General features: G+C 50.5%; 1 protein-coding gene across 5 annotated transcripts; it reads left to right on the plus strand.

Annotated features, from left to right (window-relative positions):
• Nucleotides 1-1,588: 1,588 nt before the first annotated feature.
• On the plus strand, nt 1,589-75,249 carry NOL6 (nucleolar protein 6). 5 transcript variants are annotated; one of them, XM_037902437.2, is made up of 26 exons: nt 1,589-1,923; nt 4,244-4,465; nt 6,067-6,183; nt 6,699-6,878; nt 7,791-7,959; nt 9,055-9,189; nt 9,765-9,928; nt 10,678-10,798; nt 11,256-11,314; nt 11,643-11,744; nt 15,081-15,196; nt 15,719-15,896; nt 16,565-16,687; nt 17,846-17,994; nt 18,814-18,889; nt 22,981-23,121; nt 23,988-24,105; nt 24,326-24,480; nt 32,085-32,248; nt 34,038-34,190; nt 35,077-35,174; nt 44,423-44,547; nt 45,006-45,095; nt 63,292-63,492; nt 73,195-73,296; nt 74,742-75,249. In XM_037902437.2, the coding sequence occupies exons 1-26, from the start codon at nt 1,879-1,881 to the stop codon at nt 74,892-74,894; spliced, it is 3,456 nt and encodes a 1,151-aa protein (XP_037758365.1). In that variant the 5' UTR covers nt 1,589-1,878; the 3' UTR covers nt 74,895-75,249. The 5 variants fall into 5 exon arrangements, with proteins under 5 accessions (XP_037758365.1, XP_043402928.1, XP_043402926.1 ...); XM_043546991.1 differs by lacking the exon at nt 1,589-1,923 and adding an exon at nt 2,124-2,700; XM_043546992.1 differs by lacking the exon at nt 1,589-1,923 and adding an exon at nt 2,126-2,823.
• The last annotated feature ends 67,048 nt before the right edge of the window (nt 75,250-142,297 follow it).

Raw genomic sequence — 142,297 nt, forward strand, 5'->3', positions numbered from 1 at the left:
TTGCAAGAGTCCTATATATGGCCAAGATCTCATAAGATTTTCTGGTGAGAATTTGGCACCAGCCACTATGAACCCAACCGGATGCCTTTGTTTAGCACCAAACCTGAACCTTAGCTAACCTCTGGATACAAATACCTCCCATATCACATAAAACATGATACTGGACGGAAAATCTGAGTCCAATACATTTGTTAGCCCATGTAGTAAACATTCTTTTCTCTTGAAAATCTGATGAAAATGATTGATTGTCTCATAAATGTGGTTTCTGGGATCTCATGTGGATTAAATTAGGGGACCCTGTGGGAAATTCCACGTGGCAAGTGGCTCTCCGGATATGTCTACACAGCAAAAAACCCCACAGCAGCAATTTTCAGAGCCAAGTTCAACTGACTTTGGCTTGTGTTATGGGGCTAAAAGTAGCAGCGTAGATGTTCCTACTTGGGCTCTGAAAACTTGGCGGGGCAGGTGGGTCTCAGAACCCGAGCGGAACATCTACATTGCTATTTTCAGCCCTGTAGTGTGAGCTCCATGAGACCAAATCAGTTGACCAGGGCTCTGACACTTGCTGCCATGAGTGTTCTTTTGCAGTATAGACATACTCTTTCTGGTCCCAAAAAACAACTAAATTTTAGCATGAAGCAAACAGGGTTGTGGGGCTAGACGCAGGATTCCCAACTCCAAAGCATTAACAAATCACGTTGGGCTCCCAAAAATCATAATATTGGTTTAAAAACCATTAGGTTCTTTTATTAGGGTGCCCTTGGTTCACATTTTCAGGCTTTTTTGTGCAAGTGGGAAGGCTAGGAACTGGCTTGCTTGCTTTTCTTAAAAGAAAGCTGAGCGTCCCATGTAATCACTTGCCTCTAGGAGCAAGGGCATCAAGGAAAACCTCAAATATCATGAGGTGAATGATAAAATCATGAGAGTTGGCAACAGTGCTAGCGGTGCCCGGGACTGTGGTTCTTCTCGCGGGAACCGAGGGATCAGATAAAGGATTCGAGCAGAGCCGCTGGCATTTCCAGCAGGGCAGCTTCCAGCCCAGCGGGATGGGCGGCAACCCTCTGGCCCTACCGCGTGGGCACTGGCAGGAGGCGAGGCGGAGGTATAGGGAGGCAGCTCACGCATTCCCAGAACGCCGACGCTCTGGTCCTTCTGGGAACGAAGAGACCTCGTTCCCTTGGCAAATGCCTGGTCATGCTGCATGGGGGTGGAGGGGCACCATTTTTTGAAGAGCAGACCGCCCTGCCCCCACGCTCCTTGGCCTAACCTCAGCCCCTTGGCATAACCTGGCCCGGTCGCGCCAACAGGGGCGGGTGCTCTTCGCTAGGGCTTCCCCACCCAACCCCAGGCCCGGTTTGGCCTCAGGGCGGCCCAGCTCCCAGCCGGGCGAGGGGCCTGCCCGGGGGTGGCAGAAGGGGCTACAGGGACCTGGGGTGAGCCCTGGGAGGGTGGCCACAGGGGGCTGGAAGGGGACCCAGAGCAGCCCACGAGCATCACCCCGCCCCTAAGTGGGGCTCGCCTAGGCCCAAGCCCCTACCCAGCCACGCCCCCCCCGCTGCCGTAAAGCGCCATGACGCCCGGCACCGCCGGCTGCTGAAAAACTCCCCCCAAAGTCGCGAAATTGCCGTAAATCGGGGGAGGAGCGCGGGAGAAGCCTTGTGTCTTCTCTTAGGCAAGCGTGCTCATTGCTGCCGGCACCCGTGGGCGGGGCTAAGAGGACGACCCAGCGCCGGGGGGGCCAAATTAGCCAATCAGAGGAGAGGAGTCGGCCGTTGAGCCAATCGGGAGCGGCCAAGGGGGCGGGTGTCGGCGGCAGCAGGAGCGGCTGCGTTCCACGTGGGGCTCGGCGGGCTGTCCGCGTGAGGGCAGGCGCCGGAGATGAAGCTGGAGCCGAGAGCGGCCGCGGGCGGCGGCGGCGAGCGGGTAGGGCCGGGGGAGACCGGGGTTCCACGCCCCCTCCCACCCCCATCTTCCCAGCCCGCCTTGGGGGCTCGTCGTCATCCTCCCCCCCCGGGCCTGGCCGCCTCCCCCCATTGTCTGTGGGGAGACGGTTCCGGCTGGGGCTGGAGGCAGAGCCGGGTCTCCTCCCAGCCCGGGCGAGACACGGCCCTGGTGGGGGCGGCGGCGGCGGCGCCATGTCCCCGCCTGGCCTGGAACGGGGTATTTTCCGGGCCCCCGTCGCTGGGCCCCGGTCGGGGTGGGGGGGATCGGCTGCCGCGTGTTGTGACCTGGAACCGGGAAGGGAAATGTTCGCTCTTCAGCCGCGCGAATGGGCGTGAGAGGCCCCGGCCGGGCGGGCGTGGGTTAGGGCTACCTGGGGGGGAAGGAATCCCGGCGGGGGGGGCAGGGAAATCCCCCCGCCCCCGTCACCCTGAACCGAGTAACCTCCCCGCACCCCGCTGTTGGGATGCTGCGCTGCGTAACCCCGGGGGAAGGTGCCCGGGGGCTGCGGCGTGAGGCCCCGATCCTGCGGGTTGTCCTGCTTGAACGCGCTGCGGGAGCCTGGCCTGGGGTTGGCGCTCAGGTGGGGTCCGTGTGTTTCGTTAAAACTCAGGCGGTTTGCCGACCCCTCCCGGCACTGTCACCGTAGCTGTGCCAGGGGAAAGGAAACAAATCCTTGCTCAGAGGAGCTTGCCCTGAAAAGCCCCAGATCAAGCCGTGTGGTGAGGCTGCAGTGCCTCCGTGGTATTAACTGATATGGTGTGTGTGGCTTATTATATTAGTTAGACAAAAGCAGCTAGTGAATCATTGGCCTGGCAGGCAAAATTCTTCCCAGCACTGGGTTTCTTGACTCCCCATTTCTGCTCTGGGTTAAACATCCTGGTAAGTGAGTGCAATGCGGAGTAACTTGCATTGCCTCTCTAGATGTGGGCCTACATATTACAAAGAGCTGGGGCTGGAAGGGATCTTGGGAGGTCGTCTAGTCCATGCAGAATTACCTCTCATTCTGAAAGATCCCAGAGTACTTTACAGAGGAAGGATGAGCCAACCCTTAGGATGCTAGGCCCAGGCCTGGATTCAATTCCCTGCACTGCCCCAGGCTTCCTGTGTGACCTTTAGGTGAGTGATTTAGTCTCTCTGTGGCACAGTTCCGCATCTGTATGGTGAGGATGACAGCGCTGTTCTACCTCACCACTAAAGACACTAAAAATGTGTGAAGTGTTTAAGCACTGTGGTATCCAAACACAGACACACAACACGCACAGTTGGCCAATGCAGAAAGAAAACCAGCTAAAACCTCTCCTTGCTGTTTTTCCTCTAACTTGAGTAACCGTGATCACAGTTGCGACATGTACAGCAAAGCCTCAAAAAGAACAGGAGAACTTGTGGCACCTCAGTGTTTTGAACGCCAGAGTTACGAACTGACTGGTCAACCACACGCCTCGTTTGGAACTGGAAGTACGCCATCAGGCAGCAGCAGAGACACGCGCGGCCCACTCCCCCCAATAAAAATAAAAATATACAGTGCAGTGTTAAATGTAAACTATTAAAAATATGAAAGGAAAGTTTAAATAAAAAAAGAGTTGACAACGTAAGGAAACGGTTTCTGTGCTTGTTTCATTTAAATTTAAGGTGGTTAAAAGCAGCATTTTTCTTCTGCATAGTAAAGTGTCAAAGTTGTGTTAAGTCAGTGTTCCGTTGTTAGCTTTTGAAAGAACAACCGTAACGTTTTGTTCAGAGTTAGGAACATTTCAGAGGTACGAACAACCTCCATTCCCAAGGTGTTCATAACTCAGGTTCTACTGGAGCACTAATAGGGAAGACAGTCTGAAGTGACTCTTCTTTTAAATTCAGTGCCTCAGTTTCCCCCTCTTTAAATGGGGATAGCATTTACTGACCTCTCAAGGGTGTTTTTGTTTGTAAAGCACTTTTCAGAGGGCAAGGCTGTGGGTAAGAAGTAAAAGACACTTGATAATCTGATTGGATGTATAAATTACCTTCCCTGGGCAGTGTCAGCTTCTCAGTCTCATGTTAGCTGTGCTTCAACCCTCTTGTGTAAGGCAGAGAATTTCATTCAGTCTCCATGGCCCATTTAGTCCTAGACTATTCTATGGTGGGTCTGTGGGTGCCAGTCCTGGAGGTGGCTTGGGTATTAAGGTCCCTTACCCATTAGGAACTGGGCTGAATCCCACCCAACCTTGAGGTTTCTTACTGACTCTGCTTTGGTGACTCATGCTTTCTCCCAATGGCATTTATGATCAGATCTGCATGGCTTCTGATCGGCTTGTTTATGTCATCACAGGTGTTTGACAATGCGGAGGGAGACATGGAGACAGAGGAGGAAAATCAGGATCTCCCCAAGAAAGGCAAAGCCCAGGGAAGGAAAAGGGCTTCAGCTGCGGAGGGCGTAGTGAAACAGGTGAAACTCAGCCGGGCTGATCTGTACAAGCTGCCCACCAATGAGGAGCTGAACCAACTGAAGGAGACGGAGAACCTCTTCCATTCCAGCCTTCTCCGCCTGCAGGTCAGGAGAAGCCAGGGAGTCAAATAGGACCCACTTTGTGCTGCATTCGACCCGGCAGCCCGATTCTTTCCAGCCAGGAATGTGTGTTGGGGATTGGGGAGGCTTGGGAAGCAGCAGGTGGATTACGGCACTGGGAACTGCCAAGCTCCAGTCCCAGTTCGGCCGCTACCATAGAGTGAGTCCCTTGACCTCTCTCCAGTTTGTATAATGGGGATAACAACATTGAGCCTCTGGCGGTGGCACTGAAAGGAAATTTGATGGGTTTGTTCATTTGGGGTGATTTCATTTTCAGCGGGTGAACAAACGATTCTCTGATTCTTCACCTGCAGCATGATGGGTAGACAGTAGCGCTGGCTGAAAAATGTATGAAAATTTTGGCCAAAAAAGCCTTAATTTTGGGGGATCCGAATTTTTGAAATAGATTTTTGTGCCTGAGATGGTAGTTTTCATGATGAGATCACAAGACTGTTCCTGCTAGAAGCACTGCTGCTGAGCCCTCTCTATCTGCACATTTCTACCGTCAAGCGAAGTGCAGGGTCCCGAGCTTTGGATTCTGCTTCTCCTATTGGGGTTCCGCAATGTCCCATGGGTCAGCACTAGGGGAACCTAATTGCAGGATCAGGGCCTCCATTTGGGGGAAGAAGGTGGTTGGGGAGGCCCTTGATTTTGGCTGCTCTTTGGACATTGGCTTGACTTTATGAGTGAGTGCTGAACGTGTGCCTGGCATTGTGGATAGTGCACTGGGATGCCTCGGGTGTGGGTGGGACACGTTTGCCTGTTGGGGGTGGGGAGGCATTGGACAGCGTTTTGGAAGTGTAGGAATGTGCATTTGCTGTAGAATTTGCAGAGCTAGATAAAATGGCCCGATGGCCTAGCAGCTTGTCTTGCGTTTATGGTCTCGGAGGCCTTGGGTTCAAACCCCGCATGAACCCTGGCTGGAAAACTGAAAAGTATATATGCACGTTATTGGGCTCAGTATAGGGCTAAGTGAGTGAAATTTAATGGTCTGCGATAGACAGGCGGTCAGGGTAGATGATCTGAGGATCTCTTCTGACCTTAAGCGCTCTCAGTTGAAGAGGAGCAGTTCTGAGCCACGTTCTGTGCCAGCTTGATAGCTGGGCAGGCAAGCCCACACCTACCTCTCAGCCCTAGCTCCTGGATGCTGCAGTGTCTTTTGCTGTAGCAGGGATTCTTTCCCTTCACCCTTCCCAGCCACAGTGAAACGGATGTCAGCTGAACCCGTTTGTTCTGGCTAAGCATCAAACAAGAGCGGAACTGACACTTGTAAGTTTTCGTGCTCCTTAGCAATTAGCAGCAGCACGGGGACCGACATGAATTACCACTGGCCAGTGGAGGATCCCCCTTGGAGGAGAATAATTCATATTTGGTATCATGCAACCATATTACCCGTATGTCCGGGTGTTGGAGAAACCTACCTGGCATAGAGGAGTCATTGAGAGGGGCTGGGAGCTCCCGTCTTACCCTACAGAGAGCGTTACTCTCTGGTCCCGACTGGGAATCCCCCTCGAAGGGCAGGATAAAAGTCAGCAGTGATTTCCATTGCTGAGGCTGCCCTTCACGGTCTCCCCTTCTCTCTGCAGATCGAGGAGCTGCTGAAGGAGGTGAAGCTAAAGGAGAAGAAGAAGCAGAAGATCGATGCCTTCCTCCACGAAATCAACACCCTGCTGAGTGCTGTCCCAGAGACCCTGGAAACCGATGTATGTCCTGGGGCGGCCGGGGGAGGCGACGGGGCTGTCTGCTTCCAAATGAGCAGTGCTGGCAATGAGCCACTTCCAACCGGCTTTGCCCTTTGTGTTTCACGTGTCGTGTTTATGACTCAGCCGAGTGGTACAGCGGTTCCAACCCTGCTGGGTGTACTGCCGCTCCCCCTCCGGAGAATGTTTCTGGGGTGCATAGATCCTGCCCTCCCCACCCTGTAGGGTCCTGTAGCTGTAGGGTCCATGGATATCATGGCTGGGATGTATATACGTATGATAGAGAATACAGGAGAGAGGACTGTGAAACAAAGGGGGAATCCCTGCAGGACCCATGTCCAGCCACTGAGTTACGGCCTTTGGTTCAGGGTCCTACGCTCCCCCTTTGATGATCTGAGCAGTATTTTGGTGGGTGACCGAGTCCCAGCTCACTTGGCAGAGCCCTGCTCGTACCTGGGTGAGCTCAGCCATTGCTGGGATCTGGAGCTATTCTTCACCCCCCTCCCTGCCTTCCACAGCTTGCCGACCAGTCCTGGCTCCCAAAGGATGTGAAGGTTCCGTTCCTCCAGGTGCCTTCCAGCGTAAAGGGGAAGTTCCGCTTCCTGCCGCCAGCCACGGTGACGGTGGTGGGGAGCTACCTGCTGGGCACATGCATCAAGCCGGAGATCAACGTGGACTTGGCAGTGACGATGCCCCGGGTGAGTCCAAGCACCCCTGGTAGGCGTGGGGTTGGTGTGGTGCCACAGCTGAGCCTGCAACTTCCCGTGTTCCATGGCCGATGGCTTGTCCTGTAGAAGCTTTACGCTGAGTGCTTTCACAGGGTAAAGATGCCCAGTGCATGCAGGTCCCGGATTCTCTAGCTGATGTGCCAGGCTTACCGTTCAGGGCTTAGATCAGATGATACATTGGTCTCAGGCCTTGCTTTGTGCCTGAAGTTAAGGGAGTTGGACCTCATCCCACGGGGACTCCATTGTCCCCGCTTCTTCCAGTCTAACCAGATCAAACCTTCCTGCTGCTTGATTTCCAGCATAACCTGTCCCTTTCTCCTGTCTGCTCCCTCTGCCTGGGTAGGGACTGGGCCTTTCCTTTGCACCCAAACTCATTGGCATTAATCTGGCTTCCTTAGCCACCATGTGGCCTGCCCTTGGCCTGCTCCTGAGCCTGTGTCAAAGAGCAGGTGAAGCCTTTGCACCATTCACCTGCACTTGTAGTAGGTTATATGCCAAGAACTCGCATAAGAGCGCTTCCCGTGCCAGGACTTCCTGTCCCTCTTTTCAGCTTGCTCCTCAGAACGACTCTGCCTTTTATGTGCCTGGCTTTCAGCTAAAGTGACCCACCTGGGCTGGCTGTCAGGGTGAGTCAGCCGAATAGCTCTGCACTTCCCTGCAGGAGGCATGGGGTCTGCTAATGCTTGGCAGGCTGGCTGCAGTTTGCTGGCACTGTTAGAGCTGGAGCGGATGGCTCTTCGTTCTGCAGTGCTGTTTCTCTGCCTGTCACTTTCTCACCCCAGAGGTGGCTGCATGTCTACAGAGGAGAGAGGGGCATGTGTGCTGGGCTGAACTGGGCTCTGGAAGCATCAGAGATGATTCCTCTGTCCCCTTCTTGCTCAGGCAATCCTCCAGGACAAAGACAACCTGAACCAGCGATACCACCGGAAGAGAGCCCTGTACCTGGCCCACATTGCTCAGCACCTCTCCAAGGAAAAGCTCTTTGGCAGCGTGCGATTCACGTACATGAACAGCAACCATCTCAAGCCGATCGTGCTCCTGCAGCCTCAAGGTACCATGTCTGTGAATTCCCCACCCACTCGTCATTCCCCTAGGGCCTCCTGATCCCCAGGGCTCCTCTCACCTTGTCAGTGAAGTTGCATAGTTCGGTGGCGCCATCACATCGAGCAATGCCAGGTCTGCATGCTTGCTGCAACCCCCACCCCATATCACTGGCAGGGCTGTGCCCAAGGGTCTGAGAGTGGTACCTGTGTGCACAGGACATGGGGCTGGGAAGAAAACTGGCCTGGAATCGACATTGATGTGAATCGCTCCGGGAGCCGGGCTTGGACTCCTGGCCTCACAGACTAGAGCGATCAACAGGAACTGGCAGTGCAGAGGCACTAATGGGACCGGGTTGCTCTGGGGGCTGAAGACTTTGGAAGTAGCCCAGGCACCTGGGCAAAGCACTCGGGGGTGGGGGAATGAGCCTACCAATGTCATCCTGGGCCCTCCAGGAGATAGGGGTCTGTTTGGCTGCATTAGCAAAGGGCTGGAGAACAGTGGGGACTCCAGTGAAATGCCACAGTGTGCAGCACTGATGCACCCCGTCTGGTCCCCCTTATCTTGCTGCTTGAGCAGCGTCCTCTGTGCCCATGGCGCTTTCCAGGCCAACTGGAAGAGGCCCACCCCGGCCTTGGAGCCAGGTTAATCCTGGGGGTGGGCCGTCGCTGCTGGGCGTGATGCTCGCTGCCAGGCGTCGCATTGGCCATGGGTCGCAAGCTGGGGGCCTGCTCTTGCAGGCACAAAGTCCGGCAATGGAGAGCCAGGGGAGATTGGCGGAGCTTTGGGGGCAGGACGAGAGGGGGCTAGGAAAGGTGAACGAGAGACGCGTTGTTCTGTGCCTTCCCTTGGCCCCTCCTGAGGATGGGAGTTCGGGGTGGCTGGAGATGTGGGCGGGGCAACTAGGAGGAGTTATTGTCAGCGCTGTTGATTCATCGTCCTCGTTACCGATAATGTCTCCGTCTCCTGCTGGGAGCTCTAAGGAGTAAAAGGGAAAGGTTGGTGATCTCGTCCCTCTAAGGAGAAGGGGGTGGTGGCCCCTTCCTGGGTTAATCCCCTGACCTGTGTCACTTTCTCTGACCTCACTCCCCCTTGGTGCTTGCAGGTAAAGACGAGAAGCTGGTGACTGTCCGGCTCTATGCCTGCCCCGCCCCTGGCTTCTTCAAGCCCAGCCGCTTGTACCCCAGCAAGAACAACGTCCGGACGGCCTGGTTCCTGGAGCAGGGCTCCCCTGGAGAAGGTAGGGCTGGGACATGCAGAGTTGAGGTGTGCGGGAGCTGGGTGCGTGGCTGATCCTGGGATAGAGGCCATGGGGGGAGGGGAGCTGAATTTCCTGCCGGGTGGGGTCATGGTGTAGCCTGCAGCAGAGAGAGGGAGTGTGTATGTGGGTTTCTCGCTCCCTGCAGGGTCTCTGGACCCACCAGCATTCCCTGCTGGATCCTGTCTGGTCAGTGGGCTCAGTATACCCCATATAGGGGCATCGAGTCACCGGAGGGTCTGCCCTTGCATTGCACCGTTTCCTTTCCCTGCTCGCTGCAGTCTGGCTAAGACCTTCTCCCACCGCGATGGGGAAACAGCAATTTGCTGCTCCCACCCCACAAAGCTGGGAAGGCTACAAGGCAGCACCAGCTCGAGTCTGCAGCCAGCCCCTGCTGCCGTCCTCCGGTTCAAGGGGTGTCACGTTCTGCAGCCAGCCCCTTGTGGCGCTGCAGGTTCTGTGGGAGTTTCTAATTGAGAAGGATGCGGAGGGTTCGATTGGGTTAAAAGTGCCAGTAACTTGTCTGATTGGGTCGGGCTGCCTTGTTCCCTCCCCAGGAGCCGCTGAGTCCCCCACTCCCCATTACAACAACTCCATCCTCTGCGACACGGGGCTGGAGTCCAACCTGCTCTTCCTCGCTGGCGCTGGCGCCGACTTCCCCGGCATGAGGGACGGAGTCACCCTCCTCAAAGTCTGGCTACACCAGCGGGAGCTCGACAAGGTAACCTCGTCTGGGGATGGGCTGGCCTGCTGAACTCTTCCCCTGCAACCCCAGTGTGTGTGTGGGGCCTGGCCTCTTTTATTCCCGCATGAGGAGTGGGGAAGGGGTGGGGGCACGTTGTCCCTGGCCTGCTCTGCCTTTGGTGTGTGTATGTGTTGGAGGTGCACCAGCCTGGTATGCTCCCCGCTGATCTCCAATAGCTCCCTCCTGCCCCCGGGTTCCTGCTCTGTAGATAGGAATGGAAGGTGTGCAGGGTCGCTGCCCCATTGAGGTTGAGCTTCCTGGCCCTGTCTGGTCCCTGGTCCCTCAAGATCTCATGATGCTCCATTCAGACCAGTCCAAGTGATTGGTTCGCTCCCCTGGCTGGGGAAGTGTGAACTGCAGGGTGTCACCCTGGGGCAGGCAGGCCCTCTGTCTGCTGTCTAGGGTCCAGTGATGGTCTCTGGCGTCAGCGCCTGGCCCTGCCACGTTCCCTTGCTGGCTGTTCTGGTTCCCTGGGGAAGGGGTTTTGGAGCCACAGGAGATGAAAGGCGCTTAGATCCCTGGAGCAGTCCAAGGGTGCCCGTGCCGGCACTGCTGGGTGAAGGGCAGCCGAAGCTGGCGTCGTTACTCAGCTGAGCCTGGCACTGCAGGGAATCAGGCTGCGTGCTCTCGGGCTCTCTGGAGTTGCCGTTGCATTCACCAAGGCAGCCTGTGACTCCAGGGCAGGCCTGGAGCTTGCCCTAGCTTTGTGTCTTGTCTCCCAACAGGGCTTGGGGTGTCTCAACGGCTTCATGGCCTCCATGCTTGTTGCCTACCTGCTGGCTAAGCACAAGATCAGCCAGGGGATGAGCGGCTACCAGGTGCTGAGGAGCGTTCTGCAGTTCCTGGGTGAGCTCCCTGATGGCAGCACCTTTGGCTTGGATCACAGCCGAACCTAGAACCCAAAGGTGTAAAGCTGGCGCATAAACCTAAGTGTGCCACGCAGCCAAGGTTGGGCTTGGAGGGGCCTGGAGGACAGATGTGCCTCTGTCCCTGTAGGATCCCCAGTTAAATGTCCTATGGCAGATGGGTAAGAATTCTGAGCAAGACCAGCCAGATCCTCTGTAGCTCCCACCCTAGGGTGAAGGCAGGATGACGCCCTGTGATTTGATCTCTAGAGAGAGGGTTAAGAAACCATGACAGTCCTGTTGATTTGATGGTCTGGAAACTTACAGCAAAATGCAGCCTTGAGCTTCACCCGCAGGGTTAAATGGCTGTACAGGGAGAGTATTTTACAGCCCAGTCCTGGGGTGTGGTACGATATACTCCCCCCAGCACAGAGCACTGACCCTTTCTTTGTTCGCAGCTACCTCGGACCTGAGTGCAACTGGGATCAGCCTGTCAAAGGACTCGGACAGCTCGCTGGTAAGGAGCAAGTGTGGCTCCCGGCAGCGTGGTCCAGTGGCTAGGATGGGGTACGGGCACCTGGGTTCTATTGTTGGCTCTGCTGTTGACTCAGCGTATGCCTGTGGACGAGTCACTTAACCGCCGTGCCTTGTCTTCTCTGTCCAGGGATGCAAATACCCCCCTACCCACTGTGCTGCGCAGGGGAATGGCCTGCATGGCACATGGGCTGTGCTCCGCGTTTGCGAGTTGCTGTTACTCTAAGGGTCTGGGTGGTGCAGAGTCTGTTGCTGCGTGTATCTCTGTGGGTGCTACTCCTGGGTGCTAAGCCGCATGCTCTCTCTTCCAGCCCACCCTGGCTGACTTCCACCAGGCGTTCGAAGTGGTCTTTGTGGACCCCTCGGGGTTGGTGAACCTCTGTGCCGACATGACCGCTAGCAAGTACAAGCAGGTACTGGCAGTGTTACGGATGGGCATCCCCACAGAGTCTCGCCTCCCTCTTTTTCCTCCATAAGGCTCTCTTTGCCTGCTGTTTCCAGGCTGGTCTTGCCAAGTGGCTTTGTCCTGGCACAGGCCTGTTTGGGACTAGGAGCCAATTTCCCCTTGCCTGGGACGCCCCTTCCCCTTTCAGAGTCAGAGGCTTTTCTATCCCAGCTGTAGTGTATTACAGACAAGCAAGTGTAGGAAGGATGCAGCTTGTGCGTTGGCTGCTTGTGCTGTGTCCTGCCCAGCAAGCTAAACAGGGTGAGGCCCTGTGTGTGCTGGGATGGGAGACCTCAGAGGAACGGGGTTCTGTAGGTGGTGCTCTTCCTATCAAGTGAGTGTCCCAGCATGGTTCTAGAGGTTGCTGTACAGCTTAAAGTGCTGTCTTCTGACACCGTGTAGAACCAGGCTTTCTGCCTGCTTGTGGTCACTGGAGATCTTAGGTACTTTTCACAGGAGCTGGGATCCGAGTATGAGCATCTACCCCTTATCCCTATTGTGTTTTCTCCCATTCCATGTCGGTTTTCATATCACACTCTTCACCGTAGCATCTGAGAGCCTTCCAGTAGCGCACTAAGCAATGTGACTAGCATGTCGTGTGTTGGCTGGTCTCTCCTCTTCTCCCCAGAGTGAGCTGTGTGTGTGGTGGAGTGTCTTGTTTTGCTAGGGTTTTTGTTGTTGCTGCTGTTAAATGCACCTTTTGCTGCGTGTGCCGAGCCAAGCGGCTGCCTAGGCTGAGAGCTCACTAACGAGGCTCTAGCCTGCTGTCCTTGATCCTTAACCCCTTTAGGATCCCATGACGAGGGAGTGGGGCTAACCTAGGGAGAGCGGGGTTAAGAAGCTGGCTTCAAAGCGACCAGAGGAGCTAGTGGACAGGGGTTTTGCGAGGGAGTTCTCCAGGTGAAGGAGGAGCGACTGAGTGACCCTGGGGGTGAGTTTGTCTGGTAGTTTGTTGTGTGCATGCTTGCTTGCTCTGTGTGTGTGTGTGTGTTTAAAAAGGATAGTGTGCTGTATGCTGAGCCTAGTGACCTGTGACAATAATCTAGGCAGAAGTCCAGCAGTAGAGTGGAAGCGATCCCGTCTATTGCACCGAATGCAGCGTGTACAGTTACCTTTAAAACAAATAAAAGGAAGTTCTTCTTCACTCAGCGCACAGTCAACCTGTGGAACTCCTTGCCTGAGGAGGTTGTGAAGGCTAGGACTATAACAGGGTTTAAAAGAGAACTAGATAAATTCATGGAGGCTAAGTCCATTAATGGCTATTAGCCAGGATGGGTAAGGAATGGTGTCCCTAGCCTCTGTTTGTCAGAGGGTGGAGATGGATGGCAGGAGAGAGATCACTTGATCATTACCTGTTAGGTTCACTCCCTCTGGGGCACCTGGCATTGGTGACTGTTGGCTGACAGAATACTGGGCTGGATGGACCTTTGGTCTGACCCAGTATGGCCATTCTTATGTTCATACACTGCAAGCACCTCATGGCCCTCAGAGACATGGGACTGTCTCTTGAGGCCGGGGTGCTGGAACAATTGTATAGTGAGGGTGCTGAGAGCCAATGAACCAAACTGTGAATCCTGTGTATAATGGAAACCACTTCAAGCCAGGGGGTGTGGCAGCACCCCCCACACTCCGAGTTCCAGCACCTGTGCCTGAGGCCAGAGTGGCTGAACTGAAGGGGCTAAGGGAAACAGAGAGGCACATAGATGGAAAAATCATGAATGGTGTGGAGATAATGAATAGGGCGGTGTTATTTACCACTTCATGTTAATACAAGAACCAGGGGTCACCCAAGGAAATTAACAGGCAGCAGGTTTAAAACCAACGCAAGGAAGTATTTCTTCACCCAGCGCCATCAACCTGTGGAACTTGTTACCAGGGGATGTTGTGAAGGTCAAATGCATAACTAGATTAAAAAAAAGAATTGTCCAAGTTCAGGGAGGATAAGCCCATCAGTGGCCGTTAGTCAAGATGGTCAGGGATGCAACCCAATGCTCTGTGTGTCCCTAAACCTCCAACTGCCAGAAGCTGTGACTAGACGACAAGGGATGGATCACTCAAAATAGCCCTGTTCTGTTCATTGCACCTGGCATTGGCCACTGTCGGAAGACAGGATCCTGGGCTAGATGGACCATTGGTCTGACCCACTGTGGCCGTTCTTACGTTCATGTTGGAGAAGGCAGATCAAAGGCTTGCTCCTTGCTCTTGGAGTGGAAAGTGGTGATGTTTGTGATAGTCCTTAGCTCCTGGGGCAGTTCATTCTGCCATCTCTGATCGCCCCAAGAGACGGTTCCGTCTTCTGCACAGACGAGCTTTACCCTTATTAGCGAGAGTTCCATTGTGCCAGAGGAGTGACGTCAGCCACGGTCTTCGTCCTGGAGCTGTAAATGGTCTTTTAGGTACCCTGGGTCCAGGCCATGGAGCACTGTGATGACAAGGACCGAGACCTTAAACTTGATTAGCAGTTCTAGGGGAAGCCAGTATGGAGAGCAGAAGGTGGGTGTGATGTGCTCACCATAGCCTGTGGTGCTGAGCTGACATCTGGCAGCATTTTATATTAGTTGGAATTACCTATGTGCTGTAGGTTTCATGCCCAGGTATGTTGCATTTAAACAGCTGCTGTGCTCCACCTCAAAAGTGGCTGCATTTCAGTGGTGTGGGTGAATCGATTCCTTTTTATTGCTAGTGTTGTGTAAGCTGCTTTGGGCTCCTAGGGCAAAGGGCCGTTATTTAAAATTCTCTCTGTAGGTTTTTATAGTGCTGGTGAATGTCTCTAGATTAACAGCTCTGAACTGCTCGAGGTGCAGACCATACTGCCACCCCCCAGGGCGATGGGAGGCCAGTGTCTGGGGCCCAAGATAACCAGTCACTGGGGAGGGGGAACTGCTGCTTCTAGCTGGCCACTCAGAGACACCGTTGGACGCGATAAGGGATCCGGGTCCCGCTCCCCAGGCACGGCTGTTCCTGGTTCTAGCGCCAGAACTGTGTGTGATGCTTTAGAGGTGGATCTGAGAGCTCAGCACAGGCACCTTGTGCCTTCTCCTTCCTAAGCCTAATTGTCTCCAACCTGGAGTCATTTTATTTAGGGTTCATCCTGCCCAACAGTGAGATCTGGGGCCGAGGAATGGCTGGGCTCAGAGCCAGGACTCCCTCTGGGCTCCTCCCAGATCGGGGTGGGGTGTGGGTTGCAGCTGGGCTGCAGATGACTGGGCAGCCAGGGTGCTCTTGGGCGCTGAAGGACCTATGCTCAGGCTGCCAGTGGAATGAACTCTTCCCTACCCTCCGTTCACAACTGCCCCTCCCTCAGGTCCAGTTCGAAGCCAAGCGCTCGATGGAAGTCCTGGACGACCGAACGGTGGATGGATTCCAGTTGCTGCTTATGACCCCCAAGCCCCTAATCAGGACCTTTGACCACGTCTTCCAGTAAGTCTGGTTGCCATGGCTTGGGGACAGTGTGGGGGGGATCAGTCAGAGAGCAGCTGGCTGTCCAAGCTCAGCACGGGATCCTGGCAAAAGCGCAGCGCAGATGCGGCCCAGTAACTCAAGTCGTCATCTGCCTCCCACTCCCCCTGCAGGTCAGGGTGGCAGCCCCCTGCTCCCCCCGCCTCAGAAAGGGTGTGCTATGCACACATCCCAGCAGTTTGGTTTGGCTAGCCTAGGTGGCCATTTCAAGGTCTGATCTCCACTGAGCCACGAGGGCTGGGAACTCCAGTACACGCTGGGAGAGAGCTGGGAATCCCAGCTTAGCTGGTCCACGCTGTATCAGACTTTACCTCGCCAGCTGGATGATGCTGGGTGCACTTGATTCCTGGCCCGTGACCCCCTCCCAGCATCCCTCCTACCGTGGGAGCATTCTGCAGGTGCCACTGCCTTGAAGTGGCTTGGCAGGGGGAAGCCCAGGGGCGTTTCCCAAGGTGACTGAGGCTCTCTCCTCCCTCGCTGCAGCCTGAAGCACGTCTCCAAGCTGCAAGGGGCCTGCAAGAAGATGCAGCTGCTGAATGAGCTGATGGATCGAGGCGGGAACTACGTAGCTGCGGCCCTGCCCTTCGTCACCTCCCTGCTGGCGCGAGGGCTGGCCGGGAGGGTGCTGCTGCTGACGCACTCCCTGCCCCAGGCGCCGCAGGTAACCCCCCATCTTCTCAGAGCCTCCTGTGTAACGCAGCAGCTGCTTCTCTGATAGCTCCCTCTCCTGCCGACTCTTCCCTCGGGCCTCCTGACTCCTTCCGTTGCTGTACTGCCTGGGGAAAGGTGGGAAGGGAGAGTCCTTGCCCTGTGCCCCTCTCAGAGGGGGCTGGCTAGCTCAGGGGGCTGGGGGTGCAGACTATCGTGCCTTTTGCATCCAGGCTGCTGGTTCAAATCCAGCCCAGGGTCAAAAGCTGACCGATTTGGGTGGAGCTCCGTCCAGTTCCCGGCTGTCCTGGCTTGGTGGTCTCAGCAGAGAGGCCATGGGGATTGCACCCCCCTTTTCCCTCTCTTGGTGGAGTCCCTTCCAGACAGGGATTGAGACCCGTTGGTGATGGGGGTAGTGAGAGAACTTGCATTGCTGGGCTGTAGCTGATCTGGATAACCAAGCCGCTGCTTGGCAGCACTACAGCAGAAGCTGATATGGGGCTCTTGCATGGGGGAGAGGTTTTGAGTGCATGGCTGCCCTGTCTGCCTGGCCCCAGAGGGCAGGGATTCTGGGGAGCAGCACGGTTGGGGGGATCTACCCAGCACAGGGGCAGTGGTGCCCGGGCAGGTCGCTCTGCCAAAGGTGGCTCCGTTCATGCTGTGTTCCCCGTTTCTCCCCAGTGGCCTATCAGCGCCGAGCCCCCGAAGCACAAGGATGCCGGACACCTGTCATTCGGGCTCTTACTCACCCCTGAGTTTGCCACTAGCATTCTGGAGAAGGGACCGGAGGCAGATCGACCAGAGGTGAGGGCGAGGCTGCTCCTACCCAGGGTTGGGAGGGTGGCGCTTACATTGCAGTAGCCCCTGGAAGCCTCGCTCAGGGTTCTGTCCTGCTAGGTTCTGAACAAAGGGCTAACAAAGCCAGTTTTCTGGCACAAGCAGCTTATGACGCACGTGCCAGAGACCGCAGAGAGATGCGGGTGGAGGAGCAGGTGATGGCAGACGATCGTCATGGTAAGCAGCGGCCCCAGCACGCTGGCAGCCGAGTAGTCTGTCGGCATTGCAGCAAGGGCTAGTTAAAGAGGGGTCGGAAGGAGGCTGGCGTGGCAGCTTTGCGGGTGTCTACCGGGAGCGCCGTCCCGGTGTAGGGGCAGGCTGGGAGGAAGCGCCAAGGTGTCGGAAGGGAAATCGGACACCACGACTGGGAGCAGTGGCAAAGCAGAGAGGGGAGCCGAGCCCTCGCTATCTGTTTGTGGGTGGCGACAGGGGGAGGCAGAGCTAAGGTGCGGGGAGCAATACACTGTGTGTGTTTGTGCTGGAGGAGGGGACGCCTGGGGAGGGATGCAAAGAGGGGGCAACGCACTCAAAGGGATGAGTCCGGAAGAGGAGCGATGGAGCTGAACTGAGACCCTGCACCTGGTCTCTTCCTCCACTCTGCTCCGGGGGTCGGGATCGGACCCGACTCTGATGTAATAACAGGGAAAATCCTCAGGCCTTTGAGCAGTTCCACGGGCTGGGTGGGGGTCTCTGCTGCATCAGCTTTAGCCGCATACGGGGGCGCTGGGGCATCACTGGAATAGGTCTGGGGGCTGTGGTCACTCCCTAGCAGGCTCTTTCTGCCTACCAAGCCCCCTGTGTGCCCAACTCTGCTCAGTCCATTTTAGTGGCTGCGGTGCCCCAGGGCACAGTCTGAGCTTTCCATGTCCGCCCTGCCAGCGTGTGTCTCCATGACTGGGAGGGGCCCTGCCTCCATGGAAGGGGGGCGTTCCATCTCCAGGGCCTTGCTAACAAGGTTGGCAGCCAGATAGAGGGGTGGCTTTTGAATGCCTGTCTAGAGGGCACTGGCCTGAGACACCCACACCAGACATGAGGTGGTAAGAGCTGGCAGATGCAATCGCCATGGGCTGCATTCGCATCCACGGCTTGCTCCCCCAAGCCATGCTCTGACCGCTCTCTCCGCAGGCTGCCGAGTTCCGGAAGTTCTGGGGGGAGAAGTCTGAGCTAAGGCGGTTCCAGGACGGCGCTATCTGCGAGGCCGTGGTGTGGGGCGCGGAAACCATGTGCCAGAAGCGCCTCATCCCTGAGCAGATTGTCAAGCACCTGCTGTGGCTGTGAGTAGGGTGTGACCACCGTGCTGCCTGGTCAGGAGTGCTATGGAGCTGGGGGGTCAGCTGGTTACACTGTTCTCAGACACAAGTTACTGGGCTCAGGATAGGGGTAACTGGGTGAGGTTTGAGACTTGAGGACGGTGACATCAGTTAGCCACCGTTACCCCATCGATACAGCCAGAGCTGTTGGGAGTAGGGACTCCTGGATTCTATTCCTAGCTCTGTCACTGGATCTATGTGACCTTAGGGCGGTGGGGGAGTTGCCTTGCACTTCCGTGGCTCAGTTTCCTTATCTCTACAAGGGAGATTTTACCCGCTTGTAAAGTTCTCTGAGATCTTAAGATGGCAGGTGCTGTATCCATGCAGGGTGTTCATCCACCCAGTGCTCTGAACACCCGCAATTGGCAATTTAGGTTTAGTGTCCAAAAACGAGACCCTCGCCCGGAACTAAAAGCTTCCGTTGGCTCTACTGATCCCTTCGAGCCCCGCCCCGCAGAGATCCGAGAACAGCAGCTGCAGCTTGCAGTGCCACTGGCAGGTTGGGAGGTTTGGCTGTGAACCCAGCAAGCCTGTAGTTCTCTGAGTTCTTCCAGTGGTTCTGAACCCATGCTCCTTTGGGTATGTTCCTGATAATGCCTTGTCCTGGGCGGGGGAGAGACGAAGTGACCATCTCATAACCCTAACCTTCCTTGGGTGATGAATTCCAGGGCTCCAGCAGGCGCTCACCAGTGATGGGGGGTGGGACTTCTGCAGGAGGTTGGACTTCTGAGGGTGGGGCCACATGCATCTCACAGCTCCTCTTGCTTTGGTTTGTCTTTGTAGCCATGCAGATATTCCTGAATCCTCTATCTGCTACACAGGAGCTGTGCTGGAGTCTGTGATCAGAGTTGGGCGAGAGGTGAGGTCTTGTCTAAAATCCCAGGGCTGGCGCAGGAGGTTTCTCTCTGGCGTTTGTGGAAGGAGGCAGGGTGTGAGGGGTGAAGCTCTGGGGCCTAGAGACTCCTGGCTTGCTACTTGTGAGATGCTGAGGTTAACAAAAGGACAGGAAATGTACCTGTCTAAACGCTCAGTGAGGCCCTGAGCCAGTGCAGCAAATTCAGTGGTTCTGTGGCTGTCTCATAATCCTTTCCTGCAGTCCCCCTGCTATTCCAGCCCTGAGGCTCCCCACACAAACACTGCCTCCTGTCGCCCTCGATCCTGACCCAGAACCTTCCTGCTTTTCCAGCTGTGGGGCTCCCTGTCACCTCTTCCCCTTTGAAATCCACACTTTCCTCTGTTATCTCCAGGTCTGCGACTAGCTTGCCTTGCTCTAGTTTCTGTAACCTCCTTTCCTTCCCCACCACTCTCTCCAGGATTCTGCTGCTAACGTCCTCTACAGCTGTTCAGTCCCCTCTCTTCCATTCGCCAGCCTCCTGCTGGCTCCCTGTCTGTGCCCCCATCCAAGCCAAGTGCCTCCTCCTTGACCTTTAAGGAGCTATGTAATCTCACCATGCCTATGTCCCTTATGCACCTCCCAGTTCTCTTCTCTGTCTCCTCTTCACATCTCAACCCCTAGGGAAAATCTCATGCTTCTTCTTGGTACCCTCCTCTCCTCCAAATCCCTCCCTAAAACTCACTGCATACGTTCTTTCCTCCAGGAGCCCTTCTCTCTCTCTCCCATCTGAGAAGAGCCCTCCTGGGGCCTTCATAGCCTACGTTTCCCATCTCTTCTATATTAAGTTCATCAGGGTAGGGAAAGCGTCTCTCCATTTGAAGGGCTGTGTAAGTTTAGAGCACTATATCCATGATTTTTACTGCCCGTGCCAATCCCCATTCCAGAGCTGGCCCTGGTCTGTCTGTCGCAGGTAGAATATCATTGTTGCTCGGCACGTTGGCTCCAGCAGCTGGGCTCCTCTCTTCGAGAAGCTGTTCCTGCCTTGGCTGTTGGGACTGTTTTGTTACCACAGGGAAGGCTCAGTGTGATTTCCCCACCGGCACCAAGCATGTTATTGAAATGTTCCACAGAAAAGTTTCTTTTTAGTGAAAAATCCAAAGCAAAAATACTTCAGCCAAAACCAGCAGTGTTTTGATTGGAAAATGGTGCCTTGCTGCCTCATGGGAGTTGTAGTTTGGATTCCTCATACTTCCATTCTCCTCTATAGGCCCAACTCTCTGGTTGGACTACATCTCCCATGATGGACCACAGTTTCCCCGTCTCTCTTCATCATGGGAGTCCTTGGGAGATGCAGCCCAGCTGAGGAGCCCAGCCCCTAGAGGAGAATGGGCACATGAGGAAACCAAACTACAACTCCCATGAGGCACCAAACTCTCTTGATGCAGGATATCTAAATAGAAATATTTCAGGTTTTAGACAAAATAACTTGATTTTGGGGTGTTTGATTTTTGCTACCAAAATTCGAAATTTTCCACAGAAAACAGATGCTTTTTGTTGAAAAACATCTTTTAATCAAAAATCAAATTTTCTGTTGAAAAACAATTTAGATGGAAAACTTTCATCCAGCCCTACTGCTTGCCTTAAAAGCTGTAAAAGCACCGTCGGAAGCGGTCCTGCCATGAGCCTGGGGGATGGATTTGATGGGACCCATCTCTAATTTCCATAATCCAAAACAGATTTGCACAGAGTTGTTTATCGTATCACTAAGGCTAAGATTATGTCATGGAGGTCATGGATTCTGTGACTTCCAGAGGCCTCCATGACATTTTCTGCTTCAGCCCTGGGGTGGTGGAGCTGGAGCTGTCAGCTGGTGGAGGCCCCCGGGGCTCCATTTTGTTATGGTTATTTTTAGTAAAAGTCAGGGACAGGTCACGGGCCTTACTCCTTGCCCATGAGCTCATAATGCTGCCCAGGTCCTGCTGTGGCTTGTTCTGTGGCTGCCCTTAGATGCTGCCCATGGCCCACAGTCATCTGAGAGAAAACGTCTCCAGGTGGCTTTGGTGCTTTTCAGCGTAAGGAGCCGTAGCCCTAAGAGGGATCCATATTGCCCTTTCCCTCTTCCTTGGGGGTGGCTCTCCAAGCTCTGCTAACGTTACCTCCAACTTAAGCTGTGCGGGAAGGAGGCTTTTACAGTGTCCCTCTTGTGACTTGGGGTAAGAAACCAGCATGTAAAGCAGGTCAGTTTTCTCACCCGATAAATTGGATAGCGTATTCCAAGACAACTTGGATCAGCATTGGTTGGGATGGGAGGAGGCATTAGAGAAACCCAGTCTCCACCCAGACCTGTTCTGTGGCCTGATCTTTGTGTCCCCCGTCTCTAGCAGGGAGCAGTTTGGATGGCAGGCTAGCGCCAGGATACAGAATTTGGATTTGAGGAGCTGCTAGGGTTGTGCACAGACACTCCAGTAACTTCCATCTACGAATGCTGCTTCTGGGAGCTGAGCAAGAAGGAATCCAAAATGGGGCCTGGGAGCAAGGGTGGGGGAGGGTCTTGAGGTGCAGGGTTTCCTAGCCAGTAAGGCCAGAAAGTACAGTTATAATCATCTGGTCTCACCTGCTGCTTAATCCAGGTCAGTGATTCCCATTTAGTATGGCCTTCAAGCTTGTTGCACTGCCTGGATACATCTACACTGTGTTAAGAGACCCTCAGCACAGCCGTGGCTGGCCTGGGTCAGCTGACTCGGGCTCTGCCTACGGAGGTAAAAATTGCCGTTTAGACATTTGGGCTTGGGCTGCAAAGGGGGAAGCTGTCAGAGCCCGGGCTCCAGCCCAAACGCCCGAATGTCTACATGGCAATTTTTAGCTCCATAGCTTGCTAGTTCAGAGTCATCTAACCCAAGCTCTGAGACTTGGTGCCACGGGTGTTTTATTTCAGTGTAGACCTACCCTCTGAGGCTATGGCTCTGTATTGCCTATTTGCGTGTCCCCTGCTAGCCAGGCCAGGCAACTTTGGGAACATTGGGCAATGAGAGGGAGACAGCGGAGAGAGGGTGAACAAACCGTCCTGCTACCCTTTGTTGGGGCAGCCTTTTAAAGACTTCAGTCTGCAATTACCAACTGGTCCGGCAGAGGGCACTGCTGCTCTCCCATAAAATCAGGCATCCTATAGCTGTCGGATCCATCTGCCTTAGCACGGTCCCTCTGAGCTGCTCCTTTGAAATCTGTCTCCGTTCCTGTTCTTTTGTTTGTTCCAGGCCCTCTCCTGAGGGTGGTGGATGGAAATCCCTCTCTCCTCTGTGCTGACTATGCGCCCATCACTGGGCTCTCTAGTACCCTCAAGGTTTCCTCTCCCTCCTCAGTGTTGCACTCGGCGGATGCCTGTCCCATTAGTTGTTGCTTCGCCAGCTGTACAGGCTGGGCTCTTGTCCGTCCCACCCATCAGCCCTCTCATCGGATGTTGCTCTTAGTGACTGTCTCTGGTGGCGTGGTACCCGGAATGGAATGCAACAGCTGAGCTGTGCAGCGGGAGGGACTCGTGCCTCCCTTCTCCATGATAGTGTCTCCCCCGGCAGCTTTTCCTTTATTTGCACCGATGTTGCATTGCTCTGGGCATTCCTAATTTGTTCTCTACTGGCACTTCCTCCTACTGGGGGTGTGTGTGTTTGTTTCAGCCTTGCTACTTCCTCAGCTTCTCCCTTAGCGCGTACAATATAATTCTTTGTGCTTCCTTTAGTGCCTTTTATAGGGATCTCTTCCTCCACCACTGAAAAGCAGCCACTTCTGGGGTGGGACATGGCAACTGCGCTTGGCTCCTTGTACTCCTTTCCCTCCCTGTCGTGCAGAGCTGTGGTGGGAGAGAGCAGCAGCCTGCTCCCGCTGTCCCTGATGCTGTTGGCCTGGTGATTGCGTTTGGCAGGACGCAGAGAAGTTTGGTGGGGGAACTGGTCAGTTGGCAGAACTGCGCAGTGGGAGAAGCAGCAGGAGGGTTGCAGCTCCCCACTGATGTGGTTGAGGATGCAGGGGAGGGGTCCCTGGTTGATTTTGTTGCACCTGCACTTACAAAGTGGGACGGGGTGGATTGAGCACCGCCATCTGACCGTCTGGGGTTTTCTCAGCCTGCAGGGACTGGGGAGGAGGCCATGGTCAGCATCGTCCGCTCCTATGATGACTTGAGCCGTAAGCTCTGGAACCTGGAGGGGCTGCCGCTGATGGTGACGGCTGTGCAGGGGACCCACCCGACCCTCAGATACACGGACGTGAGTCTAATGTGGCAGGGAGAGCAGGAGGGATGGGAATGACTGTGTCCCCTTCGCCCCGCAGCAGGCTCAGCATTGGGGGTGCTGGGTAACATCCTAGCCATGGTGAGGAGCCAAGTGTGATGGAGACAGGAGCTGGGAGTTGAAGCTGGGAGCAGGGAATGGCTGCTGTGAGGTACTGGAAGGGGCTTGAGGCTGCGGCTGTCGCTTCAGACCCAGCCTGGCCAGAGGAACCAGCCTTCCTAGGGAGCAGCGCTTGGTCCCCTTCTCCCCTCCAGGACCTGAGCCCCCTGCCTTCACAGCACTCCCAGTCCCTGCCCTGTGGAGCGGAAGAGCTGGTTCAGAAGGCCAACCTGGGTCTTGCATGTGGCAATAGGGAGCACTAGGCCCCAAGCCAGCCCTGGATGGCTGGGGTTTGGATGGTGGCCCCTCAGGGGTGGGCGATCCAGCACCTGGGGAGCTATGGGAATGGTGCCCTGACTGTACCGTAATAGGAAATTGTCTCCTCCTGGTATGGCAGTAATTCTCCTAGGCCCCGGTTGGGGAGAAGGCTCCACTGCGCTGGGCGCTGTATGTGCACTCGCTCTCGGGAATCCTAGGAGCTGCCACGGAGGAACAGACCCAGTGGCTTCTCTCATCTCCTGTGCGGCTTCCCCAGCCGATCACCCACCTGTGCCCTGGAGCACAAGGATTGACAGCTACGGTGCTGGTGTTATGCACATGGCTGCTTGCGTGGCCGTGCTTTTGCTGGCTGCGATGGGGGGCACGAGTATGGCACCGTATTTGGGAGGGACGTGCTGCCTTGCTGTGTGCACCCCGCTTTCTCCAGTATCACCCCATTAAACTCCAGTCTGGCTGTGTCCTAGGTCTTCCCTCCAACCCCCATGAAACCGGATTATTCGTACCACATGAGGATCAAGGATAAGGAGTCGTTGCTTCCATTGGCTGAGAAGCCCTGCCCGGCGTATATAGCCCCAATGAAAGGTAGGGTAGCAAGGAGGGGAAACTGAGGCATGGGGGCCAGGGGGAGAAATAGCCTGCCCAAGTTTACATGTGAAGTGCTGGAGCTGGGAATGAAACCCTGGAGTCCTGGCTCCCAGTGCCTTGCTCTAGCCACTAAACTGCCCAGCCCTCTGCATTGTGACCTGGTCTCTCACTGCTGCCCCGGGCTCACCCTGTTCCTGTTGCTGATTTAACCCCTCAGTCGTGTGCCACATGGAAGGGAGTGGCCAGTGGCCACAGGACAAAGAAGCCATCAAACGTGTCAAAGCCGCTTTCCACCTCCGGCTGGCCGAGCTCCTCAGCCAGCAGCACCAACTCCTCTGCCGGCCTGTGGCCACCCACACAGATGTGTACAAGGTACAGACACGGGAACCTGGGACGTAGGCAGGCTGGGATCCTTCTCTGATGGGCTGGTCTGGTCTCAGGAGTCAAGGAGCTTTTGTGCCTGGCCCTCTGAGAGGGAGCCAAAGGAGCTGTGGGGTGGGTACAGCGGCTGGCACTGCCAGCTGCAGAGCTGGGTTTCTGGCTGGTGGGTCGCAGGGACCACCAGGCCTGAGGCTGGCGTGCTGCTGTTTTTCTTGGAAGGCTGGTCCCTACATGTATTCCGCCGTGGATACGCGTGCGCCTGGAGCTTGAAGACGTTGAAAGCAGCATCTGTTGATCTGCACATGCGCCCTGGCTCACCTTGTGCCTCTGACCAAAGAGATAAAGGGCGGGGCGGACCAGTGGCCTCCCTAGTCCCTTCTCGTTGCCGCATGGGTCGTGGTCATAACCTCCAGTGTCTGAAGCTTCGGCTTTATTCCTTTATCTGTCAGCACAGAGTGAGGTAGCTCAAAGTAGCTTTTAGAGGTTTGAATTTAAAAGTTTTATCTGATAATTTTTATTGTTTTTTAGTTAGTCGCTCTCCAGGCTTGGGGAGCTCTCCTTCCACTCTCCCCACCCCTGTTTCTGGTAGTGGGCTATGTGCAAGACTCTGGGCTGATCAGACCCAGAGTGGGGCAGCCCCCCCGTACATCGACCTGACTCAGCGAGGGGTGCCCCCTGCCACAAGGTCTGAATCAGGAGCGAAGGACTCCACTGCAGCTCCCATGTCGGGGTTTTCTCAGGAGAGCAGGGAGCATTCTCATAAGCATGAGACTAAGTCTTCCTCCAAATCCACTTGGAAGAAGGCCTGGCTAAACCGAGCAAGTCTCTAAGCCCAGCCCAAGACAACGTAGTACGTCCTAAGTCTCAGCGGCGTGAAAGCTCGTAAGTCTAGGGCTCCCATCGGCACCAGATGGCGATCTGGCAGCAAACACGAGCCACCGACCGAACACAGATCACTGAGAGCAGCGGTTACCTGTGGTACCATCCTTGTCTTCCATGGCAGTGCTTGAGACGGTCTCACTGCGTCTCCGGTGGTTCGGGCAGACGGGACCCCTCTCGCTCCAGGAAGAGCTGAGACCTGCACTCCCCCTGAGAACAACTTCTTTCTCCCAGGCCGAATCTCCCCTCCTTCTGGTCCCTCCCTCTCGAGAGAGGTTATGACTCCTCCAGGAGAGCTGACCGTTGGGAGGAGTTGGTCTCCCATTCCCTTGTCGGGCTATGACTTCCCTCCAGTGGCGCTGTTGGACCCAGAATCAGCTTTCTTCTCATCAGGAGATTCTGAACCACCCAGTGAACCATCACTCCCTCCTCCAAGACACACCTTCCTGGTCACAAGGCCTGGACCAGTTTGGGACCAAACCCCCACCTCATCACTAAGGCTAAGATTTTTGTCACGGATATTTTTAGTAAAAGTCAGAGACAGGTCATAGGCACTAAAGAATTCACGGAAGCCCGTGACCTGTCCCTGATTTTTACTAAAAATATCCATGACAAAATGGGAAGGGGCTGGGCCGATGCCCATAGCTGGGAGCTCCAGGCCCCACCACCCCTCCTGGTGGGATCCCCCTGCCCGCCATGCCACGGGGAGCTGTGGAAATCCCCCTGTGATGGGCGGTGGCAGCCAGGGCGTTGCAGGGATCCCCCTGCTGCTGGTGGCATGGGGAGCTGTGGGGATCCCCCATGCCGCCGGGGAGCTGCGGAGTACTACCCCGCCCGCGGCAGCTGGGAGCTTGGGGGCACCACTGCCCTGCAGCTCCCAGCTGCCAGGGCTGAAGTCATGGAGGTCACAGATTCCGTGACCTCTGTGACTAAATCGTAGACTTACTCATCACCTGCCTTGGAACTGTCAGTACCCCATGCCGTGGGAACCTCTGCAACCCCCATTCGATCCGTCCAGTTGGTTATTCTGGGGCTATGGGACCAGTACCATCTCACAGAGCTGGTCTGGTCTGCTAGGGAGTCTCCTCTTCCCTCCCCTTTGAGCGGGCAACTGGATCTGCCCGCGACCCAACTGAGGAGGAGTATGTGCCGGATCTGCTGGCTTCACCGGAACGGATGAGATTGTCTTCTCAGTCTCCAGTATTCTCAAATGAGAAGTGGAGTTCTTCTTACAGTGCGGAGCGACACAGTGGGTTCTTCGGTACCGAAGGGGGGGTTTTTGCTCGATGTATTTCCTAGGCAGTTGGAGACTCATTCTCGACCTCTGCCATCTTAACCTCTTTATTCTCAAACTCAAGTTTTGCACGGTCACAGTGGCATCTGTAATTACATCCTTGGAAAAAGACATGTGGTTTACAGCCCTTGACATGAAGGAGGTCTATTTTCACATGGACATCCACCCTACTCACAGACGCTTTCTCAAACTCATGGTGGGCTCTGACCACTTTCAATATAGAGAGTTCCCTTTCGGCATTGCTACCACCCCTGGGGGGTTTACCGAGGTGTTCTCTACAGTAGTAGCCTGTAGCAGACGCCGTGGTGTCACTGTCTTCCTCTACCTCGATGATCAGCTCCTTGTCGCCAGGTCACGCCAAGAGACCTATGTGTTGACTCGACAATCCTGCTACCCCTTTCCTCTTTGGGGGGGGGTCAGCGTAAATGCCAAAAAATCTGTCCTTGCCCCATGCCGACTTCATTGGGGCATCCTTAAATTCAGTCACAGCAAGGGCTTGCCTGCTGAGGGACAGGTTTCAGGCTATGACCAATCTTATTTTTGCTTTGAGCAGGGGGTTGGACTAGATGACCTCCTGAGGTCCCTTCCAACCCTGAGATTCCATGATTCTATGATTCTGCGTGGCTCCGGGTTGTGGCAGATGTCAGGCCGAGGGCTGTGCTTATGTGCGGGGAGGGATAGCTCAGTGGTTTGAGCATTGGCCTGCTAAACCCAAGGTTGTGAGTTCAATCCTTGAAGGGGCTATTTAGGGATCTGGGGCAAAAATTGAGGATTGGTCCTGCTTTGAGCAGGGGGTTGGACAAGATGATCTCATGAGGTCCCTTCCAACCCTGATATTCTATGGATATCAGGATTGGGAGGGACCTCAGGAGGTCATCTAGTCCAACCCCCTGCTCAAAGCAGGACCAATCCCCAACTCAATCATCCCAGCCAGGGCTTTGTCAAGCCTGACCTTAAAACACCTCTAAGGAAGGAGATTCCACCACCTCCCTAGGTAACCCATTCCAGTGTTTCACCACCCTTCTAGTGAAAGTTTTTTTTCTTAATATCCAACCTAAACCTCCCCCACTGCAACTTGAGACCATTACTCCTTGTTCTGTCATCTGCTACCACTGAGAACAGTCTAGATCCATCCTCTTTGGAACGCCCTTACAGGTATTTGAAAGCAGCTATCAAATCCCCTCTCATTCTTCTCTTCCGCAGACTAAACGATCCCGGTTTCCTCAGCCTCTCCTCATAGGTCATGTGTTCCAGTCCCCTAATCATTTTTGTTGCCCTCCGCTGGCCATTTTCCAATTTTTCCACATCCTTCTTGTAGTGTGGGGCCCAAAACTGGACACAGTACTCCAGATGAGGCTTCACCAATGTCAAATAGAGGGGAACGATCACGTCCCTCGATCTGCTGGCAGTGCCCCTACTTATACATCCCAAAATGCCATTGGCCTTCTTGGCAACAAGATCACACTGTTGACTCATATCTAACTTCTCGTCCACTGTAACCCCTAGGTCCTTTTCTGCAGAACTGCTGCCAAGCCATTTGGACCCTAGTCTGTAGCGGAGCATGGGATTCTTCCGTCCTAAGTGCAGGACTCTGCACTTGTCCTTGTTGAACCTCATCAGATTTCTTTTGGCCCAATCCTCTAATTTGTCTAGGGCCCTCTGTATCCTATCCCTACCCTCCAGCGTAACTACCACTCCTCCCAGTTTAGTGTCATCTGCAAACTTTCTGAGGGTGCAGTCCACGCCATCCTTCAGATCATTAGTGAAGATATTGGACAAAACCGGCCCCAGGACTGACCCTTGGGGCACTCCGCTTGATACCGGCTGCCAACTAGACATGGAGCTATTGATCACTACCCGTTGAGCCTGACAATCTAGCCAACTTTCTATCCACCTTATAGTCCATTCATCCAGCCCATATTTCTTTAACTTGCTGGCAAGAATACTGTGGGAGACAGTGTCAAAAGCTTTGCTGAAGTCAAGGAATAACACATCCACTGCTTCCCCTCATCCACAGAGCCAGTTATCTCGTCATAGAAGGTAATTAGATTAGTCAGGCATGACTTGCCCTTGGTGAATCCATGCGGACTGTTCCTGATCACTTTCCTCTCCTCTAAGTGCTTCAGAATTGATTCCTTGAGGATCTGCTCTATGATTTTTCCAGGGACTGAGGTGAGGCTGACTGGCCTGTAGTTCCCAGGATCCTCCTTCTTCCCTTTTTTTAAAGATGGGCACTACATAAGCCTTTTTCCAGTCGTCCGGGACCTCCCCCGATCGCCATGAGTTTTGTCAAGCCTGACCTTAAAAACTTCTAAGGAAGGAGATTCTACCACCTCCCGAGGTAACACATTCCAGTGTTTCACCACCCTTCTAGTGAAAGTTTTTTTTCTTAATATCCAACCTAAACCTCCCCCACTGCAACTTGAGACCATTACTCCTCGTTCTGTCATCTGAGATAATGGCCAATGGCTCTGCAATCACATCTGCCAACTCCTTTAGCACTCTCGGATGCAGCGCATCCGGCCCCATGGACTTGTGCTCATCCAGTTTTTCTAAATAGTCCCGAACCACTTCTTTCTCCACAAAGGGCTGGTCACCTCCTCCCCATTCTGTGCTGCCCAGTGCAGTAGTCTGGGAGCTGACCTTGTTCATGAAGACACTCAAAAAAAGCATTGAGTATATTAGCTTTTTCCACATTCTCTGTCACTAGGTTGCCTCCCTCATTCAGTAAGGGGCCCAGACTTTCCTTGACTTTCTTCTTGTTGCTAACATACCTGAAGAAACCCTTCTTGTTACTCTTAACGTCTCTTGCTAGCTGCACCTCCAGGTGTGATTTGGCCTTCCGGATTTCCCTCCTGCATGCCTGAGCAATATTTTTATACTCCTCCCTGGTCATTTGTCCAATCTTCCACTTCTTGTAAGCTTCCTTTTGGTGTTTAAGATCAGCAAGGATTTCACTGTTAAGCCAAGCTGGTCGCCTGCCATACTTACTATTCTTTCTACACATCGGGATGGTTTGTCCCTGTAACCTCAATAAGGATTCTTTAAAATAGAGCCAGCTCTCCTGGACTCCTTTCCCCCTCATGTTATTCTCCCAGGGGATCCTGCCCATCAGTTCCCTGAGGGAGTCAAAGTCTGCTTTTCTGAAGTCCAGGGTCTGTATTCTGCTGCTGTATTCCCTGTGTCAGGATCCTGAACTCGACCATCTCATGGTCATTGCCTCCCAGGTTCCTATCCACTTTTGCTTCCCCTACTAATTCTTCCCGGTTTGTGATCAGCAGGTCAAGAAGAGCTCTGCCCCTAGTTGGTTTCTCCAGCACTTGCACCAGGAAATTGTCCCCTACACTTTCCAAAAACTTCCTGAATTGTCTGTGCACTGCTGTATTGCTCTCCCAGCAGATATCAGGGTGATTGAAGTCTCCCATGAGAACCAGGGCCTGCGATCTAGTAACTTCCGTGAGTTGCCGGAAGAAAGCCTCATCTACCTCATTGCCCTGGGCCGGTGGTCCATAGCAGATTCCCACCACGACATCACCCTTGTTGCTCACAGTTCTAAACTTAATCCAGAAACTCTCAGGTTTTTCTGCAGTTTCATAGCGGAGCTCTGAGCAGTCATACTGCTCCCTTACATAGAGTGCAACTCCCCCACCTTTTCTGCCCTGCCTGTCCTTCCTAAACAGTTTATATCCATCCATGACTGTACTCCAGTCATGTGAGTTATCCCACCAAGTCTCTGTTATTCCAATCACATCATAATTCCTTGACTGTGCCAGGTCTTCCAGTTCTCTCTGCTTGTTTCCCAGGCTTCTTTCATTTGTGTGTAAGCACTTGAGATAACTTGCTGTTTGTCCTGCTTTCTTAGTCTGAGGCAGGAGCTCTCCCCTCTTTCGCTCTCCTGCTCGTGAGTCCAGGGTGCACATCAATGTTCTGGAGTTGCGGGCTGTTCAAAGGGTTTGCAAAGCTTTTCTCCTGCTCATTCAAGGTCACTGTGCCATTGTGATGTTGGACAATATCACAACAGTCTTTTATATCAACCAACAGGGAGGAGCGAGATCCATTCCCCTGTGCGCAGAAGCGGTCAGTCTGCGGAGCAGGTGCGTTGGTAGTCTGCCTCCCAGGAAACCAGAATGTGCTAGTGGATTTTCTCAGTAGACATTGTGCTGTTGATCGTGAGTGGGAGCTACGCAACTCTGTGATGAACAATATTTTGACTCCATGGGGAAACGCCACTAGGGACCTGTTTATCTCCCAAACAGTCAGGAACCATTAGCTTCTTGCGCCTTGTCTTTCTTATCCAGGAGAGTTGGTGAGCTTGGAGCATTGATGGCGGATCCTTCTTACTCTGTATTCCATAAGGACACGGTTTCATTAAGTTTACACCCTGAATTTGCCCCCAAAGCAGTTTGCATTTCACCTGAACTAGTCAGTTCACTTACTTGTGTTCTTCCCAAAACCTCTCTCACCCTCAGAAGAATCCCTCAATGGTCAGCGAGCCTGAGCCTTTTACCCGCAGAGTACAAAACCAGTCAGAAATTCTCCTAGACTGTTTGTCACCAAAGTGGAAAGGGTCAGGGGTGAGGCTGTCTTCTCTTAAAGAATCTCCAAATGGATCTCAGCAAAGCAAAATACAGCCCACTGGCTGGCTAATCTTTCCCCTCCTCCTGGGGTAAGAGCTCATTCCACAAGAGTGCAGGCAATGCCATGGTGTTGCTTTCAGGAAGTGCCTTTTACTTGATATCTGCAAGGTGGGTACCTCGAGCGGCTTTCACACCATTGTGAGATGCTACAGCTTGGTAGCGGATTCGTCCGTTTGGTGCATCTTCTGGAATGGTGGTCCTTGGTTCGGCTCTGCCATCCACGACCTCACACTCCCCTCCTTTCGGAGTCCTGCTTCTCCGTTGCCCACAGTGGAATACACAGAGGGACCAGCACTCAAAAAAGAAAAGAGAGTTATTTTACCTTGTAATAACTGGAGGTTTTTCAAGATGCGTGGTCCCTCTCTGTGTTCCACTACCCACCCTCCTTCCCCTCTGCTTTGGATCTTCTGTGATTGGTGGTGGAGAAGGAACTGGAGAGGTGGTCGGCCCTCCCCGCCCTTCATCTCTTTGGTCGGAGGCACCAGGTGAGCCAGGGTGCATATACAGACTAGCAGTTGGTGCTTTCAGACTTCTCCAGCTCCAGGCACATGTTATGCGTGCATGCTCACAGTGGATAATGGAGAGGGACGAGACATCTCCAAGAACCTCAGATACTATAAGTAACTTTTCTCTTCTGCATCCTTGACTTGGGGATACAGCATCGTCCCTGCCTCAGAGGGACGTACCTTGGCTTGGGCTGTAACCAAGCTCAAGGCATAGCCCGTGTATGTTGCTCTGGGCTCCTGCCCCCACCCACCGTGGCTCACTCTCCTGCCCTCTCTCAGGATGGCTATGTTTTCCGTCTCCAAGTGGCCTACCACAGGGAGCCCCACATCCTGAAGGAGGTGGTCACTCCGGAGGGGATGCTGAAGTACCGGGACACGGAGGAGTCTCAGCAGCTGGAGCTGGAGACACTCCACCTGCCCTACCTGACCAGCTCTCTGCACGGGTAAGGAAGAGGGTATGCCCTGCAGGGGGAGGGGAGTGCATTATGGGTAGGTGTGACCATTGGTGCCTGGAGGTGCCATACTGAGATTGCTTAATGGGGGCAAACCCCAAAGAATGGGACACACGATCCCCCAAACTAGTGGTTATTCTCATAATTAGGTTCACCAAGCCAGCAACAAAACAGCATCTACAATACCTTCCTGGTTACCAAGAAGCCAAAACCACAGCTCCCTTAAAGTAACCCAGCCTTGGGCTCCCACCCAGACAGCCAAGTCAAATATGATGAAGATTACGAAAAATCTTGTTCATCATATAAAAAGTGCTACCAATCCCAAGAGATCAGACACATTACCCACCAGGTCAATGAATATTTCAGATCTTACCCAAATACGTGCTTACAGCCAATTCTTGTTAACTAAACTAAGATTTATTTTTTTAAAAAAAGAGAGAGTATTATGGTTAAAAGACCATTATTCATACAGATATAAATAAAAGTCTTAGGTCAGTTTCATAGTAGAGATAGTGAGCTGCTGAGTTGCACAAAGTTCTTTCCAGACTCAGTTCATTAGGTTATAGTCCGAATAGGCAGTCCATATGAAGAGTTTGTTCAAATTCTTCCATGGGAAATAGCAGGGCAATCCAGATTGGAGCTGGACAACTCCATCTCATGACTCAGGTTTCCCCTGACCAAGCTTAAGCAGATCTGAGATGCAGGATCAGGGCCCCAGAGTTATTTTATAGATCACTGGCAGGCTATCAATAGCCTCTTGACAGCAGCTATTCCTTGGGCTTTGAGGTAAAACCTTCTATTTCCTGTGTATAAACAGTATCAGAGGGGTAGCAGTGTTAGTCTGTATCCACAAAAACAATGAGGAGTCCGGTGGCACCTTAAAGACTAACAGATTTATTTGGGAATAAGCTTTTGTGGGTAAAAAATCCCCTTCTTCAGCTGCATGGAGTGAAAATTACAGTTACAGGCATAAATATATATTGGCACATGAAGAGAAGGGAGTTGCCTAGGTAACTAGTTGCATTTGTCAGCATAAGGTAACTATCCATTAAGCAGTTCATAGATAGTTTACTACAAACTTCAAAGAGGAACATAGACAATGGTATTATTACACCATCTAAATGTTAATAATTCCTTTCTGATCTCTTAATCAATAGAATATAGTAACAGACAGGAACCATCTAGTTACATTGTTAATCTCTAACAAGATATAAGTAAACACATACAAATACCTTTTAGTATTTACCTCTAATTACCTAACAATGTAGGTTTGCATCTCAAAGCTCTAGTCTGTCGGACATGGCTATGTTAGCTATTTATAAGGAATGGCCCTAATGACCAGTTACATACTTTTCTGATATGTCTTTAAAGGTTGCATTTGGGTCGTTTAGCCTACTAATTGCGTAACTCTTTCTGCCTCAGTGTCACAGTCGGGAACTGGTCCTCCAGCTCTCTACACCTATAAGGAATGGGCAGAGCACTGTGGGGGAGAGAGGAGTGCATTGTGGGTAGGAAACTGATGGGCAGCTTTCTGCTAGATCTGAGACACCTTCCCCTCCAGTTATGACAACCAGTGGGTCTGGGCAGTCGCTATGGAGTGAATGAGACTGACCCATTCCCCCTTCCCTCTCTAGAAAACCCCAGTAAACCCAGTGCCTGCAGCTTGCGAACAACAGCGAACGATCCATCCACTCACAGCTCTGTAATCGGAGGCCATTGGGGTGGCTTGGGTGACTGGAATAACAAGGTGATGCTGTTGCTTCTCTTCCTTCACCTGCAGGCTCCAGCAGCAACACCCCGCCTTCAGCGGCACCTGCCGGCTAGCCAAGCGCTGGGTCCGCGCCCAGCTGCTGAGTGACAGCCTCTCGGATGAGTGCGTGGATCTGCTGGCGGCGTCTCTGTTCTTGCACCCCGCACCTTTCACCCCGCCGAGGTGAGAACCAGGGTTCCCCGGCCTCATTGCTTTTTGTGTTGGATTAACTCCCTCCTGTTTTCTTGAGATGCTTTGGGTGGGGGAACTGAGGACAGGGCTGGGAGTCCTGCCCGGCCCCTGGGAGGGTGGGGGGGGGCGGGGCTGGTAGTCCTGCCCGGCCAGCGGGGGGGGCGGGGCTGGGAGTCCTGCCCGGCCAGCGGGGGGGGCGGGGCTGGGAGTCCTGCCTGGCCAGCGGGGGGGGCGGGGCTGGGAGCCCTGCCCTAGCACACACTGTTTTTAATGGCTTATTAATGAAGTGCAGTTGGGGACCAGTTCAGTCCTGAGAAGCTGAATGGGTGGCTGGTCCAAAGCCCGGAGCCACCATGGGCTATGAGTAGGGACCTACCAAATTCACAGTCCATTCTGGTCAACTTCAGGGCCAGAGGATTTTAAAATTGGTCGATTTCAGATGTTTACATCTGAAATTTCAGGGTGTTGTAACGGTGGGGGTCCTGACCCAAAATGGCATCAGGGTGAGGGGGAGGTTTGCAAAATTGTTGTTGGGGGGGGGGGGGGTCCCCGAAGATTGCCACCCTCACTTCTGCGCTGCCTTCAGAGCTGGCCTCCGAGCTTCCTGCAGTTAGAGGAGGTTCCCGGAGGTGCATGTGGGTAGGATCTCCCCCATGCTGCCAGGAGCGCCCCAGCCTGGGTCTCCTACCTGCTAGTCGAGGCCAGTGACAGATTAAGGCAATTTCCTTCCTAGCTCCCCTAGCTGGGGCTCTCTGTTGGGGCTCCGCAGAGCCTGGCTCGTTGATGTACCATTGCCTGGCTCGGCGCCCCTCTCTGTGCAGGGGGAGCATTCTCTCTCCCTCTCATCCCGTTACATTGGTTTCTGTCTTGCCCGCAGCTCCCCTCAGGTGGGCTTCCTTCGCTTCCTCCACCTGCTCACGGCCTTCGACTGGAAGAACAGCCCCCTCATCGTTAACCTGAATGCCGACCTCAAAGGTGAGTCGATGGAGCCCCGTGCGGCCCATGGTGCTGTGCAGCATGTTCTCTGGCTGCCCTTAGCTCAGGTCTGGCCGTGAGGAGATGAGAGATGCCAGCAGATCGTGGCCTGCCTTGTTCTCCGTGAGAGCCCTGCAGATGGTGCTTCTAATAGGTGGCTCGGGATTGGGAATGGGGTATATGGAGCCTTCCACCACAAGGTTGTGGGGCTCACTGTGACCCAAGTGGCCTGCATCTGTTGTGGCTGGCAGGCAGACTCTGTGGAATAAGATCGATGGGCCTCGCTTCCTTGTAGACAGGTTAGAGAAAAATCACTGTCCCTGTTGGCCCTAATAGCACTGTGGCTGCCATGGAGACTTCTCCATTGGGAGATCTCTCCATGGCAGGAGACAGGTGCATTGACTGGGCCGTGTGAGGAAAGCCTTCATACTGTCCTGCCTCAGGGTCTTGTTACCTCAGTTAAACCCTCTGGGAAGGGTTTTTGTACGATCCCTGTGTATGTGTTCAGGAAGAGGGGAAAGGCCAGGGACTTGGCCTATTCAGAGGCTGGTTGGGTTGCCATTTTGGGGGTGGGAGCCAAAATCGAGATCGCCTGCCCGGGTTTCACTGCAGCCACCCAGCAGCTGTTGGGAGAAGCTGCTTTTCAGCTGCCGCTGATTGGGGCCCGTTTGGAGGTAGAAGCTGAAAACCTCCGTATCCTGTTACCAGTCACCAAAGCTCCCTCTGGCTGGGAATGCCTTCCTCGTTGGAGTGGTTGGCTGGGAACCCAAGCAGCAGATTATCTGGGGCTCAAGGCGCTTGGTATGTGGGCTGGTTTCTTGTTCTGTTTTTCCCGTGTAGGTTTTAATGTCTTAATCCCCCAGGTGTTTGGGGGTGGGGGAAGGTAGGTTCTTTGTTTTATTGCTTAGATCTATTGGTGTAGCCGTCTCTGATTTCCAAGGCGTTTGGCTCATTTCCTCCTGGACATAGTTTGCCTCGAGGCAATACCTGAGCTCTAGTCTATTCATTGTCAGACATGTTTACTAGCACCGCCACCTGGGACGCCATGTGGACATGATAATATAGGACATTGAACTGGGACTTGGGAGACCTGAGTTCAGTTCGTGGCTTTGCCACTGGCCTGCTGGGTGATTTTGGGCTGGTCGTCACCACTCCCTGTGCCTCAGTTTTCCCATCTGTAAAATGGGGTTGAGGATACTGACCTCCTTTTGAGATCTGTGGATGAAAAGTGCTATATAGGAGCTAGTGTTGGTATTATTTTTAGGGCTGTCAATCACAATTAATTTTTGAGTTAATTGTGATTAAAAAAATTAATTGCAATTAGTCGCAGTTTTAATCACACTGTTAAACAATAGAATACCAATTCACATTTATTAAATATTTTTGTATGATTTTCTGCTTTTTCAAATATATTGATTTCAATTACAACACAGAATACAAAGTAGACAGTGCTCACTTTATTTTTTTATTACAAGTATTTGCACTGTAAAAATGTCAAACAAAAGAAATTGTATTTTTCAATTCACCTTATACAAGTACTGTAGTGCAATGTCTTTATGGTGAAAGTGCAACTTACAAACGTAGGTTTTTATTATTTTTTGTTACATAACTGCACTCAAAACCAAAACAATGTAAAAATTTAGCGCCTACAAGTCCACTCAGTCCTATTTCTTGTTCAGCCAATCTCTAAGACAAACAAACTTGTTTACATTTACGGGAGATAATAAGAAGCGGGCAGCATTGATAGTGTCACTTGAAAGTGAGAACAGGCATTCGCATGGCACTTTTGTAGCTGGCATTGCAAGGTATTTACGTGCCAGAAATGTTAAACATTTGTATGCCCCTTCATGCTTCGGCCACCGTTCCAGAGGACATGCTTCCATGCTGATGACGCTCGTTAAAAAAATAATGCATTAATTAAATTTGTGTCTGAACTCCTTGGGGGAGAATTGTATGTCTCCTAGTCTGGTTTACCCTCATTCTGCTATATATTTCATGTTATAGCAGTCTTGAATGATGATCCAGCACATGTTGGTTTCAAGAACACTTTCACCAGAGATTTGACAAAATGCAAAGAAGGTGCCAATGTGAGATTTCTAACAATAGCAACAGCACTCGACCGAAGGTTTAAGAATCTAAAGTGCCTTCCAAAATCCGAGAGGGATGATGTGTGGAGTATTCTTTCAGAAGTCTTAAAAGAGCAACACTCTGATGCGGAAACTACAGAACCCAAACCACCAAAAAAGAAAATCAACCTTCTGCTTGTGCCATCTGACTCCTGTGATGAAAATGAACATGTGTCGGTTTGCACTTCTCTGGATGATTATTGAACGGAACCCATTATAGCATGGACCCATGTCCACTGGAACAGTGGTTGAAGCATGAAGGGAATTATGAATATTTAGTGCATCTGGCACATAAAATGTCTTGTGATGCCGGCTACAACAGTGCCATGTGAACGCCTGCTCTCACTTTCAGGTGATATTGTAAACAAGAAGCGGGCAGCATTATCTCCTGTGAATGTGAACAAACTTGTTTGAGCGATTGGCTGAACAAGAAGTAGGACTGAGTGGACTTTGTTTTATTTTTGAATGCAGGTTTTTTTGTACTTCTACATTTTTAAGTTCAACTTTCATGATAAAGAGATTGCACTACAGTACTTGTATTAGTGCTGATATTGGAAGTGATTATGACCTTGTGATGCTAAACTTTTGGCATCAGGCCAAAGTTCACCAGAATCAAGTTTGACTTAGAGACCGAAGCATTGCAGAGTCATTGCAAGCAATGATTGGCGGAAAATTTGATCTGTTGCTTGCTCTAGAGGAAGACTTAGAAACAATGACCAACAGTTTCAACGCTGTAATGAATGAAGCAGCAATGGACATTCTTGGGCAACTCCGTAAGAAAACAAAACCTTGGGTCACAAATGAAATACTACAGATGTGAGACAGAAGAGAACTCAAGAGAAATAAGAACAGCACTGAGGGGGCTGACCAGTACAGAGCAATTGGCAGAAAGATCAAGAAAGGAAAGAAGGTGGCCAAGGAGATACGGATTGAAAAACAGTGCTCTAAAATTGAAGAGTGTATCAATAATAAAAATAGCAAATTAGCCTTCCAGATTGTAAAAGATCTGATGAAGGAAAGATGAACCAAAGCTAATGCAATTCAAGACAAAGAAGGGAACAATCTTACAGAAGAAAAGGACATCATCAATAGGTGGACAAATTACTGCTCAGATCTATACAACCACCAGACAAATGGAATCCTAGTGTCCTAGATAGCCCAGATTCAGCAGAGCAGGATGACTTTCCAGTACTGCGTGAAAAAGTGGAGACAGCTGTGAAATCACTCAGGAACGGAAAGGCTACAGGTATTGACAACATCTCAGCCGAACTGACGAAATTCGGAGAAGAAATAGTAATAGATACACTCACCAAGATCTGAAACAAGATCTGGCAGACCGGTGAGTGTCCCTCCATGTGGACACAGTCACTAATCATCCCTCTGCCAAAGAACTGCAACCTGCAATTGTCAAAATTACCGGACCATAAGCTTGATTAGCCATCCCAGCAAAGTGATGTTGAAAGTCCTACTGAAGAGATTGAAGCCACAAGTGGAGAATATCATCGCTGAAGAACAGGCTGGCTTTCATACTGGAAGAAGTACCACAGAACACATTTTCAGTCTTCATGTTCTATGTGAAAAGTACTTACAACATCAGCAGGACATCTACCATGTCTTTGTTGACTTCAAGAAGGCGGTTTACGGAGTATGGCATGAAGCTCTCTGGGCAACCATGAAGAACTACAATGTTGGTCATAAGCTTATTCTTACCATTAAGCAACTGTATGCCAAGGCCAGCTGTGCAGTTCTCACCAATGGCATAATGGGAGAGTGGTTTCGCAGAACTGTTGGAGTTCGGCAAGGCTGCTTTCTTTCGCCCACACTATTCAACATCTACTTGGAGCACATAATGACTGATGCCCTCGAAGATCACATATGCACAGTCAGCACTGGGGAACGAACAATCTCAAATCTTCGGTTCACTGATGACGTTGACTGCCTGGCAGGCAGCGAAGATGAACTTACTAACCTTGTGAAACGATTGGATGAAACCTCCACAAAATACAGCATGGAAATCAGTGCAGAGAAAACCAAGCTGATGACAGACAAACGTGACTGGATTAGCTCACATATCACTGTCAGTGGACAAGAGCTGGAGACAATGAAACAGTTCAAGTATTTGGGGGCAGTCGTCACTGATGAAGGATCAAAGGCAGAAATTCTGGCGAGAACTGAACAAACAATAGCAACAGTGGCAAAGCTAAAGCCAATTTGGAGGAACAAGAACATCTCCCTGGAATCCAAACAGAAATTGCTGCACGCACTGGTCATCTCCATTTTACTGTATGTGTGCCAGTCGTGGACCCTTATGGCAGAAGTTGAACAGAAAATACAAGTAGTAGAGATGAGATACTTCCCTAAAATCCTGGGCATCTCCTACTTTGACCACGTCACTAATGAAGAGGTCCGCAACATCATCTCTTAACGCGCTGGGTCATATAAAGACCTCCTGACAACTGTGAAGAAGCACAAGCTGAAGTGGTACAGCCATGTAACAAGATCATCTGGCCTATCAAAGATCATCCTCCAAGGGACAGTACAGGGGAAGAGAAGAAGAGGTAGATAGAAGAAGAGATGGATTGACAACATACGAGTGGACAGGAATGGATTTGACGGAGACTCAGGTACTGACACACATTGTCAGGGTTGGAGACAATTGGTTGATTGCTCATCAGTGATGGTGCCCTAACGACCAATGCGGTTATGGGGGTGGTGGGGTGGTGGTGGTGATGATGACTTGTGTTAGGTGAATTGAAAAATACTTTTTTTTACAGGGCAAATATTTGTAATCAAAAATAAATATAAGGTGAGCACTGTATACTATTCTGTGTTGTAAATGAAATCAATATATTTGAAAATGTAGAAAACATCCAAAACTATTTCAATAAATTGTATTCTGTTATTGTTTAACAGTGCGATTATCGTGATTTAATTTTTTTAATCACTTTGACAGCCCTAAGTATTTAATATATTGTCTGTTGTAAAACTGTTTTTACTGGTCAAAAGCAACAGTATGAAAATATTGTATAACTCTACTTGGGAGCCACAGGTGGCCATAAACTCTGCAGCTTCCCAGTGAGAACAAGCCATATATACACTGAACCCTCGCTAGAACATGCATCTGTATAACGTGAATTCAGTTATAATGCAGTTGCGGCCATGGATCCCAAATTTAACCCTAGCCCCCAGCAACCTGGGGAGGGAGAGATGCCTTTCTCCGGCCACGGCAGCTTCGGGACAGGAGGCAAAGCGCCTTTCTAACTGCTAATTTTGCTAGTTTTGATGCTAATTTCATTTTAACGCGGTCCCCGCTATAATGCGGTACTTGGCATGGATCCCAAACCCCGCGTTCTAACGAGGGTCCATTGTATAATGTGTGGCTCTCGGTGTTAGGGTAGGAATAAACATACCTGAATTTTCTGGGGTGGGGGGGAATTTTTTTTATTTTAAAAGAGGGAAAAACTCGGTTTTTGAAAACTAAAAATGTTTACCCAAAACTGAAAGTTTTTTTTGTTTTTGTTTTTGTTTTTTCATCTAAACGAAGAAAATCTCAAACAAAACAAAAAATTTTTTTTTTGGTTTGGTTCAAAAACCATTTTTCAGAGGAGAAAAGTGTATTTAGATGAAAAAGTTTTTGAGTAGCTCTATTCATTTTCAACAGTTCCGCAGTATTGGTGCATCCCACGGTTGTGCTGCTCTAGTTATTAACAATAACTCCTGCATTTAGAGCCATCCTCCATCCCGAAACTTTTTACATACGTTAAACTGCGTTGTGAAGAATTGCCCGCCACGAAATGCAACTGCCTTTGGGTGGAATATAGCAGCCGTTTTGCACCAGCAACAGGCCTTTTTGGTAAGGGACTTGAAAGAAAACTTCCCCTCCTAAAAATGATTATGTGGTGTTGCTGTTCGCTGTTAAACAGGTGCCGTGCTCCACTCGGAGGTGGCTGTATTTCGGTGGTCGGTGGCGTGATCCCTGTGCAGAGTTAGTATAGTGCATTATAAACGTAGACGGCTAGAGACGAAAGGAGCCCTAAGAGTGAATTTAGCGCTGACAGAAGATTCCAGCCTGACCACGTTGGTGACTGACGCACTCTATTGATCTGCAGAACCCGTTCTATGCATGCAGCTCCATTTTAAGTTCCTGTTGCCCTACCAGTGAGGTTCAATTCTGCTCTGCAGTGACCACTCGGAAGGGGTTAGAAGAAAGTTTAGGCCTTGGTGCCTTGGCTGTGACAGTCAGCAAGGGTTACCTGTGGCGTACGATTTTTTGCCCTGTGGGATGTCTGGCCCTGTGTGGATTGGACTTAGCGCTACCAAATTATTCCATGTTGCGGCCCCTCAACAGTAGCAGCTCCCCACGGGGACTGTAGTTGAACGAGCGCGGTGGAGGTGAAATGTAAGGTCATTTTACGGAGCAGACATCCCATAATAGTGATGCCAAGGCCACATTCTGTCCTGAGGGCCTGGTCCAAAACCCTTTAAAACTCCCGTTGACGTCAGTGGATTTTGGATCGGGCCCTAAGTTCTATTCGTGACTCTTCCCCTTAATGGCCACCTCTAAACCTTTCTTGACCTGCAGCTCTTGTAACGGAGCTTCCCAGTGGTTATATCCACAGGCCTGTGGAGACCGACCCAGCAACTGAGCATGGATCCCGAAGCCTTATGACGTGCTGTGTGTAGTGTAGCAAGTTCCCATGTGGCACCCAGGTTTCTAAGCTGTTCCTGGCTCCTCGCAGGTGTCCTTCCAAGCCAGCTGCTAGGTAGAGAAGCCCTGGCGCTGGGAGAAAAGATGCATTTCAATCAATGAGTAAAAATAGTTCTATCCTGTTCCTTGGCTTGCGTGAAATTTAAGCAACACTCAGATATTTTGTTCTCTGTTTCATGCTCTCCGGGATCTAGGGGACAAAGTCATAATGCCACTATATAAATCCATGGTACACCCACACCTCGGATGCTGTGTGCAGGTCTGGTCCCCCGTCTAAAAATAAAACGGTATATTCGAATGGGAAAGGGTGCAGAGAAGGGCAAGAAAAATGACGAGGGGGATGGAACAGCTTCCATGTGAGGAGAGATTAAAAAGACAGGGACTATTCAGCTTGGAAAAGAGACGACTACGGGGGGCGGGGGATATGGTAGAGGACATGAACGGTGTGTAGACAGTGAATAGGGAAGTGTTTTATTTATCCCTTCACATAACACCAGAACTAGGGGTTACCTGATTAAAGTAATAGGCAGAAGGCTTGGAACAAACATGAGGAAGTACTTCACGCAGTCAGCCTTTGGGACTCATTGTCAGGGGATGTTTTGAAGGCCTAAAATAAAACTTGGTTCGAAAGAGAACTAGATCAGTTCCTGAGGATAGGCTTATCAATGGCTATTAGCCAGGGTGGTCAGGGACGCAACCTCATGCTCCGGATGTCCCTAAACCTCCAAATGCCAGAACCTGGGACTGGACGACGGGATGGATCTCTTGAAATTGCCTGGTTCTGTTCATTCCCTCTGAAGCATCCGGCATTGGCCTCTATCTGGATACTGGGATAGATGGATCATTGGTCTGACCAGTATGGCCATTCTTAGGTTCTGTACTGTGCCTGCCCAAGAGAGGGGACCGTGGGCTGGGCTTGTAAACAAGAAATCGGGGACACTTCCTGAAGATCTTGTGCACCCGCGAAGTAGGACCGTGTCTGATGACAGGAGCTCTGAGCATATGTCCACATGGCAGGTGTGATTGTAGCACAAATAGCCATAGCTGTGCAAGCTTTAGTCTAGCTAGCCCGGGTAACAATAGTAGTGTAGACGTGGCTTTGTGGGCCAGCTGCCAGAGTACAGGCCTGCCCGGGACCCTAGGTGTGTACTCTGGTTGCTAGCCTGTGCTGAACCCTGCCGTCACATCTACGCTGCTGGTCTGTGAACTAGCCAACTTCGAACTAGCACAGATATGCCTACTCATACTACAAACGCACCTTCCCTTGCAGTGTAGGCGCACTTGATGGGCACACAGGGGATCTCCCTTACCCCGCAAGCCTCTGTGCCTAGGTAGCAATTCTGCAGTAGTCTGAAGACTCTCGTCATTTCAGAGTTTAATGTCTGCTATGGGGCCTGTTACTCGGCTGTTTTAATGTGTGGGGTGAAACCTCTTATACAGAGTCTGGTGAGCCCGGGAGGGGCATGTTTGTAACCAGGTCCTTTTGCTGAGTTGGATGCAGAGAGGGGGAGCCAGTGGCACAAGGTGCTGGCTGAAGCTGTTATGTTTCTTAAGCTATTTCAGCTGGCATCAGACACTGACTGTAGGATCAGTGGTACTGGAGATTTCAGCGCTAGTGTGCGATAACGCTGTACGTATCCCTGACCTCAGACGGGCTGCGAGTGACCCTGGGGCCACGTCAGTGGAAGCATCTTGGTCAGGATTGGTCTGTGGACTTTGTATTTAGTTGGTGCTGCTCTATACACCCCCACAGTCTCCTCACTCTGCTTCTCCACTTCAGGTGTTGGCTTTGACCAACTTAAGAGTATCAGAAAATGCAGACTAGGGCTGCTGCCCACGTCCCAGACTGTTTCCCTGCTCAGCCTTGTGTTTGGTGACCCGTTCTGAACACCCATGTTCAAGAAAGATGAAGGGCCTGTCTTACAAGACGAGACTGAAGAAGATTGGCTTATTTAGCTCAGCAGAACGAAGGCTGAAGGGGAGCCGATTGCCCTCTGTAAATACATCGGGGAGGGCAAACTCCAGGGAGGGGGAAGAGCTGTGGCAGCCAAAGGACAATGTTGGTCCAATTGCAAATGGGGATAAACTGGCTTTGGGTAAATTTAGGCTGGAAATGCGAAGAAGGTTCCTAACCAGCAGAGGAGGGAGGTTCTGGAACCTAGATTTAAAATGAAGCTTGGTAAGTTTATCCAGGGGATTGTGGAACTGGGTTGCCAGGGATAGCACTGCACTGGATTCTGTGACCTTGGAGGTCCCCCTGCCAGTCCTGTGTTCCTATGGTGAGAACGCAGAGTGGTGGCTTCCCATGCTGCGTGTGCTGGGAAGGGCTGCTGGGGGCAAAGAGGGACATGGCTGGCACCCGGGCAGGGCTGATGGACAGGGTTTTGGATGTTGCTTTTGGGTTTGTTCCCCAGATGCAGATTACACCGAGATCAGGAACGAGTTTGTGGCTGCCCGGCCTCACCTCCCCGTCATGTTCATTGCCACCCCCAGAGACAAGCGGAGCTCAGTGTGGACCAAAGAGCGGCCTTCTACGCAGGTGAGCCAGGCGTCCTCCCACCCAGCTGTTCCTGCTATGCTGGGGTGCCTGCCTGCAGCCAGCCAGGGGTAATTTCTGCTCCCCCTCAGATCTCCCTGCCCTGGAGTGCTCTGATTCCCATCCCCCTCCTCTGTCAGGGTTATTCCAGATGTGCCTCTTTGCTGGGCCTGCTGCAGAGATGCCACTACCCAGGAGGCAGGTATTGTGCAGGCTCTATTTACTCCCTGCACCCGAGCAATGCCCCCAACTGACCCCCAGCACCTGTTCCCTTGTCCCTCCCTTCCTCATGCCCCTCACTGTAGCACTGTCGTCTGGCTGAGAACAGTGTGTCTTCCCTGCCTCTGTTGGAGCTGGGCACCTGCCCCAGCACCTAGCAAGTGTCCCTATTGCAGTGCAGGGGCTGTGTGATGTCTGGGGTTGTCCTTGGTTCTACCCTCCAACTCTCTGCCCCTCCTCAGATCCTGCAGCGCCTTCTCGTGCTGGCGCTGGAATCCCTCCGGGCGTTGGAGGAGCAGCTCACGGACCCGCTTGGGAGCCAGGATGTGAAGGTAATTCCTTAGCGCACCTGAGCAAAGCATGCTTGTGAATTGGGGCTGGTGAAAGGAGCTGCATGCGCCACCTCTGGAGATGGGCATCCCTGTGCCCCAGAACAGGTTCAGCATGGAGGCAGCCATGAGAGCTCTTCACCCTCACCCCGCTGTGCCTCACCCCTGCCCTGGAGGGGCTGCGCAGGGGTGAGTGGCCTCTAGCTGTTTCTGCAGTTGGGGTTATTGCCCACATCCTTTCCCTATGCCAGCAATTCTCAAACTTCATTGCACCACGACTCCCTTCTGACAGCTAAAATTACTACACAACCCTGCGGGGGGACGACTAAAGCTTGAGCCCACCCGAGCCCTGCCACCCTAGGCTTCAGCCCCAGGCAGAGGGCCTGTAACCTGAGCCCCACTGCCCAGGGCTGAAGCCGAAGCCTGAGCCTCGCTACCGAAGGATTTAGCCTGAGGGCTTCAGCTTTGACCCTGGAGGGTGGGGCTTAGGCTTCCGCTTTGGCCCTGGGCCCCAGCAAGTCTAACACCAGCTGTGGCAACTCCATTAAAACAGGGTCGTGACCCACAGTTTGAGAACCCCTGCCCTGTGCTTTATAAGAATGGTCATGCTGGGTCAGACCAATGGTCCATCTAGCCCAGTATCCTGTCTTCTCACTGTGAGCAATGGCAGGTTCTTCAGAGGGAATGAACAGAACAGGGCAATTTATCGAGTGATCTATCCCCTGTCATCCCAGCTTCTGGCAGTCAACAGTTTAGGGAAACTCAGAGCCTGGGGTTGCACCCCTGACCATCTTGGCTAATAGCCCTTGATGAACCTATCGTCCATGAACACTCCTGGCAATGAGATCCACAGGTTGACTGTGCGTTGTGTGAAGAACTACTTCCTTCTGTTTGTTTTAAACCTGCTGCCTATTCGTTTCATTAGGTGACGTGATGTTTTGTGGGCAGGAGGGAGGAAAAACCCTAAAAAATGTCATCAACAACGTTTAGTCAAAAAGTTGAAAATTTCAAGTCCATTTTTGTATGAAAATCTGTCTTGGTTGAAAAATTTTCACCTGCTGTTAGGCCCAAGACAAGGGTAGATATTGTTGAGAGAAAAGAGAGCCAAGTCTGATCCCTGTGGGACTCTGTAGAGTTTCTCCATAGAGGTGCTGGGCATCTTTTCAGTGCAATCCGTGCCAAATGGGCAATCTGTGCCAAATAGTAGCCTCTTATTTGGCTCACTCTCCCGGGTCTTCCTCCTCCTCATTATGTTGCTGTCTGAGTTACTTAGCATCATGGAGCGGGAGCTGTATTCTGAAAAATAACTGCTCTGGAAGTGGCCGTTCTCCAAAGAGCCCAGAAGAGGGTGCGCTTGCTTCAGGCAGCTGATCCTCTTCCCAGACAAGCATTGGGAAAGTGAGAATGATTACATGTACCATACAGCTGTTCTGTAAATGAAAAACTCTTCGTGTTAGGCCAGAGCCATGTGGGGTCAGTAATGATCTTCCGTAGCTGTTCCCTGCTGTGTTTGAGGTGCTTAATATTGCTCAGAGGAGTCAGAAGCTCCCCAGGTGAGGATTAAGCCACCTGCATTCCTGTGTGGTAGGCAGGGGATGTACAGAATTGCTTCTTCCACCACTGAAATGAAACCACCTCTGGAGTGCAGTTTGACAGCAGTTTAACATTCGAGCACAGCAGCGTTGCACGGCTGTTCAGAACGGGAAGGGAAGGATGGTGCATCTAACTGAAAGTGCAGGTGGAATTCTGGGAGGCAGAATGTAATGACTGGAGTAACAATGTGGCCCGAACTTTGGGGCTCATGCCCTGACTCTTGCAAAAGGATCTCAGGTTTAACCTTTCAGCAGAAAAATAGCACCCCCTAAAACCAGGCTTGGGCATTTGTCTGGGAATGACTCGGCAGGAGGAGCACCCCTTGCTCAATGGCCAGTGTCGCTTCCTGCAGAAGTCAAGTGTTCCTTGGTAGAGGTCTCCTAAACATAGGGTGACTATATTTCCCAAAAGGAAAACGGGACACTGCATGGGGCTAGCCTGAGGCCCCCCTTCCCCTGCGCGGAGCTGAGCCATCTTCTGTTCTCCCCTCTTCCCCACCCCGGAGAGGGCTGGCCTGGGCCCCCCTCCCTGCACGAGCCTGGTGTGGCTGCTCGCCCGAGCCCTCCCTGCCCCCAGCATGAGGCTGGAGCTGGCATTGCTGCTCGCTCGAGCCCTGCCTACCCGCCACTTGAGCCCTGCCTCCCGTCCTGCGTGGAGCTGGGATCACCGTTCACCACCCCTTCCCATGTTCCTCTGCACCCCACTTCTTTGACAAAAGTGGGCATTTGTCCCGTTTGCTCTCGGGACGCATGGTTACCCTGCCTAAATGTACCCGTCTTGGTGGACCCTGCTTAGCTTGTTAGACGGGAGCACAACGCACCATGGTATCGGTACATGTTGAGATCAGTACAGCTTAGCAAGAGAAGTCTAAGGGAGATGTGAGCGTTGGGTTGTGCCGTGTACGTGTGGGAAGCGGCGAGACTCTGCCCTAAGCTCGGCTCACAGCCCTGAACTCCTCCTACAAGCCCAGAGGAGCTGTCTGTTCCTGCTAAAACGATCAGCAGCAAAACTAGTTAACAGTGAGATTTAAGTCTTGTCTACACTAACAAATTGAAGAGTTGCTGAGAACCGATTAGACCTAGACGATCGTAATGGCCAGAGTCACACTTCTCTCTCCTGAAGGTCTGTTCTGAGTCTCCTTTTTCCTGTTTCTATGCTACCGCCATCCATAGTTCCTTGTGTCTTCTCAAATGTCACCGTCCGTGGTGCAATACGTTTGTTTGCTCGTTCTCTTCGTGTGCATGTCACTGATTGGCTCAGATCCTCTTATCTGCTCGCTGTTAAGAGCTATGGCCCCAATCTTGCTGGTTTCCCTGTGTGGCGAGAACCCTGTTGAAGTCAGTGGGGTCTGTGCAGGCACATGGGTCCACCCATGCAGAATGTCCTGGAGAATAGGAGCTATTTTTTATAAGGACTCCCTGCTTGTGTGAGTGACGTCATTTGGTTCAGTGTCTTCACCAACTTGAGTCGTTAACTCCATTCTCTTCATCATTTATTCACACTTATTTTTTCCCCAGCACCTCTTTCTGCATCTAAACCCTCTGGTTTGTTCCACATCATGGCCTGCTTGGATTAGCATTAACACATGATGCTCACTTGGCTGCCCTTATCTTTACCCTGCAGTCCTTTACTGACGCTGTGAGTTCTCGTTTGGTCCCCTCTCCCCATTTTCCATTTCCAGAGCAGGTCTGTTTTTAAACCTCCGGTCTCTGAGCAGCCTCTTGTGGGGAAGCCCCATTGGTTGCTGCCTATTCCTTGAATTCTTGTTTTCAAAGGAAGTTAATTTGTTGGTTGCCAGTGCTTTACCCAGAGCTTTACCCAGTAGAATTACCTGCATTTTGGATGCTGTGGTGTAAAGGGAGAACGTTAATTGAGCCTGCAAGTTGTTATTGAGGAGGAAAATTTTGGGCGTCTGATCATGAGCAGCCTTTAATGACTTCTAATGAGACTGGTCACAGCACCAAGAATAGGCCCAGATTCTGAACTCTTGCAGTGCTGGGTGTTGCAAGGCCCAAGTCTCATTTTCAAAATTGGCATCGGAGCCTGCGTCACGGGGATTCAGTGGGACTTTGGTTTGTTGGCGTTGCAGCCCTGAGCGGAGCAATCCCTGCGGAGCTCTGCAAATCTGAGCCTGTGCCTGGTAGTAAGCGTGAACAGGATGTGTCCCCAAACATTTTCTATTTTATTTCTCTGCAGTGTTGTGTGGCAAGCTTCCAGGGCCTGATTGCCAGGAGGTGCTGAGCATTGAAGCTAGCAGGGCGTAAGAGGAAGACTGGCCTTGTGGTTAAGACAGTAGACTGGTGTTCAGTAGATCTGGGTTCAATTTCCAGCTCTGCCACAGACATCCTGGGTGGCCCTGGGCCCAGCTTTGTAAAGCTATTTGGGCGTCGTTAAAATCAGCATCGCGTTTAAGTGCCGCAACGCCTGAACAGCCTTAAAAACCTGGGCCTTCATCTCTAGCTGGGCTCAGTAAAACGAGGACGGCAGCACTTCCATTCTCCAGCACTTGGCCCGTCCTGCCGCTTCGTATTGTCAGCGTTTCAGCGCGGGGAGTGTCTGTCTGCTACTAAGCGTTTGTTTGTACAGCTCCTGGCTTGATCAGAGATGGAACCTCTGCGCACTACTGCAGTACAAACAAGGAGTGATTACTGGCCCTACACACCTTGTAGGGTTGGGCTCTACGGGTTTATTTTGGCAAAACGCTCACAAACTTGCGTTGGTAGACCATAGACACCAAGCTTTTTAAATATGAAACCAAAAATAAATGGTTCTTATGTGGCTGAGGATGCCCACGGTGGTCAGTGACTTCGGCCTGGAGTCTGTGAACTGAGCCTCACTGGGAGGCAAAAGCTTTACGTAGACACAGGTGTCTGCGTGGATCTGATTGCAGGATTGGGGTTTAATTTTACGTAAGAGGTACAACTAAAGAATAACAAATGTGTCTTGTTTTTCTGGACTGTGTTCTTGTAACTGCCGTATGAGGCTTGGGGAATCCTCTTCCCGAGTCCAAGTTGATCTTGGGTTTTAATAAGCTGTGGTAAAGCTTTAATTTAAGTTTTATTTTTTGAACCAGGTCAGGGACAGCGTGCAGTTCCAAGGATTCTCTATAAAACAGTGGCTTTTGTTTAATCCTTCCTGCTCCTCTTACTCATCTAAATGGCAGCGTGGGAGCTGGCAGCCAACTTCTGCAGAGAATAGGAAACCAAGAGGGGCGAGGGAAAGTGCAAAATAATAATGTTAATGACACCTCAGAATGGAGATGTAAAGCATGGGAATTGGTCCTGTGACAACTGCAGCTCCAGCAGCCCTAGAGCATGTGTGTTGTTTTCTGATGGTCTGTGCTCTCAAGTTCTACATAAGTGTATCCTAGTTATTTCTGACTTCACTGCTAGTAAGGACTTCCGGATTTGTGTGTGCGCGCAAGGGGGCACCTGTGATCCCTTAGGCTTTATATGGGGTCATGTTAACTTGTGGCATCCATGTCTGTGAATTTCCGACTCTTGTACGTTTCCTACCTCAGTTCGTGGTGTTTTATGGATGCTGTGCATTTTTCAAGGGGTCTGCTAATTTGGGGCACTTTCACTGTGGGTGCCTACCTTGAGACGAGCAAGGCCAGATATTTCCGAGGTTCTGAGCACCAGTGCAACTGCCAATGACTCTCGTTGAAGGTGTCCCTCCCCCCTCTTGTTTGGGGGGAGGGATAGGTCAGTGGTTTGAGCATTGGCCTGCTAAACCCAGGGATGTGAGTTCAATCTCTGAGGGGGCCATTTAGGGATCTGGGGCAAAAATTGGAGATTGGTCCTGCTTTGAGCAGAGGGTTGGACTAGATGACCTCCTGAGGTCCCTTCCAACCCTAACCTTCTATGATTCTATGAATCCTCAGAACCTCTGAAACTGGGCCTCTGGAGTTGCCGAAAATTAGAAGCTGCTTTTAAAATGGCTTTTTTTTTTTAGGTTTACGCTTAACTTCCTTTTCGGTTTGGGCGGGGCGTATAGGGGGAAAAAAATGGCTGAAGGTGCTGAGGCACTTCCTGGACTGCTCACTGCCAGGTCGGAGCCAGCCTTTGCAGGATCGCTGAAGGGCCTTCTGCGTGAGGGGCTGTCCATTTCCCTGCCATGGTTTGTCGTCGTGCTCCCCATCTACTTTGATGTTAGAGCTGGTGGGGGTGAGAATTAAAAGGGAATAAAAAAACATTTTTTTTTAAATACCGGGTGTAGCGAGATCAAGACTCACTGGTGCGGCGCCTCCTGCTGGGAATTAGCTCTTTTCCGGCTTACGGAGCACCCTCTGCAGGCCGGTGTCTTACCTGCCACTGGCCCCTTGTCCCTCACGAACCCCGGTGCCCTTTACCTCGGGGTCCTGCCCCCAGCAGTACCCCCACACTCTGGGTCTCCCCTCCCTGGGGAACCGCCAACCCTCTAGACCTACCTTGCCTCAGTGGCTACTGCCAGTCACCATGTAGCCCCTGCTCACTGGGGCAGGCTGCAGTCTGTAATGGCTACTCATCACTGGCAAGGGGGTTGGACCAGCTGCCTCTGCCTGTCTCCGGGCTGCACCTCTGCAGCCCCAGTACCTTTCCTTAGGCCTTGCAGAAGGCCTGCAGCCTGGGGGTTTACCAGGCTGGCGCTCTCCAGCTCCCTTTGCCCTTCCCCAGCACTGCTCCACTTCGGGTACCTTGCTCCCAGGCAGCTAGCCCTTCCCACTTCGGGGCTAGAGTGAGAGACCTCCAGCTTCTGGCCCACAGCCCTCTTATCAGGGCCAGCTGGGCCCTAATTGAGCTGGCCACAGCTGTGGTCAGCTATTCAGTCAGCTTCCCTGAGCTGTTCTTAATCCTTTCCCCTGCTGCACCCCTCTCCCAGGGCTGCTTTTAACTCCTTTTCTGCTGGAGTGGGGCAGGTGCCTCACTACACCGAGGAATTTGTAATCCCCTTTGCCCATGAGAAATAGCTTGAGTATTCTTGTTGAAATTTTTGCATGTGCGCATACACACACACACACACACACTCTCACTCTCATTCTCACACTCTGTGTGTGTGTTCCATGGGGCAGAAGCCAAGCCTGGAATGCTCCAGCCTGAGCAGTGGAAACTTCAGAAAGTCATGTTTAATGTGGGACAGCTCGGGCAGCTGGGACTCCAGCTATCACTAGTGCTCCAGCTGTAATCCCCTTGTGCACACACCCTCTTATTTCCCCCCTACCCCCAACGGCTGGTTGTGTTACTCCATCGGCCCATGTTGCTGCAGAGGAAGGTGGAGGTGTTCCATGGAGCCAGCAATTGGCAGGGCTTCTAGCAGCTTGGGTGAGGCCCTGCATTCCACTGGGTCAGGGATTGACAGCTTTCTTCCCCGGTTAGCCTGGGCCCTTCTTACGGGGGAGTTTGGCTCTTCGTGTGTCTTGGCATCTCTCCCTGTTGAGCTTGGTGGAAAGTTGCCTAGAATAACTCAGGAGCCACCTTTGTTGGCTGCTGTTTTGTTTCCATGAGGAGGTTGCCTCTAGCTTGGGTTGGCTTTTATATTAAATTACTCAGCTGGACAGAAAAAGCATCTGGAAGCAGGACATGGGGAAGGAGATGGGCATGGGCAGTGCCCATGAAGCTTGCCTTGTCTTTCCAGGGTGGGACTCTGGCGCTGCCGAGGGCAGCATGCAGGGTAGGGATGTGTGGATCCAGCCCGGTTGGCTCCTGAGCCCCTCAGGCCGGGCACGAGGGCAGAGCTTTTTCTAAACTCGTAAGTCTGTGACTGAAAGCGGTGTGGTTTCCAGAATGGCTGCCCAAGGGGGCTCTGACCTGCTGGGCCATCTAGCCGCAGTCCTAGGACCCTACTAAGAGGGACTGCAGCTGAAAGAAAGCACCAGCCATTGCCTTGCCCCCTCTCTGCTTCCTCATCTGCTTCTCTCTCATGTAACCCCTCTCCCCCCCTTGCCTCCTTCCCCTGCCATCCTGACTCTCTTTGGCTGCCCCCGGCTCCATGCCAGATCTGCTCCGGCCCCTGCTTCTGAGGCTGGTTCCCTGAGTGAGGCACGCGATGGCGCCCTGTCCTGACAGGAGGCAGGACAAGCCCTATATGTGGGCTAGCAAGGAGGCAGGGAAAACCATTTGTATTAAGACCATAGGAGCCATTGGAAGTGGGGATAAGGGTGGAGAGAAGGGGAGGCTATGCTGCCATCACCACGTCATCACCGTGTCTTATTCAGAAGCACTGTCGTTTTACTGCTGAACAGTTAAATGATACTTTTTGCATGTCACCTGTTCACTCCAGGCACTGGGGAGGTGTTCGTGACACCAGCTCTGTAACTTCCCTTCTGCGTGACGCTGAGCAAGTCACTTCCCCTCTGTGTGATGCTGTTTCCCCTGCTGCTCTTTGCCTGTCTTGCCTATGTAGATTGTAACGAATAATAACAGAGCAACGTACAAACAGGAATTAAGTCTTTTAAAACGTGAAAGAGGTTTTTGTCCCGTTCTACAGGTGATTAAACAGAGGCACAGAAAGATGCACTCACTTGCCCAGTGCGTCATTGGCAGGGCTGGACCCTTCAATTCTCTGCTCTAACCAATGGGCCATATCGACCTGTGAAGGTCAACAGGCAGGAACCACAAAGACTTCAGAGCAGAGAAGTTTTTCATAGTAGCTAGAGAAGAACAAATTCCTGAGCCCACAAATCTGTCAAGAAACAGCTGCACTGACCTGGTTTATATTCTTGGGTGGGTTGGCAGTGCCGAGCAAATCAAACTGGGATATGAAATCCAGACTTCCAGAGGTGCTGGGAAGTGTATTAGTTTTAAAACAAAGAAGTTGACCAGCTGCCATTAGAACGGAGCTAACAACAACTCGGAAAGTCTGCGTCTTTCCCAGACTCTGCAATGCTGGTGCCTCTATTCCATTCCCAGCAGTTCCAGTGTGATGAATGATAAGTAAAAGATTAACTTCCACTGCGGGAAGTGCCTGCACTGTTCATGGATACAGGGAGAGTATGAAGAGAGGGGGCCTATATTTTTGAAAGCCCCTGTTTTGCTTAACAGGCCTCAGCCAGATTAAAAATCCATAGCTGAGATTTTTCAAAGCAATTTAGGGAATGTAGAGAAACTCACCATAAATACCAGTGGAAGAAATGTGCCTGAAGCCCTGAGACAGTTTTGAAAATCGCAATCTGTGTGTTAAAGGAAAATAAAACCTCAGGAAAACTGTCTCCTCTGCCAATGTTAGAAGTAACATCTTAGGATATTTAAGTTGAGTCAAATGTATTTTTGACACTAGTAGCTCACTTTTTCCATTTCTCTCAGTTTGGGCAATGAAAATAGACTAGTTTGTTTCACCTTTGTGTCTAATAAGTTTCTAGTCAACTTTCCTTTTGGGGTCTCGTTCAGTGCTCTTATGTTTGGGTTGGAAACACTGCAAGAGGAAGGTTTTTTTTTTTTTTTTTTTTAAATACCCTCTTTGTTAAGAACATAAGAACGGCCCTACTGGGTCAGAACAAGGGTCCATCTAGCCCAGTATCCCGTCTTCTGACGGTGGCCAGTGCCAGGTGCCCCAGAGGGGACGAACAGAACAGGTCATCATCATGTGATCCATCCCCTGTCACTCATTAGTTGTTAAACTAAAAAAAAACAAAAACAAAAAAAAACATTTCTGTTGGTCTTTGGTGTTGTGAAAACTCATTTTAATAAGGACTCTTTGGGGCCAGTTGGAATTGGCAGTTTCCTTAAGAACATAAGAATGGCCCTACTGGGTCAGACCAAAGATCCATCCAGCCCAGTATCCTGTCTGCTGACAGCGGCCAATGGTGCCCCAGAGGGAGCGAACCTAACAGGCAATGATCAAGTGATATATAAGTAATATATAGTCTTATTTAGTCAATCTTTATCCAGCTGCCAATTCAGTTTTCTTTTCACTATAGTAGTGGCATGGAAATTCTTTCTGATGCTGGGAATAAGTATATCCGTGGTGCAAAGGCTTGAGCAAAATGACCCCCATTAAGCAATGTTTGTGGCTCAGCAAAGCACCAAGTGACGTGGGGACATCTGGAAGGTGCCGTAAAGAAGCTGCAAATAAACATGTTGGCAAGATGTTACTAGCTAACAAAAAACTATTGATCCCAGATTAAATTCTTGCTCTGCTGGTCAAAAGAGGGAAAGTAAAAGCACCCGGATTGACAACAGGAAAAGAATAGCAAAGATTAATACAATGATAAAGGATAAATGCAGATTAACGATGTTTGAATGGCTGAATGAGAAATGCAATGAAACTGAACAATTGGATGAAGATAAAGTAAGATGCATTAGAAGATACGGGTCTTTAATTACAAAAGAAAGGTGATCAGTATGATCCTTAAGGACATAAATGGACAATGTTTGACAGACCCTAAAGATAAGAATGAGAGATAGTCAGAATATATCAAGGAATTATATAGTGGCGATGGGCCTGAAAAAACCAAGTGCACCAGTAATGGATAAAGAAATCATAGAAGCAGTAAAAAGACTTCAGAATGGAAAAACACTAGGATGTGATGGAATATTGGCTGAATTATTAAAAACCATAGGCAATGAAGGCTTGAAAGCCCTGCCAGAGGTTATGAAAGATGTGTTTGAGATGGGAAAAACTGCCAGAAGATTTTACCACCTCATTGTTTATCCACATCCCCCAAAAGAACAATGCTATGGACTGTAAAGACTACAGAATAATCAGCATGGTATCATAGGCCTCTAAGATACTCCTGTGAGTTGTTCAAGACTGAATACAAGGAAAGAGTGATAAGTCAGTGAACAACAATACAGCTTCAGATGTGGAAAGGACACGATAAACACCACTATGAACTTGAAACACATATTAGAAAGATCAGCTGAAATGGGGAAACCAGTCTACTTGTGTTCCATTGAGTTCCAAAAAGCATTTGACAGAATCTGCCACTACAAAAAGCTCGGTATATTAAGATCTGTAGGGATTGATGGAAATGAATGCTGAGTAATAAAACAATGATGCTGGAGTCAGAAGAGGTTTGTAATGGGAGATGGAAATGGAAATCTAATGGAGATTCAGAGGAGTGAGAGAAGGTTGTATAATGTCCCCAACTTTATTCAACATTTATAGTGAGTGTTTTATGAAATTAATTGAGAAACAGAAAAGGGTATTAAGATGAATGGAAAATGGGTTAATAACGTTTGCCATGGAGATTGACACAGTGCTGTTGGCTGATTCAGAATGTCTGATGAAGTTCGTGGAGATGATAAATGAATGTAGCAGGGGAGTATAGTCTAGAGCAGGGGTTCTCAATCTTTTTTCTTTCTGAGGCCCTCTCCAACATGCTATTAAAAACTCCATGGCCCACCTGTGTCCCAGTAACTGGTTTTCTGCATGTAAAAGCCAGAACCGGTGTTAGGGGGTAGCAAGCAGGACAATTGCCTGGGCCTCATGCCACAGTGGCCCCCACAGAGCTATATTGCTCAGGCTTTGGCTTCAGCCTTGGGTGGCGGAGCTCAGGGCCCGGGCGTCAGCCCCATGCAGCAGGGCTTCGGCTTTCTGCCCTGGGCCCCAGCGAGTCTAATGCTGGCCTTGCTTGGCAGCCCCCGCGAAACCTGCTCACGGCTCCCCAGCGGGGCCTTGGACCCCTGGTTGAGAACCACTGGTCTAGAGTTGAGTGGAACAACATAAGAATGGCCATACAGGGTCAGACCAAAGGTGCATCTAGCCCAGTATCCTGTCTTCCAACAATGGCCAATGCCAGGTGCCCCAGAGGGAATGAACAGACCAGGGAATCATCAAGTGATCCATCCCCTGTTGCCCATTCCCAGCTTCTGGCAAATAGAGGCTAGGGACACCATCCCTGCCCATGCTGGCTAATATCCATTGATGGACCTATCCTCCATGAACTGATCTAGTTCTTTTTTGAACCCTGTTAGTCTTGGCCTTCACAACATCTTCTGGCAAGGAGTTCCACAGCTTGACTGTGCATTGTGTGAAGTAATACTTCCTTTGTTTTGTTTTAAACCTGCTGCCTATTAATTTCATTGGGTGACCCCTAGTTCTTGTGTTATGAGAAGGAGTAAATAACATTTCATTATTTATTTTCTCCCACGAGTAATGATTTTATAGACCTCAATTATATCCCTCCTTAGTCATCTTTTTTCAAAGCTGAAAAGTCCCAGTCTTATTAATCTCTCCTCATATGGCAGACACTACATACCGCTAATCATTTTTGTTGCCCTTTTGTGAACCTTTTCCAATTCCAATGTATCTTTTTTGAGATGGGGCGACCACATCTGCACGCAGTATTCAAGATGTGGGTGTATCATGGATTTATATAGAGGCAATATGATATTTTCTGTCTTATTATCTCTCCCTTTCCTAATGATTCCCAACATGCTGTTAGCTTTTTTGACTGCCGCTGCACATTGAGTGGATGTTTTCAGAGAACCATCTACAATGACTCCAAGATCTCTTTCTTGAGTGGTAACAGCTAATTTAGACCCCATCATTTTATATCTGTAGTTGGAATTATGTTTTTGAATGTGCATTACTTTGGATTTATTAACATTGAATTTCATCTGCCATTTTGTTGCCCAGTCACCCAGTTTTGAGAGATCCTTTTGTAGGTCTTTGCAGTCTGCCTGGGAGTTAACTATCTTGAGTAGTTTTGTGTCATCTGCAAATTTTGCCACCTCACTGTTTGTTTACCCCTTTTCTAGATCATTTATGAATATGTTGAATAGGACTGGGCCCAGTACGGACCCCTGGGGGACACCACTATTTACCTCTCTCCATTCTGAAATCTAACCATTTATTCCTACCCTTTGTATCCTATTTTTTAACCAGTTACCAGTCTGTGAGAGGACCTTCCCTCTTATTCCATGACTGCTTACTTTGCTTAATAGCCTTTGGTGAGGGACCTTGTAGAAGACTTTCTGAAAATCTAAATACACCTTATCTACTGGATCCCTCTTGTCTACATGCTTATTGACCCCCTCAAAGAATTCTAGACAAGACATAAACTACGGTGTTATGCAAGGATCCTGGGAAAACATACAATATTCCAGTGAATGACACAGCTGTACAGCAAGTGAGAAACTATTACTACTTAGGAACCATTATTACAGAAGATGGAAGATTGGATACTGAAGTTAGCACAAGCATAACAAGAGCACAAGAGACATCCTGGAAGAATAAACAACTGAGAAGAGACAAAAATCTGAAGACTAAAGTCTGACTCTTAGAAACTTACTTTTGGTCTGTGTTAAATTATGACTGTGAAACATGGACATTCAAACAATCAAGAATCAAGAAGATACAATCCTTTGATGTATGGCGTTATAGAAGAATTCTGAAAATATCCTGGATAGATGGCACAATCAATAAAAAAGTATTGGAGGTGATTGGAAATCAGCAAACTCTAGTTAGAGATCTTATGGAAAAGGAGATTTGATTTGAAGGGTACATTTTTAAGAGGTTTTAGTGGGTGATGTATATTTATGGGCACTGGAAGGAAAGTTTAATGCAGAAGAACATGAGGCAGAAAAAGAGAAGATTGTGGATGGATGATGCAGTATCCTGGGTGATCAAAAGAGCTACTTATCCACAAAGAGATTAGCACAATGGGCTACTCTGGTTGCAAACTTCCAGTAACAGAGAAGCCAAGCAACAGGAGCAGGGCAGCCGTACCAAAAGGCAGAGCCAGAGTGCGGCTAATCCCTCTCATCAGACTAACGGCTTGTCTGCCCACCAGCGTTGAACCTGTTTCAACTAAAGGTGTGATGTTGTACGATGTTAAACGTGCAACTTTTTGCGTAGAGTGGCCTAAATTAGATTCCTTTACTTTGGACGCTGGCTGGAAGGGGTCTGGCAGTACCTGAAAATTAGCTCTATGTGGTTGATCTGAGACTCAGACCAAAACTTCAGCAGCATGTTGGAGGATACAGCAGAGAGGTAAGGGAAGCTGTGGCTAGTGAAAGGAGCTGGTGGGACTGGGTTCCCTGTGGCTGGGCGTTAACATCACAATGCCCCAACCAGGGGGCTTGGCATTCGTGGGTTCCCTAATTGGCAGTTTCAGCAGGGTAGTTGAGGATCTCATGGGCTATGAAAATGGAACTCTCCTCTCTGTCTTAGAGGTGGTCCCTCCAGACCTGAGTCACCTTAGCAGGGCAGCGCGGGAGACGCTTGCTTTTATACCGTCGGAGCTGTAACGTTCTCTGGGGAGATCAGAGGACACGGTTTCCAGGGCCGTGGAGAAAAAACGCCTTGTAAAATGCAGCTGCGAGCTGTGCCCTCCTCAGCTGAACCAGAAGGGATGGAATGCGGAGCAGGGAGTGGCTGCCATCACCAGGCCACGCTGCACCCTGACCGTTCTCATGTTTTTGAGACCCTGGGGGCTGCAGTTCAGACAGGTCGTGGGGCTGAGCACCACGTTCTCTGTCCATGCCTCAGAACTCTGCCTTGGGCTGCGCAGGGCAGCGGGACCCCTGGGCCCTGTTTCTCTAGACAGGACTGCCCGCCAGGCTCTTACCTTCCTTCTCCCTAAGGGCAGAGCAGGCCAAATGGAGCAAGCCGAAGGCCCGGAGGCCCTCCATCTGCAAAGGGACCTTGGCAGATGCTCTGCGGCAGCTTCTCCCAGGGGAAGAGGCTCAGTCTGAATAACTCTTTCGCCTGGCCCTGCAGACTAGGCTACGGTGCTGCTAAGAATTACAGGCTGTCCAATTGTTACCCTCCACAAAGCCTGGCTGCTGACCAGCCTCTAAGCCCCACACGTATTTTTAGCCCAAACCTTCCTGGGTGGCGTTCCCTCAACCCACGCGTTTCTGTGCTGATGATGGGCCTGTGGTTGGCGACGTCATTTATTCCACAGATGAGCTGCTTTTTCCATTTTAATGCAGCGGCGGCCAAATCCCCACATCTCCTCTCTGTCCAAATATTTATCTGTCCGGCATCGCTCCACTCTGTTAATAATAAACTCGTCCCCTCGTCCGCCTGTGCATGGTCGAAGACTCAGCTGTCCTCTGAGGGACCGGCTGCAGCACTGGGGTGGTGGAAGGCCGGAGATGGAATCCTCACGTCCCCTGGCGCAGTGGCTCGGGGGTTCTGCGGGAGGGGGCTGTCTCATTGTGTTACAGAGCCCTAGAGATGCCGTTCAGCTCCCTGTGCCCTCTGCAGGGAGCCTGTTGATGCTGGGAGTCCGCACCACTCTACATCCTCTTTGTCTCCCTAGCCAATGTCACCCTTGACCTCCATGATCTTTAGGTGCCTCCTTACTGCACCCCTGAAGGTCCCTGACATTGGGAGAGGGACAATCAGTTTTCTGTCTCCTGGGCCTTATCCTCGTCTCACACACGAAGGAAGCCCCGTGGGTCCACCAGCCTCCCAGCCAGGATGGGAGAGGATATGCTTGGTCTCTAAGAAGGCCGCTGTCAGATCTTCTGGCCAGGGCTGCCGGAGGGTCTGGGACTCCCATCCTCCTCTCCTCTGAGCTAGTGGTATTGCTGATCAGCATTGCTCCCAGCTTCAGTGGGCCGGGGAGTGAGAAGCAGAGCCCAGTTGGCCCCTCCCCACCACCTGGCCAGAACATACTGGCTAGGTCTCTCAGCAGGCCAGGGAGCCCAGATATGTGTGGAAAGCAGCCGCCCTCTCTCCTGCACCAATCATCCAATGTGACCAGATTGCGACCGGCTCTTCTCAAACTGTGTGTGGGTGAGAGAGTTCAGACTGCACGACAGCAGCTGGGCAGTGCATTTTATTCCCTTCCTCATGGCTGGCTTCAAGTGGCCTTGCCTCAGAGAGAAAATCCCAGGCTGATGAGAGGAGGGAGGCAGCATTGAGCATGGTTCCAGGAATCCTGTTTTTTGATTGTTTCCTGTTCCCTCTGATTGAACTTGGCACAAACTTCTCGTTCCCTTTTCATAGAGGAAGCTGAAGCACGCAACCCACCAGAAATCAATGCATTTAGGATGCTTCGTTTTCTTCCATGGCCTGCTGATGAATAATCTAACATCCTTTCCGTTCCCCCTCCCTTTAATCTGTCATGACTCTCACAGACATGCCCTGAGCAAGTAATGCAGAAGTGTTCTACACCAAGAGAGACCCCGACTTAACTTCACATGCTGTTTGTGACACTGGATTTAAATCCTTTCATCAGCGTATCCACGTGTTGCTTGACTTTGCTGGAGGGTTTTCCTGTCCCCTGCTGCACCCATTAGTGAGGGCTGCTCTGTTTCCACCGTAGTGTGAATCTGATTCATGGGGAAAGTTCGTTTGCAGTGACATGCACGTAGTTACTCTACTGCATGCCACTGACCCGGGTGGTGTAACCACAATATGTTGCTCTTAGGATCTTTCATTCTGAGGCTGTCAAAATGCTTTATGGGGTAGATGCAATTAACCTGACTTCCCAGATGGGGAAGCCAAGGCAAGGAGAGAATAAGGGTGTGTCTACACAACAACTAGACACCCACTGCTGGCCCATGCCAACTTGGGCTCATGGGGCTGTTTCATTGCAGTGTAGACTTCAGGGCTCGGGCTGGAGCCTGGGCTCTAGGACCCCACAAGGTGGGAAGGTCCCAGAGTTCGGCTTGTCTACACAGCAGTGAAACAGCCTCGCAGCCTGGACCCCCTGAGCCCGAGTGGGCTGGCACGGCCAGCCGCGGGTTTTTCTTTGCTGTGTAGACGTGCCCTCGGTGACTTGTCCATGGTCTCGTAGCAAGTCAGTGGCTCCTTCCTACTTCAGTCACTAGATCACGCTCCCAGGCCTCTACTCTTAACTAGGGATGTAAAATGTTAACTGATAAGCCTCAGTCTTATCAGTAATGTATTCAGTTAACATTTAAACTCCGCTATGGTCCCAGGACTCCTGGCAGCTGGGACCTGGGGCGTGCTGGGGGCTGGCAGGGGAGCCCCACGTAGAACATGGGGATGCTGCAGCAACCCCCCTGCTCTCCTACTTCCCCGCCTCTGTTGTGAACTCCTTAGCAGTTAAACGTTGAACTGATACAACAGGGGTCAGCAACCCAAGCTTTGGCACGCTTGCCAGTTTTTAATGGCACGCTGCTGTCTGCTGGACCTGGGCAGACAGCAGCGTGCCACTAAAAATCCTGCCCAGCCCGGCCCGCTCCTTTCCGCCCACCGCGCTGTCCTTGCAGGGCAGGCAAGCTTCCCCCTCCCCCCGCCTCTTCCCCCAGCGTGCTGGGTTCCTGCCCCTCCTCCTCTCCCTCCCTGCGGCTACTAGCGGGAGAGATAAAAGCGGAGCCGCAGCGCGCTCTCTGCTCCGGGGACCTTGGGGAAGGGGGGTGGAATCGGGGCATATCCCCTCCAGCCCCCTGCCGTGAGCCACTCTGGGCAGGGGGCTGGGAGCACCCCCGCGACCGCAGCCCACACCCCCAGCCCTCTGCCCTGAACCCTCCTCACACACACCCAGCCCTCTGCCCTCACCCCTGCACCCCCCCCCCCACCCCAGCCCTGACTCCGGCACCCCTCACACATACCCAGCCCCCTGCCCTGACTCCTGCACCCTCCTCACACACCCCCAGCCCCCACACACCCCATGCTCTGCCTCTTGCACCCCCCACATCCCCACTCCCACCCTGAGCACCAAATGGGATCTCCTGCATCCCCCCTCCCCCCGCACATTCCCACCTGCACCCCTTGCACCAAATGGGAGCTGCCCAGGTAAGCGCTCCACACCCAAATCTCCTGCCCCAACCCTGAGCCCCCTCCCTCATTCTAGCTCCTGGCCAGACCCTGCACCCCCACCCCCAGCCTGCTCCTTCACCCCCAGCCCTGTTCTCAGCCCACTCCCACCCTCATCTCAGTGCAGAGAGAGGAAGAGAATGGCTAGAACCAGGGAGAAGGCAGGCACCTACTCTATGTGGACAGGGCCGGGACTCAGGGCCGGCAGCCGGGACCCTGGCTGGCAGGAGCCGGCGGACGGAACCCCAGACCGGCAGCGGGTTGAGTGGCAGTGGGCTGAGCCGCTCAGCCCGCTGCCGGCCTGGGGTCCCGGCGGCCGGCCCCGCTCAGCCCGCTGCCGGCCTGGGGTCCCGGCGGCCGGCCCCGCTCAGCCCGCTGCCGGCCTGGGGTCCCGGCGGCCGGCCCCGCTCAGCCCGCTGCTGGCCTAAGTGAACGGAACCGCGGGCCGGCGGTGTAAGATCAGCATTTTAATTTAATTTTAAATGAAGCTTCTTAAACATTTTAAAAACCTTGTTTACATACGACAATAGTTTAGTTATATAATATATAGACTTAGAGAGAGAGAGAGACCTTCTAAAAAACGTTAAAATGTATGACTGGCACATGAAACCTTAAATTAAAGTGAATAAACGAAGACTCGGCACACCACTTCTGAAAGTTTGCCGACCCCTGCGATACAATTTTTATAGTTTAAACAGTATCTTTTTAAAACGCTATTTGCATCTCTAACTCTAACCACTTGGGTTGATTAAAAAACCCTTTCAGCAGAGGCACTGAAACAGATGCTGGCCCGGAATGGGACGTTGAAGAATTAATGATGCCAGGAACTTGGTGGGGGATGGTTCCCTCCTCCGGGATACCTGGGTATAAGATCCAAGGCTCCTACACTGTATCCTGCATATTGCAAGCAGTGTTACCTCTGTCTTCTTCTCCTCCCCTTCTGCAGATGGTCTTCCGCCCACCTCTGGATTTCTATGACATCCTTATCCACCTGAATGCCAAGCAGATCCCCAGGCACCTGGAGGGCGTGGACCGACCGGCGAAGTCATTCAGCCGGGGAATGCTGAAGAGTGATGCTCCGGTCAAGACCCTCGTTTTCCCAGTGGTGGGTTATGATCCAGTGCAGTGCTATCTCCAGGAGCTGAGGGTAAGTGTGGCGGTGAGCCCTAGGGGTGCGTGTGGGTGTCTTGTGTGCAGATTGCTTTCACTGCAGGAAATGGATACTGGAACCTCTCCATCTTCTGCACATAGTGATTGCATCCCTGGTCCACGGGAGTGGGGATGTCAGCTGGTGAAAGAATCGCCATAGCAGATAGTACCTGGAGCCCTGCGTAGGGACCTCACAATCCCAGTGCAAATGATGGCCCTAACAGTGTCTTCCTGGTTCAGTTAATTTAATGTTTCTGGCCCCCTAACCTGGCCGTGCTGGAGCAGTGGGATCACTGCAGAGAGCTCTCTTCGGGTGCCTGATAGAAAAGAGGAGTACAGGGTGCGGGGCGATGAGTGGCTCACAGGACTGATCATGGGAGATGGCTGTGTCCACATCTAGGTGATGCTGCATATGATGGCTGTTGGGTAGCCTGTGTGACATGAGTCTGGATGCTGCAGGTGTCCACAACATGGAAACCACTACAGCTGGCACTAATTGGCCCCGTGGTCGTCTCAGCAGGGAAGCTAAGCATTGAATCGGCCGTGGGAACTGACGTCCTCATTCGCTCATGGAGGGTGGTCTCTCCAGGGTTGGAATCAGGCATGTTAGTGAGGGGAAGCCTGCTCTGTGGATAAACAGAGGATATCCGTGCAGCACGTTTCACCAGTGCATGCTGGCAAAGCCCTTATCACCCCACCTGTGTCAGTCACCCAATGGGCACGTGGCAGCAGCTTTAGCAGCATTCAATCTGGGCAGCAGATGCTTTGCAGGCATGCAGCCCTGTCTTGTCAGGTGCTGTGCGAGGAGCACTCTGGTTTGGGAAGGGCCTGTGAATGGCTTCCAGCTTTGCATGGAAGATCATGGTGCAGAATGCGATTAGCAGGAGACTGGTGTCACACCTGGCAATGGAGACTGGCCCAGAGGCACAGTAATGTTCATAGATCCATCCCTAGTACAAGACACGGTGATCCCAGCTGAGGGTGGTTTTCCTCCTCAAAGACCAGATGGATGGGAAGATGGACCCCCTTCTTAAGGAAGAACTTTGAAACCTCTTCTGCGTATCCAGGGGGTAGGCTCTTTGGGGAAATCCCTCTCCTGGTGTCTGGAAGTCAAGAGAGTCATAGGGCCCCAAGATTTCGGAGTTGTCACCGCAGTTCTCTCCAGGCGATGTCAGTCTCAGAGAAAGGGGAGCTCATCCAAAGAACAGATTCATACAACGGCATGGGTGGAGAAGGAGCTTTGACATAGCATTAACTGGCTTGAGCTCAGAGCAGTTAGCTATCCCTACTAGCACTAGGCGCAGAGTTGAGCAACAGAGATGTTCTAACGATGTCCGAGCACGCTAAAGTAGCTTTTGTCAGCAAACAAGGAGGCACCAGGTCCACAGCCACGTTACGAGAAACCAGCCTGTTATGTTCATGGGCAGAAAAGAACCCTCTGTCCCTTTCTGAGCTCTCAGCATAAGAGGATAGTTAAACACCGAGCAGACAGGAGAGAGCCAGAGAAGTGGAGTCTTCACCCAGAGATCTTGGACTCAATACTCAGAGCCCTCGGTCACCCATTTGCTTCCCAATTTAATGCAGAGATTCCCACTTTCTGCCCCCAGGTGAAGGGTTCACTGACCCGTAGCCATGCATGCACGCTTTCTGTGGCTGGAAGGGCTGCTGCTGTCTGCCTTTCCACGATTTGCAGTGCTCCCCAACGCAGTTCAGAGGATACAAAGCAGAGGGCAGAGGTAATTCTGGTAGCCCTGCTTTGGATGTGGAGAGCCTGGGCTTCAAATTTGGTGCAGCAGGCAGAATATCCTTTGTTTCTCCTACGCTGATGGAATCTTCTATGATGAGGACTGATCCTCCACCCCGACCCAGGGAAGTTGAATCTAGTTTCTTTGTATTTGTGAGGTTCCAGCTAAAACAAAAAAGGATATTCAGAGCCCCTAAGAGGCATGCTCTTAGCATCCAGAAAAAGCTCAACAAATAAGGCATAAGAAGGATTTGGTCCAGATCTGAGACCCAGTGTAAAGCATTGCAGATAGATCCTATCAAGGCTAAGGTGAAACATGTTTTGGAATTCCTGAACGAAGGTCTCACATTGGTCTTTAAACCTCAAACATTAACATTTCAAGTGACTGCAACCTCAGTATCTTCCAGACAACAGGAAAACACAGGATCATGTCCCCCCAAGATCTTTTAGAGCAGTATCTCATGTCAACCCTACCCCAATTTGCAGGATTCCCCCTTGGTACCTAAACTTAGTGCTAAGTGGCTTACTAAGAACCCTTTGAACCTCTGTGATAAATGTCCTTATTTCCTTAAAAGTGGTTTTCCTCGTAGCTCTCACATAGCACTCACTTCTGCAAGAAGAGTTTCAGAACTGGGAGTCTCATCAGTAGAACCACAGCTCTGCACCTTCCATCAGGACAAAGTTTTAAGAAGCAATGCAGCTTTCATGTCCAAGGTAAATTCAGTATTCCAGAGGACTGAAGAGAGTCCTTCCCATCTTTCTGTCCACATCCTACTGAAAATCTTTGGCATACCCTGGATGTTAGGAGAGAGTTGAAGATCTACATCAAAGATACAAAAGAGTTCAGAAAATCACTGACTCCTTTTGTTTTATTCCATCCATTGATGTTCGGGTGGATAAAATGGTGCAAAACAGAAGTTTACAAGGCCAGAAACTCAGAGCTCCCCCAGTGGCCACCTCCTGGACTGAAAGATCTTGTGGACTCTCTCTTCATAGCGTGCATAAGTTTACAGAGTATTACAAGCTTCTCAAAGGCAGCATTTGAGCAAAGGATTCTGCACGCTGTGGTTCCACAGATTAAGAGTCTATTTACTCAACTGCGTAGAGTTTCGTTATATCATACCCTCCCTGACTGCAGACTGCTCCTGGACAGCCCACCGTAAGGGGTCTGTGGATCTTCTGTGTGCAGAAGAAAAAGAAAAACCTTCCTTCTGGTGGGCAGGTCCACAGACCCCGTACAGTGAGTCTTCTCATGTTACGGTTTGCCGAGCGTCAGAACCAGAACTCTCAGGGCAGGGTGGGAGTGGCCAGCCCTTTGAAGATCCTGGTAGGTTTGAGATGCTTCCATGCACTGAATTCTCTAAGGATTAACTAACAGTAATTGAACATAGTGAAATTCAGAAATTTTCATATGAACATTTCCTACTGCAAAGCAACTTTTATTTCTGCCTTAAAGCAAGGGTGGGCAAATCTACATGCTGATACGTTGTGAGAGGAGGAAAAAAATAGACTTCTGGGGATGAAGAAGGTTTTTTGTCCTGGATATGATGGAATCTGTGGACCCTTCCCTCTAGAAGAAAGGAAATGTTTCTATTCTGAATAAAGGCCCCTCTGACGGGTGAATCTGGCAAGTGGCTTTAGGAAATTCTCTGTCACATTGCAAAACAAGTCGGTGAGTCGTACTAGACGGGTAGATGTCGGTGTGTGCATGTACACATACTCGCCCATATTTTGGAACAATTTTTCTCCCACATTCTCTCTGAGGTTAACCTCGGCTAAGAGGATGTTATTAGTCACTTGTTGTGCTCTTCATTCTCCACCGTTTGCAACACCCTTCTCGAAATTGCAGAACACTGTCTCCCTACAAATTCTGTGGAGCAATCTTCCAAAGAAAGGAGTGAAAATTCAGTCACGTGCGACATTCGCAAGACAAGACAGTGCACCAGTAAACAATACTAGACGGAACAGTTCTTCCTTTGTCAGGGAGATGGCCCAGTGGGGCTTTTCCACCTCTATCTTGTGCGATTCGCTGACTCCTTTGGCAACCTTTTATTTAATGCAGCCCAAAGAACGTGGCTGCTTTCCTTCTGCGGTTGGCACGCGCAGAACAGTATGTCGGCAGGCCCACGCAAATCTCTGGGAACCCACCCATTGGTTTTTAGTGTGTTGCACAAAAATGGTAGCTTTTCTGTTTGTCCTTTTTTTTTTCAAATTTCTTGGTGACTTTCAATCTCTATGGGCAAATTCCAATCCTGGTGTAATTTTCCCTCTATAATGCCATTGGATACCGAAACAATCCCCTGGCTGGCTGCCCAGACGGTGTCACTGGCTCTTCTCACTGACCCTGGGAAAACAAGTTCCTGATATGCTCCTGAGCCTCAGAGTGCCAGTCAAGAGAGTGATTATCCCGGCAGGGAGGCCTGCAGAGTGCAAATGGCAAGTGCTTTTAGGTAGGATCTCAAGCAAATAGCTACAGTTTAATTTTAATTAGGATTTAGAGGCAGGTTGTTAACGAGAGCATTTAGCGTGTTCAAAGCCCTGAACAAACCTTTAATTAGTATATGTATTATTTGTGCTGTAGTAGTGTGGATGTGCTGGGCTCTTTCCAAAGACCAAGTGAGAGACAGACCCTTATCCAGCGAGCTCCCGGTCTGAAGGCAGGCATGATGCAATCAATGAGCGAGAACAGCAGCCGGGAAGCAAGAGGAGGAGGGGGGGGGAATGAGGATTAGAAAAACAAGGTCACACAGTTTTAAATCATCCTTCATGCACTACGTACCCCTTCTCCAGAAAATCCGCCCCCTCCACAGTCCGGCCTCCCTTCCCCATTCTTGAGATCAGAGGCTCCCAGGTCATGGAAGACCAACATTTTTGGTTCCCTGAAATCATTTAACTGAGAGCTTTTCATGGACTTGTAAAGCCAAACTGCAGGGGAAACTTTTTTTTTAATTACCCCCTTCCCCCCTCAGTGTTTGCAACCTCAGAATTACAACGCTTGGCTAGAGCATGAGAGGCAGTCAGGGAAGCTGACCCCCTTTGCGTTCACACTCCATGTTTAGTGAGACACAAGTACTCTACAAACAGCACAGAGGCTGCAAATAATAAATTAGACCTTTTAGGCCTGTAATTTTTCAAGTAGCTGAACAAGGCGGCTTTCTGACTCTCCACCCAAATGTTTTCTGATTTCAGGTGGTGGTAGTAACGCAGGTTCAGAGATCTGCCCTTCAATAAGGTTTTTGACCAGACACTGTCCCTTTTAATGTCTGTGCTGGCCTTTGTTACCCAGGGGAAAGGTGCTATGTATGTACACAGCAATAACTTTACTGGGAAATAATCCGTCTCAGTGCTGTATCGTGTGAAGGCTAATGGCTGTCGTCCAGCCAGACACGCCTGTGTAGCACCTCCAAGCCCTGCACATCGGCATCGGTGTGTTACTCTGGACAACTCACCCTTTAGAATAACCAGAGCTTTTTCCAGATTGTCAGAGACCTTATTCCCTTTTATGAGGGATGGCTTTCCCTGGCTTGAAACACACACACACAGCACAGTCAACGTGTGCTTAAATGTATTCCCTTAACGGGCTCATCCCCAGTGGTGAGCTGGAGCCGATTCACACTGGTTCGCTGGAACCGGTTGTTAAATTTAGAAGCCCTTAGAAGCCCTTTTAGAACCGGTTGTCTCGCTTCTAAATTTAACAACCAGCCAAAAGTGGCGCCTTAGGCACCGACTCCGTGGGTGCTTCGGGGCTGGAGCACCCACGGGGAAAATTTGGTGGGTGCAGAGCACCCACTGGCAGCTCCCCGCCCCATGCCCGACCCCAGCTCACCTCCGCTCTGCTTCCTCCCCTGAACGTGCCGCTCCGCTCTGCTTCTCCGCCCTCCAACCCCTCGATTTCCCACGAATCAGCTGTTCGCGTGGGAAGCCGGGGCGGGCTGAGAAGCAGGTGGCGGCTTCCTGCTCAGGCCCAGGGAGGCGGAGGTGAGCTGGGGCGAGGGGGCGCGAGGAGGGCCGCCCGTGCCGCAACAGGTAACCTGGGGGAGGCGCGCAGGGGAACTGCTCCTCGCCTCATATCACCTCCACCACCCTGTGCCTGAGTGCGAAGCAACCGCCTGCTTCTCTGCCCTCCCCGGCTTCCCGCGTGAACAGCTGATTCGCGGGAAGCTGGGGGGGGGGGGGGGAGAAGCGGGGCGCAGCGCGTTCAGGGGAGGAGGTGGAGGTGAGGTGAGCTGGGTCTGTGCGCAGGGCGAGAGCTGCCGGTGGGGGCTCCGCACCCACCAAATTTTCCCCGTGGGGGCTCCAGCCCCGGAGCCCCCACGGAGTCGGCGCCTAAGGCGCCATTTTTGATGTGATCAATGGGGGGAGTGGCTGCTCCCCCACAGCTACGCTGCCCCACCCCTAGGAGCCAGAAGGACCTGCCGGATGCTTCCTGGGAGTTGCCCCAGGTAAGCACTGCCAGGACTCCCCACCTCGCCCCCCGGCAGGTGCCTCTGGCTCTTAGGAGTAGGGTGGGCACCCACTACGGTGGCCCACGAGACCCTCCTGCCCGGTTCTGGGGGTAGTCAGGGGACAGGGGAGGGGGGTGGATGGGACAGGGGTCCAGGGGGCATCAAGGAATGTGGGGGGGTTGGATGGGGCAGGAGTCTGGGGGAGAGCGGGGGGGGCCATGACCCCCCTCGTGGGGTGAGGAGGGAACCGGTTGTTAAGATTTTGGCAGCTCATCACTGCTTGTCCCCCTTTGCTGGTGTGAGCCTTTCATCGGAGAGGAATTTGGTATCAACCTACCTCTGAACATTCTAGATTTGCCCACGTGTAGGAACGTGTGGGCGGGTAATTTTGTTTGGGAGGCACTGATTTTAAAACTGGTTTGGCAAGATGTCCCCTGACTAGCCTAGCCTGAATGAACGCCCTGTTGATGGGATGAGCTGGCGGGTATCAGTCCATTTCCATCCCAGCAAGCCAAGCGCGTCACCCTCTGCTTTGAATCCCTCCTTTCGGCACCACTTCGGATTTACAGCCCTGCCTTTCAGGCCTGATGACTCTGCCACTCCTCTTTTATCCTCTCTTGCCTCTTAAGTCGCCCCTGTCCCCACCCACTCAGCTCCAGTGCCAAGGATGCCAACCTGGTTCACCTGCTCCTTCCACACTGATGTGTTCTTTCTTCCGTGCCCGGCCCTGCACAGACAAGATCCTTTCTGAGATGGCTGGCAAGGCTGCTACTCATTAAGAGCCACTTCTACTGTGATGTGTACAAGGATATCAGAGCAGTGGTAGCAGCTGAGTAGAGGGGCACTTAGGAAAGTTTATTGGCAAGCACCCACCTTGCAGAGGACCCCACTATTAGCCGCTTGATGGCTGTCTCAGCAGAGATGTGACTAGGCATGGCGTGGAATTGTTATAATCCTCGAGGGGAGTCTCCTCCTCCTGGGGATGCGGGTTGTGTCATCCTGGCAGGGCAGTGGTGGGAAACTTGTACTGCCGCTGCCCAAGCTCTAACTGTTCTGTGGAGAAGTGGTGGACTTTAGTCTGCAGAGCTAGCAGAGGAAAGTACAACTCAGTCCCTGACTGGAAGCTGAATAACGATGAGTGTAATTAACGACGGGAACCATTTGCCAGCGGTCATGGCGGATTCTCTGTCACTGACCATTTTTAAATCAAGATGGGATGTTTCTGCTGTAGGGATTCGTTCTGGGGCAGTTCTCTGGCCCGTGTTCTATGGGAGGTCAGACGAGATGGACGACAACGGTCCCTTCTGGCCTTGGAATCTGTGAATCTGTTCCTGGCAGCCGCTCCCATGAGTGTGGCCCTAGGAGTTGCTCTAAGTGGGTTCAACAAGGTTCAACAAGGTCAAGTGCAGAGTCCTGCACTTAGGACGGAAGAATCCCATGCACCACTATAGACTAGGGACCCAATGGCTAGGCAACAGTTCTGCAGAAAAGGACCTAGGGGTTACAGTGGACGAGAAGCTGGATATGAGTCACAGTGTGCCCTTGTTGCCAAGAAGGCTAACGGCATATTGGGCTGCATTAGTAGGAGCATTGCCAGCAGATCGGGGGAAGTGATTATTCCCCTCTATTTGGCACTGGTGAGGCCACATCTGGAGTATTGCGTCTAGTTTTGGGCCCCCCACTACAGAAAGGATGTGGACAAATTGGAGAGAGTCCAGTGGAGGGCAACGAAAATGATCAGGGGGCTGGGGCGCATGACTTACAAGGAGAGGCTGAGGGAACTGGGCTTGTTTAGTCTGCAGAAGAGAAGAGTGAGGGGGGATTTGATAGCAGCCTTCAACTACCTTAAGGGGGGTTCCAAAGAGGATGGTGCTCGGCTGTCCTCAGTGGTGGCAAATGACAGAACAAGGAGAAATGGTCTCAGGTTGCAGTAGGGGAGGTCTAGGTTGGATATTCGGAAAAAAGATTTCACTAGGAGAGTGGTGAAGCATTGGAATGGGTTCCTTAGGGAAGTGGTGGAATCTCCATCCTTAGAGGTTTTTAAGGCCTGGCTTGACAAAGCCCTGGCTGGGATGATTGAGCAGGGGGTTGGACTAGATGACCTCCCTGAGGTCTCTTCCAACCCTAATCTTCTATGATTCCTCCCATGGCTATCCCTGTGTCTGAGATCTGATCCCTGTTCCCCAAGTGTCTGGTGGCATGCGTTCAGGTAGACCCACACCTGATGATGTTTACTAATCTCAGTCGTCACCCCCCTCCCCCCCCCACGCCTGCCGCACTGGGAGTTGGGTCGTGTGGGCACAGGGCAATCAAGCTGGGGCTATTATCGTGGTTCGTGAGCGTTCCTTCTGAACCCTTGTTCCAGGCAGCCGCCTGAGCAGGCGGTGGGTCATTCACATTGTTGAAGTATTCATGCCATGAGAGCAAGTCCGTGCAGAGCCCCACGCAGTATGACAGCAGTTCTAGTGGCAAACTTTTAAAAGGAAGCTGAATTGTCTACTTACCGTGACCCCAGGTGCTGTATTGCTGGGAGCGAGTCTTTCCTGGTGATTATTTTGCAATTTCAGTGCAGTACTGGCAGCGCACCTGGAGTATTTGTGTGGGAGCTCGGCTGTGGGGGCAGAGGAACTGCGGGAAGGAGCTTCATTAGTGCCCCGGTCTAGCGATTGACGCGCTATGAGTGGGCTTCCCTACCCCACTTTCAAGGGCGACCTGCTGCAGAAAGAGATGTCTCTCATCCTGAAGGAGTTAGCCTCACTCAAGCGGAAACTTCATAGCAAGGAAGGCCAGTGCATGGCACACAGGCCAATTGCAAACCATATGGTTCTGCAAGACGGCCCTGCCTCCGATCCAGGGGAGCATGGCCCGCTGGGAACCGTACTCACTGTGGGCTGCACCTCTCTCTTAAATGTGCAGTCTCCTCTGTTTATGTCCAGCCTAGCGAGAGGGTCATAGGACTCTAGTTTAGAGGAGATCTTCTGGGATAGGTTGAAGTCTCTTACTGACCTTTCACCAGGCTCTAAGCGCCTGTTATATTGTCCTTACGCTGCAGTGGGATGCAAAAGAGAAACCCTGATCATTGGGGGCTGCTTGCTGGCTGCACTCCTCTTTCCTTCCCTTACGCTGCAGGGAGCTGTTCCATATTGTCGTGGTTTCCCTGGTGTTGCTGCCTCATAGTGACCTTTGTTACGGGCAGAGTTGGTGGCTGGCAGATCCCGCCCCTCCTGCGTGACGAGCTCCAGTGCCTTGGAGTTGGTATCGTTCTGTTGCAGGATGGGTCGGGGGTTTGCCCTGCGGCCAGCCCCTGGAGGGCAGGTCATTTTAATTGACATTGGGATGTGTTGATCCATGGAACAGTTGTAGAATCTGCACTTTCAAGAGGCTTTCGCTGGATCCCGCCTGGCTGTGAGCCAGTGTCCTTGGTGCATCTCCCTCCTGGGGAGAATTACACAGGGTTTGTGACATGTGATTTCTGATGCCTGAAATGACTCCCTTTCGAATCCTCTACCAGGAGGCCTTTGGAGACCTGGCCTTGTTCTTCTATGACTCGCACGGTGGGGAGGTGATCGGAGTTTTGTGGAAACCCTCCAGTTTCGAGCCCCAGCCTTTCAAGGTGAGTTTTTGACCCTCTGCTTTTAGTGTCTTGTTTGTTCCGGTGCTGTGGGAAGTTTGGAGGGGATTGTAGTAACACTAGTGTCACCTAGTCTCACAGAGCAGGTCTCAAAATGCTTTACAAAGGCGGGCAGTATCCTCTCATCTGACACTCAGGGAAACTGAGGCACAGAGCGGTGAAGTGACTTGCCCAAGGCCTTCCAGCCAGTGGCCGAATTGGGAACAGAACCCAGATCTCCTGAGTTCCAGTCCAGTGCTCTATCCACTAGGCAATAATACCCCCCAAGACACACATCTTTTGACCAACACTAACACACACACACCCTCCTTGGCTCTCCTGGAGAGTAGGTGAGTGCTTTCTCCATTGACAGGGGAACTGAGGCAAAGAGCCCCATTTTCAAAGGAAGCTTGTGTTTTTCGTTGCCCAGTTTGACACCCCAGGGTCTGATTTTTCAGAAGTGCCATGTGTCTGTAGCTCCCACTGACCAGTAGATGTCCAGGATGGCAGCACTGGGATCCCAAAGATCCTGCTGAGTTTGTGCCATGCAGTTTAACGTGCAAAGCTATTTGGGAACAAGAGTGTGGCTTGGAGAGTCCCTGGGGGATGGTAAAGGTGGGTCTGATGCACCAGGTGTGGACGTGAGTCATGCTGCTTTATACGAGGAACTCATCAGACTCAAAGAAACTTGTGATTACTGGCCCACAGTAATCGGCTGTTCTGCCGTCCCTTTCGTTCCCTAGGATCAAGTGTAGCTCCTCTCTCTGTGCCTGAGGCACTTGCTGCCCTGCAGTGCTTCTGCTTGGAAATCTAGTCATTCACTGCGATGAAATGAGATGATGCCCTCAAGCCCATGCCTCGCTTTACACATCTGAATAGCTGTTGACTTCAGTGAGATAACTGCATGCCTACAGTAGCTTGCTGGATTGGGTTCTTAACTCCCAGTAACAGATCAAAGCAAAGGCAGCTCAGACACGTTGTCTTTGACCCGTTGACCTTTAAGGCCCCCTCTATGCATCGGTTTCCTGGGTCCATCCCCACCTCCTAATATCATCAATGAGTAATTTTCCAGTGTTCAGTGCGCACATAAAAGGGGTAATTGTGATTTGGAAATTGCATCATTGCTATATTGATGGGCTCCTTGGTTGTGTATGCTCTGAAGAGGGTGCTTTTGCAGCCTTCTGGTTTACACTGTGTATTTTGGAGCGGACTTGACTGTAACAGGAGCTGTTAAAAGTGACTGTAGTGCTAGCAAAAGGGGACAGGATTGGAAGAGAAGTGGTGAGAGCGAACAGCAGCAGCATTTACTTGTCATGTTGCGCTCACTGCAGAAGGGTAGGCGTGGGTAGGGGTTGCATTAGAGATTTAACTTCTGGAGAAGAATACAGCATTGCTGGGCACAAAATGCAGATGTGAGTTAGCCCAACCCATATGCATGTGTCTTACAGGCATCCAACATGAAAGGAAGAATGATGGCATCTCTAAGCTGTGAGGAGCTAGTCACCGTTCCCAATGTGGAAGCCATTCTAGAAGACTTTGAGATCCTGGGAGAAGGTCTGGTCAGATCAGTGGAGGCACGTACAGAGAAATGGACTATTTAAGACCATCAAGAGCTCTCGTTAGGCCTCCTGTACCATATCTGTAACCCTTTCTGTTTATAAATCTGTTCAGGGGAAGAAAACTCATGAGCAATATCTCTAATCCTGTTAATCTGGCACACCTCTCATTCACAGAAACATTGCACCCCTTGAAAAGGGATAATAATTTCTATAGACATAAGACACCCCCTCTTTATGCCTTCACCAAAATCATCTCAAGGTGAGATGAATTGTTCATAAATGTTCCTATTTGTTCCTCATGGTGAATGTTTATATAAAGTGTCCATGTCTCAAATACCTGCTGGGATGTAAAACAGGAAGGGCATTTCCTAGTATAATAAAGAGGTATTTATAATAACTGCTTTTATTTTTGTCACCAATAGCATGTCTCTCATAAGACACACACACACACTCTCACTCTAGTTAGTTAGTTAGTTTGTTAGAGAGCAAGATTATCCAGAGTTAGAACAGTGAAAAAAGAGAAATCAGGGGACATGATAAAAGTATATAAAACACTCAATGGGCTAGAGAAGGTAGATCGGGAGCCTCTGTTCTCCTTGTCTTATAGTGCAAGAACAAAGGGACATTCAATGAAGTTAAAAGGTGAAGTATTCAAAATTGGTAAAAAGAAATACTCTTTTTTTTCATGCAGTGTGTAATTAGACTGTGGAACTCACTGCCACAGGAGGTCATTGAGGCCAAAAACTTAGTGATCGGACACACAACTTTGAATATTCTCAGTACCCATTTAGTTCCTGCTTACAAGCATTCTGGAGGGGATGTTAAACCTAATGGTTCAGGGCTTAAGCCAACCTCTAACTACTTGAGATCAGGATGAGACTTAATATGGAGGCAATTTTTCCCACATCTGCTATTGCAGGGTTCTTGCATCTGAAGCAGCTGGTGCTGGCCACTGTCAGAGGCAGGATACTGAGCTAAATGGACCGTGGGTCCGATGTAGCATAGCAGTGCCTGTCTTCCTCTCTCACTGAAATTGCTTTCAGAAGCCGGAACGTGTCTCTTGGGACACAGATGCAATTTTTAAATGCTGGGTATGTTAATATTGTTGAGGAGTTAGACATGCCAGGAGCTAAGCCACCCCCAAGGGGTTAAATTGCCTGTAAATATCCTTTGTTGTAGCAGTCTTTTTTCCGCCCCACCCCTACCCCCCAGTTCTGTTTGCACTAGGGAGTTTTAGTGCAGTTTAGCTATAATGTCAAATATAATTAGTGGGTGAAACACATGTCACATCTGAGAGCAGATTTATGCCTCTGCTGTGACTTGGGGAACCGGGGGGGAAGGGGGGATTGGACAGGACGATGCTGACAGGCCCACATTGAGTTCCATTAGCAAACAGCTTGAGCAGCTATAGAACAGGGTTGAAAGCTTTTACTTTTCAGTTTTAACTTAAGGCCCTTCACAACGTATCTTTGCCCTGGCTACTCATCTCTTAGAGGCCTCCATCCCGGCCTTAATTGGTCATTGTCAGATTTACCCAGAAGCCCCTTCACACTTAGGTGTGGGAGGAGTGCCCTGTGAACTGATATCTGTGGGTTTTACACCAGGCTGCTCCAGATTTCCCCCTTAAAACTTGCCTGTGCTGTGATGCCTTGAAAAACTTGGACGGTGGCTAGGCAGCTGGTGTGCGGGAATCTTTGCTTCTCACGCGGGTCTCATGAGCTCCCTGCCTGGTCTGTTTGTATCCACCTGCTGTCCGCTTCGATTGTGGGTGGTTTGTGGGAGGGACCATCTTCTTGCTAATTGTGGCCTTGCCCTCACTGGGGCAATCAGAGCTTTTCTAATGTGTTACAATCCTAGCGCAGGCAAGGCAGCTGTAGTTCTCAGCCTGGGTAGCTGGTCCAGGTAAACCCTAGGTTCTGCTATAGGGGGTGAGCTCTGCTTTCCACTCTAGGTCCGGGCTGAGGTCCAGTTGCACGGTGGGCATGGAGAGAGCTCAGCCCTGCTGCAGCCTGTACTCTACCTGCCCCCTGGATTATTTAAGGAGGGACAGTCCCTGTTTTGGAGCCAAGCAGTTGCCATATTCCCCCCCCCAGTTCTTCCAATGGCTCCCCCACTTCAGTGTTTCAGTACGTTAAAACCTGTGTCCCTGTGTTCCTTCCTAAATAGCCCTCATTCTAGCCATGACCAGATGTTGGCCTATAAGGGTGTGTGGGCTCGTTGCTTTCACCCCAGTGCCTCTTTCCAGCACTGAATTCCCTTTAGAAACATAAAGGAAATCAAAGCTTCGTGGTAGCAGTGACCGTAAGGTGTTTTAGACCTGCCCTGCCCTGCCCTGCAGTGATGCTGCAGCATTCCTCCTCCTTGTCTTTCCTGGGTTTTGCCTAGGGTAAGGCACAAAAGTTTGGAGAACGTCCAGGCTGGTCTTTGCAAATGCGTTAACTCCCTTGAGTTAACTGACAATCCATTATCCCAAATGTAGACAACACCTTGTTCAGTACCCAAGTGCGGTGCAACCCGGAGGCTGTGTCTACACTGCAAACTTTTGCCGTTGCAGCTGTGTCAGTCAGGGATGCGAGGAGGTGTGATCCCTGACTGAGTTGGGCCAGCAAAAGACCCTAGTATAGACCCAGGGGTGGGGGTAGAGCTTATTTTGCTTGGGGGCAGAACTGAAATACATGGAGTGTTGTCGCTATAAGCTGTGCCAACAGAAAGGGTATTTTTGCCTCTGTAGCATGCTGGTTTAGCTGTACTACCAAAACCACCTAAATGTAGACCTTGCCTTGTAGTGATCCATTTTGCTGCAATTAGTCTGTGAGAGATGGTCTACCACAGTGAAGTAGGAGCGAGTCTATGTGGTGGGGTAGACACAAGCTGTGGTGCTGCGATGCAGCTATGTCCCACCCCTGGGCATTTCCCCCTCTTCTTCTACTGGGGGGAGAATTCTATCACAACAACACAAAGCTTCAAGCATCCCCTTGCAGCCATGAAAAGGGAATCCAGGACAAAAGGTCAAAGGCTTCTACTGAAGGGTGTGCTGGATCCAGCCACTAAACAGTTAAAGGGACATTGTCAGCCTTTATAGGTGCCCCAGATTACCTTCCTTAGTAATATTTTGGGTTTATGTAACGTAATTTACCTTCTACTGCACCTTCACTCCAGAGATCTGGCTTCCTCCTCTCTTATCTGTGTATTCTTGTCAGTGATATCAAACTGTAGTGTGGCCAACTCCCATGAGTCTCATGGTCTTAGTGCTTTTCTTAAAGCCCTAGCTCCTGGAGTCATGTGATTAGAACAGAATCTCAGCTTTCGCTTAAAAAAGGAAGACAAGGTGGGTGAAGTAATATCTTTTATTGAACCAACTTCTATTGGTGAGAGAGACGAGCTTTTGATCTTACACCTGAATACAAGCTCTTGTCTCTCTGATATCCTGGGACCAACATGGCTACAACAACATTTCATACAACAGTTGAAAAAGAAAATAAATTTCTAACCTCATGGTTGCAGAGAGCAGCTTGGAAGTGTGACTCGAGTGTAACCTAGAGGCTTGAAAGCCAGAAGGCTAATGAAAAGAAACCCAAAGATGTTATTTTTTTAAAAAAACATCATTTTGTTGTTTAATCCATTCTCACGATTTTTGGTTTTTTGAGGCCTGATTTTTCAAAACACTTTCAATCGATAGTACGGAAGTGGAGACCGTAATTTTGGAGGGTGGTTCGCCCACCAGGAGTCTGAGTCTCTTCTGCTGAGAACTGTGGCCTCTACGCACACCCAGATCCCAGGGCGGCTCAGTCCAGTTCTCACTGGGACGGCTGTGCAGGGTCCAAAAGCTGCTACCGCTGCTTGGCAGTGCTGAAGGCTCAGAAGAAAGGCAAATAATTGCAGGGACCCTGGAGACTGACAATCTTCTTCCTACGGTGCAGCTTGCTGTGCTGGTGACTCACCAGTGGGTGCTCTCCCACCTGAGTCAGTGACAGTGCTTTTTACTTTTCAAATAACTGCAACATCAAATTCTCACGCCACCCCAGGAGGCGGATAAGTATCATTATCCTTTATCTTACACAAGATAGCTAGTCTGTTGAGTGCTAAAGAGATGATTAGCTCTCCCCTGCTGCCTCCCCCCATTGACAATAAGAATCCACTCAGATGCAGGCAAAGTCAGATCAAGTGAATACATCTTGCACTGCAAACTGCAGGGAAGTTCAGTTCTCGATCTGGACCCCCGGCCTGTTCCATTGTTTTCCGTACACAATGAGCAGCCGTAGACCTTCACTGGACTGACTTTTTATTTAAGATAAAGGGAACCCAAACTAGAAAGAACAAGAGAAGCATCTATGAGCTGGCAGCCGTGAAGACACACTCAGGGCTACTTGAATGTTTTAGGGTCTTCCATGCCTTTAAATATTCCAGCAGTAGCTCTTTATTGAGCTAAGCTTAGAGGCCAAGATTTTTCAAGGAGATTCTTGGGTGCCTTGTATTTTTGGCAGCCCAGTTAAAGGGGCCTGATTTTCAGAAGTGCTGAGCACCCGCCCTTTAAAGATCTGGCTGCTCTAGGACACCTAAAATCACTAGTCACTTTTGGAAACCGTGGCATGAATTTCCACGTCCGAGCAGCTTTCTTTGCATGAGAAGGAAATTGGTCTAAGGCCCCACGCTGAGCTGGTTGAGGATTGTCCCATTACAGTGGGGTTTTAGCTTACCGAGGGGCCTGTGTCTTACTGACTCCCATTTCTGCAGAGGAGTTAACCCTGTATCTTTTTGGTAGCTCTGTTTGCATCATCATTTCCTGGTTCTCAAGAAAATTCTGATGAAATGCCCTGGAAGAGAAGTGGTTTTCCCCAGATGGTGACAGGTGTCTCAGCCGGGAAGTTTTGAGGGCTAGGCGTTAGCGTTGATAAACTGCAGCTCGCTGAACTGCTTGCGCCCCACTCTGCCTCTCACACGATGGCCGACAGCAGACTTTTTAGCAATTGAACGGTGAAGTGCACGGGGGAAGAGGGGGATCAAAATAGATAGAGGCAAAACAAAGTGGGGGAGGTTTAGGTTGGATATTAGGAAAAACTTTTTCACTAAGAGGGTGGTGAAACACTGGAATGCGTTACCTAGGGAGATGGTAGAATCTCCTTCCTTGGAAGTTTTTAAGGTCAGGCTTGACAAAGCCTTGGCTGGGATGATTTGATTGGGGATTGGTCCTGCTTTGAGCAGGGGGTTGGACTAGATGACCTCCTGAGGTCCCTTCCAACCCTGATATTCTATGATTCTATGAAAACTCTTGAAAAATCAAAATTAGGGATGCTTTGTTCAGCCCCCTTTAGCAGAAACAGAGACCATGTGTGAGCATCAGGCGTGTGCTCTTAGCTTGTGGAACTGTCTTTCAGAGGTGATGCAAGCTGCATTGCTTGGCGCAGTCCCAGCTAGACTGGTCGGAACACAGGTGAATGATACAATAGGAGTAAACCTGCCCTGACAGAAGAACAGGCTGGGTGGCACTTCCTAGATCTATAGATACTCTGTAGATGCTATTTATTGCAGGATTGGCTATTTCTCCCCAGCTCCCCAAGCAGATCCCCCCTGTCATTCAGGTCTAATCAAGCTGGGTTAAGTCTGTTGAAGGAGATTGCATTCAGACATCAACTAAAGTCAGAAATGAGGCGGAAGATTGTCACAATTCTATTGTTAGAGCTCTTGGTAAACCAACTCAGCGGGGTCATTTCACTGCTGACAAGCTTTGCCCCGGCATGACAAAGTGCTGGAATCCTTTATCTAATTACAATTTACAGATAACCTCCCGATGATTCATCTTAAAGATCAGGAGAACACAGCCTCTGAGAAATGGATACCTACTCTGCAGGCCTGTGAGGGTGCTGAAAACAGCAGGATTGTCTCTCGCTGTCCAGGTTATTATTTGTATAGGGACTGTCCAGATGAAGAGGGCGTCCCCTAGACACAACACTCCGAGCAGTGTCGTTATTTTTGGGCAGTGTAGATGTAGACAATAGCCAGTGGTTTTGTGTGGCATTCAAAAAGCAGACAGGAATCAGCTGGGCTAGCTTCTGAAGGTGAAGATGTACCAATTTGTGATGAGCGTGCACCCATTTTAAATGCACAGGTTCAGGGAAATCCGGGTTATGCTGCCACGGCTGTGGATTCTCAACCTTTGAGACATTAAGGAAACGGGAAAAACTCTTCAGATGCCAGGGTCTGCAAAAGGCTGCTGCTTGCCTTCTCCTGGGTACAAAGGAATAAGACCATTTCACCTCCCTCTTCAGACAGCTGCCCGCCTGTATGTTTTACGACCCAGTAAAAAACTGTAGGATCACAGGAATTAGAGAGAGAAAATATCTACTAGGCCTAATGTCAGTGCAGGACTGTTTCCTCCAAATTATTGTAGTGTTCCAAAATGACCTTCCTCTTAAAATAGATCTTGTCTCTTTCTACGCCAAACCCCTGCTTATCTGACATTCACATTTCTCTGCACCGCCCCCACCCCCTCCCATCACAGTTGGTGCCAGAGTCTTCTCTGCAGTTCCTATAATCTGGAATAACCTTCCTATATCTCTACATCGTCAAATCCTGTTGTAACCTTTTTTGATCCCAGGGGCTAGCCCAATTTTGGGGCTCTGTGGGTTGTTTCCACTAGAGGAGAAATTAATAGAGTCAGGTACTTTCTTTGATGCAATCTTGTTTATTTACAAAGATTTGTACATTATTATTTATTATTTGTATTACCATGGTGCATTCCAAAGTCCTGTTTCCCTGAACACAGTAAGGAACCAAACAGCAGGGGGCGGTTCTTTTGCTTGCCGTTTCAAACGTGCTTTTCCAGCTAGCACTCTGTGCCCAAAAAGCTTTCTCTTAGGGTCGTGTTATCACCACTTTTGTTATCGTCTGCTTGGCCTTCTGGCCCCTTCTCTCTCTTTCATCCTGCCCCTTCTCTCTTGCATACAGACAAAAGCAGTTCCCCGCCAATCAAAACCCTAGTCAAGAGGTGGGCGAACTACGGCCGGCAAGCCACATCCGGCCCACGGGACCGTCCTGCCTGGTGCTTGAGCTCCCAGCCAGGCAGGCTAGCCCCCGGCCCCTCCCCTGCTGTTCCCCCTCCCCCACAGCCTCATCTCCCCTCGCGAGCAGTGCTCTGGGTGGCAGGGCAGCGTGGCAGCATGTCTGGCTCCGGCCAGGCTGCGCGGTTGCCAGATATGCTGGTCTGAGCCGCATGGTAAGGGGGCCAGGGCTGGGGGGTTGGATAAGGGGCAGGGGGTCCCAGGGGGTGGGCCGGGGACAGGGAGTAGGGGGCAGTTGGATGGGGCGGAGGTTCTGGGGGAGGCGGTCAAGGGAACTGGGGGTGGGGGTTTGGATAAGCATGGGAGTCCTGGGGGGCCTGTCAGGGGGCGGGGGTGTGGATAGGGGTCGGGGCAGGCAGGGAGCGGGGGGGGTTGGATGGGGGTGAGGTCCCGGGGGATAGTTAGGGGCTGGGGGTCCCGGGGGGGGCAGTCCGGGGACAAGGAGCGGGGGGGTTGGATGGGTGGGGAGTTCTGAGGGGGGCAGTCAGGGGGTGGGAAGTGGGAGGGGTCGGATGGAGAGCAGGGGTCAGGCTGTTTGGGGGGGCACAGCCTTCCCTACCCGGCCCTCCATACAGTTTTGCAACCCTGCTGTGGCCCTCTGGCCAAAAAGTTTGCCCCCCCCCCCCCCGCCCTAATCCCTGCGTTTGGGGCCCTTTGGGTCACACAGTTCAGCTTCTACTCAAGCTTTTCTGTGTGCCTGTGTTTTGGGTGTTAGGGCTTTTGTTTCAGGCACTTCCTTTGACCTCGAATGAAAGGTGGTTACACCCAACCCCCCTAACACTGTCTTTCTCCCCTAGCCTAGGCCTAACTTCTCTCTCCCTCTGCTCTCCTCTGCTTCTCGTTACAGGGCCTGAAGTTGTGCACCCGCAACTCCCACTGGCTTCAGTGGGAGAGTGCTACTACTGGGTATTATTTCTGCGCGCCAGCAGTGTGCAGGATTGCCGGTGATCAGCACCTCTTGTAAAGGCTTCCCAGGGTACGGTTTGTGTAAAAAAGGCTGTCCAAAACAAAGCCGTATTGCAGTGCGCTGTTTGCACCCAAGCGTCTCTGTCGGGGTGGCCAGCCTGAGCCTGAGAGGGACCCAGACTTTACCAATGAACATTGCCGAAGAGCCACAGTAATACGCCAGCAGCCCCGCCAACCGGCGCCTCCCCCTCCCTCCCCGCACCTCCTGATCAGCTGTTTTGTGGCGTGCAGGAGGCTTGGAGCGGGAGGAGCGAGGGCACGGCAGGAAGGGGTGAGTGGGGGCAGGAAGGGGTGAGTGGGGGCAGGGCCTGTGGCAGAGCCAGGGGTTGAGCAGTGAGCATCCCCCAGCCCATTGGAAAGTTGGCACCTGGAGCTCCAGCCCCAGAGTCGGGGCCTGTACAAGGAGCCGCGTGTTAACGTCTGAAGAGCCGCACGTGGCTCCGGAGCCCCAGGTTGGCCACCCCTGGTCTATGTAGTCTCCATTAGAATTAGGTAACATTCAAGTGACCATTTGTCCCGGTTCTACTTTATGCAGTGTTGTTGCAGCCGTGTCGGTCCCAGGATATTAAAGAGACAAGTTAAATTTTTGATTGGACCAACTTCTGCTGGTGAGAGAGACAAGCATTCGAGCGACGCAAAGCTCTTCCGCAGGTCCAGACCTCACCCACCTTGGGTCTCTGGTTCTACGTTGACAGTCCCAGTTTCTCATATGATGTCTGCAGACCTTCTCCAGGAGCACACGAGACGTCTTCGTTTTTCGTTTAATCAGTTCAGAATGTTTGTTCAAGACAGGCTGCCTCACTGAGTAGAATTGGCTCCGTATTTACCAGGAACAAACAGTGCAGAGGAAGGATCAGTCAGAGTAATGCTCGGTGTTAGTGGGAAGGGAGACGTAAAGGAAAAGATATCTGGTAAACAATCTTGCCGACAAAGGCATAACCAGATCCAGTGGCTGGACGTTGAAGTTAGGCAAATTTATCCTTGAAATAAGATACAGTTTCCTAGCAGAGTGGGTGGTTAAACGTGGGGACGGCTTACCAGGGACGTGGTGCAATCACCATTGCGTGGACTCTTTAAAATTAGATCAGGTATCTTTTTCAAAAAGCAGCTTTAATCCAGTTGCTGGGAGAAATTATATAGCCTATGTGCACAGGGATTCGGGCTGTATGGCCATGGTGGTCCCTTCTGGCTTGAAATATGTGAACCCCCCTGTTCCTCCACTTCCTGGAATGGGTTACCTAGGAAGGTGGTGCAATTTCCTTCCTTAGAGGTTTTTAAGGTCAGGCTTGACAAAGCCCTGGCTGGGATGATTGAGTTGGGGATTGGTCCTGCTTTGAGCAGGGGGTTGGACTAGATGACCTCCTGAGGTCCCTTCCAACCCTGATATTCTATGATTCCTTCCTAGGCCATGGAGCAGCAGGAAACTATTGCCCTCAAAATGCTCACAACACTTGCAGCTCTGGAGTAAGACACTGCTCATACTTCAGGGCTTCGGCCGGTCTCCTGCAGGGATCAGGAAGCCTCTCCCCCCACAGCGATGCACTATTGGCCAGATATATTCTGTTTCTCCCCCACCCCTCATTCTCCCAATACCTTCCTCTGAAGCTTCAGAGATTGGCCACAGCTGGCCACAAGACAACAGCCGGGGTGGACCTATGCTCTGCAGTGGTACTGAGAACCCTCTTAGATACCTGGCTGGTGTGTCTTGTTCACAAGCTCAGGGTCCTGCTGAGCTCCAGATGTGAGGTTGGGAAGGATTTACACCCCTGGTCAGATTGGCAGGGACCTTGGAGGTTTGTCACCTTCCTCTTCAGCATGGTGCGTGGATCACCTGCTGGGATCATCTGGGCATATCTCATCTCATTGATCCCCTCCCGTTGCAGGGGTGTCAGGCATTAGTGGTACCTTGGTCTCTCCCGTCTTCTGCGTATGGCTTACAACAGTTTAGTCTCCTGGGGCCTGAAATGCTTCAGTTTAACTAAAGTCATTGCAGGAGGACGGGGTGAGATTCTACGGCCTGTGTGGTATAGAAGGTTAGACTAGGTGATCGAATGGCCTTAAACTCTCTGAAGTTGAGGTGAGCATCGTAGCTATCAAAGCTGTTCTTTTGCTCTGAGTGAAGGTTACCACCACCCTGTTCAAGGGCTTAATGCTGGTGGTTCCAGCTCTCCGTTATTGCAGCCCACCTGTGGAAAGGTTTCTGACGGCAGAGGGCTCTTTCACTGATCAGACAAAGGCTGACCAAGATGCAGTGGCTGGAACCTGAAGCCAGACAAAATCAGTCTGGAAATAAGCTGCAATTTTTTTTTTAACAGTGAAAGCCAGTAACTGGTACGATTTACCCAGGGACGTGGTAGAGTCTCCATCACTTGAAGTCTTCACATCGAAATGGGATGCCTTTCTAAAAGAAATGCAGCTAGTGGGGGAAAAGAGCAGACCAAGGAAATGTCAAGTCACAATACAGGGAGATCACTGGTCATGTTGTCTTAGCACCTGTGAAACTGGATGCCACACCCATTTGCATGTTTGATTGTAGCACTTTAGGGAGCACTGGCAGTTCTGCGACTCCTGCTGCTCTGTTGGAGAACATAACACGGGTCATGCTGGGTCAGACCAAAGGTCCATCTAGCCCAGTATCCTGTCTTCCTACAGTGGCCAATGCCAGGTGCTTCAGAGGGAATGAACAGAACAGGTAATCATCAAGTGATCCATTCCCTGTCGCCCATTCCCAGCTTCTGGCAGAGGCTAGGGTCACCATTCCTGTCTTATAGCCAGTGATGGACCTGTCCTCCATGCACTTATCTACTTCTTTTTTGAACCCTGTTATAGTCTTGGCCTTCACAACATCCTCTGGCAAGGCATTCCACAGCTTGATTGTGCATTGTGTGAAGAAATACTTTCTTTCGTTTGTTTTAAACCTGCTGCCTATTAATTTCATTTGCTGACCCCTAGTTCTTGTGTTATGAGAGGGAATAAATAACACTTCCTTATCTACTTTCTCCCCACCAGTCATGATTTTGTAGACCTCTCTCATATTCCCCTTTAGTCATCTCTTTTCCAAGCTGAACAGTCCCAGTCTTATTAACTTCTCCTTGTGTCAGGGTCTCTGACATTCTGTGGACATACAGGCTTGGGTCTGATTCTTCTCTCCCTCTCACCAATGTTGCTGTGGTATAATTCTATTGATTTCAGAGGTGTTTACATCAGTATATGTGAGAGGAGACCCAAGCCCCTTGGGTTTTCATTTGTGGCCAGCTCCTTGTGGGAAAGTTAATAAGACTTTTGCCTGAGAGAAGTCTGAATAAAAATGCCCAGCTAAGGCCACTTGCATCCAAAGTGTCTTATATTGGCTGTTCCATTCCAGGTTAAGTCAGCAATTGATCCTTTAAATTTATTACTTATTTTGCCCAAGAGATCCTTCATCTATCAGGAAGGGCAGCAGGGAGGTCTTGATCCAGAGAGGACAAAACAGATTGGAAGCTGTAGGGACTCTTTTGGATTCTATCTGTGCTGGCTAAGTTGCTTGAAAAGTGCTTATCCATTCCACGGACCGTGAGCACAGGCTGAATTCCAATCGCTGGGATTCAAACCGCAGTGTTTGGAAGAGATGTAATAAACCTTCCTGCACCCAGAGTTCCTCCTGCTTCTGGGCATAAGCCAGTCCCTGACTAATGGATGTTAATCAGAAACCTCTCAGATGGGCAAATCATTTAATAACTGCCTACTGTATGTTCTTCCTTCCTAGGTAGACTACAGATCTCTTATGGCATGGGATGGGGTATTTGAGGCTGGGCAGAGGCAGGTTCTCCTACCTCCTGTGTAGTCAGGCTTCATGCTGATAACTCGAGCAGTTCTACTCAGAGACACGAGCAATACCACAAGGCAATGGACAAGGGCCACCTTATTTAGTGCCTCTCTGAGGGCTGCCAGGGACTTCAGTTAAGTACATTGGGCTGTCCCAATTCTGAAGTAGCGTGCAGGTTGCTCGTGGACTTGTACGCAGCCTGGAAAGGAGCACGTGACATGGGTATTAGCCCTCTGTAACCCTGAGGGATGCCATGCGACTAGGGCTAGGACATAAATCGTAGCCTCCCCTCTGCGTGTCATGCTTTTGCTACGTGATATCAGAAGTCAATTCAGGAGGGCCGGCATCAAAGCTAGTGGTATAGCTCCAGTTGAAGCAAGTGGACCAATGCTGATCCACATCAGTGGAGGACAGGGCCCTAACTCCGGGCAAGAATGGAGCAAATGAAGCCAAACTTCATCCAAGACTGGAGGTATTTGGACCAGGGGTTTGTTTCAGGCCCCAACCCTCATTCCCCTCAGAGCTGATCAGGAAGAAGTGAGGGCTAAAAACTAGATGTGGTCGAAAATGGTCTGACGGGACAGCGTTCCACCAGGAGACACTGATTGGGTGAAACCGCAACATTCCATGGGAATGTGTCAAAGGAAGCCAGGCCGAGAGGCAGGCTGGCCGGCCGGTGAGCTGCCCAGCCCCCTAGTTGTCCTCCTGCCCTCTTCCTCAGCGCCCTGGGTCCCTGGCTCCGTGTGTCAAGAATCAGAGCCAGTCTTCAGGAAACCTAACGAGCATGGCTGGCCTATAGTAGGCTGCCAAACTGGCTATGTGGCCTCATTGGAGGCAAGAGTCAGCAGGCCCGCTCGTAAACCCAGCAGCAGTTCAGCGGCTGCTCAAAGCATTTCCCCGTGGCCATGATAGCTCCTGGGCCCGCTTGTGCCCAGCCTGGCTTGGGCCCAACCTTGCCCTTGCCCCAGTTCTGACCCTTGGCTCTGATTCCTGGCTGCCGATTCCTGCTCTAACCACTAGACACACCTGCCCAGTGACATGACATCTTGGCAGCCTGCTTGGCTCCTTAGTAGCCTGGCTCTTCAGTAACCCACATGGCGGATTGCCATGGAGCTGGGCATCCTGCACTGCCTGGGTGTGTATTTTGTGTTGGAAACAATGAAAGTTTCCAAAATACAATATTGTGCAATAACCATTCTGGGGGGTGAAATGTATTTTTTGGCTTTTCTTCCAGTTTGGGATGAAAAATTTGCCAACAATTCAACATTTTTTGTGCCCCATAATTTTGTTTCCTGATCAGTTGTGCTAAAAAATACAGACTGGAGCTTGGGCAACTTTTCTTTGCCTGCTCTGAAACTGCCTGGACAGGTTTCTGGCCTCGGTGAGGCGCTCTGTCAGCTGGTAAGTGTGGGGGGGGCGTTTTAGACTGAAGCAAGTCAAGGTGCCTTAAGGTTTCATCAAGCCCCAGATGGGATTAAAATCTCCAGACACGAGGAGGCTGGCGGTCGTCCTCATATTCTGGCTCATCCATCTGCTTCGCCGTTCTCATCCTGCTGGGTTTAGGGTGGTTTGCACGCGGCTCTGAAGCGCTGTTCTGATTGTCGGGATTTCCCGGCCTCTGGCTGAATTCACCTTCCTCTCTAGATACGGCTCATTATTAGTGTCATAGTCCTGCCTAGTGGCTCCAGCTGGCGAATTAATTAATGTTGGGATACAGTGTTAGCTGCGCCCAGTGGAGTTACAACCCCTGCACCAGAGGGGTGGATCCCAGCCTTCCGGTGGAGCTGCTCAGATGTTGGTGGATGATGTTGCATCTCCTCCACCCTGGGTAGTATCAGAACAGGAGGAGCCGGGCAAGGCTTATACAACAGCTGTCCAACAAACAGACTTAGAGGCCAATCCAAATCACTTAGTTATGTCCCGGAGACAGATTAATGAGCTTGTCTAAAGGCTTGCCCCGGTGGAATAATCAGCAATTTAACGCCGGGGTCCCTCCCGTTCGGCCTGTGTCCTGCTCGTGAACGATCCTCTCTCCGAGTCAGGGCGAGGGTGTTGGGAGGCGGCGTGTTGACCAGGGCACGAATACAAGAACACAATGGTTGATGAGAAATGGCCCTGCAGAATGATTCCATGGGTGCGGCCTCTGCTCCTGCCGCCAGGAGCATACCAGGATGATGGGCAGTGTGAGAACATGGAGTCAGAGCCTGTACCTTTTACAGACTTTGTTCTTCAGTTGTTACCTAAACGCAGCCTGCTGGGGCAAATCATGCTCTTGGCAATGCTGGGGTGAATTGGGAGTAACTCCAGGAGACCGCGCTGGGGCTAGCCCGTCTTCATCTCCAAATACAGCCATACCAGATGCAAGGATCAGCACCAAATAGCCTCAGCTCACCCGCTCCCTTTCAAGTGCTTCTGAGGGAACGAACAGAACAGGCAGTCATTGAATGATCCATCCCCTGTCATCCACTCCCAGCTTCTAGCAGGCAGAGGCTAGGGACACCCAGAGCATGGGGTTGCATCCCTGCCCGTCTTGCCTAATAGTCATTGATGGACCCATCCTCCATGAACTTAATTCTTTTTTGAACCCCATTGTAGTTTTGGCCTTCACAACATCCCCTGGTGAGGAGTTCCACAGGTTGACTTTGTGTTGTGTGAAGACGTATGTCCTTATGTTTGTTTTAAACCTGCTGCCTACTAATTTAATTGCATGATCCTTGGTTCTTGTGTTATGTGAAGGACTAAATTTCAGCAGGTGAGTGCCACCTTCAGGGGTCAGGCAGGGACTTCTTTTCACCCAGTGTATTCTGGGAGGTTTTTTGTTTTTATTATTTCCTTTCTCTGAAGCATCAGGGATGGTCCTGGCTGGAGATGGGACTGTGGGCCAGGTCTCCAAGGTGGCACTGAGCCTTCTCTCTCATGTGTGCTTGGCTGGTTGGTTCTTGCTCAATGGTCAGGGTCTAACTGACCGCCCAAGTTGGGGTTGGGAAGGAAGTGTCCCCTAGGTCAGACTGGCAGTGACCTTGGGGTTTTTTCACCTTCCTCTGCAGCACGTGGGCGTGGGTCTCTTGCCAGATATACCCAGATAATCCTAACTCCATCATTTCCCTGCTATTGCAGGGCCTTCGGGCACCAGTGCGCCTTGGTCCCCCTATTCTCTGACTGTGACACATAATAGTCTAGTCTCCTGTAGGTCTCATTTACTTTGGTCTCTTTTTGGTCATTGGGTTTTGTGTGCGGGTGTTGGGTGGTGGCCTGTGATTCACAGAAGGTCAGACTAGATGACCTCATGGGCCCTTCAGGCTTTAGTGTCAGTGGGAGCGTGGTCCTTGCCTCTACATCCTCTGCACATGGAGGTGTATGTTTAAGGTGCTGTGTAAGTATTTAACCCCTTCCTTTACGTATCCCAGTCCTACCGCCTTCCATCTGAGGATCTCAAAGCACCTTAGAAAGATTAACTCATGAACCCTCTGCGGTAGGCAAATAGCATCATCCCCATTTTACAGATGGGGAAACAGATGGGGGCAGGGACTTGCCTGAGTTTCCTCAACATGTCTGGGGCGGAGCTGGGAATGGGCCCTGCGTCCCCTTTGAGAGCTTTGAACACGTGATGTGCTGTGTGAGCACGCTGTGTTGCCCACAGGCTCGCTGTGCTGCATGGAATGAGGCAGGTGACACACGGAGAGATTTGGTTTTGCCGTGACAACAAAACACATTGCTGGTGACGGTCCCTGACCATCCACAAGTGGCTAAAAATAGCCCCCCAAAAGTTGACACCACACCAGAAATGTCTAGAGTCCCCACTCTGAGCTGATGGGAAGGGAATATGTAGATACCTTGCGAGACTGGTCACAGGTTCAAATCCAGCCTAGGTCATTGCTCTGCTGTCAGATGGGTTTGGTGGAGCTCGGTCCAGTTCCTGGCGGAAAGGTGCGCAGACCACTGCAACTGGCACTAGTTGGCCTCTTTGCTGGCAATCTCAGGACTGAGCCACTGGGATTGAACTACCCTCTGATCTTTGCAGTCGCTCCCACCAAGGCAATGTCGAAGGAGATGCTTCTATGTTGTACCAGCGCTGTAAGTAAACAAAACTGCCCGGTAGCCTGTAGCAGCATGAGTCTCTGTCTCCCGCTCCTTCAAAATAGACCCAGAGCTGTCTTGTGAAAGGGACGTGGGCCTGGCTGGTTGTCCCTTGTTTTTGTCCACTTGTGACCTACTGTGAAATCAGATCAATTCGGAGTCACTCCAACCTGGCAGGAAACTAGCTGGAGGAAACCTTAGGACGGCACTTCTGCTGTGGAGGAGCTGCACCGAACCCTGCCCTTGGAGGTCCACTGGGGAAGCCAGAATGGAGGCACTGATATAGCACCAAACTGGGGCAGGCTCTGCTGGGCTGCAGGCTTGGTGCTGGCAGTCTCGTTGGGTTCTCGGCTCTCAGAGAGCAGCGTGGTACCAGGGCTGGATTAACTTTTTGTGGGCCCGGCACCAAACTTATTTGTGGGGCCCCATGGAGGCAATGGAGCATGGCGTAGGGAGGTCAGTCCCCGGAGCAAGGGGCCAGCCAGGGGCAATGGGGCATGGCATGGCAGGGGCCGCCCAGCTCTGCCCAACCCAGTGCGAGAGCACTATTTGCAAACTGGCAGTTGCCAGACACACAGTGGCCTGCCTGGCCCTGTGCTGCCAGCATGCCCCTCCTGTGCCCAATGCCCCCCGACTCCTTATTGCCAGAGCCCCCCCCAGCCCCACTATGCCCAGCACCCCCACAGCCCCTTCACACAAATGCCCAGCGTCCTGCACAACACTGCCCTTGCCCAGCGCCCCCCTGCCCACAGCCCCACCACAACTTTCCAGCACCCCCCCCCCCCCACAGAACCCCCACTCCCTAGTGCCCCAACATACAGATCTTCCCTGCCCCTCACAGCCCAGAACACCCCCCCCTCCACCCAAGAAACCCACTCCCCCACACCCTGCCTCCCGGCCGCACTCACTGGCCCGTTGGGAGGCGACTGCATCTGCCAGGCTGAGCGGCCAATGCAGCCAGGGCTGGTCCCGGGCCGGGGAATCGCTCCGGTCCCTCAGGAGTGGTGCGATCAGCCAGGCCAGGGCCTGCCCCGGCTGGGGTCCCTCAAGACTCACTTCCCCAGGAGGGGCCCAGCCAAGCTCCCCGCACTGTCCCCTTTCCCCCCGGCCCCAGCCTGAGACGGGCCAGGCTTCTGCACCATTCCCAGGCAGCTCAGCTCTGGGGTGGGGGACAGGTGGGGCCCCGCAGGTGGTGGGAAGCAGGGACTGCCCGGAGCCGGAGGTGCCCTGGAGTCCGGCCATGGGGCAGAGAGGAGCAGGGGGGTGGGGCTGAGGACGCATCAGGCGGGCAGGCCAAGAGGAGCAAGTGGTGGGCAGGGGGAGCCAGAGGGGTCTCAGGGTGCAATGCAAGCGGAGCAGGCTGGGGCCCCTTCTGAGCACAGGCCCGGCTCCATGGAGCCACTGGAGCCATTGTAAACCTGGGACTGGTGGTGACCTCACTGGCCGTAAGGCAGCTCTGCGGCGGTGTCTCTCTATGCTGGGGCAGAGTGAAGTCATGCAAAGTCCTGCCTCTGACCTCGTGAGACCTCCTGTAAGAATCTGTCTTCCCTGAAGTTAACGTGGGCTCTTACTTGGGTGTTGCCCCTGTCCCCCCTCTCCGGTCCGCACACAAGACCCTCTTACTTGAGTGTGTTGGTGCTTTTAACCCAGGCTAGCTAGGTCTGATGGGGCTACAGGCTAAAGCCTCAGTGAGGTAACCAATGCACAAGTCGGCTAAGTGACTTGCTCAATAGCACACAGGAAGCAGGGAATTGAGCCCAGGTCTCCGGCTAGCACCTTAATTGCCGGATCATCTCTTTATATCAAGGATGATCAAGGTGCTAATGGAACACTCAAGGAAGACAAGGCCATTGTGGAGAATTGTCTGCACTGATCTTACTCATTTTCTTTTTATTGTCGGTAGTGTGAGGGAGATTCCCACTGTTCTTTTTAGGTGACAAATCTGAGGAACTGTCCCAGACTGAGGTGTCGATAGAGGAGATATTGGAACAAATTGATAAATTAAACAGTAATAAGTTACCAGGACCAGATGGGATTCACCCAAGAGTTCTGGAGGAACTCAGATATAAATCTTCAGAACGACTAACCATGGTATCAGAGTAGCAGCCGTGTTAGTCTGTATTCGCAAAAAGAAAAGGAGGACTTGTGGCACCTTAGAGACTAACAAATTTATTTGAGCATAAGCTTTCGTGAGCTACAGCGGTAGCTTATGCTCCAATAAATTTGTTAGTCTCTAAGGTGCCACAAGTCCTCCTTTTCTTTTAACCGTGGTATGTAATTTATGGCTTAAATCAGCCTCTGGACCAGATGACTGGTGAATAGCTAATGTAATGCCATTTTAAAAAAAAAAAGAACCAGAGGTGATCCCGGCAATTACAAGCTGGTAAGCCTGACTTCAGCCCTGGGCAAGTTGGCTGAAACTGTCGTAAAGAACAGAATTGTCAGACCCACAGATGAACGTGATTTTTGTTCATCATCTTGATTAATGATCTGGAGGATGGGATGGCTTGCACCCTCAGCAAGTTCACGGATGACACTAAGCTTGGGGGAGAGGTAGATACGCTGGAGGGTAGGGATAGGGTCCGGAGTGACCTAGACAAATTGGAGGACTGGGCCAAAAGAAATCGGATGAGGTTCAACAAGGACAAGTGCGGAGTCCTGAATTTAGGATGGAAGAATCCCAGGCATTGCTACAGGCTGGGGAACTGACTGGTTAAGCAGTTCTGCAGAAAAGGACCTGGGGCTTACAGTGGAGGAGAAGCTGGATATGAGTCAACAGTGTGTCCTTGTTGCCAAGAAGGCTAACGGCATATTGGGCTGCATTAATAGGAGCATTGCAGCCGATCAAGGGAAGTGATTATTCCCCTCTATTCGGCCCTGGTGAGGCCACATCTGGAGTAATGCATCCAGTTTTGGGCCCCCCACTACAGAAGGGATGTGGACAAATTGGAGAGAGTCCAGCGGAGAGCAACAAAAATGATTAGGGGGCTGGGGCACATGACTTATGAGGAGAGGCTGAGGGAACTGAGCTTATTTAGTCTGCAGAAGAGAAGAATGAGGGGGGATTTGATAACAGCCTTCAACTACTTGAAGGGGGGTTCCAAAGAGGATGGAGCTCGGCTGTTCTCAGTGGTGGCAGATGACAGAACAAGGAGAAATGGTTTCAAGTTGCAGTGGGGGAGGTCTAGGTTAGATATTAGGAAAACTTATTTCACTGGGAGGGTGGCGAAGCACTGGAATGCGTTACCTAGGGAGGTGGTGGAATCTCCATCCTTAGAGGTTTTTAAGGCCCGGCTTGACAAAGCCCTGGCTGGGATGATTTAGTTGGGGTTGGTCCTACTTTGAGCAGGGTTGGACTAGCTGACCTCCTGAGGTCTCTTCCAGCCCTAATCTTCTATGATTCTATGATTTGGTGGGGAAGAGTCAACACGGTTTTTGTAAAGGGAAATCATGCCTGACCAATTTACTAGAATTCTTTGAGGGGGTCAAGAAACATGTGCGTAAGGGGGATCCAGTGGATATAGTGTATTTGGGCTTTCAGAACACTTTTAACAAGGTCCGTCACCACAGGCTCTTAAGCAAAGTAAGCAGCGATGGGATAAGAGGGAAGGTCCTCTCATGGATCAGTAACTGGTTAAAAGACAGGAAACAAGGGGTAGGAATTAATGGTCAGTTTTCAGACTGGAGAGAAGTAAATAACTGGGACCCCCTAGGATCTGTACTGGGACCATTGCTGTTCAGCACATGCAGAAATGATGTGGAAAAAGAGGTTGCCACAATGAGGTGGTGAAGTTTGCAGATGATACTAAATTGTTCAAGATAGTTAAGTCCAAAGCAGACTGCGAAGAGCTACAAAGAGATCTGACAAAACTGGGTGACTGGGCAACAAAACGGCCGACGAAATACAATGATGATAACTGCAAAGTAATGCGCATTGGAAAACATAACCCCAACTCTACATAGAAAGTGATGGAGCCTAAGTTAGCTGTTATCATTCAAGAAAGAAACTGTGGAGTTGTGACTAATTCTCTGAAAACATCTGCTCCATGTACAGGGGCAGTCAAAAAAGAGAACAGGATCTTGGGAATCATTAGGAAAGGGATAAATGATAAAACAGAATATATCATCGTGCCCCTACATAAAGCCATGGTACACCCACGTCTTGAACATTGTGTGCAGTTCTGGTTGTCCCATCTCAAAAAGATATATTAGAATTGGAAAACGTGCAGAGAAGAGCAACAATAGTGCTTGGGGTAAGGAACAGCTTCCGTATGAGGAGAGATTAAAAAGACTGGAACTATTCAATTCGGAAAAGAGACGATTGAGGCAGAGATATGATGGATGTCTATGAAATTACAATTGTTGTGGAGAAAGTGAATAAGGAAGTTTTGTTTACCCTTCACATAACACAAGAACCAGGAGTCACCCAATGAAAATTAATAGGCACCAGGTTTAAAACAGACAAGAGGCTGCACTTGCTTACACAACGCACAGTCAACCTGTGGAACTCATTGCCAGGGGATGTTGTAAAGGCCAAGACTGTAACTGGGTTAAAAAAAGAACTAGATAAGTTCATGGAGGGTAGGTCCATCAATGGCTATTAACCAGGATGGTCAGGGAGGCAGCCCTATGCTCTGGGTGTCCCTAAGCCTCTGATTGCCATATGCTGGGACTGGACGACAGGGAATGGATCACTCAATAATTGCCCTGTTCTGTTCATTCCTTCTGAAGCATCTGGCATGGGCCACTGTCGGTAGACAGGATACTAGGCTAGATGGACCCTTGGTCTGACCTAGTATGGCCATTCTTATATTCTTAAAATAATTTCCCCAGTAAGTAACATTCAATAAACCCCAGTCACTACCGTTATTTTTCATGAGTAATTATCCTTTATCTAGCACTGTGGGTTTACACAGCACTTTACAAACAGGGAGTAAGATACTTTCCCTGCCCTGAAGTGCTTACCATTGAAGACAGACGGACAAGCTGAGGCACTGTGCAGCCGTACCATTGAGAAAGTGCGGTGTGATTGCTGGTGATGAAAACAAGGCCAGGAGGGTGCTTGGAAGAAGGGGTCTTTTAAGGAGAGTGGGACAGGGACATTGGCGAGCTTGAAGTGGGAAAGTCTTCTAGCCAGAGTACCACGTACCTAATGAAGCCATGGGCTGGATGTCTAGAAGGCCCAGGAGCAGCCTCCTATCATGGCTGCTTGTTGTGTTTTGATTTGGAGTAAGCAAGTCACGAGGATGAAACTAGGTACTTCATTCCAGCAGAGTCACACAATACAGCACTCCCCACCTGCCTGTTCTTCCCTCTTCTCTCTAGAGCGCACCTCCCAAGGTGCTCACTGCCTCGCTGTTCAGCTGGGATCAGTGCCCGCACAGCTCCCCCGTCAGAGCACCCGGGTACTGTTTTTCTACTGTGCTCGTTGCTGTGACCTCTGCCCCGCCTCTCAGATGCACACTGAGCACTCTTGCAGAGGGGAAAGTTTAAAATGTTCCCTGTGCCCATGGCGTGATACAGCACCCCTTGCATGGGTATCAGGGCACTCCGCTATCTGGCTTCAGGCTGGTCGTGCCCAGTTTTGCTTGGGCATCACAGATTGAATCAATGTGGACATGATGAATGATTTTCTCTCATATTCGCTCTGACACACTCATGGTTACTCCTCCCCGAGAGATTTCATGCCTACTGTTTGTTGCCTTCTCTCCAGGCAGATCAAAGTCTAGAAAAAGCCCCTTGATTTTACTGCACGATTGTGGGTTATAATGATACTTTTCCAGCTATAGCACTGTCATCTCCAGATATCAGATCTCTTCATGAAATACTCTTTATGGCCAGCCCAGTGAGGTATGGATCATTACCCTCATTTTACAGACGGGTAAATGGAGATACACAGAGGCCAAGTGACTTGGGCAAGGTCATAGAGTGAGTCAGTAGCAGAGCTGGGATTAGAAGTCAGGTGTCTCTTGCTCCTCTAGCTGATAGGTAATGCTTCCTTAGTTTTTTGGGGGAGGTGGGCTGGGCGGGGGGGAACTACAGCCTCAAACTGATACCATTCTCCTAACAAGACTGCGCTCTGCTCCAGGCTGCTTCTGAATAATCTAATGGGCAAGTGCTTTTGTCCAAAGACTAAAATTAAAATAAGCACAAGCAGCCAGTTTCTGTTTATTCCAAATGGGTGTCTAACTGACTTGTTCAATGTACTGCGGAGTTTCAGGGAAAATCCATTATAGACTCTCCGGCAGTAACGTCCTTGATCTTTTTTCAGCTCCAATAAGCGGCTAATGCATTTCAGCGAGTGTTAGTATAGCAGCTGGTTCAGCGGCCGTGGGCAGGGTGGAAACTAATGAGCTCCAAGCTGACTGTTTTTCCAGGTGCTGACGACTAAATAGTGCCATGCTTGAATGGCATTAGCTGCTGGATGTTCCTGCAGTGTGGCCTCCCCAGGAAATGGCAGATGGCTTTGTTACTGCTCATTGGTGGCGGGAAATTATTGGCAGCTCTGTGAAAGGGCCAAGCAGCAGGGAGGGGAGGGAGAGCACCAAGAAAACCTCAGCGGGAGGAGGAGAACCCAAGGAAGGCTTCGAGGATGTCTTCACTGTAGAAGCTAAAGCCCAGCAAAGCAGCTGCTGGTCTGGCGTGGCAGGGTAAAGACACCGGGCAAATGTGGCTGGCATCCCAGACTGGGCTGCTTCTGTTTTTAGATGTGTCTAATGCTGCTCCCCACGGCCGATCTCCCCATCACAGAGAAGCAGAGAACTGGCCCCTCAGCAGGAAACAGAGCTGACTCCACAAACTGTAACATCTCAGAACTGTAAAGCAGATAATTGTAGAGTGTCCCCAGCAGCAGGGTGGGGCCTGCACCACCTTCGGAGTTATGGCGTTTCTTCATGACTTGAAGGCAGTCAGCCAGGGCAAGGGACCAGGCCCAGCCAGGGACACAAGGGGGAGATCCTGGTTGAGAACCTGGGTGGAGCGAGCATTTCGGTGAGCAGACCAATGTCAAATGAAGGAAGGAAAGAGAAGAAGAAAAAATATTTGTTAGAGAAGATGGTGACTTAGGGCCAGACCCTCCCAGGAATTTAGGCACCTAGCTCCCCTAAATCCCTTGGAGGCTATGGGCCTTGGAAGCCCTGAGGCCTGCTAATGGAACACTGCCTGCCCGGGAAGCAGGGCACCAAGCGATTTAGTGACAGGAGCATCTGGGCCCTGCTGGATGAGAGTTGGTTGGATCGGGTGGTGCTTTTGTAACCCACACACCTCCTGGGTGTGGTGTTCTGCCCATCTAGTGGCACTGAGACCACTGAGAGAGAGTTAAATGAGTCTGTTTTTTAAATGAGTCTGCAGTTGGCTTTTAGCTTATGCGGTAGAGGCTCACGCACTAAGCTCCAGAGTTCCCCAGTTTGATCCCGCCCACTGACGACTGGGGTCCGTCGGTGATACAAGTGGCGGCTTGTCCGGGATTTCAACTGGAAAGTCTCTGAAGCTCGGGACGCTCTTCCTCAGGTAGGGGAATCCCAGACCAACCAGCTCATTATAACAGGTAGAGAGAAGGGCCAGCCACCCTGCGCAAACCCTCATGATGTGCCAGCCTCACAGGGGCTTGCCAGACAGCTGTGAAGGACTCTAGGCTTGAGTGGAAGCTTCTGGTAACGTTTTCAAAATTGCCTAAGTCCCATTTTCAAAAGCAGCTCAGCTACTTTGGCTCCTAAGTCCCTTTGGCATCCCAGGAGCCATAAGCTGCTACATGCCCGCCACTTTTGAAAAGGGGACTTAGGCTCCTAAGTCACTTAAGCGCTCTGAAGATGTCACCTTCTGACTCTTCTTAGCTGCACCATCTCCTTCAGGATCAGCCCGACTGATCTGTCTCCCCAGCCCCCGACAAACATCCCAGCAGTGGCCACCTCTCTAGAGTATGAAGACGAATGGAAGGTGCCCCAGCAGCCCCCGGGGAAGCAAACAGGTCCCCAGACAAGGTATGTTATCTTTATGCAGCTGACCCAGTCCCGGGGCAAAGTGGAGTGGACGTGACTGCAAAGAGCAGCACCGCTGCAGAACCTATCCCATGGGGGCTGCTACATTAGGACCCCCAGAACCAAGTGTTCTCGTGATTGCAGTGCCAGCACATGTATCGGGTGATCTGGGTTTTCTGGGCTTGGCTCTGCCATGGCCTCTGAAGTTTCTGAACCTTTTCCAGCAATTCTGGGATGAGTTAATCTGGGATTTAAAGCTTCAGCTGGGATCCCTGGGGAACATGGAAGTTGCACCCTGATCTGGAGTAAAACCAGGGACACCAGTAGAGATTCACTTTGAGGCTCTAGGGTTCCTTCATAGCTGAAAATCAAGAGGAAAACTCACAGGGGCATGAACCCCCCTCCAAGGAAACAAACTAAAGGGAATGAAATAGAACCTGAAATCTGAACTCTCTGCCTATTCCGTGATGGGCAAATTCAGAGCCAGCTCTACATTTCGTGGCTTCTAAGAATAGCAAAATATTTTTCACGAGTCCCTGTGAGCCAGGATTGCTGGGTTTCCCACTACTCTGACTGCAGTTCTCTTTGTGCAGGCAGACAAACATCTTCTGCTGGGAACTGAGCATGTCCTGTCCTGCTTTGTTCAATGCACGATAACAAATGTGTTGCAACACACCGGTGGGAGGGAATCTGACTTCCCTATGCGGCTGGGATGCATTCATGTGTCAAGACACATGATCCTAGGCAGCACATGCTGCCAGTAAAAACAGCTTAAGCCAAGTGACGTAGGTGGGGAAACGCAGGTGTAAACCAGCAGCACACACTATACTGCTGGAGAAATTAATGTAACAGGAGAGTCTATTCTCAGATTACATGGGAGTGACAGGGAGACATTAACCTTCCATCTGCTGTTACTCCCTGTTTTCAGTCTATAGTAAGCTCAGGGACTTTTGGGGATTGCTGGCTGCCCCCTCAGCTCTGCCAGTGATGCCCGCCACCCTCATTTTCAGATGCTCCCACAATTGTTTTTGTGTTTTCTTCTACTGCCAGGCCCATTGCTAAGCAAAATATTGGGCTATCTGACCTCCTGGTTAATTTAACCTGACACAGACTCTGGAGGTTCAAAAGGCAAAGCCCCAAGAGGAGGACCAATGCACATGCCCAATAGCCCCAAATCCTTCAACAAAGCACAGATATAAGCTCTGGCTGAAAGGGCGAGGAGTGGACAAAGCATTTTGGGTAGTGATTTGCATGTCATTACCCAGAATGCCCTGCCACCTCACAACTGTTCTACACCAAGCGCCATGTTGTGAGTTCCGAGAGCCAATGGAAGGGTGAGGGCGAGCGGTTCACTTTTATAACCTGCAAATGCGTCCCTCCCAAAGCCAATCAGCTGCGCAAACCAGCCCAGGGACTAGAGAACGGACCAATTGCCAGCTCAACTGTAGCTGAGGTTGGTCGAGCAGCCGGAAGAGCTGAGGACAAATGCCATCACCCCCGGCTCCTGATGGCTCTGTGGTGACTGGTGTGACAGGAGCTTGGTGATGTCAGTCCAATCCCTAGGGTACAAGTGTCCCATAGATCCACAGTGTTAACATGGATCCAGCTAGGAAGGGAGTGTCTAGCCGTGTTGCCCCATACTTTAACCCCTGAGATATCCGCCCACAAACACCAACACATTTAATAATTGGCCTCCAGATTGGCAGGCTCCGCAGAGAGGCTGAGGATTGAATGGGCCCTGGCCTCTGACCTCATTTCTCACCGCTAGATCTTCCAAGGCACCTTGGTGTGGTAGGATAGGTGCCAACTTTCTAATGTGCTGGGGGGGATGCTCCCCTCCCCCCTGGCTCTTCCCCATCTCTTGGTGATGCCCTGCACTTTCCATCTCCCTGCCATGCACCTGCAAGGACACTTACAGATGATCTATTAGGAGTCCATATGCTAACCTGCTAAGAGCGGCAAAGGAAACCACTGAGCCTGCGGTGGTGACTTCAGGCATCAGCCACCCAAAATGAGCCCACCAAAGCTACAAGGGTGACTCATTGAGGTAGAGCAGGTGGGTGAGTGTGGCATTCACTTACCACCGAAGATGAAATGCCAACCCCATGGAAGTCAATGGGAGTTTTGCCATTGACTTCAGTAGGGTGGGGATTTCACCCCTAGCTGGCAAAATAATGAATGCCTAGAACACCCATTAAACGTTGCATTGGAAATATCAGTCACACTGTATATTGAGTACATTTTAAAATAGTTTGTAAAGGGTTAAACATGATGAATAGCTGTAGGAGCTGTTTTACTAAACAGCTGACGTGAAGACACTACTACACCAATGGGAGAGTTTCTCCCATTGGCATAGTTACTCCATCTCTCTGAGAGGCGGTGGCTATATCGATGGGAGAAGCCCTCCCGGCGACAGAGCGCTGTCTACACCAGGGGCTAGGTTGGTCTAACTGCATTGCTCAGGTGTGTGGATTTTTCACACCCCTGAGCGACATTTTTACTGATATAGGTTTGTAGTGTAGGTCAGGCCAAGGTGGGTGAGATACTATCTTGTATTGGACCAACCTCTGTTGGTGAAAGAGACAAGCTTTCGAGCTCCCCAGAGCTCTTCTTCAGGCCTGTGTGGAGTTTCCATTTCAGACGGCAAAATTCTGTATCTTCCATTGTCATTTGCAATGTTTTTGTGGCCGTGTCGGTGATGTGAGAGAGACAGGATGGTTGACGCAATAATGTATTTTATTGGACAAGCTTCTGTTGGAGAGAGAGACAAGCTTTCGAGCTCCGTTCAGTAAAACAGCTATTGTAACTCATTGTTATAGAAGCCAATAGGTTGCTTATTACCATGACTTATCATGCACACTAATCATCTCTTATAACATTGGTTAATCATCTATTAACCCTTCATAAGCTGCTGACAAATGAACCCGTAGTAGAAAGTGTAGTAAATTTGGTTTGATTCAGAGCCCCCAGAAACTGCCTGTAGGTAAAAGCAGATTCTGTGCTCTGTGCGGTGAAGGCTCTGCCTCTGGTTGAGTTTCATGCAGGATTGGAGCCTATATTCAAAACTGAAGGTAAAAATTCTCTAAACTCCATCTGTAAACAAACAAAACGTAACCACTTATAGCAGGGGTGGCTTTAAAAGAAAGTGTGTGTCTGTGTCTGTGTGTGTGGGGAATCTGATGAATAATTTCAATATGTCACTGTTTTGGTTTAGAAAGGGCTTGAAATTCACACATTTTGGGGTTTTAAAAAAATGTTTACTGGGAATATTTTAATTGAAAATACCTTCAAATATTTTTTGCTTACCAAAAAACTTTCAATAACATTTTTGATTTAAAAATAAGAGGTGCAATTAAGCTCTTTGGGGCAGCAGCTGTCTTTTTGTTCTGTGTTTGACAGAACAAGAGCTTAGGACAATGGGGTCCTGGTCTGTGACTGACAGGGGCACTGAGATGCTGTGGTGATACATGATTTTTCATGTCAATTTTTATTTTAGAAAAAAAAATCAAATCTTTTGACAAGAATTTAAGAAACATGAGAAAGGCCATCCTGGGTCAGACCAAAGGTCCATCTAGCCCAGTATCCTGTCTCTGACAGTGGCCAAGGACAGGTGCCCCAGAGGGAACGAACAGAACAGGGCAATTATCGAGTGATCCATCCCATCGTCCACTCCCAACTTCTGGCAGTCAGAGGCTTAGCATCTTGGTTAATAGCCGCTGATGAACCTCTCCGCCATGAACTTATCTAGTTCTTTTCTGAACCCAGTTATAGTTTTGGCCTTCACAGCATCCCCTGGCAATGAGTTCCACAGGTTCACTGTGCGTTGTGTGAGGAAATACTGCTTTGTGTTTGTTTTAAATCTGTTGCCTATTAATTTCATTGGGTGACCCCTGATTTTTGTGCTATATAAAGGGGTAAATAACGCTTCCTTGTTCACTTTCTCCGCAGCAGTCATGATTTTATAGACCTCTGTCATATCTCCCCTTAGTCACCTCTCTTCCAAGGTGAAAAGTCCCTGTCTTTTTCATCTCTCCTCACATGGAAGCTGTCCCATCCCCCTCGTCATTTTTGTTGCCCTTCTCTGTACCTTTTCCAATTCTAATATATCTTTTTTTAGGTAGGGCAACCAGAACTGTACTCAGAATTTAAGGTGTGGGCGTACCATGGATTTATATAGTTGCATTATGAGATTTACTGTCTTATTATCTCTCCCTTTCCTAATGATTCCTACCATTCTTCTTCTTTGAAATAGTATTTTGACCAGCTCTAACCTAAAGCAAACAGAGTCGGAGAAATCCACTCCACTCCCTCTTTCTGTTCTCTGCTGTGTCATGTTACATCTTGAGTTGCCTCAAGTCATTATCCTGGCTCTTTTCACAGTATCAATATTTGATTGTCTTTCGCATAATACCAGTGGTAACATTGAACCTCGTGTACTGGGAAGAAGCTGCACAGTGCTGGGAAGTATAAAATGCAATGAATTAAACTAATACCAGACGGGGAAAGCAATCACGTCTACTCATAAGTTAAGAGAGAGAGACAAATTAAAAAACACTTTTATTTATAGTCACCTTTCATCCTGAAGGATCTCAAAGATCAGACAGCGAGAGTGACCTTGCAAGCACTGAGATCAGTGGTGAAGTTCCATTAACTTCAGTATACATCCAGGTACTGCTCAGGGGTGGTGCGTGAACTGCCCATTCGGGGAGGCTAGCCCATGGCCCAGCCCCTTCTGCCTGAGGCCCCGCCCCTTCGACCCCCTCCCCTGCTGGAGCCCCAAACCTGCCACCATGGCTGCCAGCCCCCCTACCCTAGCCCTAGGCCACCTGAGTGCCCCCAGCCCCGGATAAATGGGAAGGCAGTCCCAGTGCCCCCTGCCCTGGAGCACCGGTTGGCATCGTCCCAGCGCCCCCGGAGTGCCAGGTGGGCAGTCCCGGCCGCCCGGAGTCCCAGGCTGCAGGCCGGCCTGCCCCAGCCCCAGCCCCAGCTCAGCCCCAGCCACAGGGAAAGAGTAGGAAGCAGGAGGGGGCCTCGGGGCAGAGTGTGGGCAGGGCCATGCCTGGCTTTTTGGGGAGGCTAAGCCTCTTCTGGCCTGCGATACCCACCACCCATGGTACTGCTCAGTCACTGCTAAAATGGCTCCATCTCTGGGGTGGAATGTAGCAGCCCTCTGGATCAGGGACTCAGCTCAGCATTTCCGGAGCTGTGTCTAACTTGTCCATTTTAAACCGCTGCGGGGGTCTGAGAAGCCTCAATGCTTTGGGTACCGCGGGTCAGATTCTGCTCTTCATCATGCCCCTGGATTTGGTGCGGCTGTCTCTGAGGATGCTCGCAAATGTAACAAGGGTGATCAATTAGTTACAGTCGCAAAATTCTGAGTGAGTAGCATCCCGACCTGGCGCATGGGGTCGCATCACCACTCGCTCAAATTTGGCCTGGACACCCCATCACCGTTATGGAGGGGTGGCCAGGCCAATACCTGAGCACTGCTGCAACCCCATGCCCCAGGTGACAATGCCCAGAGCGGGAAGCCGGGTCCAGCCCTGCCGGACAGGAACTGCCACTCTGGGATGAGTGTAGGTCGGGTGGTGCACACAGTGTGAGTTCTATGTTTTAGAAGCCACCCTGAACCGATTGGAGGAGCGGTATTTAGAACCCAGCTGTGCCAATGCAATGACTTCATATTATTTTGCTGTGTAAAGAGCAAAAGCCACAACAGTGAGCTGAGGGGGTCAGCTGAGATGGTAAAATCTTGATCCATTTGGAGGCCTTGGGTTCTGGTCTATGCTTGGAGGAGGTAGTAGTCTGGCTGGGGTGGGGTTCTGTGGGCAGTGGGAACCATCTGCTGTGTTCAGGCAGGAGAGAAATAAGATATCCACCCTGCCACCACGTGGTGTGGCTGTGCAGGCTATTGAACATACAGAACAAGAAAGAACAAACGTGAAGTCTTCAGGAAGAGCACAGTTTGTGTGTCTCCCCTGCAACATGTTGCATCCACATCAGCTGACCTGCTTCCCAGAAGGAAAGGGGCCTTGCAACAGAAAGGTAGGTGGAGACTTTAGAAATATAAAGGTGCAGCAGAATGCAAAATCATCCCAGCTCCGTGGATCCAGCCAGCTCCACACCATTGCAATTGAGCCCTTCCTCTGTCTCCTCCACGAGAGGATGACTGAGTTGGTGTTTTGCGAGCCGGACTTGTGGGTAGTCCTGGTGGCGTATGAGGACGACGTGCTCTGGGAGACCTGGCCTGGGTGGAGGCTTGCGAAGCCATCTATTTGGTGGTCTCCTCTGCCCAGGTCAACTGGGTGAGGAGCTCTGGACTGGTGGTCAGGGATGGATGGCAAGCAAGCCCCCGCCCCTTTTGTGTGCACTCCAGGCCATCCAGTGTGGCTTGGGACTGCTGCTGAGTCTGGGCATCTACCTTTCTGCCGCCGATCCTCCTCCCTGGAAAATTGGAGTGATCCCAAGGCCAGGGTGGCTGGCCAGTTGTGGAGGTGGACGGGGTTGCTCCGGTGCCTTTCCCGTTTGGGGGGGAACACTGGTGCTCAATCAGCTGGTCCTGCCCATGCCCTAGCTCCTGTCCAACACCCTGGGAACCAACCCCAGGAACCCTGGCCAGCCTCCAGAGGAAGATCCTGGAGTTTTTCTGGCCATGGTGGCACTGGGTGTCTAGGGGGGTCCTGTGCCTCTCACTGGAGGAGGGGTAACAGGGCCTGGTCTGGATCAACAGCCAGGTTCACTCATTCTGCCTTCAGACCCTGCCCAGACTGTACTGCAGTGCAGGTAACTGGAATGGAGCGTGCTGGCACACCCTTTCCTCCCCCACCTCCCAGGACTCTGATACACCCGGCAGCTCTTGTATCTCCACCCGAGGGATTTCCCAGAGACGTCTCCGAGCTGCTGGTCTTCTTGCAGGAGCTCCGCAGGACCTGGGAGCTTATCTCGGTGACCAGGTCTGTAGCGGCCGCCGAGGAGAGGACCTCCTAACGGAGCCCCTGCTGCACAACCCAGACCTTCGTGTGCAGCTGGCGGAGTCCCCCCTGGTGCGCCGGAGGTCGGTCCTGACTGGGGCCGCTAGAGTCGGAGACCTCCTGGGCTATGATTGGAGGGACTGGGTGGACCCCGGTGTGCTTAGTCAGTGCATAGGGCTGCCCCCCGATGTGTCCCCTGTTGTCTGCTCTAGGAGGTGAGGTCAGCCTTTCCTCCCACTTCTCTTGCCTTCCTCGAGTGGCTCCCGTGTCAGGGTGCTTGCCACCCACCTCTCACCCCGGGCCCTCCGGACCTTGTCATCGGGCCCCTGCCCCCCGAGCCTCCCTGGCCTCCCCCAACGCGCAGCTAAACACCATGCTGCCGGTCTGCCTCCGAACTGCACCCAGAGAACATCTGCGCCTGCTCGGGCTTCACGTCCTCACCCGCGTGTCCCAGCCTGACACCAAGCAGCAGGACCTGCTGCCACCCGAGGAGGGCGAGGAGCCCTGGTGGGCCAGTCTGTGCCCCGCTCCGGTCCCACAGCCTGCCGGGGATCTCTGTGGGTGGCTCCTTCATGGAGGTGTGTGCCTGGCGGGGCTCAGCGATTCCACCGACCCCTGGCCTTTCTGTGCTGAGAGGGAGACCCCGGCGCACATCTTTGCTGAGTGCATCAGGTTGCAGCCCCTCTTCCGGCTCCTCCAGAACCTCTGACTGAGCGTCTGGCTGCACTTTTCTCTGCACCTCCTTGTCCGCTCCCACCCCATCCATGGCCCCACAAAGTCCCGGGACTATGTCGTCAGCCTCCTCCTGGTGCTGGCCAAAACGGCCATGAGCCATATCAGGAGGAGGAAGCTGGATGGGGGGTAGTCTGAGACTGCTGGGCCTATTTCCATTCTCTTGTCCAGTCACGCCTCTTTGGGCCATGTCCACTGACTCCCGAGGCGCCTTTGAGGAGCAGCGGGCTCTGTTTGGGGCTCGCTGCTCGGTGTCTCTGGCCACCTGATTTTTGGCCTGATGACCTTTACTCCCGTCCCTGGTTTGTCATTTGTTGTCTCCCGGAATTGGTTGTAGCCGGGGTCCACCGACCCCTCCCCGGCTAAGGGGGAGGGCCTTTAGCTCGGGTGGGCTTCAGCCCAGGACCTACAAGAGGCAGAGATGTAACTGACTCTCAGGAAAGATCTGACCTGGTGGTTGCCAAAAGAATGATGAGGTAACCCAGCCTGCACCACACATTGCATCGCGTCAGCCAGGCTCTCAGTCACAGCCCGGGAATTTATTATGCTTCGAAAGATCAGTGCTTATTTCATTGTTGTTGCTGTTTGGTTTTGGTTTTTGACTCATGAGCGCTGACCCGTCCACAGCACCTGTGTCTCTTACAAACCTTGGCAGCCTTCCTAGCCACTCTGACTGCTTCCCAATTCTGCACCAATCTAGAAAAGCCAATGATGTCTCAGGCCAGGCTTGCAGGTCGGTTTTGCACTGATATGAGGTGCTCCAAATGCTGGTTTAACGTGGCTGCATGCTGGTAAACACCTAGTGTGTCCCATCCTGGAGGAGGGTGCAACTGAGCGGTGGCTAAAGGGATGCCTTATCTAATATCCCTTGCCTCCCTCACCAGGGTGCTGTAGGCCTGAATTTTGTTTAATGCTTGTCACGCCCTTAGGCAGGGCCAGATGAAAGGGTCTATTGACTGAAGTGCAGTGTGGCAGCCCCGGGGATATTCAGGAGTTAGGGGTTTGGAGCCAGTACTGCGTATGCGGGCACAATGGCTTTTTGTATTCGCTGTTCATTTTCAAAGAGTCTGCATGTTACAGTCTGATAACGAGAACAGCTACAGAACTTGTGATTTCCCGCTTCCCGGCTGTCAAAGGCCAAAGTCGAAGGGGCTGACTTTGGACCTTGTGCAGTCATTTAGGAGGATTAAAATGCTACCACATCCGATTGCTCGGGTTCTCCAGGCAGTTTGCATAGGTATAACTGACAACACTGAAACATCTATCTACAGTGCTTATATGGCCCTCATTCCCGTTGGCTCTGAGCACATCGCTCCAGTAAGGTAAGGCAGTGCTGTGACCTCCATGTTACACATGAGGACCTGAGGCACAGACAGGCTAGGTGATTTGCCCAAGGTGACACAGCAAGGTCTGTGGCAGAGCAGGGGATCTCCGTCTCCCAGATCTTAGGCTGTAAACAGTGGACTATCCTTCCCCTCACACTCTGCTCAGGTCCTCAATCCCAAATCTTTCTTTTGTTTTTGAAAACTGATAAGAAAAACCACCAACCTTGGAAATGATCTATCTTTACCTTTCTTATCAGAAGAGCAAGAGGTGATTTAACAAGTATAAGTAACTTCATGGAGAGAAAACAACAGGTACAAAGGGGCCGTTTAACCTAGGGGAGAAAGGCATTGCAAGAACCGATAGCTGGAAGATAAAGCCAGCCCACTCCAAATAAGAGATAAGGGGCAAAATTTTAACAGTGAGGGTGATTTCAAACTACCATGGGGAAGTGGTGGAGTCTCCATTTCTTGATGTCTCCAGATCAAGGCTGGCTGCATTTCTGGAAGAGCTGCATTAGCCATGCACACGTTATCGGCCTCAATCCACAGGCAAGATTCTCAGGCCTGTGTTATGCAGGAGGTCAGACAGAGGATTTAATGATAATGCACGTGAGAACAAAGTGGGTGAAGTTACTGAGGAGTGAGACTGAGACCAGCAAAGAGAGAGCTGTATAATTCAAACTCATATCTAAAGACCTATAACCCCACTGTACAGTCACTGTCACCTCTTGGATTGCTGATGGTCAGACCCCCTTTAATTGTTCAAAGCAGAAGAATTTGACGGGTCTGGTTAGCCCAGGGGATTGCTAATAAGTAGAAAAAGTCTGTTCCCTCTAGGTCACCAGTCTGAATCCAGATCACTTTAGTGACTGAAAACAGCTACCATGTAATTGTTTGGTGGTAAGGCAAGTTGGTGGGTATCCATCTAGCTCCCACTAAACCGGTGTCCAGATCACAGGGGCCGTGAGTGGTGATAACTTTTCCTTTTACTGGCAGCCTGGGCAAAGCAGCTTACTCTACAGATCAAGAGGTGACTTAACAAGTATAAGTAATTTCATAGAGAGAAAATAATAGGTACAAAGGGGCCGTTTAACCTGCTGGGCTTCTCCTTAGGCCAGGGCTTGCTGCTCCCTGGCTCCACAAGCCCTTAAAAGAGCAGCCTGTCCTGCTACATTTCCATTTTTACACATCACAGCAAACTGCTCCCCCAGGATTTAAGCTCTGAACCTGTTGGGAACCTTGACTATTTCAGCTACCAACCTTTTGAATAAATACTGAGTGATTACCCCCTTCCCCCCCCCCCCCACATCCAATGTTATGTTAGTGCAAAGACTTTAACTCAAGTAAAAAAATGTAGAAAGTAACTTCAACATTTATCAGTCAAAAACCCTGTTCCTTCCAAGCAGCCATGTAGTTCTTTATTTCTACTGAAGAATCAAAGAGTGAGAAATGTTAGGTCTTAAGAGGGATTTCTTTACTCTGATACTCTCACAAGAATCTTTCCCAGGGCTAGTCAGGGATGCTCGGAGGAATGCTGGCTTTCTAAGGGCTATTAGTGTAAATGAAGATTTATCTACAGCCTAAAAGGGACAATTGTAAGGGCTGATCTGCACTTAGTCTGCAGATTCTCTGGGGTGATAATTCCACTCTCCTTTTAAATAACTGGCTGTGAATTTTGCTTCCTCGTCTATCCCAGATTCCAGTGGCTGGATCCCTCATATGCTGAAGGGAAGTACAGTTTTTCTGAAATTAGAGTTAATGGTGAAGCTAATGATTCAGGCTTTTTGGTCTTGTTAGTCCAGTGTTTCAAGGAGCCATCCACAAAGAGGAGGGGTTGGTCTGATGAGATTGCCTACAATGGCCCGTCCGCAACAGCTAGTAGCAAATATCCCTAATGGGCCCAGAGATGAGACGAAATGGGGCGGGCTCTGAGTTGATGCAGAGAATTCTTTCTCAGCTGTCTGGCTGATAGGTCTGGCCCACGTGCTCAGGGTCCAACTGATCACCATATTTGGGGTTGGGAAGAAATTTCCCCCAAAATCAGATTGGCAGAGACCCTGGGGGGGTTTTTTGACCTTTCTCTGCAGCCTGGGTCCCTGGTCACTTGCTGGTTTAAACTAGCGTCACTGGTGGATTCTCTGTAATTTGAAGTCTTTAAATCACCATTTGAGGACTTCAGTAACTCAGCCAGAGGCAATGGGTCTATTACAGGAGGGGATGGGTGAGTTTCTGTGGCCTGATGATCATCAGGATCATGGTCCCTTCTGGCCATAAAGTCTATGAGTTGTATTTTTATCTAGTCAAATTATTGCATAAGGGAGAGAAAAAGCCTCTGGAAGGCTGAATCCTTGCTAATTATACAGGACCATTGTCCAGTAGTTAAAGTGGAGAAAAGGGAACATGCATGGGATCCAAGTTCCATGACCTTGGGAAAATCTTTTAACCTCCCTGTGCTTCCGTTTTCCCTTCTTTAAATTGGGGATAGTCCTTACATATCCCGCATATGAAGAGTAATTAATATTTTTCTATATCAAGTGGAGGGCCCACATTTGAGATGTTTTAAAGGTTTTGCAAAGCCCAATATGAATGGAAATATTTTCATTAGAATTAAAAAAAATTCAATTAAAACGGGCTGGAAGGAGTGTGAATTTAAAAAAGACCCTCCCAGCCATGACGAAGACCCAAACTCAACAGCACCGACTAATGCATGAGAACCAGAAAGCGAAATTGCCATATCTAGCATAATCGGCTGATAGGAGCTAGGCGCTCCCAGTGAATGAGAAGCAGAAATGGTGACATGTAAGAGGCGGTGGTGGTGGTGGTGGGTTTTTTTTAAATGCTTGTGTGTGTTTGTTCAGTGCTAGGTTTTGACCACTCTGCAGCCTAAAAGTCTTGTTTATCCAAAGAATGGATGCTGCACAGGCCGTAACAATTCAAGCTTCCCCTCTCTCCCCTGGCCGCATGCCCAACCCTTGCCTGGAAGAAATCACTGGGACAGGTGTGACAGCTGATCCAGCTAAGCAGCAGTTAATGATTGGCTCTGGAAGATATGAATGGGGGCCCAGCCAGCTGTGTGAGGGTGTGGCAGGAGAGATGAATGGTTCCCTGGGAGGCAGCAGAAGGCTGTAATAGGGCAGGTAGGGCCTGCAGTGGGACACCAAAGCGGGGGTGGGAGGCTGTGATCCTTGAGCCACTGGGGTAGTGGACCCTGCAGGGCCAGGCCAGGCCTGTCACTTCTCCATATTGCTTGTGATCTAAAAAAAAGCCCGTGTAGAAGGGTGAAACAGAGTTGGGGGTGGCTGACTGTTTTGTCCCCAAGCCGGTGAAGGGTAAGAAATCTTTATCAGCTGGATTCAGTATCCTTTGTTAGTGCTGCTAAGGCAGGCACAGATCTCTCTCACTCTCCCACGCACAGCTCTTATTAACGCGACCAATTCGCAACAGCCTTTTAAAACTCGTCGCGCCAGTTTTTGGGGCAGAAGGTGAAATCGGCCGTGATTGACATTATTATTAATAATTTCTCCCTAGTCCTAGCCCCCGACTGGTGCTAAGCGCCGCAGGAACACAGAACAAAAAGACAGGCCTTGCCCCAAAGGAGCCAGGTCAAGTCTTGCAGGATGCTGAGTTCCTCCTAGGTTTAGGCCCTACGACCTAAAACCTTGCAAGACTAAAGACAGGGCAGGCTGGGAAGATGTACAGCAGCAGTAGTTCCTGCACCACAAGAGAATGGAGCAGAATGGGAGGCATAACAAAGCTCTGTAATAGTTACGCCTTCAATGTTTAACCTCCGCAGGAAGTTCAGAGAGGCCACCCAGCCTGTAGGACACGAAGCATCACTGTGCTTCTTTCTGACTCTGCTACACAGACAGGAACGCGTGGCTGAGAAGAAAGCCAGGCTAGATTACACCAGCATCGCAACGGGGTTTACTTGTTAAGTTGCCCTAAAACCTGGCTATGTTACTATGACCCATTGAGGTAGAGCTCCAACAGGTGGCTGCACCTGCTACTAAGTTGCATGCAACCTATGTGCAGTGACGACGCTCCTCCCAGAAGGCTGGCGGGAATGCAGAGGCGGCTACACCTAAATGGAGGCGCGATCGTAAAATCAAACCTTTGTGACTCATAAAATGGCAAAGTGAAGAGCAGTGTGGCCTGACCTTTAGGGTGGTGGGGAGGCCAGGTACAGGGTTTATCTCAGGCACAGCAAATATTAGACTGGGAGAGGGCAGGAAATTGCATCTTCAGAAACATGGCCTGTGAAAGGTATAAAATGGGAAAGTTGGCAGCTAAGCCAGGTCATTCTGCAAAATGTTAATCTACCTGGGCTCTGTTACGATATATGGGGAGGGAAGAACCCACACCAGCCATGTAACCATCAGCATAACCACCCACTACATGAGCCATAGCTAGAGCTTCCCGTTCTGTGGGGAAATTCTACTATTTTGATATTTGTTTTCATCCCAAGTCAGGATGAAAAGTCAAAATATCATTTTGTGGTTTTGCAGAATGGAAAGTTCCCCAAAATTTTGATTCAGAAATGTCAAAATATTTCATCCTGAGCTAGTTCAAGAGTGAATTGTTGTTGCCTCAGCTGCTGCAGTGCCTCCTGGGAGTTGTAATTTGTGTGCCTTGTGCTCCCGTTTTCCTTGATGGGCCAAGCTCTTTGGATGGACTACATCTCCCATGATGTACTGTGGTTGTGGAACTCTCATGAAGCAGTGCATTATGGAAGTTATAGTGCGGTCAGAATTCCAGTCCATAGAAGAGAATGAGGGTATGTGACACTCAAATTATAATTTCCATGAGACACTGAGGCAGCACAGGGGACACAGATTAATTCGAAACTGACCTGAAATTAAATGTTTTGATTTGGGTCAGCCTGACATGAAATGAAATATTTTATTTAGATTTTCCCAGTGGAAATTCCCTGCCAGCTCATACTCCGAGACCTGCAACACTGCTGCTCCAGCCTCTGTCATTTGAGCTATAGGAATAATTTGGTTAGCTGGGCACAGAAGTAGATGATTGTTCTCTGTTGGGCCAGCCTCTAGAAGGAGATACAACATAAACTTTGTCATTGCGTCACACTAGTTCCACAAAGTTCTTTGCAATTTTTTTTATCAGACTGGTTATTGGGATAAAGATAAAGGGGGAGCTTTTCAAAGGCACAAAAGCTGGTTGAGTCCCCATTTCTGCCTTTGTAAAACTCCCCCATAGTGCACAATATTCGGAGCTTTGCATGTCCCACCTACTTGACCATTACACTCTCTTTGGATCTGCCTCTCATATATTTTATATATTTGGGCTCTGGACTTCTGTGGGAGCAGAATCAAGCCCTTAAACTCGTGCAAATGGTGGAGAAGGGTGTGAAGAACCGCTGGCTAACCCTGTGAAGGGATTGGACGTGAAATGTTCTACAATCAAACCAATGGTCTGTCTACTACGACCAGGGCTACCACTACCTGATGTCTCACAGGGAGGTGTTACCTTCACTTCTCCTTATGCCTCACCAGCTGTGCAATGCACGTACCTACATGGGGAACAAATATTTGATAATGGGCTCCCCAGTCTAGCAGAGGAAGGTCTAACAAAATCCAATGGCTGAAACTTGAAGCTAGACAAATTCAGACTGGAAATAAGGCGTACATTTTTAACAGTAAAAAGAAAAGGAGGACTTGTGGCACCTTAGAGACTAACAAATTTATTTGAGCATAAGCTTTCATGAGCTACAGCTCACTAGCTCATGAAAGCTTATGCTCAAATAAATTTGTTAGTCTCTAAGGTGCCACAAGTCCTCCTTTTCTTTTTGCGAATACAGACTAACACGGCTGCTACTCTGAAACCTGTCATTTTTAACAGTGAGGGTGATTAACCATAGGAACAATTTACCAAGGGTTGTACTGGGTTGTACTGGGTTCTTTATAACTGGCCATTTTTAACATTTTTAAAGAAGGTTGGATCTTCTCCTGAAAGTTATGCTCGGGTTCAAACAGGAACTAAACAAAGAAACTTCTCTGGTCTGTGTTCTGCAGGTCAGGCTAGATGATCAGAGTGGTCCCTTCTGTTCCTGGAATCTATGATCAAAGGGATGAAGAGAGGACATTAAAGGTGAAGGCCTGGTGGGAAATTCAGGACCGGTGCCTAAAAAAATCCAGGCTTTCTCCAGGGAATGAAGGAGATCAGCTCAGTTGTTCAGCCTGCATGGCAGCCTTCTCTTCTCCACACCCTTCTTGCTGTGTCCAGGTCCCAAACATGCCCTGGCAAGACAGTGGTGCAAGTACCACAATGAGTAGATAATTACCCGAGTGTTGATGCTCCTGCCACGATTTAAGACCAGACTTGCCAATCAGTTTTATTAAGAATTTCCACTGTGCTACCCCCTGGGAAGGCTTTGGTTCTCAGGCCAAGGAGTGGCACAAAACTGGGGGGGGCAGAGGCCCAGTTGGAGCTGTGTGTCAGATTTTCAGATGCTGTAAATCATCTCCATAGGAACAGGTGCTGTGTACGCAGCTGACCTTTGGGTGTGGTTCTGAGCTTGCAAAATGCCTTTTAATTTATAGCACGCAATAAAGACAGTGGCCTGTTTATGTCAACAAGTGGGAGCTTCAAATACATTTATGTAAAAATAATTCAGTGGGGAAGTGACAACTAATGTGAAAGTAATTGTTAATTGTCACCATAAACCCACATCTCTTCCCATTCTTATCCCTTAGCCTCCTGGAAATGGCATGGAAGAAATTGTTCCATCCTGGTGGCATCTGCAATGCACAAGGCTCTCATGACACACACACTCACATCAGGACCCAGTCCCTGCTCTGAAGAGTATACAGTCTAAGACCCACTCTCCAAAGTTGTCTTTTGCTGTTTTAAGTAAGAACTCCCCACAAATGCCCCGTGGTCAGCTGTCATTAGTTATGATGTATTTGCATCACAGCAGCCCGTGGAGGCCTCAGCCAGGTCTGTCTGTCTTGGGTACTTGTATGGTCCCCAGCCCTGTAGTATCTGAGCACCTCATAATCTCTGTGAGGTAGGGCAGGGCTATAAACACCGTGCTACAGATGAAGAGCTGAGGCACAGAGAGACAAAGGCCCAGATCCTCAAAGGTATTTAGGGCCTAACTCCCATTGGTTTCAGTGGGTCTGGGCCCAGAGGGTCTTTGGCAGAGCAGGGAGCCAGCTTCCATGAGTTGCAGGCTAGTACCATAATATTAAACCACCCGTCTTGGTAGGGGCTCCGTTCTATCATGTGCTGTACCAACCTGTATTAGAAGAGGAAACAAACCACCCCCCAAAATTTATTATCTTAATTTCTTGTAGGTATCGTGGTAGAAATGAGCCTTCTAAAGGGACTTAAGGGGAAGGTAGTGGCTTTATGGATCACATGCGTAAGGGATGGATTTAGTCCATCTCCTGGAACCTGCACAGAGTGGTTCACGATTATATGGGGTTTCAGTGTGCTGTCTAGTTTACATGTCTGGTGTTTCTTTGGGAGACTGTTCCACCCCTTGATAGATCTCACTGTCATGAAGTTTCTCCTGATAGCCTACATTTTCTTTCTGAGTTTCATCCAGTTGCTTCTAGTTACTCCTCCTTGTCTCACCTGAAGGAGTTCCTTGCCTTTCTTCGGCCACGTGTGGTCTGTTACGCTGTGCTCCCCAGCTTAGCCAAGCTAGACACAACGAGCTCTTGCCATTGCTCCCCATAAGCAAATCTCTCGAGCACTCTGATAATTCCTGTGTTGCTCTTCTCCACCCTCGGTCATTGGAAGGGAGCATGTTCTCTCTCTGCAATCAAATCAGTATGAATGGGTACAAGGGTTTCAGCGTTGCTACCCGCATCTGTAGTTATGCAAGCTAAGGGTCTGGCCACACGGGGAAATTGACCGGAACAGCTACTGTGGAATAAAGTACAGCTATTCTGCAATAACTCCACATATTGAATCTATTTCCCCATGTTAAGTAACCTCACACCTTCTTGTCAACTGTCTAAATGGGCCATCTTGATTATCACGACAAAAGTTTTTTTCTCCTGCTGATACTAGCTCATCTTAATTAATTAGCTTCTTACAGTTTGTATGGCAACTTCCACCTTCTCTGTATGTATATATCCATCTTCTTACTATATCTTCCATTCTATGCATCTGACCAAGTGGCCTGTAGCCCACGAAAGCTTATGCGCTAATAAATGTGTTAGTCTCTAAGGTGCCACAAGTACTCCTGTTCTTTTTTCCCTGTGTGGACACACTCATTCTATGAGTGGCTTTTTCTGATTCAGTTTAATTCTCTTGCATAGCCCTGAAACCCTTTTACCCATTTCTATCGACTTTCATTTGGCTAGAGACTTTGATGGGAGCTTTGGATGAGGAAGGGCTTCCAGCCCGTAATTAATGATCATAGTCATTATCTTCACTGACTTGTGTAATTGCCAATGGCAAGCCTGCTTGCATTTCTAGCTAGTGAGGATCCACTGACTGGATGACTCCGGTGATGCGTAGAGGCAGAGGAGGGAAAGTGTGGCATGCTGTGGAACGTGTGAATGGAAATGGCAATTTAGGTCTATTCCACACATAGAGTCAGACTGATACTGATGCTAATATTACTCGAGACACTTTCTCCAGCTGCACCTTGGAAGCAGTTTACAAACCAGACTAGCAGGGGGAAACCTACAGCTCGGCGTCCATCTTCTTCCCAGGAAATTTTACTTCGAATACAAACGCCACAGTCACCTTTGGTGCATCTCGTCATGCCAGTCATCTAGTTTAACTCTAGCCTTGCGCAATAGCTCCCCCTTACTATTGCATGATATGTACCACCTCACATTATCTCCCCTGGCAATCAGATCCTACTTGCTGAGCAAGTCAGAAAATAAACTTTAACACAGAAAAGCCAACGCAAGCTAAGCCACCCACAGCTGCAACAGAAACTGCTTTTGGGGGAAAGGGATGAAGACGCGGACTGGTGGCCATAGCTATTAAAAACCAGGGTCGCAGTGGAGGCTGCTTGATGCAGTTGGAGACAGTACGATCTTTACCTGGTAGCCATGCCAGTTTCACCCCTACACTGGTGGCTCCGTCCATGGCCATTGGGCACGAATATGCCAAGGAGACACTTCCAGTGAACGGGTTTCTTGGGGCCTCCTTGGGCTTCTTCTCCATCTCACTGCAGCAGCTGGGCAATGCCAGCCAAGTAGGGAGGTCTCAGCAGAACTCACTGCTCTAGCTTTATGCCCATGGCTAACCTCTCACTGACTCACTTTTGTTCTGTTTCTATCTCAGTCTGATTATTTCCTCATCACTCTCAGTACAGTCTGCTTTTTAAGGATCCGTTTGGGGACCAACAGTTCCTTATTTTCTGGATTCCTTTCATTTCCGCCCCACCCCATCCCCAGCCTCCTCTGCTCCTTAATCAGCTCCAAATGTTCCCTGAGGTTTTACTTTCTGGGATCTGAGCCTCTGAGACACAATGCTGGTGAAGGGCACAATGATCTCTCTGGCCTTTCCACCCCAGGATCTGTTGCTAGCTAGCTGTGAAGCAGAGAACAGCTGTGGGACTATAAGCCACATGCTGCTGTTTTGAGCAACATCTCTTTCTTCCCAGGTCCCATGCTTTGGGCTGGGGCTGTTTGCTAGATGGAAGGCTGCTGAGCGTGCTGTAGGAACCAATGGTCCCATCTGGCTAATGCAGGAGGAGTTATTAATACTGACCTGGCCCCAGGGCTCAGAAACAGCTGGTGCACATCTGTACGCCACACTGGCACCTTTCTGAAGCTATTAGCTTCTTCTCTAGAATCCCATCATCATCAAGGCAAATCCCAAAGAGTCGTAGCCTCCTGGCAGATTGAGCGCCACTCATCCAGTCTCTAGTAGGTCCTTAAGTCAGGGTGTTCAGTCTGTCTCCATCACTGGCAATCTTACTGCACCATCAAAACTTTTGCTAACCACATGGTCACCGGCTGCAGAGTGACATTCCTTGGTCAATGTTTTCACCATTTGTTGGTCTTCCATCCTAATAATTTGCCTGCACCAAGAAAGCCACTGTGCCAGTGATGATGGAAGCGGCTGCTGGGTTCAGCTGAAAATATCCTCATTCGTTGCTGATCTTGTCTTGCCATCTTATATAGAGCAGCTGACAAAGACGACAGCTTTAATTTAAAGAAACCCCAATAAACTCTAAGTAAGGGCAGTGTTACACTTCAGACACTGCATCTGTGCAGCCCCGGTGCTCTAGCGCTTTCATGAAGACACTCTTTGCTACTGGGAGAGAGCTCTCCCATCGGCGTAATTAATCCACTTTGCGAGAGGCAGCAGTTCTGTCGACACCGGTGCTTAGGTAGGTATAACTACATCGCTCAGGGGCGAGGGGGAACCAAGCTCAACCAGATGGAGTGATCATATTTGGAACATCTGCGCAATCTACTGTAATGTCTCATCTTGGTGACTCGCATGGGTGGGGCTTCTTTTATGGGTGGAGCTTAGAAGAGCACCACCACCGTTTTCCCCCTCCTTACAATGGGACACCTGGCTGGCCCAGAAAAGGGAGAGGGGTCCACAAACACAACACACACAACCTGACACTGCATGCCAGGGGAGGAGAGGGGTGTAACAATCAACTCTGCAAAATTCACAATTTTTCTTTTGTGGAATTTTTGAACAAATGTTGTTTTGTGCCATTTTGAACACCCAAATCCACCGTAATTTACTTCAGGGCACAAAAGTTACACTGGTCTGAGATTCCAGACCTGCTCTATTCAATCCTGGGCAAGTACAAAAGCCAGAAGTGCTTGACATTGGAGTGTAGTTGGATCCTTCCCATTACTGATTAGACAAGGCCTGGAATCCAGGAGACCCTGTGGTATGACACTGGATAGAACAGGTGCTAGAGAGAACCACAGTTTCTGGCTGTGTCTAGCAGCTTCAGTAAGGAGAAACCTCTTTACATTCATTACAGCCTAGTCATGGCTTTGCTTTACTGAGGCACATTGTAGAATAAAGGACCTGTGATATTTGAAGATCCAATATTTCATGAACCCCTGGGGGATAGGAATGAATGCAGTATTGGAGATCTGGGCTCTTCTGCTTTCCAGGAGAATAGCATTCATTTGTAGACCATCAGATATTTTATCTTGGATTAACATCTTCCTCTATCCCCAACTTCAGCTCCAGGAAAATTTCAGTGCTAACTACCACACTAACCATTAGCGAGCTGCAAACTGATGCTTTATCCCATCTGAAAACAAAGAGAATCCCAGTTCTCAGTGCTAGACGCATTCATTTCTATTTCTATAGCAGTTCATGACAGATCTGCTGCTGAAACCAACGTGGAATTTAAGTGTGTGTGTGTGCTTGGAGGTTGGGCGCAGGGGAAGGAAGGATGGCCTGAGACTTTGTGCCCTATCCTAGCTTAAAAAAAAGGGTTTGGGGGAAGGTATCAGTACAAACGCTTTCAGGACCAGTAAACCTTTCCAGATGTAACACACTGGCAAAGCATGTGTTGTGTCTCCCGCTATTCTGTTCCTGTTCCACCCCTGATTCCGAGCAGGGCACGCATCTCCTACCTCAGGTTCCACAATTTCTCCCTCAGGAGGTGGTCCCACACTCTGTCCATGGCTGTTTCTTCGGGTGGAGTGAAGGGTTTGGGAAGAGAGTTCAATTCACATTGGGGGGCATCAGGGATGGACTGGTTAGCTATTGGGGGTTTCAGGTTCTCTGCAGGGGTTGTTCCACCTGAAAGTCAACCGAGTGGCACGTTCATAAAATAATCATCCACCTTGGAAACTGCACTCGCTGTCATCTTCAGAAGCAACAGGCTCCTCCTCGGCCACAGGTAAAGGAATGTAAGGCCCCAGGGGTCTAGAACCCAGGCCTGCAGTGCTACCCGGTAGCTGGCACCTCCAGGCTGCCACCCAACAGCAGATGTGACCAATCTGCACTCCACTCTCCATGACCCACTGCGGACGCAGACCACGGGACATTCCACCTCAAGGGTTTGACAGACAGCAGCCCTAGGGCACCTGATTGGCTCCCTGCCATATATAAACCCAAGGGGCGCTCCAGGAAGTGTCCAGGCAACAGTGTGGATCTTCTGTAGCTGCCGTGGCTGTTCCTGCTCTTTTCTTTTGAATTCCTGGCTTGACCATGGCTTGATTTGGACTTCACCTCCTGACTCAGCCCCTGGAGCCTGACTCAGACTCTGACCCTTGGTATTGTCCATGGCCTGGGCCTATGAACTCCTCTGCTACTCCCAGCCTCAGGCTTGCCCCTGCTCTGACCCTTGTCCCTGACTTCCCTTCTTGGGATCTGGACAATGAGCTGCATCAGGAGGTGGCCCTGGAAACTCACGTTCCCTCAGCTTTCTTCCTGCTCTGAGAGACAGGATCTTTGGAGAGGTTTCAGTACTGCAGTTTTAGTACTGGGGGTAGCTGTCCAGTTGGCAACAGGTGGTTTCTGTGGAGAGTCTTGCTAGGCCCTCTTCCCTCCTTGAGCCAATCTTTGTAGACAGGAAGGTCTGGCAACCTCTCTTCTATGACGTAGAGTTCTGCCTTCCAACGGTCATCAATTCTATGCTTTCCCTGGATTCCAAGATTCCGTATCAGGATCCAGTCCCCTGGTTGTAGAGCTTGATGCTTCACATGGATATCACATCTGGCTTTGCTGGGCTCTCTGTTTTTGTCTTGCAGCTTCTGTTGCTACTTTATAGGCTTCTTTCAACTGTGCTCTCAGTTGGGTGACATACCAGAGGGGGATTTCAGGGTAAACTCCATCGGCAGACAATCCAAAGCACAAGTCCACAGGCAGTCTTGCCTCTCTTCCAAACATCAAAGAGTAAGGGGAATACCCACTACAAACAGCAGTGGCTAGAGGCCCCACCATGATCAGGCCCCGTTATGCATTGCTAGGCATTGTGGAAACTGTTACGGAGACATGGTTTCTGCCCTGAAGAATTTACAATCTACAGGTCCGATCCAGCACCCATTGAAGTCAGTAGAAAGACCAGCCATAGGCACGGTGATGACACATAACATTCAAAGATGTTGGAGTTATTATTATTACCATAAGATACTACCATGACACCAATTTAACTCGAAATCCCTTTATTAAATCTATAGGCCAAATGGTATTTCTATGATTGTTCTGAACATGCCTAAAAAGCCTAACTAATAAGCAATTCACTACATCCAAACAGTAATAAAACATTTATAAGCATTTGATTAGAAATACTTATAACCCCAGGGGTGCTTAAACCCATATTGGTTGGCTCCAATGTGGCCAGGCAGATATTAACAATGAAACCTTTAAGAGTTTACCATTTTTATACCGTTTAACATACAAGTGATGTCATTGCCAAATCTCAGATCTTAGCTAAGGCCAGATGAAGCAGGTTTTTTTATAATACATGAAAAAGACTTATACAGCCAATTATTTACTGAACCTGGTACCCAATTAACTGTGTTTTATTTTATTACTTTAGCCCAAACCTTAAATAGGATAACACCGGTATTTCCAAGGGTCATTTTAAGTTGAACAGAGCAACTCTTCTTTCTCATGATCTCATTCTTTTTGGTTACATGCCGAGAGCCCGTTGCTCCTGTTAATATCCTGACTCAATTTCAAACCTTAGTTCACCCAGTCTAATGTGGTCCTGAATTTCTACAAAGGAGTAGAGAGGTGGTGGCTGTCTGCCAGCTCTGTGATGGCATCAATCAAATTTGCAGAGCTGATTGAAAAATTCCTTCTGGCCTTAAAATGTGTGAACCTGTGAACTTTGAGGTGGAGGATTTGCAATCTGGACTGGAAAGTCTGGATCTAAGTCCTGACTCTGTGGCTTGAGTCTATCTCCAGTACAAAGGTTAACAGTCTGTCCCAGCCCCATGAGCCCCATAGGCTGTCACCCTGAAGTTTGATATTTGAATCTGTGTTAAAATGTCCCCTATGGCTATTCCCTGCCACTTTCAAATGGAAGAGGAATTGGGGTTGGAGAAACTTGTTCTGATAACAACATTATTCATGTGGAGTTTTTTTTCCCCTTGAAGACTTGATGGCTCAGAGGTTTGGTAATCATAGAATCATAGGACTGGAAGGGGCCTCGAGAGGTCATCTAGTCCAGTCCCCTGCATTCATGGAAGGACTAAGTATTATCTAGACCATCCCTGACAGATGTTTGTCTAACCTGCTCTTAAAAATCTCTGATGACGGAGATTCCACAACCTCCCTAGGCAATGTATTCCAGTGCTTAACCACCCTGACAGTTAGGAAGCTTTTCCTAATGTCCAACCTAAACCTCCCTTGCTGCAATTTAAGCCCAATTTAATGGAATATGGCATCTTTTACCTCTATATCACCACATTAAATCCAGCCCAGGTAAGTGGTGGCTGAACATTATTATGATGTGGTCAATGGCCTATAAACTGGGGGCGGGAGGGCTTGATCTGCTTCCCGGTGGACACGTGCCTGCATACAAAGCACATCTGGGACTGGCACCTTGCTGGCAGCCTCAGAGAAGACCAGCATTGCTTTAGGAATGGAGACTGAACTAGCCTCTTATGTGTGTTACCCAGTGTGCAGTACGCGTGTTAGAGAGAGACAGTTAGAGAGCTGGCCTATTCGTCTCTTTTTAAACACTCCTTTGTTCCACAGCAAAGACCCCTGCAAACTGATTCACGATGCAAAAGTCTTGTCTACGTAGGGACACTGACTGGCTTCACTATACAAGTGACCTCTGGAATAGAGTCCACCTGGAGGAGTTATACCAGCATAGCCATAGCAGAATAATCATTCTGCTGTGGTTATGCAGGTCCATTGCCCCGGGAGACATGCCCAAAGCAATTCTAGTGGCCAGATAGCATCTGGGCAGCAGCCCCAGTGGCAGCCAGGGATGGGTTTTACTGTAACTGAACCAGCATAACCAATGGGTGCAAAAAGCACCATACCCCTTCCTCGAGCTGTCCTCAAAATGCGGCTGCATCCCCTTGGCCTGCCTGCCTGGTCTGGGAGGAGGGGGCGTGAAGCTGCCCTGAAGTCACTGCCTTTCTTTTCCTTTTTTTATTTCCTTACTGTGTCTTGTTTTGTCTTTTCCCCCCATGTGGTGGGGCCGAGGGCTCTCCGGATGGGCTGGGACTTGCGCATTATGTAACAGATGGTTGGGTAATGCGGTTTAGGTAATTCGGGGTTTATTATGTAACGTCTCTTCAGTGCATTATCCAGTTCAATGTCAGGTTGATTCCTCCGCATGGTGGCGGGCGGGGTAAAGGTGCACAGATGGCTCCGGGCCAAAGCAACAAGCTGCTGCAAGGGTGCTCAGAGAGCCACAGAGGGTAGAGTTCAATGATCAAAGCCTCGGCTGGTGTAATTCAGTGTAATTCTGCCACTGTCTTCAGTGGAGTCATCTGGGTTTGCAAAAGCTGGGGATCTGCCCCCTAAAGGTCTCAGTGAACAGTAGCAAATCCACCGGAGTGAATCCTCCTCCAAAGCAATGCAGGTGTGTTCTCAGTCCCTGGCTGTCCGATGGTACGGTAACCACCACTGCAGCTGTCACAGTCTCATCATGTGCTCAGATTTAACCACAGTTTAATAGACTTGAAGCCGGAATTAATACATATCCCATAGCCTGTGATATGCGGGAAATCAGACTTATCACAATGGTCTCTTCTGGCCTTAAAGGTCAAGGAGTGAATGGGCTCGGAGACTGGACGCCACATTCGGTGTGGTCTCTAGGGCCGGGGGAAATTGCAGTCATGGAATGTGCCCTACCTTTTTCTGGGGATCGATAGCTTTCAGTCTCCAGGGCCACCAGCCTAGCTGCCACCGGCACTAAATCCCCCAGCAAGTTAAAGAAGGAAAGAGGCTTTAGTCCTGACTCTGAGTTTCAGTTACGCTGGTGTGACTCAGGACTCATGCTTTAAGCTGAGTTACGCTGTTGTAAAACTGGAGCAAAGGAGAGGGGTAAATCGGGCCCTTTATATGTATCTTTTCAAGGAGGTGGATAGGATCATGGCGGAAGTGGCTCTGAGCTGGAGTGTGACTGAGACAGTCCTGGGTTGAACATGTGACCTCTGCAGAATGGGACAAAAATCCAATTTATCTTCAAGGGTTCGTGCATTGAGCAAGCATAATGCAAACTAACGAACCATAGTAATTATTCATATTGCCTGATGAGTCATTGCAGGTGTGAACCTCACCTCATCCTTGCTCAAGAAGTGGAAACATACACGCCCAGACTGTAGCAGAACAAACACTGGATTAGAAATAGCCAGCAAATACCGATGGCTGCCAAAAATAGCCATGGGGCCCTCGGGCCCAGCAAATGGCATTCTACAGATGCATTCTTCATAGACATCAAGCTGATCAACATGGCTAGGGCTACCATGTCACCTGGGTACATGCCTCTTGTGGGTGAGCGAGGGAGATGATTGGGGCTCCAACCGGGTTAGGATGAAGTAGCACCTCTCTCATGCTACCTGCTGGTTCTCCAGAATCTCAGCTTTCATTTGGGAAAAAAGCAAAACAAAACATGCTTTAGAGCTGCAAAGAAAACCTTCAAAACACGGCTGTGTAATGGAAGCACTTTGCAGAGCCTGAAACAAGAGCTCTGCGAGGCGTGACCTGCCCCACTCCTCTCCGTAGGTGCTAGTGTAACCGATATACTTTATATTGCAGCGTCTGATTATATTTTTAAGTGCAAAGAAAAGGATTGAAGCAGTGGGGAGGAGACAGATTTTTGTTTGAATACTCTTTTATGAAGTTGTTGGCAGAATTATTGCTCGCCACACTCTGGAGCACAGATGGCCAACAGAGAAGTAGATTTATACAGGACTCATTGAAGTGAGAGCTGTCAAGAAGGAATGCTCTGTTGAGGAGAAGAGAACTTTGTCAAGAGAGGAAAAGAAGGAGACACCCAGTGGTGAAGCTAGCCTTCAGTTGGTGAAGGAACTGGAAGGGACATCCAGTACTGATGGAGCAATTCAAAGATAGATTGGAAAGAGAAATATCTTCAAGCTGAGCTGAACTGGAGCTAGCTAGGCCAGGACCTGCTCCACACAGTTCAGAAGGACATTTGACCTCTCAGAAGTCTAAGGAAAGGTAAGCACTAGAATGTGCAAAGCTTCTCCTGTCAGATGGAGTTTTATACAGGAAAGTTCGGAGGAGAGGAGATTTGGGACCGCTAGTGATTCCCTACACTCATTGAGACCGAGCATTGGATGGAATCCATGATGAGTTGTGGGACACGGGAGTAAGAAGAACTCTAGAGTTGACTAGAGGCCAATTGTATTGAACGATGCTCTTGAATGATACGAGCGGTAGAGAGGAATCATCAGACCTTTGAGTGTTGTCTCAGAAGGAAGGCTAAAGTAGAGAAGGCTGTCAATTTTTTGAACACTAAAGCAATTGACCCAATAGCCCGTGGAGCTAGAACTGCTGGAAGAGACTCCAGTAAGTGGGGGAACCTGACAGAAGGTAGCTAATGCAGGTGTGCAGAAAAAGGAAATGGATAACTCTTTGATTTGACCCTGCAACTTGAACTCGATCCGCTAGCCGAGCAATTTGACTTGATTAAGATCAGTGTGAAAGGCACAAGTAAGGGAAATTTCACAAGATGAGCTCTTGACTGGAGCTGAAATGAACTTGCCTATTCCTGCAGAATCTGTGGAGGGTACCACCTCATCGAGGAGATGTAGTCCTACCAGGGAGCTGAGCCTGCAGAGGAGAATGTGAACATGAGGCACCGTGGCAGCATTTCAGAATCAAAATAATTTGATTTTTCAGCCAAAATAGTTCAGATTTCGATTTTTCGATGAAAACTCAACATTTACCATGTGGGAAAAAAATCCCCAATTACTGCCCAGTTGTAGTTAACGTTCAATATTTCACTTCTCATGAAAGCACGTCTGAAAGCAGAGGGAGGTTCATATTATGAGATTGACACTGTCTGGTCTGAGCAGCTACAATGGGTGCACTTGAGAGATACTCTTTTGCTCCTAACAGTTCTGCTCAGTGGTAGCTGTTGTTCTGCATAGTGGTGTCTTCAGAGGCTGCAACATGGGGTAGATACTGTGCTCCTTTCACGCAATGGACATCTCCATGTTTATTTCCAGCCCCCTAAGTTGTGTCTCCTCTGGGCACTCAAACTGGGAAAAAAACCAAAAGTTTGTGCTGCACTTCCAATTCCACCCACAACATGAGTTCTACCCATTTGAAACAAAATGAGACGTTCAAAATCGTTAGATTTTGCACATGTTCAAATAATGACCGTGCACACCCTGCTGGGTTCCACTGGGCTTTTGGGGCTTGGCTCTACCTCAGTGGGACTTGAATACATCCATGGGCCTCTTGGTAGGACTTAGATGTCGTACTGGGCTTCTTGGTCTTGGTTTCTTCTTGACTAAGGATAGTAAAACACCCATGGACTCAAATTTCCCCTCTCTGTGTTGTGCGTTGGCAGCTGCCCTCCACCATGTAAGTGGCTGAACTTCATTGGGGCTGTTTATGAAGCTCTGTAGGGACTTTTCAGGTGAAAGGTGCTAAAGGAATGTAAATGGTGATGATGATTATTTCTGCCTGACTGCCAGAGTGGTTAGCACCTCTTAAAGGTGACCCACAAAGTAAAAAATGAATATTGAATGAAGATCCGATTTATGCCCTGAGCAGCCCCGTGAACCACCTTATGGGGGGGTATTAGGGCAACTAAACATCTAAATTTTTTTTAAGCCTCTGGGAAATCTGCTCAGTACATCCTGGTCCAGTGAAGATAACATGAAATTCATGATTGTGACATCACATGTCAGAATGGGTTGCAAGGACACTTGGTGATATCGCATTCAGGGAACCAGGAAATACCAAGAGGATGTCATAGCGGGTGGCGGGGAAGAATTTGGAATAGTTAGTTAAAATTCTAATATTTTATTTGCAAGTTATTTTTTAAACCACAGTTGCACATGGAAGAGAGGTTTTCATTGACTTCTCCACAACGACACCCAGGTCATGTGCTTGAGTGCCTGGAGGTAATTAGAACCAGGCAATATGTATACAGAGTTTTAAAGTCAGATGGCGGCGTGTTATATCGAGTCCCTTATGCCGATCCATGGGAATTCCTGGGAAGGAACTCAGAGCACCAGCTGTGGGTGGAAGACAGAGACTGGAAATCTGGGCTGGATATGGGTTAGGCAGGACCTTGTGGGAAGTTTGATATGAAGACGCATGTAACAGGTGTAGGCCATCTGGGAGTGGGATGTCCTGGCACCTGACACTGGTGTGTGCAGGGTGGGATTTAGTCACTTGAGGCATAGGGCTCTACGCTTGCCCCCCCTCTTCTTACTCACCACTGTCAAAGTTTGACTCAGACTCACAATTTATCAGACCACTCTGTTTTATTAGCAAAGCTGCTCTGCTAATACATTTAGAAGTGAGCCCCCTGAGTGGGGCTTGTGTCTCTTAATTTATACAGTTTTTTGGAGAACAAGTTACAGAGAAGTTACAGACAAAAGAAGAAAAAGATTTTAGTCACCACCCTTCGAGATCCCTGAGACCAGTCACGTATCTTCAATTACCTGCCACCCTTAACAATCTCCTTTAACAGCTTCCAGTTAACTTAACTAATTGCCCTTCACACCTTCCATTCTGATGCCTGCTTCTTAGATGTGCTGGCTCTATCTTAATTGCTTCTCCATTCAAAAGCTAACTGTCCCTACGTGTGCTCCCTCAGATACTTTGTAACATGTTTTGGCATGCCCTCTCATATACAATGTATCCAGCATGTCCCCTTATACAACGTTATACTTATACAATGTTATACTTCCACACCACCCTATCTGAGCTCATCTGCTTGTGCAGCTTTCAGCTCTGCGCCAATACCTAGCGAATCTACTTTTCTGCTCCCGACCTGTCTCCATTGCGTCCCTCTCCTCGGCCCGTCGCTCTGATCCCTCCCCTGGACAGGTCGTCGTCAGCTTAAACTTAACATGGCCGCAGCTGAACTTTGTCACTCCTCCCAACCCTTCCCCTCTTCCTCCTTTCCATCCCACCCCACAACCCGGCAGCCATCTCTGGCTCCGCCCTCTCTCTTGCCCCACCCCTCCAGGCCATGTCTGAATCCTGCTCGTTCTTCCTCCCTAATACCTCCAAAATACAAGTTTCTTTCCATCCACACCAGGAAACATCTCAGCTAGGCCCTCATAGTCTAGCACCTTCATTACTGCAACCTCTGCCACTCTAGTCTGCTTGACCACCGCACCTGATCTCACCACTCTGAATCATAGAATCATGGGACTGGAAGGAACCTCGAGAGGACATCTAGCCAGTCCCCTGCATTCATGGCAGGACTAAGTATGATCTCAGATCTCAACAGCCCCTCTTTGACTCCCTCCGCTGGGCCCTAATGGCTAGAGCACTGGGCAAGGACTCCGGACAACTGGGTTCAATTCCTGGCTCTGCTTCTGGTTTGCTGGGTGACCCTGGGCAAGTTGCTTCCTCTTTCTGTGCCTCGCTTTCCCGTTTAAGATGCGGATAATGGTACTGCCCTCCTTCGTGAAGCGCTGTGAGAAAAGCGTGATGCATGAGCTTGCCAGCATTGTGATTCACACTTCCTGACCTCACCTTCAAGGCTCTTTGCAGGTGGTTAATGAAGGGGACAGCATCTGTATCCCAGCTGCGCTCAAACCTTCCCAGGCATGGGCTGCTTGGGCAAAAGGTCAGGGGCCCAAGGGTCACTGGTAATGCCCGTCAAAGGGAGCAGATTGCAACATTCACATTACCACAAAGGTTGGTCTACGAAGGCTTGGCGGTGTGGACAGGAGAAGGGAGTGATCGGTCCCAGCATGGGATGATGCTGCGGAGTTGGCAGCCCCTCATGCAATATTCCCTCTGGGGAGCTGAGTGGCAAACGACCTGCATTCAGATAGAGCCAGGAGGGCGGTGTTTCGCTTGCCTATTAAAGTGTGATGTGGAGGGGGGGGGCTGCTTTGTGCACAGTTCTCTGTTGGGCTGGGAGGGCGTTGCTCTGTTCCCCTGCTGTAGCTGGGAGCGCCAGCAGCATTAATGTCTGCTCACGTGCTGCCAGGGGAAGCTGGAGCAAGGAGGGACGATGGCTGTGGGAAAAGCAGGAGCTGGTTTGGCTGTGGGAAATAGGGGCGTCTCATCATTCGTTCCCCCAGTTCAAACACTATGAAACAGCTGCATTAGAAAAGTGACAGCGGGTGGGAGGAGCTGAGTTTTCAGTGGCAGGCTAATGAGATACGCAAACCCTCCATGGCCAGGTGCTCATGAAAATGGGCTCGCCTGAGGACATGGCATTCCCAAACCCCACCTCTTCCCGCTGATTGGTGAAACCAGCTGCTCGATCCAGAACAGATGGAAAAACTGACATTCGCTGGGGAAAAAAGTTGGTGGGAATCTCCATGGTCCCTGGGCCCACATGAAACGAATCTGTGGGGTCTCTGATCTCCCATTAGTCATTATCCCCCAGGTGTAATGTTTGGATTGGGCTGCCGCTGGCACTGACTGGGTCTCTGCCATGCCAGATTTGCTAGGAGCACAAGTCTTTACTTGCAGCACGGGACGTATCATGGTGATTTGCCAATGCCTCTGTAAATCATTAGCTGTCAGCGTAGTGCAGGCAACCTGTGTCCTGTTTGATGGCTTATGCTACGTCTTTTATTTTATTTTTTCTAAGTGTTTTTGGTTCTTTTGTCTCCAAAAATTAAATAGAGACAAAACAGAAAGGAAAATAAAGTGCTTGCTATTTTTGGTCCTATATATGCCTTAGTCTCGTCTATCTTGGTAGAGGCTCAAGTCATGACATGTTTGTTCCTCACTCATGGTTAAAACACACTTAGGGTTTGCAGTGGAGTCAGGACCAAACTGTGGCATTCATTATTATTTGTGTTACATTAATGATTATAGGCTTCAGGGTGCACAATGCTGCATACCACACAACAAGAGGCCGTTCTGGCCCTGAGGAGCAGACAGTGGAAATAGACAGGACAGAGTGAAGGTAGGATTATTGTCCTCATTTTACAAGTGGGGAACTGAAGCCCAGGGAGATGAAGTGACTTGTCCAAGGTCACACAGTTGGTCTGTGGCAGAACAGGAAATTGAAGCCAGGCATTCTGAGGCCCAGTCCACTTCTTCAACCAAAAGACCATCCATTCCCCATCTGTGGTAGCACCTTGTATTTGCAGAGCTTTCTTCAGAGACACGATTAAAACACAGTTTGGTCCCATCCACCCAAACCACGTCTGTAATCGCTAGGTCCCTCAACATGGGAGCTGCTACAGTGAACGTAGGACCTCAGTGCAATCCCAGCCTCTCTCTCTGACATCTCTTCCTGGATGTCTTGCCAACAATCTAAACTTAATTTGACTAACCTGAGCACCTCCTCTTCCCACCCACGCAACCTCCTCTTCCTCAACTGAGTCTATCACCATCCTTCTGGGTGCCCAGACTTTAACCTGGTGGTCATCTTCCACTTGTCCCTCCAATTCTCCCCTGATGTGGAGGCCATTTCTACATCCTGCTGATTCTCCCTCAAGATTGTCCATGCCCATATAATCTCCCATCCTGACGACTGCAGCCTCCTGCTCTCCGACCTTCCAGACACCTTCCTCACCCCAATCCAGCACATCCCAAACTTGATTGCCAAATTATCATCTGATTTTTTATTTGTATCAGCATCTAGGAGCCCCAGTCATGGGCCACGGTGCTAGGTGCTGTACAAACCCAGAACAAAAAAGACATCAAAGAGCTTCCAGTCTAAGCACGAGACAGGAGATGGATGCAGACAGGGATAGACCTGGGGACAGTACAATGAAACAAGATGGGTCAGCATGATCTATAGTGGTCTTAGCGCACCGTTGCCTGGTATTTGGAAGGACTCATGGCAAAGGAAAGTCTTAAGGAGGGAGATGAAGAAGGAGAACACATTCGTTTTGTGGAGGTTTAGGGGTCGCTCCTCCCAAGCGTGAAGGGCAACGTGAGAGAGAGAGGGCAAAGCACAGGCGCCGACTTCCCAAAGTGATGAGGGGGTGCTTGACCCCCGGCTCTGCCCCAGGCCCCACCTCTACTCCACCCCTTCCCCCAACGCCCCGCCTCTTCCCGCCCCCACTCCACCCCTGCCCCATTCAGCCTCTTCCCGCTCCATTCCACCTCCTCCCCTGAGCACGTGCGTCCTCGTGCCTCCCCTCCCTCCCCAGAGCCTCCTGAGCACGGCCAAACAGCTGATCCCAGCGGGCGGGAGGCGCGGGGAGGGAGGGGGAGGCGCTGATCCTCAGGCAGGAGGCGCTGGGGGTTGGGAGGGAGCTGGTAGGGGGGCTGCGGGTGGGTGCTCAGCACCCCTCATTTCTCCCCCATGGGTGCTCCAGCCCCAGAGCACCCACAGAGTTGGTGCCTATGGCACAATGATGCTTCTTTGAAAATTGAAGACTGGAGTCCACCTTTCAACAGTGAACAAGAGACGACTGGTGTGGCAGGGTTGTGTCATGCAGAGCCTGGAAAGTGAAGACAAGTAGCTTTTGTTTGATGTGATTGAAGAGAGGGAGCCAGTGGCGGGATGCGAAGAGAGGTGACATGGCCAAAGCAATGGGTTAGGAGGAGGAGCTTTGCTGCAGCATTCTGGATGCATCGAAGCAGGGCAAGATTGCACTTTCCACGGCCAGAGAAAAGGCTGTGGCAATAACTGAGACCTGACTTGGTGAGACACAGAGTTTTAGCTGGGTGGGTGGAGAGAAAAGGCCGTACCTCAGAGTACGTCGGCACTGTAACTGGGAGCGGGATTCCCAGTGCAGGTAGACAGACACGCGCTAGCTCTGCTCGAGTTAGGGTGCTAAAAATAGCAGTTTAACTAGCTGCCTGAGTACAAACCTGCCCAGACCCCCTGTGTACATACTGGGGCAGCTAGTCCCAGCGGCAGCCTCTGCTACCCCCGGCTGCACTGCTAAGTTTAGTGCACTAGCTCGAGCAGAGCGGCGCCTGTCTGTCTACTCGCGCTGGGGAGCCCATGCCCCTCTGCGCTGCGGATGGACCCACAGAGCTGTTGTGAAGAAAGAATCTGCAAGATTTAGGCATGGCTTGGATCTTCCTCCCATGCTGCTCTGACCATAGCACCAAGCCTTCTGAACCTCCGCACTGCCTCCCCCTTCTCCATCACCTCACATTCTAACTCCTCGTCAAGGCCCTGCGTAATGCTGCCGCTCCATAGCTCTCCCATCTCATCTTATTCTGCCACCTCCTGCCCACACCATTCTGCCAGTGCTGCCAGCCTGGATGTCCTTTATGTTTGTTTCCTCCCTCAGGCATCTCCGTAAACCATCTTCGTATCTCCTCCCATATATGGACCACCCTCTCCACTGTGGCCCATTAACCCACCGCCCTGTCCTCATTTAGGGCCTGATCCAGAGCCAGCTGAAGTCAGTGGAAATGCTCCCATTGATTTTAGAAGCCTTTGAATCAGGGCTTTAAATCCCTCCAGAAGACTCACCTCTCCTGCGATTACAACAGCAAATGAACCACCAATGCTCACCATCCCATGTCTTTCCCTGCCTTGTTTTTTATGTGCATAGAAGGGAAGGAAAAGTGACCACCACTCCCAACACCATCCCTCCTCACTAAACCATCACGATATGCACACGCTGGTGATAAATGGTATAGTCAGTTGCTTGCTCACACTTTGGTTCGTTATGAAATATACTCAAGAGACCAAATAACCAATGTCAGTCAGGTTTAGTGCTCTAAGCCAATAATAAACTAGTACAGGAAAAAGTTTCTATCTGACACCAGTCTCCGGGAAGCCGTCTCAGACAGTGATGTTACATTCTCCTTACACAGAAGTGTTCTCCAAGTTATGCATTTTGGTTGGTATTATTGATATTATTTTACAAGTTGCACATCTCTTTACACATCACTCAAATCCAACCGATCCGTTAGTTTCCTAACTTGTTGTTCTGTTCTTCCCTTATCTCTGTTTTGGAGGTTAGCATTCCAGCTGCTGACCCGGGAACGTACGTCCGTAACTTGTACTAAGACATAGGACGAATGTATCTTTATTTTGACAAGTTTCCTATCTCCTTCTGCCAAGTGATTACTTCAGCAAATGCAAGGAGTTACGGGATACTTGGCAGAAGAGAACAGGATTATAATATAGGCCAGTTTAGGCTATATCACTGTTCCAATATTTGTGCTTAATGTTACTGGTGCTTAATGCATACTCATATATGGTGCAGATAATTCATGTTATTAATATGCTGTGTGTGTATATATGCTAGCCAGCATATATTAATCAAAACACCTAAAGTGACTGCCTACCATCACTGTAACTCTCACCCGGCCTCGACCCATCTCCTCCTTTCTGTTTTGGATGTTTCACACATTATTTAGCTGGATTCCAGTAGTGCTTCAAGGCCTTAGTCAGGGATCAGAGTCCCATTGTGCTAGGTGCGGTACATGCATGGAATAAGACACAGCCTTTGGCTTTGTCTACACTGCCAATTGAACAACAAAACTTTTGTCGTTCACAAGTGCTTAAAAAAGTCACCCCCCACCCCCCGAAAGACAAAAGTTTTGCCGTGGCAAATGTCAGTGTAAACGGCTCATAGTTGGCAGGAGTGCTCTCCTGTTGACAACGTAAACCCCACTCGTAGGGGGTGGAAGTATTTGCCATGTCGCTAAACGCTGTGTAGTGCAGACAAAGCCTTTGTCTTGAAGCGCTTACAGTCTAAATAGGCAGAATGGACGGGGGGAGAGGAGGGACTGATGCCACATACAAGCAGAGTGAGCAGCACAAGCCGGATGCTCAAGATGTTCAGATACAGAGGGGACAGCAGCTGTATATGCACCTGGATGGAAGGGAGGATGGCTGGATAATCACCTGTGTGTGCTGGACCATCTCTAAACCTGCACTTGTGAGATCTTTGGAGCAGAGACCGTGTTCTTCTGTGCAACATGCAACACGCTTATGGGTAACGTTTCCTAATAACACGAAATGGGAATGTGCCGAAAACTCCAAGGAAAATCATCTTGAAAAGTAGGATGAGAATCAATTGAGAGGGAGAGTTCAAACAAAGGTCACTCTCCGGTTAATGGCCCCATCTCCTTGCATGGGAAAATGTCATGCCACTAGGACCCAATTTACCAGCTGGTTTGCTTTTCTGCGCTATAATAGTTGTACTGTCCCCAGCGGAGAGGGCTGATTGCCAGAGAGGGAAGACAGGACAGGAACGTGATGCTGGAGTGGGGGGAGTACGCATGTGTAGCAACCTGCCTGGAACTTTGGGTTCCCCAAGGGACGAACTGGGAGGAGGAGGAGGTGGGAAGTCGGCCTGAGTCAGATGGCTAAGCACGGAGCCGCAGTCGGAGCATCTCTATAAGTAATTGCTTTAAGATGCAGCTTTGTTTAACAAGAATGGAGCCTTTTCACATTATTACGTAGCATATGGTCCACATGCCTCCAGCACCAGCCCCCTTCCCTATGGCTGGCCAGGATGGTCTGGTAGTTAAAGCATCGCACCAAGGCTCAGATGATCCAGATGCAATTCCCAGCTTTGTCACAGACTTCCTGTTTCAGAGTAGCAGCCGTGTTAGTCTGTATTCGCAAAAAGAAAAGGAGTAATTGTGGAACCTTAGAGACTAACCAATTTATTTGAGACTTCCTGTGTAACCCTGGGCGAGTCACTGAGGCTATGTCTACACTGCAGACCTCACAGTGTAGCTGCCCTTTGTCGGCAGGAAAGAGCTCTCCTGCCGACCAAATAAAACCACCCCCAGCACGGGGCAGTAGCGTTGTCATCGGGAGAGCGTCTTCTGCCAACAAAGCGCTGTCCCCACTGGCACTTTTCATCGGTAAAACTTTTGTCAGTCAGGGGTGTGGTTTTTTCACACCCCAGAGCAACAACTGGTTTAGCAATGAAAGCGCAGTGCAGACATAGCCCCAGTCTCTCTGTGCCTTAGTTCCATCTCTGTGCAGTGGGGCTAATAAAGAGCCCCGTCTCACAGCGCTGTTGCAAGGATAAATACATTAAGGATAATGAGGTGCTGACAAGCAGCTAATTGGACAGAGAGATGTGTATGAATCAAGCAATACGAGGAGACAGAGAGTCCTGGGCTGGCTGGGGGAATCTTTGCCCAGGCTCAGGGTAAAGTGGTCCTGATAGGGTTAACTGGGTTACCCTTGAGCATTATGGGATGGATCGATCTTCCTTCACTCCCTTTGTTCCTGGAGTCATGTCCCCACCCCCAGTGTGATGCAGCAAGTTCCCAGCCTGCAGAATTGTGAGTAAAGAGTTGGGTATGGTTGAACTGAGTGTCCCTTTGCAAAATTCAGACTAGAAAAGGAGGAAATGGATTAACAAAAGTGTCGGTGATGCCAGGGGTCATGTAAGTACCTAAGTTGGTGGAGTGGAAGCTGCTGGCACTGAGAGACACTGAAGGAAGCTGGGGTGGCCTCAGAGGTGACTGTGACAGACCCAGACCAGTGGGGTGCAGGAGTCTGGTCGAAGGCAAATACACTGGCCACTGGATGAATAGTTTTCCCTGAGTGACCAGAGTAGGGGCTGCCCTAGAGCAATCAGGAACCTGCTAGAACCAATTAAGACAGGCAAGCTAATTAAGACACCTGGAGCCAATTAAGAATATACTAGAATCAATTATGGCAGGCAGACTAATCAGGACACCTGGTTTAAAAAGGACCTCCCATCAATTCGTGGAGGGCATGCTAGGAGCAGGGAGTGAGAAGGCATGATGCTGGAGGACTGAGGAATACAAGCATGATCAGGCTTCAGGAGGAAGATCCTGCAGTGAGGATAAAGAAGGTGCTGGGGGTGGCCATGGGGAAGTAGCCCAGGGCGTGGCTGCTATAGCTGTCACGCAGCTGATACAGGAGATGTAGACAGCTGCTATCCACAGGGCCCTGGGCTGGAACCCGGTGTAGAGGGCAGGCCTGGGTTCCCCCCATCCCTCCATCTCCTGATCAAACACAGGAGGAGTTGACCTGGTCCGTGAGCAACACCAGAAGGGAAGGTCTAATTTGGAAAGGGATCTGGCCTGTCCCCGACCCACTAAGTGGGACAACAGAGACTGTGGGGATTGTTCTCCATTTCCTTCATGCTGGCCAGCGATGAGGTTAGCTGAGTGAATGGCAGGTTTGAGCCGCTAGCAGAAGCGGCCAAACTGAGGGCTGCCGTGAACCTCTGAGGTGAGCAAATCCGCCAAAAGGCGCAGGACCCACCAAGGCAGAGGAGGAACTTTGTCACAGTGACCTACAAGGATTTTTTTAAAAAATGGGTTGTGCAGTTTTTTATTGTGATGGATAAAGAAGGCCCGAAAGGTTAAAAAACAAGTTGGGTGATTTTCTGTGTTTTTTTTTTCACCATAGGACTATCCAGTCTGGTCCTTGTTGGAGAACTCCTTGGAGGTCTCAGGGATGTGTATTGTGTGTTCTTGAAGCTGAACTAAAAAGGCAGTGTGTGTCTGGGCATGGGTGTGTGTGAATTTTTGAGAGCTTGTCTTTTCTCCCAAGTGTGTGTACGCAGACAGGTAGTGAGTCTTTACCGAAGATGTCCTTTCTCCCTAGTGTTCGTTAAGCACTGGATCAAGGAGATGTTAACAAGAGCAAACAAAACCCAACGTTTTTGAGAAGCAAATTCCTTTCCCTTCTCAACTGCTAAACGTTCCCTCTCTTGTGACGTCGTTTCACGAATTGTCCTGCTTTCAGAGCAGAGAAGAGTTAATCAAGCAGATCTTCTCCCACCCACGCACACTTCTTACAAAATACACAAACCTTCCAGGCCTTCATCATGAAGGTGGCAAAGAGGTTATTTTAAAACACAAGCAAGACTAGAGACTGCTTGGACCCTGGGCTTCCGACAGCTCTTTGATAGCGTCAGTGACTCATTCCTCAACCCTCACCCGCAAGCAGTGGGAGTGGAGAGGGAGACAACTTGCCAGCTGATTTCCCCTGCTTTGGCCGCGAGGCTGACGGAGGAGGCCCTGTTTCCCCACTCCAGCAATGGGAGTAGAAGGCGTCACTGCTTGGCCCCCATTCTAAGGGGAAGTCTCCACTTCGAGCTGGAGGTGGAATTTCCAGGCTGAGGAGACATGGCCACATGAACCCAGGCTGAGCTAGTGTGCTAAGAATAGAAAGGAGGCCGTGGTGCAAGCAGCGGGCTGGGCTAGCCACCCAAATACATACTTAGCGTCTCAGAGGGGATCGTACTCAGGTGGCTAGCTCCCCCCGCTGCTGGGGCTACGCTTCTATTTTTAGTGCGCTAGCTCAATCGGAGCTAGCGCTGGTGAGTTGGCCCTGGACAGGGCTGGCTTTTTAGGCATGAGCCTTACAAGCAATGGCTCAAGGCCCCCACCTTGTCCTGCAACTTTCCTTGCAGTCAAACGGGCAGGGTGTTCGTGTAGGAAAGTCACTGTCACACCTCTCACGTCCCCAGCGGGTCAAAGCCCAGTGAGCAGAATAGCAGGGTGGGAGCATGCATGAAGGGTAATGGAAATGGAGATAGACCTGGGATCTCTTTTCATCAGATCTCCCAGTGCTTTAAATAGGTGGCTCAGGCATTATCTCCATTTTACAGACAGGGTAACCGAGGCTCTGTCACTGTAAAAACAAGGGGTGTTTTTACACGGAGATCACTATCTCAGTGTGAAATCCCAGGGGAGACCAGGCCCGGTAGCTTCCACCTCAACGTAGCGAGTCAGGATCCACCCCAGGTAGGAGGGATAGGGTTGACCCTGACCAGCTACGTTGAGGTAAAATTGTCTGCGCTAGGATTCACCCTGAGCCAGTGATCTCCATGTAAAAACATGTCCCTTTTGCAGCGAGGACATAGCCCAAGACTTTAGGAATGCTGCAAAAGCTTCCTCTTTGAAAATGAGTTCCACCCTAAGAATGACCCTCTGCCAGCCTCCACGAACCCAAAACCCCTGAATGCAAGCCACCTGGAAAAAAACCTCAGTAAAATTAAATTAACATTTTAAACAACCCTACACCAAAAATCCAAGCAGTTTTGGAAATGGGAGAAACACCAGAGACTCTGTGGTTGAAGGTTGAAGACCTGGAGAAGGGAAGGATCTGGCCCAAGTTCACACAATGTGTCAGAGGTGGGAAGAGATCCCAGCTCTCCTGGCTCCCCATCTTGTGCGCTGTTATTGTTTATAAAAACAAGGAGTCCGGTGGCAACTTAAAGACTAACCAATTTATTTGAGCATAAGCTTTCGAGGGTAAAAACCTCACTTCTTCAGGTGCATCAGTGGGGTTTTTATCCACAAAAGCTTATGCTCAAATAAATCGGTTAGTCTTTAAGGTGCCACCAGACTCCTTGTTGTTTTTGTGGATACGGACTAACACGGCTACCCCCTGTTATTGTTTATGTGATCAGTTTTTCTCCCCGGCCTCCCAGGGGAGGACAAGATGGAATCAGTTTAATTTGCAACAGGGGAGATTTAGGTTAGATATTAGGAAAAACATTCTAAAGCGGAGCTAAGCTCTGGAGTAGGTTTCTGAGGGAGGTTGTGGAATCCCCGTTATTGGGGGGTTGTTAAGAACAGGTTGGACAGACACCTGTCAGGGGTTGTCTAGATTTACCTGGTCCTGCTTCAAGGCCCTCCATTTCTGTGGTTCTATGCAGTGCCCTGTGCCCAGGGAATGACCTGTGGCTGGTTCTAGGTAGGCACTGCACCCCGGGGGCACTCTGTGAGCTCCAGCAAATCCGGGGCGGGTGGGCCAAAGCTTTGGAACGTGTCAGCAAAGCGTGAGGGAGGGAGAAGGTGGGTGGGAGCAGGCTGGCTGCCGTGGGGGGCCTGTAAACGTAGCGGCTTGAGCAGAGAGCTGCGTGCCTCCAGCTTCACGGGAGACCTTCTGTCGCACTGAGTCATCTGTTGGGTGCACGAGGCATTGTACCCCCAGGGATTAGGCAAGAAATTGAGCAAGGTGTGAAACTGACCCAGGTTCCCTCTATCCTGCTTCCCTCACCCTCTTCTGCTGTCTCACAGCCCATCGTTTATCTGCTCTGGCATCTTCCAGCAGGAAGTTTGGCGTCAACCTGGGCTGGCTGGCTTGGACTGAGCGAACCCCTGGGGGCCATGACTCGGGACTGGCCCCTGGGGGTTAACGTTGGGGAGGCGCCAGGAGAAAAGACCCTGTGGGTGAAGCAGCGTTTATCAAGGCTGGGTCTGTTTAAAACAAGGGAACTTGCTCCCAATCATGGCTTCAGTGCTAAACCCGCCCAAGGAGCTGGAAGGGCTTTCCCATGCATACGCCCCTGAGTGCACAAGGCTGGCTTCCAGAAATTCAGCAGCAGCTGTGACTCTCTGGGCCTCCTGGAGTGCTTGGGAAAGAGACAGATTGGTAACAGCACTCACTGGAGCCAGGTGTGGTGCACAGGCAGGTGCTGTGCCCACGTCCCCAAACCCAGTCCTGCCAGCGCACCTCAGTCCTGCCAGCAGCCCCCCTTGTCTTTCCAGTGCCTGCCTCCCCACAGCTCTGCCAATGCACCTCAGTCCTGACCTGCAGCCCTCCTGCTCCCTGCAATCCCAGCTGCAGGCTCCCCAGAGCTCTGCAAACACCAGCCTGCTCTGAGCACCCCCCGGATTGTGTCTGCACTCTGCTGAATTCTCCCAGGCTGTGAGTTTGGGTCTACAAGTTGGAAGGAGGTCCCTAGATATGGACCCTCTGATGCTGCTCGCCTTAAGCTGTTGAACTCGAGTCAACAGACATGGAAAACTGAGCAGAGGTTGAACACCATGTCCCCTGGCAGCAATATTTTGGACAGGCCTAAGCAGGCGGTCATATTAATTCCTCCAAGCACCAGCCCAGTGGCTGACAGAGGGGCTGCTAAGCCCCTGGGGTATGAATTCCCTGCAGAGTTAATGCGGCTGATTAGTGTGCAAGGTTGAGCACCTGGTTTAGCTTTGCACCCCCTCAATTTGCTGGGGGCACATCATCATTTTCAACAGGCGAGTTCTCTGAGTTTGCTCATGACGGGAAGGGGGGTGGTACATAGGTTTTGTCGCTGGGCCAGTACATTTTCGTGAAAATTTTGCAAGGCTGTCCCCAGCTGGATCTGAATGGAAGTTACCACCCAGGCCTCAAGTGAAACTAAGCATAGAATCATAGAATATCAGGGTTGGAAGGGACCTCAGGAGGGCATCTAGTCCAACCCCCTGCTCAAAGCAGGATCAATCCCCAACTAAATCATCCCAGCCTGGGCTTTGTCAAGCCTGACCTTAAAAACTTCCAAGGAAGGAGATTCCACCACCTCCCCTAGATAACCCATTCCAGTGCTTCACCACCCTCCTAGTGAAAAAGTTTTTCCTAATATTCAAACTAAACCTCCCCCACTGCAACTTGAGACCATCGCTCCTTGTTCTGTCATCTACTACCACTGAGAACAGTCTAGATACATCCTCTTTGGAACCCCCTTTCAGGTAGTTGAAAGCAGCTATCAAATCCCCCCTCATTCTTCTCTTCTGCAGACTAAACATCCCCAGTTCCCTCAGCCTCTCCTCATAACTCATGTGTTCCAGTCCCCTAATCATTTTTGTTGCCCTCCACTGGACTCTTTCCAATTTTTCCACATCCTTCTTGTAGTGTGGGGCCCAAAACTGGACACAGTACTCCAGATGAGGCCTCACCAATGTCGAATAGAGGGGAATGATCACGTCCCTTGATCTGCTGGCAATGCCCCTACTTGTACAGCCCAAAATGCCATTGGCCTTCTTGGCAACAAGGGCACACTGTTGACTCATATCCAGCTTCTCATCCACTGTAACCCCTAGGTCCTTTTCTGCAGAACTGCTGCCTAGCCATTCAGTCCCTAGCCTATAGTGGTGCATGGGATTCCTCCATCCTAAATGCAGGACTCTGCACTTGTCGTTGTTGAACCTCATCAGATTTCTTTTAGTCCAATCTTCTAATTTGTCTAGGTCCCTCTGTATCCTATCCCTACCCTCCAGCGTATCTACCACTCCTCCCAGTTTAGTGTCATCTGCAAACTTGCTGAGGGTGTAGTCCACGCCATCCTCCAGATCATTTATGAAGATATTGAACAAAACCGGCCCCAGGACCGACCCTTGGGGCACTCCGCTTGATACCGGCTGCCAACTAGACATGGAGCCATTGATCACTACCCATTGAGCCCAATGATATAGCCAGCTTTCTATCCACCTTATAGTCCATTCATCCAGCCCATACTTCTTTAACTTGCTGGCAAGAATACTGTGGGAGACAGTGTCAAAAGCTTTGCTAAAGTCAAGGAATACCACATCCACTGCTTTCCCCTCATCCACAGAGCCAGTTATCTCTTCATAGAAGGCAATTAGATTAGTCAGGCATGACTTGCCCTTGGTGAATCCATGCTGACTGTTCCTGATCACTTTCCTCTCCTCTAAGTGCTTCAGAATTGATTCCTTGAGGACCTACTCCATGATTTTTCCAGGACTGAGGTGAGGCTGACTGGCCTGTAGTTCCCCAGATCCTCCTCCTTCCCTTTTTTAAAGATGGGCACTACATTAGCCTTTTTCCAGTCGTCCGGGACCTCCCCCGATCGCCATGAGTTTTCAAAGATAATGGCCAATGGCTCTGCAGTCACATCCGCCAACTCCTTTAGCACTCTCGGATGAAACACATCCGGCCCCATGGACTTGTGCTCGTCTAGCTTTTCTAAATAGTCCCGAACCACTTGTTTCTCCACAGAGGGCTGGTCACCTCCTCCCCATGCTGTGCTGCCCAGTGCAGTAGTCTGGGAGCTGACCTTGTTCGTGAAGTCAGAGGCAAAAAAAGCATTGAGTACATTAGCTTTTTCCACATCCTCTGTCACTAGGTTGCCTCCCTCATTCAGTAAGGGGCCCACACTTTCCTTGGCTTTCTTCTTGTTGCTAACATACCTGAAGAAACCCTTCTTGTTACTCTTAACATCCCTTGCTAGCTGCAACTCCAAGTGTGATTTGGCCTTCCTGATTTCACTCCTGCATGCCCGAGCAATATTTTTATACTCTTCCCTTGTCATTTGTCCAATCTTCCACTTCTTGTAAGCTTCTTTTTTGTGTTTAAGATCAGCAAGGATTTCACTGTTAAGCCAAGCTGGTCACCTGCCATATTTACTACTCTCTCTACACATCGGGATGGTTTGTTCCTGCAACTTCAATAAAGATTCTTTAAAATACAGCCAGCTCTCCTGGACTCCTTTCCCCTTTATGTTATTCTCCCAGGGGATCCTGCCCATCAGTTCCCTGAGGGAATCAAAGTCTGCTTTTCTGAAGTCCGGGGTCCATATTCTGCTGCTCTCCTTTCTTCCTTGTGTCAGGATCCTGAACTCAACCATCTCATGGTCACTGCCTCCCAGGTTCCCATCCACTTTTGCTTCCCCTACTAGTTCTTCCCAGTTTGTGAGCAGCAGGTCAAGAAGAGCTCTGCCCCTAGTTGGTTCCTCCAGCACTTGCACGAGGAAATTGACCCTAATGTAAGGGCTTGTCCACGCTACAAAATTAGGTCAATTTTATTTGGGTCAATCTACAGCCACTGCAGTAATTTGATCTGCTGCTGGTGTCCACACTAT

This window comes from Chelonia mydas, chromosome 5, assembly GCF_015237465.2.
Source record: "Chelonia mydas isolate rCheMyd1 chromosome 5, rCheMyd1.pri.v2, whole genome shotgun sequence".
NCBI classification, from domain to species: Eukaryota; Metazoa; Chordata; order Testudines; family Cheloniidae; genus Chelonia; species Chelonia mydas.

Bases quoted from the DNA above. Each gene is read 5' to 3' on its own strand.
- NOL6 (XM_037902437.2), top strand. From the start codon at position 1,879: ATGAAGCTGGAGCCGAGAGCGGCCGCGGGCGGCGGCGGCGAGCGG. The intron at 11,315-11,642 runs GTAAGGAGCAAG...TCTCTCTTCCAG, and splicing joins AGGACTCGGACAGCTCGCTG to CCCACCCTGGCTGACTTCCA. The intron at 24,481-32,084 runs GTACAGACACGG...GCCCTCTCTCAG, and splicing joins CCCACACAGATGTGTACAAG to GATGGCTATGTTTTCCGTCT.